The sequence below is a fragment of the Choloepus didactylus genome, chromosome 9, assembly GCF_015220235.1.
Source record: "Choloepus didactylus isolate mChoDid1 chromosome 9, mChoDid1.pri, whole genome shotgun sequence".
NCBI lineage: Eukaryota > Metazoa > Chordata > Mammalia > Pilosa > Megalonychidae > Choloepus > Choloepus didactylus.
Window position 1 is genome coordinate 92,191,754 of NC_051315.1, and position 144,179 is coordinate 92,335,932.

The 144,179-nt window shown below is 40.6% G+C and overlaps 1 protein-coding gene across 1 annotated transcript; it reads left to right on the forward strand.

The window, feature by feature from the left end:
- Window positions 1–21,660: 21,660 nt before the first annotated feature.
- Window positions 21,661–109,239, forward strand: LOC119543922 (aldehyde oxidase-like). Its single transcript, XM_037848812.1, has 35 exons — window positions 21,661–22,079; window positions 27,419–27,476; window positions 37,301–37,397; window positions 39,503–39,611; window positions 41,014–41,140; window positions 42,598–42,659; window positions 43,517–43,606; window positions 44,243–44,323; window positions 44,917–45,061; window positions 45,758–45,850; window positions 46,623–46,774; window positions 46,969–47,062; window positions 47,959–48,068; window positions 49,093–49,277; window positions 50,288–50,450; window positions 52,030–52,122; window positions 56,504–56,673; window positions 57,048–57,174; window positions 60,430–60,552; window positions 63,744–63,840; window positions 74,748–74,872; window positions 76,379–76,512; window positions 77,447–77,534; window positions 82,701–82,787; window positions 83,585–83,776; window positions 85,486–85,713; window positions 89,756–89,851; window positions 92,216–92,344; window positions 94,138–94,212; window positions 95,584–95,636; window positions 96,894–97,008; window positions 103,315–103,380; window positions 107,138–107,326; window positions 107,699–107,866; window positions 108,790–109,239. Exons 1-35 carry the CDS (start codon window positions 22,023–22,025, stop codon window positions 108,838–108,840), a joined length of 4,029 nt encoding a protein of 1,342 aa, XP_037704740.1. The 5' UTR covers window positions 21,661–22,022; the 3' UTR covers window positions 108,841–109,239.
- Window positions 109,240–144,179: the final 34,940 nt, after the last annotated feature.

Below are 144,179 nucleotides of genomic sequence, written 5' to 3' on the forward strand. Positions count from 1 at the left end.
ATACTTCGACATTTTGGCAGATTTTTTCCCCTACTGTTTTCCCATCAGCTACCAAATACAATCTAAACACCTTAACCAGGATTAGAAGGTCTTTCAGGATAACAGCCCCTGCCAAACCCTTAAGCTGCAATACCTGCTGGCCCACTCAATAAATTCTGAATAGTTCTGGAACATAATGTGCCATTTCCTATGCAGATTCAGCTTCCTCTTACTGAAATTTCCCTCTGGCTCCACTCTCTGTTTCTAAGACTCTTGCCTTTCTCTAACTGCAGACTTTGCCCCACAGGAGATGAGGCTCAAATATAATGTCCCTTGCATGACCTTCCTGAGAACCCATTGTATTTTCTGCTACAAACCAGCAAACATCAGCTTCTGTAAGAGGGCCAGCAACTGTGCTGTATTCCTACACAGATTATTAATTAATTAATATTAATAATAAAATACTATTAAATCCTGCAAGTGTAATGAGCTCATTGGCTAGCTTAGCATACTATGGCAGGAGTTGGCAAAGTATGCCCTGACTTTCCTTTTTTTTAACTTTTTATTTTGAAATAATTATAGATTCATGGGAAGTATACAGAAGATCATTTTTAATATCCACTGCATATAATAAAATTCTTCAAATCAATAAGAAAATCAGAAGTCTTATAGGACAAAAATAGCTAAAGAAGAGAAGAAGAAGAATTCAAATATTAGCTAAATGTGTAGCAAGAGATATATCCTCACAATTACAAGAGGAACTAGCAATGAACTGTCATCTCCCCACTTACTGGAAAAATAAAAGTATTGCTAATATTCCTTGTTGATGAAGGTGATGGGGAAACAGATACTCTCTCATCCATAATTAGTTGTATTAATGCACACACTTTGGAAAGCAATTTAGTTGAACCTAGCAGTGTGCATGCCCTTCAACTCAGGAACTCCAGTTCTGGGAATTAATCCAACAGAAATACTTTCTCAAATGTGCAAAGATAAAGCCCAAGGATTTTCATGGCAGCATTATTTGTAATAATGAAAAAAACTAAAAATAACTTAAATGTGAATCAATAGAAGATTGTTCAATAAATTAAAGCAGTGATCAAAGTACTGTAGTTCACACTTCTTGAGTGCTTACAACCTGCCAGGCACTGTTTGTGCTACTTTGGATGTATTATGTCCCACCGAAAGCCATATTCTTTGATGCAGTCTTGTGGGGGCAGATGTATTAGTGTTGATTAGATTGGAATCCTTTGAGTGTTCCCATGGAGATGTGATTCAATCAGCTGTGGGTGAGAACTTTGATTGGATAATTTCCATGGAGGTGTTACCCTGCCCATTCAGAGTGAGTGTTAATTGGATCACTAGTCATATATAGGAATTCACAGACAGAAGGACCTCAGATCAGCTAAGAGTTACCTTTTGGAGAGCAATTGAGAGTGACATTTTGAAGAGGAGCTGTAGCTAAGAGAGTACTAAAATGCCTCAAGAGCAACATTTTGGAGAATGCCATTTTGAAACGCAACCTGGGAGCAAGCAGACGCCAGCCACTTGTCTTCTGAGCTAACAGAGGTTTTCCACACACCAATGGCAATCCTTCAGTGAAGGTACCTGATTGTTGATGCCTTACCTTGGACACTTGATGGCCTTCAGACTGTAACTTTGTAACCAAATAAACCCCCTTTATAAAAGCCAATCCATATCTGGTATTTTGCTTACCAGCAGCATTAGCAAACCAGAACACTGTTCTAAGCACTTCACATGTATTAGCTAATTTAATCCTCACAAGAACCCAGAGGGAGATACTATTATTTTCTCCATTTCACAAGTGAGGTAGCTGAGGCCCAGAAAGCCTAAGTCTGGAAAAAATAATCAAATCTGGAAACAGTGTGAATAGTTCTATTTCACCTTTTGGAAACTAATAAAAGTCATGCATATATGCACATATATATTCGTATGTTTATGGGAAAATTCTGTATGGATGTAGAGAATCTGGTAATAGTTAACTGTCAAAAAGTAAAAATTGAGACAGAGGCTTTTCACTTTTTGCTTTATACACTTTTGTATTGTTTGATTTTTTTCTAAAATAAGCTTTAGTTTTATAATTCAAAAACAAGTGAAAAAACAAATACATTTGACACCTAGAAAGCCATGTGCTTTGAATGCAGTACATCTGCATGATTCAGTTCTATTTCACTGACCAACGTACGTTCTTGTTGCTGGATGTTAGAAGAAATTTAATTCCAGCAGGTCGCCCTGAGGACTGGAAGAAGTGTGCATTGTGTAAGAATGAAATTCACATTGAAGTTCTAAATTGGCTTAAGGGAGAATAAAAGTGGGAATAGTAGAGGGAAATAGAGAAATTAAGAGGGGTGAGAGCAAGGACATAATTTGATTTAAAAAGTTTACAACCATTCAATATTTTGTAACTGTGTGTTATTTCCCTGAAACCAGTTTTAGGATGTAAATTGTTGTTGGTTACCCTCTGAAACAAAGCCAAACATTTGTCCTGCAGAAATAAAGACAAATACAATATAGTGTTATGTAATTGTATAATTGTGTAATCACAAAGACTGGTGTTTACTCAAGTCAGGCAAACAAAATCAGTAAACATATTCTAAATGATTCTTACTATTCAGGATTAATGGCCGATAGAAACCTGCCTCTGTCTGTATAATCGTGAACTCTGTGCAGGTGCTCGAGAGGAGTTGAGGCCCTGAAGTAAATTTATTGCTCTCCCTGAGAAACAACTGTATCCTTTTGTGTGTTTTGGAAAGCAAAACAAGTAAGAAACTCCAGAAATTTTGCAATTTCCCTTGCATTTATAAATTATTTTTCTTTTATCGTGCTTCATTAAAAACATTTTGATTGTGTGTTGGAATGAAGGAAATAAATTAAGTGACTTGCCTCACAAATGGAATGGGATGTGACAGTGGTTCCGAATTTAAGCAAGGATAATGATCACTTGGGGGTCTTGTTTAAAATGTGGGTATTTTGAGCCCTGATTCACTCTGAGAAATGCTGGTGTCTGGGGACCCTCAGGCTCTTTGTCAGTGTCACACGTAACTGAGGTCCCTGCCTCGGTCTCCGGGGCCAGCTGCCGCAAGTGCTCATTACCCGCTCGGCTACTCCGTGGAACTGAGCGCTGACCTAGGGGAGCTGTGGCAGCCTGGTCAGCCCAAGGTAACTGGAGTTGAGCCTCTAGTGTGGACGACCACACTAGTGTGGGTAACTAGTCTGCTTCCCGGAGGTTGTTCTGATTAATTCCCAAATGCCAACAACAAAGTTAAGACAGAAGTGCCCTGTAGGCTGTTCCCAGGCACAGGTTTAGAGACCAGAAAACACGTCTACACCTGGATCCAGGCAAGAAATGAGAGCCAGCATCCAGGGAAGAAGACCCTGATTTTTGTTTGCTACGTGTTTATTCTAGTACCACCACCACCCCAAATGCTTCAGACCTGCCCTTAGAAACTGAATGAGCAGTACCCAGTTTGTGTACATTGTGTTCACTTTGACATTTTCACAATCATAGGACGGGATAAGTGTGCCACAGCAGACAGACAGCTCTGATTCACTAGAGCCCTTCTGCCCTCCCCATCGCCAGTTTATGAAGGAACTGAAAGTGTCAAATGGCTATAGATTTTTTTTTCTTTTTTAGGCCAAATATCCAAAGTAGGATTATATTCTTTTCCAATCATTCTGTTTCTTTGTTTAAAAGATATGGTATGGGGAGGCTCCTATTAGATTGCAAATTTTCTGTTCTCAATGATTTGTATGTCTTTTAAACACCTCTCTTTCCTGATTTTGTGTCAATTAAAATAAAAGATATAGTATGAACTGAAGTCAAAGCTATATAAACCAGTAATTACCAGGATTTCACGCTACAAAGAGGTCTCCATCCCCAATTTGGAATTCCTTGCTGTTGATCTCCCCCCTGGGCAAATGGCTGCCACTCATTGGTCATTAGGTTAGTGGGATGGTTTCTTGTGAGATGCCACATTCTAACTGATGTACACTGAATGGCAACCACTTGTATGGCAAGCAAGGAACCTCAAGAAGGACTGTACCTATCCTAAAAGTGAAGTCATTCTCCCCATGTGCCGAAATTTAAGGATAAATACTGAGGAATTTCAAGCTCCTCTTGTTTTCTTTGACCATGACCTTGTAGTCCAACTCACAGGGACCAGGTGTGGCTGTGGAGGAGGGGACTGTGGTGCCTACATGGTGATGATCTCAAGATGTGAGTCCGTCTCTAAGAAGGTTCCATGTCCTTCTTCAAGACTAGACCATGTGACACCCATGTTGATTTCCTACAGGCTTTTTTTATTCCTGGCTTACCATGGCCCACATCCCTTTCAACCCCAGAAGCTGAGTAACCTGCTTTTATGAGCTGAAACGCAAACAACTTTTATGTTGACATTTGGAGGAAAGAGTCCCATGAATACAAGGAATAGAACATACCAATACTAGCCATAGTACATTTACAATTGTTTTAAAATTGAATCTTTAGAATCCAACTAATTCAGGAGAGATTTTCTGTGCATGTTTGAACTCTGGTAGTCAGGTGTCCAAGGTGTAAAACAGGGAAATCAGTGTGCTTACGAACAGGATTACATTTTATCCTCCTAATAACCCAGACAGTATTTCTTAGTCTCCACATTTTAAAAATATGGGAAAGTAAGGCTCCAAGGGAATTTGTATTTTAACTAAAACCTTAGAGCTAGTGAGTTTTAGAGGTTAAGACCCAGGCCCACTAGTCAGTAAAGTCGAGATCCTCCCTGTTATACAGATCCCCAGCAGAGGTCTGAAAGCTTGCTGCCCAGCCTTCCTAATAACCCTCCTGAAGTCAGAACACAAAGTTCAGGACCACACTCAGCTTGTCTCATTTTCCTCTTGAGAGGTCCAGTGAATTTCACATGCATTCAGTCATCTGAGCATTTCAGGGAAGTTCCCAATTTTCCTGGTTATTTATTCAATCAATACCTACTGAGCTACCACTGTCCTAGGCACTGGGAATAGAAGGATGAACCAGACAAAGCTACCTGCCTTTGTGGAGCTTACACTCTGGTAAAGTTATCAACTGCCTTGCCTTATTGGTGGTTTCCATTTCACTTCTTCCCTACATTTTCTTGGCTCTTTATAAGATCACGAATAACTGAGAGATTGTTGAAGATAATGAGCTAATTATTTAACCAACCATCATACCTGACAAACTGAAAAGGGCATAGAAATTGAGACCATTTCAACTTTTCAGATATTTTTTAACAAGATAATTTGAAGGGAAAATGGTTTTCTTAATTCAGGTGACAGAATACTTATTTCTAGGGAGCCATAAGTAAATTCAAAATCATTTATGCAACAGCCCAGCTTTAACATGCACTCAATTAATTATATTCATGTCAGAGTAAATTCTGTAATAATCATCTAAATATATTTTTCTTTTTCCTTTTAGGAAACTGCTGCTGCCAGTGTGTCAGTTCTACTTTCATTGTGTAAACTCTGATGTGACTTTTCCATCCCCTCCTGCCTGGTGCCCAACCTCTCCCTCTCTGGAGCTGCTGTCACCACTGTGGACCGTGTAGGAAGCACCAAAACCAGGATTCACCCCAGGCAGGTAAAAGCATGTTTTAACAGGTTCATAGTAAACATGGGTTTAGGTGGCTTCTTTAGTTGTCCTGGCCATGGCTTATGATGATTTTATAGGACAAAGATGACATATAAAGTTCCCTGTCCCTATTACAACAGGAAATGTGACCCTTTTTAAGTTAGCATTTTCCATCTGCATCTTTCTTTATTACTATTTGAAGCTTATTATACTTCCATAGAAATGGGGCGGCAGAAGGTGACAAGTGGGGAGGGGGTGGTGAGGAGGCAGCGACACGATGTGAATCATTTCAGACATTCTCATTGCCTTGGCGGAGACTCTCCCCCCAGGAATGCTTTGGGTCACAAGCAAAAAAGACATGGAAAGGGGACAATTCTCATTTATCTTGGTTCGTATAATAAAATGAGAAGAACAAGGATGCATATTCTATATTTTGTCTTTGTAAATAACCATGTTGCTGATTCTAGCCAGAAAAATCTATTTTTAGACCTGGTATTTGCTGCTATGGAATAGTCTTCAATCAAGTTTTGTTTTTGTATGTTGTGTGTGTGTATGTTTTTTTTGTGTTTGTTTGCTTTTTGGCCCAAATATGTTAGGTATCTCCCAAACTAAGTCATAAACTCTTTGGGGGCAAGGATTGCATCTCCTTTTAAAAATATCTTCCCACACCACAAGGAATGGGTGGTGTTCTGTACAAGTTGTCAGCAGGCCACAGAACCAAAGCCAGAGGAAGGAGTGTCACCACCTGCTTATTCTTCTGCCCTCAGGTGGCCCCCTTGTGCCATCAGACACTCGCCAGTTAAATATATTAGTCACAGTGTTGAGTTTGTATAGGAATTTTTAAACTCATGTACTAAAATTTGATTAATAAAAATGTCCAAAAGTGAATGAAACACCAGGTTCCCCCAAAGGTGAGTACAAAAAATAAGTAGAAAGGTGACTCTCTTGATGTACAGAAGACTTTATAATAAATCTCTCCAATTCAAACTCTTTATTTTTAAAATCCCAAGTGATAGCAAAGTGAGGGAGAGAACAAAAGAAAAGTAGGTAATGCCCATTTCTGTGGCTCCTGTTGAATCCAAACCGTACCCTTGAAGTACTTCACTGCATTGACCTCAAGGACCTCCGCTCTTGCCTTCTCAATGGCATCTCTTCCCAGCAAGCTTCCCTCAGCGTGTGAAACGTGAACAATCTACCACCAGTTGATACATGATAGGCCTTGAGCCTGCCTTTAGCTGTGCCAACCGAAAGCCTGCATTTCATTCCCGAGAGCTTCCTACTCCAAAGCCCCTCAGCTTTCAGGCCAGACCCTCCGTGTTCTTTGCTCTTAGGAGAGGATTGCCGAAGGCCACGACAACGAGTGTGGGGTCTGCTCTCCAGGAGCGGCCATGAGCATCTGCACTGTCCTGAAGAACCTCCCTGAGCCCTGCACAGGACATGGAAACCTCAGGTGGTAAGTAGCTAACTTCTTAGATTGTAGAAGAAGTAAAGAAAATGTAAACTTAATACCAACTTCAGCGTTGTCCTTAACAAGAGGAGAAGGGAGGCTAGAACATATTTCTCCAAGGAATTGGGCAAAAGGGTTTGAGAAAGATTTAGTTATTGCTCTTTACAATCCACACCTTGGGTCACACAGCTACTTGACTTGTATTGGCAAGTATTATCCATCTCTATTTAGCAGGAGGGAAAACTGAGGCAGCTAGCCAGAAAGTAAAGTGAATTTTCCGTATCTATTTTATTGTTGGCACTGTATCAAACATTTCTGATAACTTTTAGAGTAACATATACTTGCGTAGCATATGCTCATTGAAGCAGTCTTTGTGTGGGTGTCTGAGGCAATTACAATGTTATTGGAATGGTGTTTGGAAATATTAGGACTTTAAATCTTTTATTTACATACTTAGAACTAGCCAAGAGAAGCACTGACCTTTTGGTTCTGTTTTTATTTGTTGTTCTGGCTGTTGCTGCTACAGTTTTTATTTAAATATTATTAATACTTATGAAATCATAGACTCTTAGGAATTAGGGAAAGATCACATATGACTCATAAACTGCTATTCAGTTGAAATGCCTTAAGAATTTAAAATGGAATTTCTCTTTTTTTCTCTTTGTTGACTCTTATCTTTATTAAATTTCATATTTGAATTCTATCCTGCCAAGGTACTTCTTAGATCTTAATTCTGTTTCCTGAAAATTTGATGAACATTTGATAAACTGATCAGAAGCAATCTGGTTATAGTGCCATCCCCAATCCCCAACCAACCCTTGACTCCTTATATCTTCGTCACTGGCGCATTTGAAATTATATTCCTCAAATTTAATTTCTTAGAGCTTCCTATGCCTTTTGCACTATCTTTCATTTTTACAGTTTCTGGCCAGTGGGAGAGGGTTCATCATTGCCCTTTACTTTCTGAAATTGGCGTTTTGTAAGCCTATGGCCCTGGAGAAACATTCTCTGCACTCCTCTCTTCTTGTTTTGAACCCAACATTCTATCACTTTCATATCACAGGCTTTGTGGTTATCTTGACAGAAATTGATTCCTCTCACTTTTGAGCATGCAAGAATTTCTCAGCCCTCTTCTTCCGGTTGTGATGGACCTTCTCAAACCTCGCATTTAAAGAATCTCTTCCCAGAGCTATCCTCCCTCTGCCCCCATTTTGTAATCTGCCTTAGGGAGGCCCTATCCATACATTTTGTTGGACTTTGTAGCCTGTGCTATCCATACCTCCCTGCGAGATCGATGTTGGTTCAACTGGTAGGATGGGGCCGGTGGTGGAAGGGATCCTACAGTAAAGGCTGCAGGGAATGCTGAAGTCAGGGGGCTCAGCCAGAGCCATAAATCAAACAGTGAGCTGGGGTCAGTAAACCACAGGTAGAAGTCTCAGCCTGTTGCCAAAACTGATGGGCCAGAGGCAGATATAAAATGCCAAGAAAAGCCAAAGATCAGAGAGTCAGGTTTAAAATTAAAAAAAAAAAAAAAAAAAAAAAAAAAGGGTAAGTTAGGAAAGATCTGGACAATTACCTTCAGCAAGCATTGTGGCCCATGACGTAATGCATGAGAGAGCCTTAGGACATTTTCTTTTATTATTATTATTATGATTATTATTTTGTGTGCTATCATCCAAATACCCAAATGTTTTCTGTCCTCCTCCTTCTCATGAGGTAGGTTCCTGGATTTTTGCACATTGTCATATGGTTTACTGTTTCCTCTGTTTAATTTTTTTTTAATGCTATCAGATTCCATTATTGGGTCTCATTCCTCTAGGTTTTTGCTGGCTCATATTACACAGCATGAGCCTCATTGCACCAAAATTGCAAGTACTCCTCCCTTGTCACTGACTGTGGTTGATAGCTGGACACCACTATATCAGCCAGCTTTTACTGAGTACTTTCTATGTACCAGGCGTTGTTCTATGGCAGATGCTGTAGGCATTAAGATAAGTATCATCATTGTGCATTGTACACACAAGGAAACCAAAGTACAGAGTGGTTCAGAACATGCTCAAGGTCCCACAGCTAGCAAGTGGTAGGATTTGAACTCAGATCAATCTGGTTATGGAATCCACCTCATCTAAGTCTATTCTTTTTCCTGAGGCCTCTTCCTGGTTATTTTGCTGGAGATTCACCAGGACCTCCTCTGTTATTATTCTTTTCTGTCCGGGATAACTGGTGTCCTCTTTGGTATCGTGTTTTAGTATATTGTGAATGTTATGTTTTTAGATTTCTAATTTACTTCTTTCTTTCTCTAATTTTTTTTTTTACTTTAAAAGGTCTTGTTTTCCTTAAGAAAGCAACTCTTTTATTTAGAAAGGCTAATCATATTCATTTGTCAATACTTTCAGTTTTAGGGAAAATGGTTTAAAAAACAAAAATAGAAATACACGCAAGAATAAACTGCTATTAAACAGTACTGAACAGGCAGAAAATGTAGTCTTTCCTTTTACAGAAAATGTTAAATCTATAATAGCAGCATAATTTATATATAGAAAAAAAGCTGGCTGTGAAAACCCAGATTTTTTATACATGAAACACCTGGGTTTTTTAATTTCTTTCTCTAATTTTTTTATACACCTTTCTAGAAGCATTAATTGAGTTTCTGCTATGTTCTGAGTAGTAGCCTATGGTCCGTAATCTCAGAGAGAATCATTCCAGAACAGGGGTTTTGACTCATGCCAATTACTGTCTTTAAGGGTCCATGAATCCCAAAAATATTGGGCAAAACGTATATATGGTCACATGTGAATTTTGAGAGTACATTAATAGAACACAGCTGTCTCAACGAATCTATGACTCCATCCCAGAAAGGTGAGAACCACTGGTCTAAAGAAATCCAGAAGTAATTATAATATAGTGACATTCTGATTGTATCTAGGAGCCTCCCACACACATGCTTTCTCCAATCTTCATGATAGACACTCCCTCTGTGTTAGAGTCAGTCCTTCGAAAATCAAATTATTTTTACTATCATCTAGTGACTGTCAAGAACTGTGAAAGGTCTGAGATTTTGCTCTACTTACAAACTGACGAGTTAGCCTGCCAGTTTGATGGCTGCTGCAAGAAGACATGAGACTCTTGGATCAGAGACAAAAGACTTGTTGTTATTCACAGCAATAGCAATAGCTAGACTATCAGCATTTGTGCCAGTTACCTCTAGCCCCAATTCACACAGGGCAGTCCAAAGAAGGCCAGCTGATGCCTACACATGCAATTGGTTGCATTACAAGAGAGGAAACGTGAGCTCAGAGAACTCAAATTTTTTATAAAGGGCAATAAGCCTCCCAGAAGGTGACATTATATTTATTATACTAAACAGTAAGCATTCTTGCCATTCTTCTGAAGAGAGGCATGTCTCTATCTTTCAAGGCTGTTCACTAAACATTCTTGTAAAGATATTCTGGACCATAGGCAGTGTTTTAGTTTCCCGGCTCCTAAAGCAAATACCATGCAATGGGTTGGCTTAAGCAATGAGAATTTATTGGCTCACAGTTTTGAGGCTAGGAGAAGTCTAGAATAATGGTGTCATCAAGGCGATGCTTTCTCCCAGAAGACTGTGTCATTTGGGGCTGGTTACCTGAGATCCTTAGTCCTTGGCTTATCTGTCACATTGCAATACATATGGAAGCTTCTCCTGGTTTCTCCCTTCTCTTCCAGGTTCTGTTGGCTTTAAGCTACTGCTGCTCCCCTCTGGCTTTCTCTATATTATATGACCTTCTCTACAAAGCCTTCAGTAATAGGATTAAGACCCATCCTGATTCAGTTGGGCCACACCTTAACTGAAGTAATCTCATCAAAAGATCCTATTTAGAAAGGTTTGTACCCACAGGAATGGATTAAGTTTAAGAACTTGTTTTTCTTGGGTACATAGCTCCAAGCCACCACAGGCAGTCAGTGCCTTTGCTCACAAGATGTGTACATTTTTGGCATGTGATTTATACCTCTTGTAGGGATTTCCTCAGCCCTTTATCCTTTCTGTTCACTGCTTTCCTGCTCTGCATTCTTCCCCAGAATGCACTCCCAGGAAGCATCCTGAATGTCTTCCAATAACAGCTGTTCAATTTATATAATTTTTTTTTTAGCAGGGAGGATCCTGGCTATGAATGAGGAAGATGTGCCAAGGGCAGAGAAGTGGCCTTTGGGTTGAAACATTGTTTATTTCCTTCTATCCAGGTAATTTATACTGCTGTACTGGGTATAGACTCATCTTGGATAGTGGGAAAAGTTTTAGTCCTGTGAGTATGAAAAACATGATAGCTGCTGAGCCAGCACTTCTCCTGGATTAAATAGCAAAGTATTACAACCATTGCATGGAATTGGATTGCAAGGAAAGCACGATATTGTGCATTAGAACTCCAGAGTTTACCATTTTGCCCATCTCAGTGAGGGTAACTAGAAATTTTTCTCAGAAATGCAGACAGGTTGAATCTTAATGGCTTTTTTGAAGGTGAAGGTTATAAAATATCATATATAAGTGAAAATGGATTAGGACATCTTCCTAACATCTAGTTTTGTGATAGTAAAAAACATGGCAGAGTTTATTTCCCCCACTGTCATTCCAGCATTTTGTTGGAGTAATAGCCACAGTTGAAACATTTTCGTGAAAGAAATGTCCATGCCCTCTCTGAATGTGATTCCATCTTTGATTAGTCCTAATGGTATATGGGGAAGAGAGGAGAAACCATATTCATCCTTCATGTTGTGTGTAATGAATATCCACTGGCAACTTGCAACTTCTATGGAGCATTTGGTTCAGACCCTCCTCTTCCCACTTCCTCCACATATACCCGCAAAAAGAAAAAACAGTGAACAGCTAAGAAAGTCTATACGGCACCATTAATTTAAAAAAAATAATCTTTTCCCTGCAAAGATATGCCTTATAAGCTGCTGAAATTATATATGCAGAGATATTTGGATATGCAAATATAATTAAAATAATTGTGGGAAAGTGAGAGTTAAGGTAATGCCAAAAAGTGACATGTAAATGTAAACAAAATTGACACAAATAATTCATGTAAAACACTTATTATGGTGCCTAGGAGTTATAAATATTAGTATTACTATCTATCTGGATTGGAGATGCAAGACAAATGGTAATATATCTTTTCATTTATTTGTTCATTCATTCAATTCATTCATTTATTATTTATTTATTTGAAATTATGTATTAGAGAATCTAGATACCTTCCATTGTCTCTTGTATCTCATTTTCAGTTTCCTTGTGGATTCAAAGATTATTTAATGAATCAATTTAATTAGCTGGAGCACTGGAACAAATAAGCACAGAGAAGATGCCTGTGCCAGATTCCCTGAGTGAAATAGATGGAGGGGCCATAGATTGAGCAGAAGGAAGAATTCCTCAGTGGAACCCAATCCCCAGACCTTGATGGCAACCAGATGGGTATTGCTCTAATTTAGGAGCTCCAGGCCTCCTTTGAGCAGCCTGCTCCCCACACTCCTCTCTCCAGAGTGACAGTTTTGAGAATAAAACACCTTAATGTATGTGAAGCTCTGTGAACAATAGCTGGAAATGTTAGATGATCAGGAAATTGTGATTATAATTATTATTAATAGAGTGAATATAAAGCTGTTTGACCAGCATGTACTCCATTAGCAGAATGCATAGCTTCGACATCTGATTCTGCTACTCTGTAGCTATATAATTTGGATAAGTTACTTAACTTTTCTAAGCCTCTGTCTCCAAGCATTAAATGATGTTGTATCTGTAAGGTACAAAACATCAGGCTGAGCACGTACTAAATACTCTACAAACCCCTGCTGCAGTACTACAGCTATTAGTACTACTAATCCCACCACCACCATACAATGGGTTGGCTTAACAACAGCAATAATGCTTTGGATCATGGGTGTATATGACTCCTTCAGGAGAATATTTCAGCTCCAATAGGATAAAAAGTCTATGGCCTTGAATAAATGTACCTTCAATATGAAACACAGAAAGAACTGAACCTCACTTTTGCATGGTGTACTATGTATTTTCAAGTGTCATCTAAAGATGTAGTTTGTTTAAGTAATTGACGCCCTCTAGAGTCTAGATCTCTCCAGCTCGCTATGTTCTACTTGCAGATGCAAGTAATGCCTTTCTGATACTCTTGGGGGGATTTTAGAAAACTGTCTGGATTTACTTTTAAAAACAATGGTAATCTGCAGTGCTTTGAGATAAATCATTTGCACACTAATGATCTTAGATCCAATTCTCTGGTCCAACTTCTGGAACAAAATTCATGTATCTCAGAGTCATTTGAATAGTCTTCAACCCTCTCTCCAGTTACCAGGATTCTAAAGTCTAAGGTTGGCAACCAAGGTCTTGGATTTGTTCTGTCTCAGGGGAGAATGCCCAAGCCAGTTTATTTGGCAGTGGGTTCATATCCCAGCATCATTCCTCTTCTTTCCCTCATTCCAAGGACTTAAATTCTAACATAATCTGATAAGATTTTTAATTTAACAGATGTTTAAATATAATTTAGTCCTCCAAATCTTAGGTTTAAGAAGAATTAATGCTAGGAATTGTGCATGTTATGCCAAAATAATCTTTCAAACATTTTATTTGTTCATATTGTGATATGCTAAAAATTCAGCTTATATTAAAAATTGAATTGTTGAGATTCTTCACTGTGGAGTTAAGGTCCCAAACTTTCACCTTTGGTCCATCTATACATTCTGCCTCTTCTTCCTCACTCTCTTCTTGATCTTGGATTCTCATGTGGCTTCAAATACCATTTCTCTGTGGATCACTGCCAAATCTAAATCTCCCACCCAAGCCCTGAACGTGGGACTTGGATATCCAGTTTTCTTCTTGACACGCCTCCTCCTGGATCTCCTACAGGCATCTCAAAGTCAACAGAGCCAAGCTGAACTCATAGTTCCCTCTTTTAAGTGTGCACCTCCTTCTTTACCTGAAATTTCAGTCCCTGGGACAACCACACACATGGATCTCCGTGCCAAAAATTTGTGATCCACTCTCTGTCCATTTCTCCTCTCAACTTCTGTCTGCCCCCTACCAATGCTGGCCAATTGACAGTTTTACCTCCTAAGTATTCCTGAACATCTGTCTCCTCTTTCTCATTCCTACTTCTACTGCCGCATTTATGCCTCTGCCATCACTTGCCTGTCTGTAAAAGTTTGTAGCTAATCTTCTTGCCTTTAGGAAGTTAGTCACAATCTACCAGTGGGCACTACCACTCCTGGAAAACATGTTAAAAATTCAGACTCATGGACCCCACTTGATTGGTGGATCTGGAGTAGAGCCTACAGCTTTGCAATACATAAATGTTTGTTGAATGAATAAATGGAATTCAAGAATTCTCTTTCAACACTATAAAGGGCAAAAAAAGGAAAGATAAGAAAATAATTTTAGATTCTAGAACACACTATTTAGGGACAACCAGAAAACAGAAGAAAGAGAGTTGTTTATCTCAACCTGTTTACGCATTATGTGATATGGAACATTCACATACTTACTCACTGATGCCATAGAATAAGGTGTCCACATACCTGTCCTATGTCCACAGTGGGATTTATATTAAAGAAGCATCCATAACAATGTCAAGTTCTAACGTTCTGTAGAAAATTAAAAACAAAAGTGTGGTTCCATGCTTCATTTTATAAGCAACAAGAATATTTTCTTTTTTCTGGGCTTAAAAAACATGACAGAAAAGTTCCAGTCCTGGTAAAGTTTTCTGGGCTTAAAAAACATCACAGAAAGTTCCACTCCTGGTAAGGTCTTGCAAAATACCAAATATTGTCAGTTAAAATGGATTTCTGGAAATGAATACCATTAGGAGTTATTGGTTAAGTATTGATTATGGAATTATTGATACAGAATCTAACAGAATTTTAGAAGTTTGTAAATACCTCATACTAGTCCATCTCTCTATAAAATTGAAGTTGCAAATTTACCTAAGTGGGACTTAATATTATATAGTCATTTAAAGCAATGGTTATGGAGTTTAGGTAATAAATGGGCAAATGGGTATTATAGCAGCATATCAAGTTTAAAAAACCAGACTCTGAAATTATATACACAAATGAGATGAATATGTAAATTAATGTGTAAAACCAGGTAAAAAAAATACATACCATCTAGATTTATTTACTGGAAGTAAATATACCACAAAAACACCCAGTACTATTATTTTAAAGTAAGAATATTATGGAAGAGTTTTAGAAGTGCCCTAGAGATATCTGAAAATGTCAGGGGTTGTCTTTCTCCTCAGAACTGATGAATAGGTGCCATTTATTGAATACTTCCTATGTGTAAGACACATTGCTGGCCCATTTATATATAGCATTTGCGTTGAATTTACACATACACTCACATAAGATACTTTTCATTGTATACCTTCCTTCCCACAGAGTTGCTTCTTATATCTCATTCCTTCCTTCTGGCTTATTTGATGTTTTTTTTTCTGAGGTTTGTGGCTAAGAAACCCTTTTAGTATCTGTCAGAAAGGTTATGGAAATCTGGCTTGTGAAGATATTGCTCCATTGTTTTCTGCTGTTTGTGTTGCTGAAGAGAAGCCAGGTGTTATTCTTTTATAAGTTATCTTTTTTTCTTGGTAACTTTTTAATATCTTCTCTTTATATGTATGTATTAACATAATATATCTAGATGTGGATTTATTTTACTCAGCACTTGGTGTACACTTTTATTGAGGACCTAGATCACTTTAAATTCTAGAAAATGCTCAGTTACCATCTCTCTGCTATTCCCCATATTTTATACTTCTAAAAATCCTATTAGATATATGCAAGGATATTTCAATTTGTTCTTCATTTCTCTCATTACGCTTTCATATTTTTATTCTGTATTTCTCAGGGCTATATTCTCAGTGTTCCCCAAATATGATTATTTAATTCACTAATCCTCTTTTTGACTGGGTTTAGTCTAAAGTTTGTAAGTTCAACAACTATATTTTTCATTCTCAGGTTACTTTATTGGATCTTTTCATATGTTCTTATTCCTGATTCCTGGCTTTTTTCACATTCTCCCATTCTTTTAAAATAGGTGTATTTCTTTGAAGATTGTTTTGATTTGCTAAAGCTGCCAGAATGAAATATATCAGAAATGGGTTGGCTTTTACAATGGGAATTTATTAACATACAATTTACTGCTCTAAGGCCATGAAAGTGTCCAACTCAGGGCATCAGTAGGATGACACCTGTACTCTGAAGACAGGCTGCTGGCATGCGGGACACCTCTGTCACAGGGAAAGGCACATGGCTGGTGTTTGCTGGTCCCTTGCTCCTGGGTTTCATTGCTTTCAGCTTCTGGTTCCAGTGGCCTCCCTCTATGAGCTTCTGTGGGTCCTCTCTTTGCTCCTTTGGGGTTTTTCTCTATGAGCATCTGTTAATTTCATCTCTTATAAAGGACTCCAGTAAAAGAATTAAGACCCACCTTGGTGCAACTTCTCAATTGAAATAACCTAATCAAAAATCCCACCTACAATGGGTCTGCACCCACAGGAATGGATTAAAAGAACATGGCATTTTCTGGGGTACATAGCAGCTTCAAACCACCACAATGATCTTAAACATTCTTGTATTAAAGTAACGTCAATTTGCTTGATTATATCCATCCTTTGTTAATAAATTATCCCTTTCGTTTTGTCTCATGGCACTAGTCTTCTTTTGTGTGCTTTAAAATTTTTGTTTGCAAGTACATCTTGAATGGCATTTATTTTATTTTTATTCATCTTTCATTTATTTATTTATCTCAACCCTGGTGGTTTTGTGGTTACCCTGGTCTGGCCCCCAAGTTCCTTGCTTTAGAACCAGGCCTTTGTAAGCAGGTCTGGGCCCTTGGTCCATGGGGATATTGTTCCTGGCTTGGACCATTTTCTAATTTCTGGGAAGTGACTGCAGTTTCTCTCAGACTCGATCATGAACAGGAAGCTCTGCCTCAGCCTCAGTTTCTCACAGTGAACAAAGTTCTGTTTTCCCACCATGACAAGGGTGACTTTCAGTCCCCATGTCCCTCAGACAGTTTAACTCCAGGCAGCCTTTGCTGGTTTCTCATCCTAGAGTCTAGTGGTCCTGAAGCTTCAGCCCCAGCTCATCACTGTGTTTCCACAGAGGAAGAAATGAAGATTTAGAGAGTGTAAGTCATTATCCCAAGGTCACACAGCTAGCACATGGCCAATTGACACACGCAGGCCTGAGACATCCAGAGCATACGTTCGGAACTGCTCTGCTACAGTGGACTACGGTCCGTCTCCCCTTCTGACGATGAGCGATGTCCTAGTGGACTCTGTGGCCTGGGAGGCAATGCCTGTGCTCAGCACATGGGTGCTGAACTGATTTGAACTATTAGAACTTTGGGTTAAGTTCCAAATTTTCATTAAGACAGTGACTTGCCAGCAGCCTCCTTCCCTCAGACCCAGACCTGCACGCCCTCTTGTTGGAAGCCACGGCTGCAAGGTGACTTCTAGGAGGTTTTCAAGTATTGGAGTCTGTTGCCAGAAGAAATAGGAATAAAATGTTGGTGGCTTTCTATCTGAGGATATCCTACCACAAATGGAAATCCATTATACACAATTCTTCTGTAACTTATCCTAATTATGCCTTGGTATATTGTGGATAAATTGAATGATGATTTGCTATTTGGGATGGTTTATTCCCCACTTCGTTCAAAACCTGGAATTATTGTGGTATCATAAAAAGAGTGTGGAATTTAGAGTCAAAAACTATGTTTTTGAGTCTTCGCTCCACCACTTAATAATTGTAACTTTGATCAGGTTATTTAACCTCTCTGAGCCTTAGCCTCCTTCCCTAACTCCTCATTCTAAATGGGAACAACAATAATAATACCTCAATCATGGAGTTGTTTTGAAGATTAATCAAGTAATGTACTAGAAAGTTCTTTGCTAATTGCAAAGTGGTGAACAAATGTTGGTTGTAAACAAAAGCAAATTTGTAGTTGTATTAGTTAGGGTTCTCTAGGGAAACAGAATCAACAAGGGATATCTATAATATAAGATTTTATAAAGGTGTCTCACGCAACTGGGTATGCACGAGTCCAAATTCCATAGGGCAGGCAGCAAACTGGGAACTCCAGTGAAGATGTTCAATGAACTCCTCAGGCAGTGAACTTGCAACTTTGATGAACGTGTTCGATGAACTCCTCAGGAACGAACTGGTGACTTTGATGAACTCCTCAGGAAATGCTTCACTGGTTAGCCAAAGAAGAAGTGAAGGTCCTCTATCTGTCTCGCTTAAAAGTCTTCAACTGATTGGATTAAATCCAACTGATTGCATTCTCTCATTGTAGAAGACACACTCTTCCTTGATATAATCAGTCACAGCTGCAGCCAATTAACTGATGATTTAATAAAGCAGCATTCTGGTAAAGAAATAGGTACAGAACAGCAGTTTTTGTCTGTTTACTAGCTCTGTTGGAGGAAGGACTGAGTTCTAGAGCTCCCTACTCTGCCATCTTCCCTGGAAGTTCCCATCTGTTGTTTGACTTTATTTGGTGTTTTACAGATCAGGGACAGCTGAATTTATTTGTAAGAGGAAGTAAATGATATCCAAGAGAATCTAAGATGGTGGCTAGGAGAGATAGGGCAAAAAAGCACCTCCATGAAAAATATTAGATAAAATCCAGAAAGTGACCCAGAACACCAGTTCCAGTGATGCACCAGCTGGACAAGGTCTGCTAAATCCACAGGGACTGTGCACTTGGTGAAACCAGGAGTCTGCATTCTGAAAGGAGTGAGTAAGCCTGCTGAATATCTGGCAGCCACGGTGCGGTGTGGGGCAACTGTGGGTTGGTGTTTGGAAATGGACTAGTTCTTTTTTAAAAAACCCAAAAGCAGCTGCAGATATGGCAGTGAGAACTGCACAGTGAAGCCTGGCAGGAATGGGCTGTGGGAACGCCTCAATATCTGGCATGAAAGATAGCCTTTCACTCACGCGCTGCTAATTGTCTCGAAGCGAGGAAGGCAGAGGTAAGTCAAAACCAGAAAATAACCAGACCCTTTGCAGCCATCTTCCCAGCAGGCTGGGAATGTTCCTGCCCAATGCCAACACCACAGCCCAGAGCCGTGCCAAAATACCCAGTGTGACAGGAAGTTTTTCCAGCAACACACACACATGCCAAAATATCGGGTATGGAAAATAGCCTTTCACACACCCACAGCTAATTGTCTGGGAGCTGGGAAGGTGGAGCTGTGCGAAAAGGGGGAAATTAACATGCCCAATACAGCCATCCTCATAGCAAGCTGGGAACACACCTACGCGTCCTGGCAGCCCAGAACTTCCCTTAGGGGAGGCGCGCACTTGGGATGTAGCTCAGCCTTCCCTTAGCAGAGGCCTTAGAAGGGCAGGGCTTGGAAGAGGAACCCACTCGGAAATCCCAGGGACCATACGCCAATACCAAGGACTTGTGGGTCAGCAGCAGAGACAATCTGTGGCGAGAATGAAATGAAGGTTTAGACTCTTGCAACAGCCTTAAATCTCCAGGAACACCTGGGAGGTTGGATTATTAAAGCTGCCCTCCTTCCCTAACTGCTCAGACACACACCCCACATTCAGGGTGGAAAGCACCAACAACACACCCAAAATTGGTGCACCAACTGGACCACAAGAATCAGACCCCCACACACCTCACAGACAAAGTTGGGGAGAACTGACTTGTGGGGAATAGGTGGCTTGCGGATGCCATCTGCTGGTTAGTTAGAGAAAGTACACGCCACCAAGCTGTAGATCTGACAAATTAGAGATTAGACTTTGAAAAATCCTACATATCTGAAAAGAACCCTATCAAGTAATGCAAATGCCAAGAGGCCAAACAAAGAAAAAAAACAAAAAACAGAAACTTTTAAAGTGTATGAAAAAAACAGACAATATGGATAACCCAAACCCAAACAACCAAATCAAAAGATGAGAGGAGACACAGTACTTGGAGCAATTAATCAAAGAACTAAAGACAAACAACAAGAGCATGGCACAGGATATAAAGGACATGAAGAAGACCCTAGAAGAGAAATAAGAAATTGCAAGAGTAAATAAAAAAATAGATGATCTTATGGAATAAAAGAAATTGGTGACCAAATTTAAAAGATTCTGGATACTCATAGTACAAGACTAGAAGAAGCTGAACAATGAATCAGTGACCCTGAGGACCACGGAATGGAAAATGAAAGAAGAAAAGAAAGAATGGGGAAAAAAATTGAAAACATTGAAATGCACCTCAGGGATATGATAAAACATCCAAGTATAAGACTCACTGGTGTCCCAGAAGGGGAAGGGAAGGGTAAAGGTCTAGAAACGTATTCAAAGAAATTGCTGGGGAAAACTTCCCAAACCTTCTACACAATATAAATACACAAAGCATAAATACCCAGTGAAGTCCAAATAGAATAAATCCAAATAAACCCACTCCAACACATATCCTGATCAGAGAAGGACCAAGTCCTGAAAGCAGGAAGAGAAAAGCAACTCACCACATACAAAGGAAACAACATAAGACTAAGTAGTGACTACTCAGAAGCCACCATGGAGGCAAGAAGGCAGTGGCATGACATATTTAAAATTCTGAGAGAGAAAAATTCCCAACCAAGAATACTTTATCCAGGAAAGTGCTCCTTCAAATTTGAGAGAGAGCTTAAATTTTTCAGAGACAAACAAATGCTGAGAGATTTTGCTAATAAAAGACCTGCGCTACTTCAGATACTAAAGGGAGCCCTGCTGACAGAGAAACAAAGAAAGGAGAGAGAGAGAGATGGAGAAAGGTTCAGTACTAAAGAGATTCAATATTGGTGCATTAAAGGACACTGAGAGAGAGGGAAAATATATATCTGACAAACATAAACCAAAGGATAGGATGGCTGATTCAAGAAATGCCTTCACAGTAATAACATTGAATGTTAAAGGATTAAAATCCCCAATTAAAAGGTATAGATCGGCAGAATGGATCAAAAAAGTTTGTTGATAGTTATTAAAGCTCAGCGAGGAGGATGGGCTATAGTTGTGCTCTTCACTTTTATGTACCAGTATTGGAGATTTTCACAATGAAATTTTTGTGTTTACATAGAATGACAAGGGAAAGTGTTTTAGATGTGTTAAGTGAAAAAAGGTCTACAAAAATAAGTTTGATCCCATTTGAGTTTTTAAAAGATGTTAAGAGTGCAGATTTTTTTGATGGAAAGACACACCCGAAAAGTTAGTGGTAAATTCTGAAGTGTGGGCTTGCAAATAATTTTCAGTTCCACACTTTTGGTCTTTTGCAAATTTTATTTATATAAAAGTTTTCCAAGATAGTCTACATTTAATCTGTTGATATTTACTGGGTAAACTTTCTTGATATCTGGGTAAACTGTGAAGTGATGAGACTTGTTTTTAAAGTTTATCTCTACAAGTTCCTTCTTGATTTTAAAAGGTTTGAATAATTACTTCTAAAGCTGTAAATTCTAAAACCATCTGTTGTCCTTAAGTTCTTTCTGTGGGCCCTTGCAATGTGTTTACTAAGCACTGGAATGCAGCACGCCTAGTCCTAGGGGAGGTAAAAGCTGTTTCCAACCTTCCCAGACTTAAAATCTAACTGGGAAGCCACCTCGATTACATAAGACGGCCAGAGACACCACTGGACCGTATATGAGTAAGAAGCAGGAGAGACTGTCACAGATGCTGAGTGCCTCAGCAGGGGAAATGAAGGGGTCTTCACCGAATGATTTCAGTCCAGAGAGAGTGTTCTAGAGGCGTCCGCCCAAGTAGAGTTTTTCCTGCAAACAAGCTCACTGAACGTTGGATCATAACCAGGTCTTTCTTCATCGGGGTTGTTGGCTGCACTTGAGGCTCCCGCAATCCCCTCCCTACTCGCCTGCTCGGCGCCCTTTGGCGACTTCTGGGAAGCGCCGCCTCCTCTCAGGGGACTTCTCGGTCTCCCCGAGCCCCGCAGTCTGACCCGCGCAGACCCGCTCCAGCATGGCTGAGGCAGTGCACGCCGCGACGGAGCTGCTCTTCTACGTGAACGGCCACAAGGTGAGCGCGCCCGCGGGGCCGCCGGGAGGAGGGGCCCTTCTCCTTCATCTTGTGGTGCCTGTGGCACTAATTCACACAGCTGGGCTTTTTGGTTTGGAAGCAGGTTTGCCTTTGCATTCCCACCTCCACCCCCGAGGGCAGGTAAAGGATGTGTTTTCAGGGACTGCTTTAGATCTTTGGACCCTCACCTTCCTGATGTTCCCTTTTCATCTTCTTCCAAGGCCCACCGGCTGATTATTTTTAGACAAACAAGGATTCAAATCCAGTTCTAACTTTTATTGGAACAAACTGACTTCTCAGTGGCTCAGTTCCTCTGATAAGACTTCCTTTATAGAGTGGTTATGAGCATGCAATCTCTTTCTTTGTTGAGGGCCTTCTCCATGCCAGGCAATGTACCAAGCACAGAAGATAATCAAGAGCACAGAACAGGCAATAAATGTGTCAATAAGTGTGCAAATGCATAATATTAGGTAGTGATAAGTGCTAGAATAAAAAATAAAGCAGAGTGGCGGGAGAGAGGAGAAGGCTGCTACTTTAGATGAGATGAATAAGTTCAGGCAAGGCCTCTCTGCAAGGATGACATTTGAGTGGTGACCAGGATGAAGTGAGAAAGCAGGGATGCAATTATCTGGAAGAAGAATGTCCCAGGCAGAGGGAATGTTGCTTAGAGGATAGCAAAGAAGTGGGTGGGGCTGGAGCACAGGGAGTGAGGGGCTTGAGATGAGCCAGGGGCCTGAGTGTACTAGGGCTTTGTATGCCATGGTAAGGGTTTTGCTTAAATGGGTAACAGGAGTCTAACGTCTCCCACTCTCCCCTCCTCCCTCTACTGCTCACAAGTGAACCACAGATTTTGGAAATAATGTCTAGTGTTTTTACTCTGTTGTTTTTTAAAGTACATCATGTAAATATAGATATGCAAGTTCTTGTCTGTGGTCCTGGTTTATTGATGGCTCTTTTGTCAAGTACACTCTGGAGATGTTGATTCAGTTTTGCAATTACCTGATTGAAAGAAATACTCTCATTCTTTCTCTTCCCCTCCATTCTAAATTCTGTTAGGTATGTGCTTCAATGCTGCAAAGAGAGCCTTATGGCTACATGTTTGGATTAAAGTAAAGTTTCTGGTTCAGAAGATGAGAGACTGTTCAGAAAATTGAGAGGGAGAAACCATCTGTGAAGGGGGGCCTTGAGGTCAAAACATGACCACTGGGAATAAAAATTTGCTTTTGAAAAGGAAACTTAGAAGTCATTTGGGAGACTAGCTGACATGGCACTTCTGGTCTGTGCAGATCCCCTTAGGTCACTGAAAGGGGTCATCAGGCAGGAACTAAGGCCATTGGAGGGAAGGTCACTGCCACTTGACCAGGGACCAAGTTGCAGAGAGATTTCAAAAGCCATTTGCTCCACCAGGGACCCTAGAAAAACAGAGGACTCATTTAGCATGGAGTTGATGGAGAAGGAGCCCATAAATAAAGTACAGCACAGATTCCAGTCTCTAACCTCAACAAAGGGACTGAAAGGAGCATGTCATTCCATGAGGCGGTGAGGCATAGAGATTAAGAGTGTGGGCTTTGGAGGCAGACAGGCATAGGTTTGAATCCTGCCCTATCTGCTCTGCCACTCAGCAGCTCTGGGGCCTTCAGCAAGTTGCATAATACCTCCAGGCCTCAGTTTTCCCCTCTGCAAAATGGGCTAATAGTAATACCTTATCCCATGGCATTGGGGTGAAGATGAAATTCCATGAAGAGGGCTGAGGGAGATGCTTGGTATACAGTAAGGGCTTCGTATGTGGAGAAGATGGTTAGCACCTGGGCTGAAAAATAATCTGCTACATGTGTAAGGCCAGAACCTGACCAGGGGTTCAAGGTGTCATGAAGTAATCATCACGCATTATTTGCTTAACAAACATTAGGATCTTGGTATTAGTGCAGGAATCTGGAAGGAGCTGTCCATTGGCTTATTGTTTCCTGGGGTCCTTAGTTTGCAGTGGTGAGAGGAAATTTCTGGACGACTAGAAGGGCTGGAATGATTCAGAGAAAAGTGACAGAGGTGGACACAGCTTAGGCAGGAAGAAACAAAAATCAAAATGAATTTAAAGTCACCTGAAGGAGGTCAACTCACCAGCTCTCCTCTCTGGCTCCTTCTCTACCCTGAGGCCACTGTGGATTGTTCTTCTCTACTGGCCATTTACTGTGGAATGCACATCTTTTGTCTCTTTCCCTCTGCCTCCCAGCTTCATTCTTTTACACTTTCCTCTCTCCCTTCTTTAATGTCCTTCCTTTCACCCCCTTTTGCCTCCTCATTATCTTTTTTCTTTCCATCTCTGCATTACGTCTGGCAGAGCCGAGCCCCCATTCCCACCTCCAGGCCCTATTCACCAGCCCTGCCCAGAGGAAAGTGGTTTCTAAACCTTGTGCAATGTGAACTTGAAATTTCCCAAAGCAGCCCAGGGATATGCAAAGGTGTAGACTCTGCCTTGAACACCCAGAGCTGTACTGAAACAAGTACATGCAAGGGCCTGACCCAAGAATTGGCATCATCTCCCCAAACCAGAGTCAGTGAGAATAACTCTATTCCCTACTCCCCACCTTGTGCCCCAGCCACCATCTTCATACTGACCTCCCTGTGTCACTCCAAGAGCTTCCAGTACAGGGTGCATGCTAGATTGCTGCTCCCAGTACCCTCCTCTGACTATGTCACCCACCAAGTCAAGAAAAATAAACACATTTCAAGCTAATGACAGTTTGAGCGAGACTCCAACCTCTTGAAGCACCTTCTGGAACAAATAACCAAACAAGCAAGGTTTGCTTCCTTCTGTTTATTCCTTTCTCAAATACGTAAATATCCCTCAAGCCGAAAATGTTATTCTTTGCTATCTAAGCTTCCCAGATCCTCACTCTCCATTAAAGTTGGGCTTCTGTGGATTTGTCACCATGAATATTAATTAGGATCAGTTTCAGCTGCAGATGGTATAAAATCCCAACTAACAGTGGTTCAAAAAAGATAAAAGCCATTTTTTCTTTTACATACAGAATATCTGGGCATTAACATTCTGGGGTTGGTGTAAACACTTCATGATATCATCTGTGACCCAGTTTTCTCCTCTGCTACCATTAATGTGTTGCCTCATGGCCTAAGATGGTTGCCGAAGCTCTAACTATTACATCCCTATTCATGGCAGCAGGAAGGAAGAGAGGGAGAATACATGCTGGGATACACAACCAGCAGCATCTGCAACTGAAGACTTCTCTGTTTTTTACTCCTATTTAGATGTGAGTCCCAGTCATGAGAAATCATCCCTCCCTCTTTGTTCTCATAGCAAATTGTACATTTTGTGTTGAAGTCATTCATTTAATTCACATTTGTTATGTCCCTATAATATATTCCCAGCACTTAGCTTAATGTTTGACAGAAAGAAGAACAACAGAAGGTGGTATCTCAACAACAGTGGTGTTTCTCAGAATCAGGAGAGGCTGATACATACACAAGTAATTATGATACCATAATTAGATGTGCTATAAAAGAGGTATGGACAATGGTTGTGGGAACATAGAGAAGTATGGCTACTTGGAATAGGGCATGGAGTGGAGAAGGGTATCTTAGGAAGAGGCTCTCCCCATAGGAGAGCACATTAGAGCAGGGTACCACATGGACAAGAGAGGGAGGCTTTCCAGGCAGAAGGAACCCATGTGCAGATGCACTGAAAGGTAAAAAGCCTTGTGCTGCTGGGACCTGACCATTTGCCCATGTGGCTGGAGTGAAAGATACATGGATGGGGTGGCCCAGGATGATCAGGGCAGTTTATCAAAGAGGGCTTGTAGTCTATGCCAAGGAGTTGAACTTCTTCTGGGTACTCCAGGGATTCTTGGCTACTAATTTTCATAAGATTCATTTAAAGATGCAAAATTCCTGGTTTCCTCTGCCAGAAAATCTGATTCATTAGGGTTTCAGTTTAAGAAGAACCCACATAATTCAGGAATTCCCAGGATGACAGTTCAGCAGTCAGATTTTTAGGCAGGCACTGGGGATGAGCAGACTTGGATTTCAGAGCAGTTACTCCAGCAGTGGTGTAAGAGGTGGGATGGAGGGTGCTGAGAGTGGAGACAGGGAGACCTGTTTGGCAGCTATTGTACTAGTTCTGGCCAGAGATGATAAGGTTTAATTCTGGGTAGTGTCCGTAAGAATGAAGGGTGTTTAGAGAATCATTTTGGAAGTGTAAATGGCAAAACTTGGTGACACTGATTGTGGTAGACTGAAAGAAAGAAAACGTTGAAAATAGCTCAGGCTTTGAAGCTTAGATGACCTAGTAGTTGGTGAGGCTACTCAACCAGTTAGGAGAAAGAAGGGAAGGAGTAAGTCTGGGAAATAAAATCAAGAGTTTCATTTGAGAGTCAGTTGAGTTTGGAGGTGTTTGGTGTCGGTGCTCCACATTTTTCCCTATATTGCAGCATACACATGGACACACACACACAATCACATCTCAGTAGATTGCAGTGTCCTGTAGGCAAAGCTCAGACCTTGGTAATTGGCATATCCCTCACATTGCTGGGCAGATGGCCACTTAGAATTGAGGAGGAACCAGCCATAGAATAAGCATAACATGATGAAAGATGCATTTGGCTTCTGAAATTGTGAAGCAAATCATACTTCTGTTTGTTCTATGGTGTAGAAGAAACAGCAAAATTCTAGGTAAAGAGAGAGAGAAAACATGATGACTTTGGAAAACATAACCAAGCATGAAATTTCCTCCGTGCCATCTCTCAGGCGCTGCTGTCCTATGGCTGTACTGCTAGGCTGCCCATGCAGAATTGCTCTGGAGGGTCCTTGCTTGCACAGCTTTGCATCATTTGGCATCCTTCATTTCTTTGATTTGGGGACCATAGTTGATTACTATCTTATTTGAACATGATAAATGTGTTTTTTTTTTTAAGCTGTTTCAATTTCTCAGAGGCTATTCCAGTCCATCAGCTTCTCTCTCTCTTTCTCCTCCCTTCTTTCCTACTTATGTCTTTTCCCTCACCTGCTTTAGCATTGCTTAGGAGAAGCTGGACAGGAGTCACCAGTGTCCCTGTTAGTAGAAACAACTGCTGGCTTGAAGAACAGTGATTACCAGACCAAGGACAGCGGCACAGAGGCGGTGGGGCTCACGATCTAGACTTTGCACTTAAGAAAGGTGATTTGTGTAACATAGATATTCCATAAATGTTAAATTAGGTTGAAATACGAGTAGAAGTATTAATCCATGTGCATTTTCCTCAAAACAACATGAGACTACCAATATGAAAATCACACTAGCTCTCTCAATTTGTCTGCATAACTCTTTATTTTTCCCTCTGGCGAAGGTGATAGAGAAGAACGCCGATCCTGAAGTGATGCTGTTACCATATCTGAGGAAAAAGCGTATCCTTTTCTTTGCACTGAATGTGTGTGTCTGTGTGTGTATATATCTGATGTGTCATTTTTTAGAGATGATATTTCAAATATCTTTTTGGAACCATACAGAGACGTATTTCCTGTAATATATACTATTATAGGCATATGTTCTTTGAGAAAGTACTGAAGTTTAGTGTAGGCAATGCACAATTGTGGCTGTCAGAAGAACCAAGTTCTTTAAACTCTTCTGTTTTGGCACTAAACAGATGGTATCAAATGGGGAAACTAGCGATGAGAATTAAAGCAATGAATGTTAAAAGAGCTTAATTAAGCATCTTTTAGAACTAAGAGTCATAATATTTACACTCACTTTAAGCACTACTCTGCAAGCCCATGAGAAAAATTGGGCAGAGAAATCTCTTGAAATGAAAGTAAAAGAAAAATGGAGAAACTAACCTTGAAATTGCTCCCTAAAAAAAACTTTCTAAATAAGAGTCATCTATGGAATGGATTCCTAACCTGCTGTGCAGGAACTCCAGTGGGCTTCCAGAGGTCTTTAGACCCTATTAAATTATATGCAAAATTTTGTGATAATGGGAGTCTGTGCTTTTTTTTTTCCTGGGGAGAATGAAATTTCCAAAAGAGTACATAACTCAAAAAACATTAGTGAGAGGCAGGGCAAGATGGTGGATTGGTGAGGTGTATGTTTTAGTTACTCCTCCAGGGAAGTAGGTAGAAAGCCAGGAAGTGCGTGGACTGGATGCCGCAGAGCAATATGACTTTGGGCATACTTCATACAACACTCATGAAAACGTGGAACTGCTGAGATCAGCGAAATCTGTAAGTTTTTGCAGCCAGGGGCCCCGCGCCCCTCCCTGCCAGGCTCAGTCCCGTGGGAGGAGGGGCCGTCAGCGCTGGGAAGAAGGGAGAACTGCAGTGGCAGCTCTTATTGGAAACTCATTTTACTCATCCAAACTCCAATCATAGATAGACTGAGACCAGACACCAGAGAATTTGGGAGCAGCCAGCCCGGCAGAGAGGAGATAGGGATAGCAAAAACAGCAAGAAAAACCCAAAAATAAAAGCGGCGGCTTTTTGGAGTTCTGGTGAACATAGAAAGGGGAAGGGCAGAGCTCAGGCCCTGAGGCTCATGTGCAAATCCTGAAGAAAAACCAATCTCTCTGCCCTCTGGACCTTTCCTTAATGGCCCTCTGCTTTGTCTCTTAGCATTTCAATAACCCATTAGATCTGCGAGGAGGGCCTTTTTTTTTAATCTTTTTTTCTTTTTCTAAAACAATTACTCTAAAAAGCCCGATACAGAAAGCCTCAATGATTTTCAATTTGGGCAGGTCAAGACAAGAGCAGAACTAAGAGAGCTCTGAGACAAAAGGCAATAATTCAGTGTCTGATAAAATTCACTAAACACCACAACTTCCCAAGAAAAGGGGGCATCCTCTCACAGCCATCATCCTGTTGGACAGGAAACACTCCTGCCCATCGCCAGCCCCATAGCCCAGAGCTGCCCCAGACAACCCAGTGTGACAGAAGTGCTTAAAATAACACACGCACTCCAGAAAATTGGGCGTGGACATTAGCTTTCCCTGCACCCTCAGCTGGTTGTCCCAGAGTTGGGAAGGCAGAGCAGTGTGAATTAACATGCCCCATTCAGCCATCATTTCATCAGACTGGGAGCCTCCCTACACAGCCCTGCAGCCCAGAACTGCCCTGGGGGGACGGCACTCACCTGTGACATAGTACAGTCATCCCTCAACAGAGGACCAGGGGGTGCATGGCCTGGAAGAGGGACCCACTCTCAAGTCTCAGGGGCCATATGCCAATACCAAGGACTTGTGGGTCAGTGGTAGAGACAACCTGTGGCAGGACTGAACTGAAGGATTAGACTATTGCAACAGCTTTAAAACTCCAGGAACACCAGGGATATTTGATTGTTAGAGCTGCACCACCCCCCCTCCCGACTACCCAGACACACGCCCCATATACAGGGAGGCCAACACCAACTACACACGCAAGCTTGGTACACCAATTGGACCCCACAAGAGTCACTCCCCCACTCACCACAAAGACAAAGTGGGGGAGAACTGGCTTGAGGGGAACAGGTGTCTCGTGGATGCCACCTGCTGGTTAGTTAGAGAAAGTATACTCCACGAAGCTGTAGATCTCAAAAATTAGAGATAAGGATTTCAATCAGTCTACAAATCCTAAAAGAACCCTGTCAAGTTAAGCAAATTCCAAGAGCCCCAAAACAAAAGAAAATTTTAAAGCATATGGAAAAAACAGACGATATGGATAACCCAAGCCCAAGCATCCAAATCAAAAGATCAGAGGAGACACAGTACCTGGAGCAATTAATCAAACAACTAAAGATGAACGATGAGACTATGGCATGGGATATAAAGGACATGAAGAAGAGCATGGCACAGGATATAAAGGACATCAAGAAGACCCTAGAAGAGCATAAGGAAGACATTGCAAGACTAAATAAAAAAATAGATGATTTTATGGAAATTAAAGAAACTGTTGACCAAATTAAAAGGATTCTGGATACTCATAGTACAAGACTAGAGGAAGTTGGACAATGAATCAGTGACCTGGAAGATGACACAATGGAAAATGAAAGCACAAAAGAAAGAATGGGGAAAAAATCAAAAAATCAAAAACATCAAAATGGACCTCAGGGATATAAAATGTCCAAATATAAGATTCATTGGTGTTCCAGAAGGGAAGAGAAGGGTAAAGGTCTAGGAAGAGTATTCAAAGAAATTGTTGGGGAAAACTTCCCAAATCTTCTAAACACCATAAATACACAAATCATAAATGCCCAGCGAACTCCAAATAGAATAAATCCAAATAAACCCACTCTGAGACATATTCTGATCACACTGTCAAATACGGAAGAGAAGGAGCAAGTTCTGAAAGCAGCACGAGAAAAGCAATTCACCACATACAAAGGAAACAGCATAAGACTAAGTAGTGACTACTCAGCAGCCATCATGGAGGTGAGAAGGCAGTGGCATGACATATTTAAAATTCCGAGAGAGAAAAATTTCCAACCAAGAATACTTTATCTAGCAAAGCTCTCCTTCAAATTTGAGGGAGAGCTTAAATTATTCAGAGACAAAGAAATGCTGAGAGAATTTGCTAACAAGAGACCCGCCGTACTGGAGATACTAAAGGGAGCCGTACAAACAGAGAAACAAAGAAAGGAGAGAGAGACATGGAGAAAGGTTCAGTACTAAAGAGATTCAGTATGCGTACATTAAAGGATATTAATAGAGAGAGGAAAAAATATATATGACAATCATAAACCAAAGGATAAGATGGCTGATTCAAGAAATGCCTTCACAGTTATAACTTTGAATGTAAATGGGTTAAACTCCCCAGTTAAAAGATACAGATTCACAGAATGGATAAAAAAAAATGAACCATCAATATATTGCATACAAGAGACTCATTTTAGACACAGGGACACAAAGAAATTCAAAGTGAAAGGATGGAAAAAAGTATTTCATGCAAGCTACAGCCAAAAGAAAGCAGGTGTAGCAATTTTAATCTCAGATAAAATAGACTTTAAATGCAGGGATGTTTCTTGAGACAAAGAAGGCCACTACATACTAATAAAAGGGGCAATTCAACAAGAAGAAATAACAATCATAAATGTATACGCACCCAATCAAGGTGCCACAAAATACATGAGAGAAACACTGGCAAAACTAAAGGAAGCAATTGATGTTTCCACAATAATTGTGGGAGACATCAACACATCACTCTCTCCTATAGATAGATCAACCAGACAGAAGACCAATAAGGAAACTGAGAACCTAAACAATCTGAGAAATGAATGGGATTTAATAGACACATATAGAACATTACATCCCAAATCACCGGGATACACATTCTTCTCTAGTGCTCATGGAACTTTCTCCAGAATAGGTCATATGCTGGGACATAAAACAAGGCTCAATAAATTAAAAAAGATTGAAATTATTCAAAGCACATTCTCTGACCACAATGGAATACAATTAGAAGCCAATAACCATCAGAGACTTAGAAAATTCACAAATACCTGGAAGTTAAACAACACACTCCCAAACAATCAGTGGGTTAAAGAAGAAATAGCAAGAGAAAATTGCTAAATATGTAGAGACGAATGAAAATGAGAAGACAACATACCAAAACCTATGGGTTGCAGCAAAAGCAGTACTGAGTGGGAAATTTATAGCACTAAATGCATATATTACAAAGGAATAAAGAGCCAAAATCAAATAACTAATGGATCAGCTGAAGAAGCTAGAAAATGAATAGCAAACCAATCCTAAACCAAGTAGAAGAAAAGAAATAACAAGGATTAAAGCAGAAATAAATGACATAGAGAACAAAAAACAATAGGGAGGATAAATAACACCAAAAGTTGTTTCTTTGAGAAGATCAACAAGATTGAAAAGCCCCTAGCTAGACTGACAAAATCAAAAAGAGAGAAGGCCCAGAGAAACAAAATAATGAATGAGAAAGGTGACATTACTGCGGATCCTGAAGAAATTAAAAAAATTATAAGAGGATACTATGAACAACTGTGTGGTAACAAACTGGATAATGTAGAGGAAATGGACAACTTCTTGGAAACATATGAACAACCTAGACTGACCAGAGAAGAAACAGAAGACCTCAACCAACCAATCTCAAGCAAAGAGATCCAATTAGTCATCAAAAAGCTTCCCACAAATAAATGCCCAGGGCCAGATGGCTTCATAGGGGAATTCTACCAAACTTTCCAAAAAGAACTGACACCAATCTTACTTAAACTCTTTTAAAACATTGAAGAAAATGACACACTACCTAACTCATTTTATGAAGCTAACATCAATCTAATACCAAAACCAGCAAAGATGCTACAAAAATGGAAAACTACTGGCCAATCTCCCTAATGAATATAGATGCAAAAATCCTCAACAAAATACTTGCAAATTGAATCCAAAGACACATTAAAAAAATCATACACCATGACCAAGTGGGGTTCATTCCAGGCATGCAAGGATGGATCAACATAAGAAAATCAATCAATGTATTACAACACATTAACAAATTAAAAGGGAAAAATCAAATGATCATCTCAATAGATGCTGAAAAAGCATTCGACAAAATCCAACATCCCTTTTTGATAAAAACACTTCAGAAGATAGGAATTGAAGGAAACTTCCTCAATATGATAAAGAGCATATATGAAAAACCCACAGCCAGCATAGTACTCAATGGTGAGAGACTGAAAGCCTTCCCTCTAAGATCAGGAACAAGACAGGGATGCCCACTATCACCACTGTTATTCAGCATTGTGCTGGAAGTGCTAGCCTGGGAAATCCGGCAAGACAAAGAAATAAAAGGCATCCAAATTGGAAAGGAAGAAGTAAAACTGTCATTGTTTGCAGATGATATGATCTTATATCTGGAAAACCCTGAGAAATCGACAATACAGCTATTAGAGCTCATAAACAAATTTAGCAAAGTAGCGGGATACAAGATTAATGCACATAAGTCAGTAATATTTCTAATGCTAGAAATGAACGAAGTGAAGAGAAACTCAAGTAAAAGATACCATTTTCAGTATCAACTAAAAAAATCAAATACCTAGGAATGAACTTAACCAAAGATGTAAAAGACCTATACAAAGAAAACTACATAACTCTACTAAAAGAAATAGAAGGGGACCTTAAAAGATGGAAAAAATATTCCATGTTCATGGATAGGAAGGCTAAATGTCATTAAGATGTCAGTTCTAGCCAAACTCATCTACAGATTCAGTGCAAACCCAATCAAAATTCCAACAAACTACTTTGCAGACTTGGAAAAGCAAGTAATCAAATTTATTTGGGAAGGGAAGATGCCTCGAATTGCTAAAGACACTCTAAAAAAGAAAAACGAACTGGGAGAACTTACACTCCCTTACTTTGAAGCTTATTATAAAGCCACAGTTGTCAAAACAGCATGGTACTGGCACAAAGATAGACATATTGATTAATGGAATTGAATTGAGAATTCAGAGATAGACCCCCAGATCTATGACCGACTGATCTTTAATAAGGCCCCCAAGGTCACTGAACTGGGTCATAATGGTCTTTTCAACAAATGGGGCTGGGAGAGTTGGATATACATATCCAAAAGAATGAAAGAGGACCCCTACCTCACCCCCTACACAAAAATAAACTCAAAATGGATCAAAGATCTCAAGACAAAAGAAAGTACCATAAAACTCCTAGAAGATAATGTAGGGAAACATCTTCAAGACCTTGTATTAGGCGACGACTTCCTAGACTTTATACCGAAAGCACAAGCAACAAAAGGAAAAATAGATAAACAGGAACTCCTCAAGCTTAGAAGTTTCTGCACCTCAAAGGAATTTGTCAAAAAGGTAAAGAGGCAGCCAATTCAATGGGAAAAAATTTTTGGAAACCATGTATCTGACAAAAGACTGGTATCTTGCATATATAAAGGAATCCTACAACTCAATGACGATAGTACAGACAGCCCAATTATGAAATGGGCAAAAGATATGAAAAGACAGTTTTCTGAAGAGGAAATACAAATGGCCAAGAAACTCATGAAAAAATGTTTGGCTTCACTAGCTATTAGAGAGATGCAGATTAAGACCACTATGAGATACCATGTCCCACCAATTAGAATGGCTGCCATTAAACAAACAGGAAACTTACAAATGCTGGAGGGGATGTGGAGAAATTGGAACTCTTATTCATTGCTAGTGGGACTATATAATGGTTCAGCCAGTCTGGAAGTCAGTCTGGCAGTTCCTAGAAAACTACATATAGAGTTACCATTCGATCCAGCGATTGCACTTCTCAGTATATACCCGGAAGATCAGAAAGCAGTGACACGAACAGATATCTGCACGCCAGTGTTCATAGCAGCATTATTCACAATTGCCAAGAGATGGAAACAACCCAAATGTCCTTCAACAGATGAGTAGATAAATAAAATGTGGTATATACACACAATGGAATACTATGCGGCAATAAGAAGGAATGATATCCTGAAACATATGACAATATGGATGAACCTTGAAGACATAATGCTGAGCAAAATAAGCCAGGAACAAAAAGAGAAATATTATATGCTACCACTAATGTGAACATTGAAAAATGTAAAACAAATGGTTTCTATTGTAGAATGTAGGGGAACTAGCGATAGAGAGCAATTAAGGAAGGGGGAACCATAATCCAATAAGAACAGATAAGCTATTGTGGGTAAATTTAACATTCTGGGAATGCCCAGGAATGACTATGGTCTGTTAATTTCTTATGGGCATAGTAGGAACAAGTTCATAGAAATGTTGCTATGTTAGGTTACTTTCTTGGGGTAGAGTAGGAACATGTTGAAAGTAAAGCAGTTATCTTAGGTTAGTTGTCTTTTTCTTACTCCCTTGTTATGGTCTGTTTGAAATGTTCTTTTATTGTATGTTTTTTTAAATTTTTAAAATTTTATTTTTTATACAGTTGATTTAAAAAAAGTTAATTAAAAAAACAAAAAAACAAAAAACAAAAACAAAGAAAAAGATATGCAGAGCCCCCTTGAGGACTGGTGGAGAATGCAGGGGTATTGGCCTGCCCCCCTTCGATGGTTGCTAACGTGCTCACAGACATAGGGGACTGGTGGTTTGATGGGTTGAGCCCTCTACCACAGGATTTGCCCTTGGAAAGACTGTTGCTGCAAAGGAGAGGCTAGGCTTCCCTATAATTGTGCCTAAGAGCCTCCTCTCGAATGCCTCTTTGTTGCTCAGATGTGGCCCTCTCTCTCTAACTAAGCCAACTTGGCAGGTGAAATCACTGCCCTCCCCCTTACGTGGGATCAGACACCCAGGGTAGTGAATCTCCCTGGCAATGTGGAGTATGGCTCACGGGGAGGAATGTAGACACAGGATCGTGGGATGGAGAACATCTTCTTGATCAAAAGGGGGAAATGAAAAGAAATGAAACAAGCTTCAGTGGCAGAGAGATTCCAAAAGGAGCCGAGAGGTCACTCTGGTGGGCACTCTTACGCACAATAGAGACAACCCTTTTTAGGTTCTAATGAATTGGGGTAGCTGGTGGTAGATACCTGAAACTATCACACTACAACCCAGAACCCATGAATCTTGAAGATGATTGTATAAAAATGTAGCTTATGAAGGGTGACAGTGGGATTGGGAAAGCCATAAGGACCACACTCCCCTTTGTCTAGTTTATGGATGGATGAGTAGAAAAATGGGGGAAGGAAACAAACAGACATAGACACCCAGTGTTCTTTTTTACTTTAATAGCTCTTTTTGACTTTAATTATTATTCTTGTTATTTTTGTTTGTGTGGTAATGAAGGTGTCAGGGATTGATTTTGGTGATGAATGTACAACTATGTAATGGTACTGTGAACAATCGAATGTATGATTTATTTTGTATGACTGCGTGGTATGTGAATATATCTCAATAAAATAAATATTTTAAAAAATACGAAGCAAAAAAAAACAAAAAAAGCATTAGTACTTGTCAGACACATGAGTTTATTGCTGAAAGTTATTCAAGATCTTTGGATGTAAAAACAAGAAATTCTGGCTTCCTGATTACTCATGAGTGACAGAAAACCCCAAATAACAATAAACAAGATAGACATTAGGAGATTAAACGTGCAGGGGTTTTACTAGGAGAATGCCTGTGTGAAAGGAAATAGGGTATGAGTTGGAGGAGGCTTAGGGAGCTGACCGCAGGGGAAGCCCGACCCCGAGTGAAGGAGAGAGGGAGAGAAGGTGGAGTGCAGTCTAAGGAGGGTTCAGCAAAGCCGTTGAGGGTGGTCCACAAGGAGTCCCATGTCTCTCCACAGCACTGGGCAGGAAGCAGACCACGGGAGGTGTGTCCTTAATGTAACCTGGGCAATAGATTTTAAAGCACAGCAGCTGGGTCCCTCGGTCAGTTACCCTCCCTGTAGTAGGAGATCTGCGAGGCACTTTCTCATGGCTGTCATACTGTCATAGAGGAAGCCTGAAGGGAGTAGACCGGGCTGGTGAATTAGTATCACAGAGTGATCAGGGAACCAAGCTCCTAAGTCTTGCTACTTCACCCTCCTCAGCATGTAGTTTTCTCTTCATGGTCAGAGATGGCTGCTTGATTTCCAGCCATCATATCTGAATTCCTGCAGGTTAGAAGAAGGAATGAAGTGGGCACCACTCTATTTTTAAGACACTTCCCTTCTGGAAGACATACATGAGACTTATACTTGCATCTCATTGGCGAGAGTTATTAATTATCCGAGCAGAATGGGCTGGAAAATGTATTTTTTTAATTCTGGGCAGCCATGTGTGGGGCTAATAATTGGAGTTCCATTTGCTAAGAAAGAATGAGAGAATAGATATTGCACAACAAATAGCACTTTCTGCCACAAAAAGGCAGAGAAATATGGCTAATATGACACAAATATTCCAAGAATAATTTCTAATATGACTTTGACTTTGTATGTCATCAAACACATACATAAAGCTGAAAACAAATGTACAATGTACTCAGACCTTCAAATACTCAAGCCCTTATATGTCTTCTGTTTTTTTTAAGTTTGGCCTTTTGGCAAAGTGAAGTCCTATTCTTTTGAAATGGAAGAGCTAGATTTAACACACAAATGGAAATCAAGAATTTGTAATATTCAAAATAGTAGAAGCCAAGATATATATGCATCATTTGATTAATATGTATTGAAGTGAAACCATACATTTAAGAGCCTGGGTTGGTGCTGTTTCCTGAGCTCAGGGCTATTCCAGAAAGAGAATCATGTAAAACACGCTGTCTTTAACTTTGCTTATTTCAGTCCGACTCACAGGAACTAAGTATGGCTGTGGAGGAGGAGGCTGTGGTGCCTGTACAGTGATGATATCACAATATAACCCCATCACCAAGAAGATAAGGTACCTTGCAGAAGTCTAGATACAGCTGAATTTTCATTGTTTTGAACTTTATTCCTTTATCTGGTAAATATCTATTGAGCACCTGTTACATAGCAGGAAATGTGCTAGACACTGAGGTACAATGATGAACAGGATGGATTTGGTCCCAGGAATATGAGTGGGTTAGAAAAAATGTTCTGTCAATAGGGGTCACTTACGGTCAAAAGTTACCTGTCAAATTTTCATGACTCTCTGTGTTGTCTGGGAAGGAAAGACAGTGAAGGAAAACACTATCATCATGCTCTTTTCAGCTTACTAACTTGCCCCCACCCTTGCCTACAAATAGTGCATTCTCCAGAAATTAGCCAGAGAGATCTGTTTCGAGTATCAATAAGATCGTACCACTCTCCTACTTTAAAATCACCAATGGTTTCCCATTCCATTGAAGATCTTTTCTTTATCCTTGGCATTCATCCTTCAGGTTTGCCAAGCTTCTTAGATCTGTAGGTTGATGGCTTATTAGCTCTGGACACTTCTCAAGCCATTATCTCTTCAAATATTTATGTGCCACTCTCTTTCTCCCCTCTTCTTCTGAGACTCCAGTTATGTATATGTTAAACCATTTTATATTATTCCAGGAATCTCAGATGAGGGCTAAATATCTGAGCACTAGCAGTGTTTCAGAGATCTGCCTGTATTCCACAGCCAAGCCCCCTGACATGTGAACTCTGGGAGATTCCTCCCTCTGCCTGAAATGTTTTTGCCCCATAACTTTTCATTGCTGGCTCCTTCAAATCTTCAGGTTTCAGTAAAATCTTACATTCTCAGCCTTCCCTGATTACCTACTAAATAGCAGTGCCCAGCTTACCTAAGAAACATTATTCCTTAAGCCTATATTAATTCATTCATAGCAGTTCTCACCATTTCAACTTCCATATGTATTTATATATGTATTGTCATTCTTCCCTCTACTAGAATATATACCCTCCAAGGGGAGGGATTTCATCTGTCTTGTTCACTGATGGAAACTTGCCTGACACGTAACAGACACTCAATAATATTTATATTTATTTATAAATGAATACTGTCTTTATAATGTTTCTTTTGTTCATATACATTTGGAATCATATTGTACGTACAGTTTAGAATGCTACAAATTTTGGTTAGTTTCTCGTATCTTTTCTAATTAAATATAACTTTAATGATTGTGTATGTTCCATTGTTTGGGTGGATCCAAACCAATCCCTAAATAGTGGTCACTTACACCATTTTTCATTTTTCATTATTATAAGCAATGCATCCATGAACATTCTTATAATTAGATCTGTGTTTATGACTATTTTCTTATGATAAACCCATAGAGGGAGCATTGCAGGATAAAAAGACTGTGCATTTTAAAGGTTTTTGTTGCTTCCAATGAGATGTCTCCCAGAAGAGCTCTGCCACCTATATTCTTGCCAGCAGTACCTAAGTCTCATTTTCCCACCCTTTGCTAATGATGGATATTAAAATTTTTAAAAAACCTTTGCCATTTTCTTTGGTAACAACGATGTTTTTCGTTGCTTAAATTGTATCTCTCTTGATTATTTGTGAGGGTGAACATTTGTTTCATGTATTTATTGGTCATTTGTAGTCCTGTCTGGTGAATGAGAACATTTTAGGAGTCATTTTGAGTTGGATATTTTCTAGCAGTGGGTTTATGGGATTAAGGAGTTTTGTATCCCAGTGACCACTTCTTCAGAAGCACAAAATCATATTCACTGCAGCCCACTTCTGCCTGGAGGCTAGAATAATCTTCCTAAGTGGGTGGGAGGTCACTTTGTGACTAGGGAATGCCAGCCTCATTCAAGGATAAAACAGTGAAAGTATGCGACAAGTGTTTTGGAATTAGAATTAGGATGATGCATTTGAATCCCGTCTCTGCCACTGTCATAGCTGTCACCTTGGCAAATCCCTCTGTTCCTCAGTTTGTACATCTGTAGAATGGGCACAGGCTAAGGACGAAATGTATGTGCAAAGCCTGGAGATGCTATGAGCACCTGCCACATGGTAGGTGCTCAGTGAATGCTCAGTCCCCTCTCCCACAAGATAGAAGGTGACTTCTGCTTCTCTTTTGCACCCTGAAGACATTATCCAGCCAACGCCTGCCTGCTCCCCATCTGCTCTCTGTACGGTGCTGCCGTCACCACAGTCGAAGGCATAGGGAGCACCCACACCAGGATTCATCCTGTTCAGGTGAGGGCTGCCACTTCTGCTAGGATTTCTGTGCTTTGAAACCACTAATCATAGAAGAAACCTCTGACTAATGACTAATAGAGTAGAGCTGCTGGGCCCGACTGCTTGGAGACCGCCAACAGATGAAACGGAGCTGGGGACCAGGAGTGAAACCTGGGGCCTGTGGGGTTTTGTGACTGATTCTTAGAAAGGTACTCTTAAGAGACTGGAGTTTTTCCTTTTTTAGGAAAACCCTGATATTATTGGGTTTGTTCTGTATGTTCCTTTTAGATGGTACCTGTCCATCTTACGTCTTCCAAACTCACAAAGAAATGGGACTCATGTGCATTGAGGCATTTAATTTTGTTGTTGTTTCTTAAAGTGGGAAATAAGATGATTTAAAGCTGAATTTAAAAAAAAAATCAGCTACCAAAAAGATTTGTTAAATTTACGGCTTGGTCAGAAGACAGAGAATAGGAGTTGTCCATGAATTTTGGGGCTCTTCCCCTAAGGGAGCACCTTGTTAGAGCTTTTGCCTCAAGTGAAAGGGTACCTCCAGCCTTTAAATTATTTATACAATACTCAAAACAATGCTGTTGCTACTTGGTTTTAATTTAAGTTAATGAAGGTCACTTATGAGGAGAGAGTGGAAGAAGGAAGAGTTGGGAGCAACAGAGAAATTGGTGAAACTTTAAATTCTCTAGATTTGAAGGAATCCTGCATTCTCTTTATTTGCTGTGAAACCTCATTACTTGGAGGAGAGAATTCTTCCTGGATGCTGTCGTGAGCCTTGGCCACACACAGGCCTACAAACACCCTTCCTGTCATTTAGTAACTGAGGCAGTGCTCCTGTTGTTACAATGCAGCCAGAAGACAGCTCCCAAAATGGGGGTATACATTATAAATTAGACAAGAGAAAATTCTCAGGGAAAAAATGGTAAAGAGAAATAAAAGGCAATGGGTTCTTCTTGATGGTCTCTGGATTGACAATGGCACTCTGTAAACCCCTAGGTACTAAAGTGCAAAGTGGGCAGATAAAAGGTACTCAAGAAATACTTTGAGATTAATTTTTTTTCTGTTTCTCAACTTGAATGTAATCTGTTCATTTCTCTGAAGGACTTCCAGGGAGTAACCTTTATTGCAGCAATTCCCAACCTGGAAGGCACATTGGAAACACCTGGGGTCTATAAAAACTATGTGGCTTCTCCCCCACCCCCAAACCCAACCCCTCTGAGATGTGGCTTGGGTCTTAGAAATTTTAAAGCTTCCCAGGTAATGCTGAGAACCACTGCCTTAAGGAAACACAAAAGTCGGTGAGGCCCAATAGGAATCACTTAGGGAGATTGTTAAAATGCAGATTTTGATTAAGTAGTTCTGGGATGGAGCCCAAGATTCTGCATTTTTAACCTTTCTGTGCTTCCAGGAGAGGATTGCCAAGTGTCACGGCACCCAGTGTGGATTCTGCACCCCCGGGATGGTGATGTCCATCTACGCACTGCTGAGGAACCACCCGGAGCCCTCTCTGGATCAGTTAACTGATGCCCTTGGTGGTAGGTTCTATGTGTGGGTACTTGTATTTTTGAGTAATAATGAAAATGATAGGTAATTTGGGGCACCTACCATGTGCCACCTACTGTGTTAAATATTGAATGCAGATTATCTCATTTAATCCTCAAAATAATTTTATAAGATAGGCATTGCTATTACACCCATTTTACAGATGGGGAAACTGAAGTTTGAGAGAGTAATTTACTCATTGATATGCCAACAGTAAGTGGAGGAGTTGATTTGTTCACATTTGGATTCAAAGGACACATTGCTATGAGCTGATGTATCTCTTAAGTATATCTTAATTTAAAAGAGTCCCCCTCCTTTTTTTATTGTTTGCTTATTTTTATAATCAATCGAAAGTCAGTTTATCCATTTGCCCTTGGAAAGAGTCCAGTTATCTCTGCAGGCTGCCCCACCATATTAAATATCAGAAGGCTACTTGATGAATAGAGCATGAAGGCAAAGAGATTTAGAGCGTCTGGTGATACTTACTTCAAAGAACTGTCTTTATCTACTCTAGAGCTATTTACCAAGTTCAAGAGCTCAGTGGGTTGGTGGGTGGGGCTTCATTAAAAGGATTCTAAACAATTTTAAAAAATAATGGCCTCCCCAAATTCTGTTTCCTGCAAAATTCTCCATGGCTCTACTTGTCTTTGTCTCTTCCCCCTGAGGGCCTCTTTTTTCCTGCTGAAAGAACAGGAGCATAAAGCTCATATGGGTGGTTCCTCAACAAAAGTGTTCCAGGGAGAATCTGAACAAATGGAAGTGAAAGGAGAGAAACACTGCATAAACTGTCTTCTGCCTGATTTCCTTTAGATGTCATCATATCATTCGATTTTGTGGCTATTTAGGATGTGAATAATTGGCAAGGGATTCTCAAATTTTAGTGTGCTTAAGGCATACGTGGGGAGTTTGTAAAGAATTCACATTCCTGGAACTAACTTCCAGAGATCTTGACTCAGTGGATCTGTTTTTATAAAATAAGACCCCAGATGATTCCAGTGTGGAGGTTGGGCTTGGGGCATGGAACAGGGCATGGACCACTGTGAGAAAAACAGTGGCTTAATGATTTATTGTGAAGCAGTGAGCCCAGTTGCTTCCAAAGTGTAATAAATATTGTTGTTGCTGTACAATATCTTTCTTCTATCAACTTTAAGCTTTGCTCTTGAATAGGATTATAGGCAAAGAGTTTTGGGCTTGAAATCATTGTGTTCTTTGAGTATCTTTCACAAGCAGAGGATATAAAAACTGTTGACAGGAAGTACCAAGAGCTGTGTGAAACTCAAAACCAAATCTCCTAAATCAGAGATGGAAAAATCTGAATTTGTAGATTAGGTAGACCAAAATATCAAATGGGGTTTCCTTCTAGGATGGGGTCTTATTTCCAATATGCTTTTGGCAGACTGTGCCTCTACCTAGGTTACTTGATTAACAGAGCTGGGTTTTTCTCCTTCAGGTAACCTGTGTCGTTGCACTGGATACAGGCCCATAATAGATGCGTGTAAGACTTTCTGTAAAGTAAGTAGAAAGAACACATTCTTGAGTAAGAGTTGTCAGATGTGAGGGAACGACCATGGTTACTAATCCAGGGCTGCTTCTTACCTCAGAGTCTATAATTGCTGTTTGTTATTTGGTCTTGGGTAGGGTACTTACCCTCATCCATTGAGTTTGCCCATAGTTACATCATGAGCACCAAAGCACTTTGACATTGGCTCCAGGTCACTGAGTCCAAGGGGTCTCTCCTGACCTGTTCGTCTGTGCTGGGTCCCTGGAGCCTCTGTGCATGCCCCTTCACAGTGTTGGTCAGGCTGTGGCATACGTAGTTGCCTGATTGCTCTTCTGTCTCTTTATTGGACTACGGGCATCTCTACAGCAGAGGCTATGTATCTCCAGGGCTGGTCACCATGCTTTGTTGAGTGGCCACCCAATAAATATTTGTTGAATGAATGAACAAACAACTTTGAAAATGAGGGACATAAGCTTGCCCTTTGGAAGTTCAACTATGAACTCATCACATTATGGAGTAGAAAAGGGTGATAATAATGATAATACTTGTTAATATTTATTTAAAATATTTAATATCTGAAATAGTAAATGTTAACAGTTAGTAGCTGTTGATACATATAGCAATGTCAGGCTCTGTTATAAGATCTATTGTAGTTTAACTTATTTAATGATCACTACTATTCAAAATTCTTATAAGCTCATATTTTTTATTAGAAGTTAGTTTGGGTATTAGTACAAATGGCTCTTTCATGACATCTGACAATATTGATTCGTATTATGTTTCAACTGGCAGTCACTCACTTTGTTTAATACTTCCCAGAATCAGCAGTAAATTTTTGTTTTTGTTTTTTACTTTTTTCACTCCCTAGACTACTGGCTGCTGTCAAAGTAAAGAAAATGGGATTTGCTGTTTGGATCAAGGAATAAATGGATTACCAGGATTTGAGGAAGAAGATAAGGTCAGTGAAATATAAATTTTTGTTAAGTTTCTCAGTAAACCTGTACTCTTAGGAAGAAGAAATGATTGCCCAAGTTGGTTAATTTGAGGTATGTCCACATGTCCCCTCTCTCAGTCTCACTTCACCTCTACAAAAAAAGTTTCTATCCTTGTCCCTCATTGCAGTTATTACTCCTGTTCAAATACAGCTGTCTATGGGAGAGCAAACACTCTGATCTTAGTGTGCCTTTGTTTAAACAAGCCTGTTGAAGTCGCTTTTCAAGTGCCAGAATTCTAAGTGGAGATGTCAGGGAAGTGGAAGAGCAGGCAGAGGGAGTAGTGAGAGGATAGGTAGCATTTCAGGAAATGTTCTTGTTCTCGGCTGTGCTGGGTGCCGCAGCCTGCCTCCTCTAGTGTCCCCAGCCGGCACAGAGGATGTGCAGGGAGGCCCACTGACATCTGCACTGAGCTGCTATACACAGACCAGGAGTGTGTCAGAGCACGTGACATGACCAGAGCCCGGGGATTGTGACTGGTCATCTGCTTGCTTGTCTGTCTGCTTGCTCTGACTGCATGTCTGTCCTCCTCCTACCTCATTCTACAAAGAATTTAAAGTAGTTACCTGATGACAATAACTTTGGTACTTTCTCTTTTTCAGACAAGTGCAAAACTCTTCTCAGAAGACGAGTTTCTGCCATTGGACCCAACCCAGGAATTGATATTTCCTCCAGAGCTAATGGTAAGCAAGGCAGTGTTGGGCTATCCTAGGGGAATTCAGGGTGAAATGTCGGGAAGGGTTTTTGCTTATGGATCTCCTCAAGAGCTGGTTGGCAAATAAGTAATACTCATCTGTCACTGTCAGCCCAAGGTTGAAAGAGAATGGGACCCAGGCAGAGGTGGGGGGATGAGGGTGGAGTCACCACGAGGGACAGTTGAGTTGACTGTAAGAAGCAGAAGATAGGATCTATTAAAAAAGTCATGAAATGACATACCAACATTTGTAGATATAGAGTGTTTTCTATTTCTACTGTTCTTCCATAGTAAAATTTGACAAAATGAAGCCCGTTAAAATATTTTTAAACATTAAAATGAATTCCTTTGAGATATCACATCAATGAAGAGAAGATATATGTGTATGGTCCCAGAAGGAGTAAAATCTTGTCACACTTTCATACTGAACTCTGATTCCTAGTCAAACTCTACTTGTATGTCCCCCCCACCACTTTTTTGAAAAGATCTGTATTTCCTTTCTGTATTCCCGCAAAGATAGAGCAGAAACAAGTGGAAATGTTGGCACAAGGTGATCTTGAATCCCTATTACTTTTGAAATAGGTGATGGCTGAGAAACAACCACAGAGGATCAGGGTTTTTGGTGGAGACAGAATGAAGTGGATTTCTCCAGTGAGCCTGAAGGAACTTCTAGAAGCTAAAGTCAAGTATCCCCAGGCTCCTCTTGTCATGGGGAACACCTCTGTGGGTAAGTAGAACCCCAGGGCCTTTTTATGGGGGAAACTGAGGAAAATGGCTTTGGGAGAAAACCTCACATATTGTATGTTCTCTGGAAAAGCAGCCTGAAATAGTGTTTTTAGTCATTTAGACTCAACTTCCCCAGCATTGCTCAAGAGACCATCTAACTACCTTTAAATAGACAAATCCCTGTTGTCCCTCATGGGAGCAGTGCACAGAGTTGCCTCCAAGAGGCTTACTCTGTAAAAAGCAAATCAGCAGCAGAGTTTCCAGTGACAGCTCTCCTGCCTTTCCATTAGGGCTTGATCTGGGGCTTGTATTTGAAATTGCTCTTTGATTCCTCTCTTGGTGGTGCCTCAGTAGCTGGTGTATGTTTTTCTTAAACTGTACAAACAGGATTTTTGTTGTACCCAGTGTAGGCTCTGTTTGACTGCCTGTCCCTCTGAGGAGCCCCAGAGTCCTCCCAAAGAGGCTTTTGCAGATGCCACACAGCCAAGTTTTAAGGATGACAATTCCAGAGACTCCTCCAAGTTTAATGCAAACCATCCAGTCATTCACTGTGTGTGTGACTTGGCAATACCCAGACCAGTTGAAAGAGATGAAGCTTTTATATATTTAAAGACATCAATTTTAATCACAGTTCCAGAATTATAAAGGTCATTTGTCCCCTTCATCCTAGTCTTTTTTCTCTTTTTCTATCCTTTAGGACCTGAAGTGAAATTTAAAGGTGTCTTTCACCCAGTTATTATTTCTCCTGATAGAATTGAAGAACTTTGTGTTGTGAACCATACATGTAATGGTGAGTTTTCAAGGTCCCTGTTTTTTTAGTTAAAATACCTATTTCCCTTGCCTAGGAGACAAGCCAAAAAATGATTATTCCTAATTTATTAAATACAAGGAGATTATCTTTTTATAAGGATGATAATATTCAGGAGAGATATTTGGAGGGGGGTGGAATTCTCTACAGTAGATTCTAAGTGTTTGAATTGTCAGATTTTTACTGAAGAACTTCTTCTGGCTTCAGCGTCAGAGCAATGTATCAGACACTCCCTGAAAGGTATTGTGTTAGGTGCTGGCTAGAAGATAAAGATGAATAGAATGTCGTCTTTGCTTTCCAGAAGCCCAGTAGTAAGCAAAGCAAGTCTGTGTAATAAACAGCTTACAGACTGACTTCTCCATTCCTATAAAGAGAATTGATTTAATGGCAATGACAGACAGTATAAATGTGATTTTGGAGTGTAAGCTCTGGAGTCTAGTTCTTGACTATGACATATATTAGCTATAAGAACCCAGGCAAGTAACTTAGCTGAATCTCAGTCTCTTCATCTGTGAAATAGGTTTGCTAAGATTCAAGGAGTTTCTATTAATTCAGCGTAGTGTTTGACACAGTGACTGTTCAAAGAATTTAGCCTCTATCATCTCCATCACCTCCATTGCCTTCTCTACCACAACCAATAAACTGGGTAGCATGGTACCCAGTATAAAGATCCCATCTTTGTAACTTTAATGTAATGGACATCTCGAGGTCAGTGGTGATCACATTGCATTATTTTCAAATGCCTTCCTTTCAGGGCTGACCATAGGTGCCGGCCTCAGCCTGGCTCAAGTGAAGGACATCCTGGCTGATGTGATCCTGAAGCTCCCAGAAGAGAAGACACAGACACACCGTGCTCTCTTGAAGCATTTGGGAACTCTGGCCGGGTCACAGATCAGAAGCATGGCTGTACGTATTTGATGACAGTGAACTCCCTGGTGTGTGTCCCCTGGGTGACTGTTCCTTATGAATCATGACATTGCCACTCTTTTGGAATAGGCAAAAAGAATTCTTCTCCAATCCCTTGCTTAACATTTATTTTACACTTTTTTGGGGGGGGAATTATACTCCTGGGGAGAAAATAACTCATAATTTTTAAAAAGTCTTTAGGGGGCCACATCATGAGCAGACACCTAGATTCAGACCTGAACCCTCTCCTGGCTGTGGGCAATTGTACCCTCAACTTGCTTTCCAAAGGTAAGTGGCATCTCCTACTTGGAGATGACTAAACCTGCTCTTCTGTCCTTTCTTCTTTCTGTGGTGGCAGGAAGTCCTATTTTGCAAGTGACTCTCTGCCTCTCTGTGCTGGCAAAGTTGGTCAGTCTGATCCTAATTCCACATGACCTCAGTATCTTCATCTCCTTTTTGTGATCATGTGTCATCTTGGGGGGGAAGGTTTGCATTCAGAGTTTTCAATTTAAGTAACATGTCTTTAAAAGTCATACAATGAGAAACAGGTTTTGTGATATGAATATAGACATCAAAACTTCTTAGGCTTTATGCCCAAATTATATTTTATTATAGCTTTAAATGGTTCCTCCCCCAATATATTGATTTTATATTGAGAATCTATGAATAAAAGTTCTTTGGATGCTGGGGAAAAAAGGGTAAATAAATAAGACAGAAATTCACTGGTCTATAAACTCATTAAAGGTGAGTTGTTTAGTTGCCTTTGTATGTCTGGTACCTAGCAGAGTTACTTGCTATAAGCAATAAGCATTTGTTGAATGACTTGACCAGTATACTAAAAGGAATATTAATATCTACTCCCTACTTATAAAGCTCAAAGTAAACTGTGCTGTTCAGGAAGATGATTACTAAGGTCCTGTTCTAATTGAAAACCTGGGCTACTCTGCTGGATAGTTATATTTATACGCCAGCAAGCAAGGCCAAAAAAAAGGTGTTTCCTATACTGGAAGGAACATTAGAAGATGCTTTATAGGACAAAAGATTCGTTAAGCACAGGAAGACCACTTCCTCCCCAAAACAACCAGTTTCTTTGGGTTTTTGGAAGAATTATTTCCCAAGTTTTGGTCTTTTGATTGTTTGATAAACAGAATAGATTCCCAGGAAAGTGTGATTTCTTTCCACAGAAGGAGAACGGCAGGTTCCTTTAAATGAGCAGTTTCTCAGAAAGAGCCCCAAAGCAGACCTTAAGCCTGAAGAAATCCTGATCTCAGTGAACATCCCCTACTCGAGGAAGGTGAGAATGTCCTTCCAGTGTCCTGGTTTTACCTGTGAGCCTACAGCTTGTCTATTCCAAAACATAGTGGGTTTAGAAAGGATTGCATGTTTACTGGAGAGATAAAGCCCAATTTCAGGAAGCAGTTTGAGGTCATTATCTTAAGGGGAATTGTGAATAGTTACCTTTTACTTGTGTTAAGTACTCCCCTATAGTTTCTGGAATTAGGAGACCTTTATTTCTACCTTTCTCTCTCTCTCTCTGAAACTCTAAAGTTACTAATAAATTTATTTTTTATTTTTTAACTGTGGTAAAATATACATAACTTCAATTTACCATTTTTAGCTTTTTAAGTGAACAATTCAGAGGCATTAATTATATTCACAATGCTGTACAACCACTACCACCATCCATCTCCGTAATTTTTCATCACCTCTGTACCTATTAAGCAATAACTCCCAACTCTCCCCTCTCCCCAATCTCTGGTAGCCTCTAATCCACTTTCTGTCTTTAGAATAGGTCACTATTCTAGGTATTTCACATAAGTGAAATCAAACGATATTTGTCCTTTTGTGTCTGGCTTATTTCACTCAGCACAGTGTCTTAAAGGTTCATGCATGTTGTAGCATGTATCAGAACTTCATTCCTTTTTATGGCTGAGTAATATTCCATCATATGTATATATCTAACAGATTTTTAAAAATGTCTTTGTCCCATAACTCCTAATCCTAAATAAAACTTAAACAATATACTTCTACTTATATCTTGGAATTTGGAAAAAGGCTAAAAACCCACCTCATTTTCAGTAGAACTTAGTGGAAAGAATAAGGACTTTGGAATCAGACAGAGTTGGGTTTGAATCCTGATTTCAATCTGACCCTGAGCTACTTGCTGGGTCGCTAAGAGCCTTTGGTTCTTCATCCGTAAAATGGAGCCTGCCTTGGAGGGTTTGAGGAGGATCAAATGAAGCAGCAGACATAATCTGCCTAGCACATAGATGGCACTCAGTGTGTGTCTACATGTACTACTCAACTTTTGCTTTCAGTGGGAATTTGTGTCAGCCTTCCGACAAGCCCAGCGGCAACAGAATGCACTAGCGATAGTCAATTCTGGAATGAGAGTCTTCTTTGGAGAAGGGGAAGGCATCATTAGAGAGTTATCCATCTACTATGGAGGTGTTGGTCCAACCACCATCTATGCAAAAAATTCCTGCCAGAAACTCATCGGAAGGTATGGCCTTAAACACCGAATAAATAAGCAGGTCTTTTTGCAGTGAGATGTAATTACCAGAAGAAAAATGCTTGGAACCTTTCTGTTTAATGGCATGCAATTCCAGTAAGATTTCATGATTGTGTGTGATTATATTTTCCATATGTCTTGATTTTGGTGAATCCTGCACTGGTTATTATATAGACTGTGTGTGTGTGTGTGTGTGTGTGTGTGTGTGTGCGCGCACGCGCACATATGTGGAAGGAAAGGAGAGAGAGAGGGAAACAGCTTATCTCCCAATTATGTATAGTGCCCAGACAGAGTAAGCAACATGAGTAAACTGTGTATTCTTTATTGTGGAAAATAAATTCCCGTGATGAAAAATAGATTATGTGAGTTTGTTCTACAAGAAATTGCTAAATGCATTTGCTCGACTCACTTTTTATTTCTATAGGTAATACTAATAGCTAATGTTTCTTGAGCATTTACTAGGTATCAGGTACCATTCAGGAGATACTGAGCAGTGGAAGAACATGAATTTGAATCAGTCAGGCCACTTGGGTCCAAATCTCAGCTTGACCTCTTGTAACTAAGTGATTTCAGTCAGCTTACTTAGCCCCATGGTACCTCAGTTCCCTCATCTGTCAAAGGGAGCTCATCATGCCTTCCTCATAAAGCAGTTGAGAGGGTTAAATGAGTGAGTACACACACAAAGTGCTTAAAGCAGAGCCCAGCATTCAGTAAGCACTTTAGTGATGTAGGGTCAGTTACCACTGGGCTGCCACAGGTTGTCATTTATTTCCTGTGAGGTGGGTGCTACTACTATTCCCCTTTTGCAGATGAGGAAGTGGCCAGGCCCTTTCAGACACCTTGTGGGTGATGGAGCCATGACTTGAAGTCAGGTTGCCTGATCCTGTAGCTTGTACTCTTATTTCCTGCATGAGACCATCACTGTTTGTCTTACATGTTGGTGGAACCTGGGAGGTAATGAGTTCTGTCAGGCTGCAAGTCTTCTCTGTTGACTCACCCAGGCCCTGGAATGAAAAGATGCTGGATGTAGCCTGCAGGCTGGTTCTGGACGAAGTCTCCCTCCCAGGCTCGGCTCCAGGTGGGAGGGTGGAATTCAAGAGGACTCTCATCGTCAGCTTCCTCTTCAAGTTCTACCTGGAAGTGTCACAGATTTTGAAGAGGATGGTAAACAGAACTGACAGTGTATTAGTTTTCCCAGTGCTGGGGGCTATAGTGACAGCCAAAATAGAGAAAACAAGCCCTGCCAAATAGCTTAGAACATAGATCGAATATTTACAAGTGTGCTGGGCAAACATCAGAATGTTTGTTGCTGGGTTGTGAGTTTGGGAAAGAATTGCAAATAGAGCTCAGACTTGTGCAGGATTTTGTTTTATACCATTCAGTTTTGTTTCTGGTCTGTTGTTTTCCTAGACGGTGTGCAGAATTCATTTTCCCCAGTAAAGCATTTCCTTACCTTGTTGAGGTTTACCATCACACTTGTGACTCTCCTCTCTGGGTTCAACTTCATTTCTCTATTCCTCTCACCTTTAGTATGAAGATGGCAGCCACTCCACATGCTTGTCGTGAAATGGGTCATTATAGGAACGGGGCTTAATATGATCCCTTCAGAGGGATGTAATGAAAACTTCTTAGCAGTCCCAATAGTAGCAATTATAGTCCAGGTATTCTTTTGTCTTTATAACAAATGATTAGAGTTAAAAGATTGTTGGCTAGGGAGGTTACACTACTAACAGAATTTCTCTGAATAATTTACTAGCCCCAAAGGGAAATTAAACAATATTTACCTTGCTAACCTGTGCTACAATCAGCTGACCAAAGTAGACTAGAAGCCAAGAACACCCTTCATGTGGTATAGAGATTAGTGTGATCACTTTAAACAAGAGACACAAAATTCTCTTATTGGTTTTGCAAGTATCTTCTCATTATAGACGGGACCAACTAAGAATCGAAAGAGTTGTATCAAATTGTTTTTAGAATGGAAGCTTGAAAACATCTGTAAGTATATATGTCACCATGTAATCAAAAGAGATAAATTACAGTCAATTGTAGCCTCGTCTAATTTATAGCAAACTAATACAATTTCTTGGTAAATCAAGTGATATAATTTAAAGTGTCTGCCTTGGAGTTTTATACCTTTAAGTCAACTCCCTTTCTTTAAAAATCCTTTGTTGGCTTTACTTTTTATTAATTTTTTTTAATTATAAAAATAATTGTTGGGTTTATTGTTCAAAGTTTCATATAAAGATCAAAATGACCACTTTCCCTCAGGTCTAAGAAGTGTTTTTCCCAAGGACCAGGAATAGCAGGGATGCAGCCTTCCGCATTTTCCTTTCTATGCAGTTTGCCAGGTGGTACAGAGCAAAGTTTGAGGCTCATTCGCAATGATGTCCTTTTGCTCTGATTTCTTCCTGGTTTAAGTATTCTCTTCTGTTCTCTTTAATTTACTAAGTTCTATGTTCCTGTTTTATTACTTCATAAGTCCTCAAATCATTTAGGAAAGTATGTGAGATAGTCACCAGAAACATAGACATGTTGTAGGCCAGTTGCATGCTATATTCATTTGGCTTTTCCTGACATGTTGTAGTAGGTCTGTACCTTTCAGAGTTCACATCCTTGAGATCAGAGAGCTGCCTGTAGCCCCAGGCTTCTGAACACAGCGGCATGTTTGCTAAGAATTGCCTTAGCCTCCCTCCCAAAGCCATTCTGGCACATTTTAAATATCTACAACTGCTCAACTTTTCAGGACCCTGTTCACTATCCTAGCCTTGCAGACAAGTATGAAAGTGTTTTAGAAGATATCCATTCCAAGCATCACTGGAGTATATTGAAGTACCAGGTTGGTGGCTTTTTTTTTTTGTTTTTTAATTCCAGGGACTTGGTCAGTAGCTCCTTTACCTGTGGATCTGTAGTCCCACCTGTGTCTCAGTGATTCTCATGCTTTATAAACACAAGCTCCCCTTCTGGTGACCTCACAGCCTCCTTTAGTGTTAATTAAAGTTTTCAGATCAATGAAGAATTACAACTAAAAATAAATCAAAGGACTGGTAATTTTAAAGAAAAATATCTGTTTTGCTCTTGAAGGTCGTGTGCGTTGTACCGTGACCTAGTATCACCAACACAAATGAACTAGCTAGCTGGCCACGTGCTTTCTGCCCTTGGCAGAGCTGTGGGGCTGCTTTGAATTCATTTTCAGAGGAGCAGACTAAACAGCCCCTGAAGGTTGATGATAATGCAATACTGTGCTTTTTTGAAAAGGCTGCTGATTTGTTTTGTTTGAATGTGGAGCTATTTTGCCCCCAACTGTTATTCTCCAAGTGGTTTTCTATGAATGACATTTTAGAGTTGAATCAAACATTGGTTCCAAGAGCTATTTTTGAGCTCTCTAAATGAAGGCTGAATATTCGAGAGACCAGAATTCCTCATAATATTCGAATGGAATTTTCTGCCACAAAATCATAAAAATATCGTCTGAAGTCATCCTTTTGATAAACTGGGTAAGATTCAGTGTGCTCTTCCTTGAGATCATTATTGAGAAACTTGTCTGGGAGAGTTTTATCAAACTGAGAGCAAGAAGACACTTCTTAAAGCATCAGTTCATTGAATCTGTTGTTGGATTATTATAAAAGCTTACAGTATGTCGTAACTAACATTGAAGTTGGTGTATACCCCTGGAGGTTTTAGGTTCATTATGTTCATGAACTCAAATTTGCCACACTCCTTAGAAAATGATCATTTTGAAAGTTAAGAACAGCTGCCCTTTTCCCTAATGTTCTCCAAAAAATGGCAGCTGCAAACTTCTGCTCAAAAATATCAACCAAGTGAATATTTCTCTGACAATGAATAAACTTTGGAAAGGCACAATTTCAATGGTCATTCAAATTATCACATAACAAACTGATAATCTAGTTAACTCAGCATTTTTCACATAGTTGTCTATCTTGAAAGTGAGGTTATTGTTATCAATTGCAAGGCAATGTTTTAGAAACAGTGTATCTCCCTCACATGAATTTCACTTTTTGTTTTTCCTTGTGGCTTTTCACACACACACAATCCTCCTTGCTAGAGCAACATCAGCACTGATGATAATATATCTCCCCCCAACTCAGTCCGTTTGCTTTGAAACATTTTGATTCAGCATCAAGATATGACCAGTTTGAGAAGACACATTCTTTCTTCCGTAGTGTCTTTAGCACATACTAAGTATAAGCAAGTGATCAAGTACCATTCCTTTTTCACCAGTAGATTCATCACAACGGACTGCAAAACGTGTTGTATATTCAGCTAAAATACTTTTGCATTTGACTGTAGAAGAGAACAAAAATATATTTTGGAATTTCTTTTCAATCTTTTGGCAGGCCTCACACACTAAGGTTTCACAAGATTCTTTTTCGTGTTAGGGAGTTTTTCATTATTTACACAGAAAACTATTATGGTATACATAGGAAACTTCCACAGCTTTTACAGAGGCCTACAAATAGTTTTCCTTAATGTCCACACTTATGCATTATACAGAATTTTATTTTCAGGAAGGAAAAAGCCCTCTTAGGGCTTTAGAAAATGATGTGTTTCTCACTCAAGTATTGTGCAAGTTGAGAAGCCAGCCCAGCATCATAGCCGAGCACTTTGGGGGATATGATACAGAGAAAATTGATCCCTACCATTGGTAACAAATGGAAAGCCATACCTGATAGAACCCTTATAGAAGTGTTTTTCTTTTGATTAGCCTCTCAGCTCCTCAAAGGAGAGAGAAAAGAGAACTGCTGAGAGCATTTGGTCAGAGCACAGAGCAGTCAACCATGCTCAGTTTTGCTGGTGTGTGTTGGGCTGCTTCAGATCCTTGCTCATGCCTCAATCCCAGTATACAGAATTTTCTCTCATTTTCCCTATTCCCCTACAATTGTAGCCTTTAGTCCACCTTTAATGGTGCCTGGGCCAAATTGTAACTTATTTCTAGCTTATGGAGTCAGGATGAACTCAACAACCAGAAAGACAAGGAAGGGGTGGGGGACTTATTACTCCATTTTATGCATATTGTAATAATCATAAAATTGAAGTTTATATTTAACTAAAACAAATATGAACATTGAAACAATAAATGCTTGTTTATATGCAATAGGAATTAGTTCAGTGCATCTTACGCATGCTCCTTAAGCCAAGTTAGTTGTAGAAGTCACTCTATTTCCTGCGTATAATCTTTATTCTATAGTTGCTTGACATTTTACTTCTTGCCATTTGCATTATGAAAACAATAGTTTTTTATTTGTTTGTTTGTTTGTTTTCGTTTTCCGAATAGTCAGCAATGATGCGGAACATGTTTTCAATTTACACATGCCACTCTCCCCTTCCCCCTAATATTCCAGGCCTACCCCCTCCCTGGAGAATTGTAGACGTAGCTCAAGATGAAGCTTTATTCTTTTTTAACTTCCTCAAGTAGGTTGGCAATGGATGAGGCCCACTGTTCTTGATTTCCTTGAGCAGCAGAGGGCATCAGAGAACTGTATTTTTCAGTTAGTTTTACATAAAGTTTTCCATTATAGTCATGGCTGTCTTCTGTTTATGTATTTGTTAGATTAACTCCAAATGTTCAGACGGGAAAAGAAAGCAAAATATCTGCATGAAAAGAAAATGTGCTATTTGATCAGGGGATCCTAGATAGCTACAATTATTCTCTTTCATTCCTGTGCAGTTCATTAGACCAAGGAATACTTTGAAACTGGAAAATCTACAGCAATGATTAAAATGAATACCATTTTAGGTTGATTGGGATGTCTCATTTGTTGTCAATATGTACAGAATATGCTTTTAAAATGGCACATTCTGGTATTCAAACACAAAAAATATTTAGCTTTTCGTTGGTCAGATACCTTAAATTATACTGAGTTGGAAATAGATAAGCTTCAATTTCTTTTTTTATTCCCTAGTATATGTTCTGTTGGTGGCTTGTATCTTCTTGCCTCATGCTATATGATGTAACCTGGTCTGATAAGGTTCATCTCAAGGAAGGAATCCCTGCCTAACTCAGGGCTTTGGGGGCTGACCCCATGAATTGCAGTGGGGAGTAGCAAATGGGGTAGAAAGGGGAGGCTTCCATAGCTGTCCCCAGACCTTACCCTGGCTGACCTGATGGATGTCCCTCCCCACAATTCCAGAGAAAGCCCCTGGTAGCCTAGCCTCAGCCCTAGCACCAAACACAGTGCTGATCCAGACAGTCAGAGCTCCAGGCAGCCCTGCAGTCAGCCCCATTGTCGGAGATCCAGGCCCAGGGCTGCCCATCTTCTTTTAGAAAGTAGCCGTGACACCTATGGGCTGGCAGTTTCCTTAAAGTTTCCCCCTCCCAGATTCCCAGCACAAGCCCCCGTGGCAGCAAAGCCTTCACCCTGGTCTCTGAGCTTTACCTGTATCATGTCTCAGCTTCTTCTCTCTTCATAACTCCCACTCTTCTTCTCCCATCACCCACCCAACTAGAGAAGAGCCAACAACTCTCATATTTGAAATACAGGGGAGACTTTATGTTTCTTAGTCTCCACTTCGGGTAATAGAACATATATATGGTACATACAGAACCAGAAGCAAGACGTTTTATTCCATGTTTTTCTAAGAAAGAGTAAAATTAGTGAGTCATTCCTCAAATTGCAGCTCCCTTTGTCTTCACTCTTTACTGGGATTGTCCTAATGATGAATTTTACCTATTACCTCTTAGAGTCCTCACTCGAAATAGAGAAAAAAAGACAAAACTATTCTGGTTGAAGGCATACTGTCATTATTGTCTATAAGCATAGTTATAGCATCATACTCCTCTGCAAAATATTTTAATATATGTACCATGCCTAGATACAAACAATTTTGATAAAAATTTTTAAAAAATATATAAGCATTAGCAAGAGAACATAATTTTACTTTGTCATGAAGAGGTTTATATTCATTTATTTCCACAAATGGATTTTCCATTAGAGATGTCTGTGGTCTATATTCAAAAAAAAAGTGGAAACAGCAGCAGCAACACATACGGGGTGGCTAGGCATCCTAGCATTCATGGGATCTCGGTTTAAGCTTATTTTCCTGATGTTATTATTAATAGTGGATGTTTTCGTTCTCAAAAGTGTTCTGGTTTGGATATAATTATACAGTTACCCTCTCATGGGAGATGTGCATAATAGGATTATTTCTGTTTTCTGTATAGAAATGTAAGAAGTATATGTTGATTGTTTATTAAATAGGATGCAGACCCGAGGCAGCTTCCTAAAGATCCAGTTGGCCACCCCATCATGCATCTGTCTGGTATTAACCATGCCACAGGTGAATCCATCTACTGTGATGACATGCCTGCCGTGGACCAGGAGCTCTTCTTGACTTTTGTAACAAGTTCAAGAGCTCATGCTAAGATTGTGTAAGTGATCAAGTTCTTACCCAATAGGCCTTAATAATTGCCTTGCATCTAACTCCTAACCCACACTGTTAGCAAAAGGTAACCACATCTTGTTTCCCCACTAGTGGAAAGTAATGTTATGAAGAAGGTTGGAGAAATCCAGTGCAGACTGGAGATGATTGATCTAAACGTAGGATTTACTACCATCTGTCCCTCCATATGACAACTCCATTGTCCTAGGAAATTTTTCCCAGTTGTCTGGCAGAGAGCTGTTGGAGCAGTTTCTTGGTGTATCTTATATCTCTGTCATATCTTATCTCCAAATAACCGCAATTTTGATGGTCTTGGGGATGCATGGGCTGCTCTAAGGATCTCTGTCATGTGTTCTCACCCAGGTCTATTGATCTGTCAGAAGCACTCAGCGTGTCAGGCGTAGTGGACATTATAACTGGGAAAGAACTTGATGGCATAACCGTCTTAAACTATGTAGGTGAAACTGAGACACTTCTTGCGACAGATGAGGTACTGTATTTTTGCTTTCTGTTTAAAAAATAATTTCCTCAGCTAATGGCGCTTGTATTTTCTAAAGATGGCATCTGCTTTCAACACATCATGAAGAATTCCAATATTTTTGAATGCTTATTATAAAACAATATATTCTAATCTTAAATTAATACAAAAATATTCATTTTCCACAGAAATTGACTTATATAAAAGATACTTTGGTGTTTTATAATTTCCAGTAGTAAGATAGTATGCTGTTAGTAAGTATGGAAGAGTAACTGAAGAGAGAATAATGATAACTTTTATTTGCTAATCCCCTCACCCCCCCACCCCAGAATTGCTCACCAAAGTCCCAATCTTTGTGTCCAAAATTCAAGTCCAAATCAAGCAGTATCTCCACCATGAAGCCTTTCCCTTTCCTTTAATCCAGAACTTCTCCTTCCCTCTTCTGAGCTCACTATGATTCATTCATTCATGCTACCGTTTTTAAATGAGCACCTACTATGGCTGGCCACTTAACTGAACAAGATAGGTATGGCCCCTTCACTCATGGAGCTTACATGCCAGTGAAGAAGACAAAGTGGACTCTTTAGTGTGCTTGGTGCACTTTGTACTTTCTATAGTGTTTCTATCTTTTATGTCTATGTCTTATATATTTTCCCTACCTAGTAAAATTCCTTGAGTGAGGGTCTGTGTGTGATTCATCTGAATATTCTACATGCTGCTTCCCAATATTGTAGGGAAAATGAGTAGAGGAACAGTGATTGCATTGTTGCCATTTGAAAGTTTCTGATTATTTAAACTTTGGCTACTGTATCTTAGGTTATCATAAAATGCATCAAGGGTAGTGTTCAGCAGGTTTTCTACATAAGTCAGGTTTTTTAGTTCAGAGTTTAGCCAAAAGAACTTCCTAATTTGAAAAAGTTGCTGCCACTGGCTCTCTTTGGCCAACTTAGATAATAAAAATGAAAGCTTAATGACAGCTTAATGATCAAGACTTAGAAGGCCAGGTTCAACCTCCCCTTAACCAGGCTGCGCAGCCCTGGCAGAGGACAATAGGAATTATGTTCTCCCTATGAATGATAATTAAACAAACAAAGCTGTTCTGGACACATAATATAGTATTTGCTTTCTGAGGTGTGTTTACATGGACTGTGAGCCTCAGGGGCTGAGTCACAGTGGCAAACTAGACGTCTGTGGAGAGCTGAGAAGAGAGCTGTTGTGAATGATTGCTTTTGTTGGTTTAATTCTTTTTTCTTTTCTTTCTTTTTTTAACTTTTGTGTATAGAATTTTATGCCTTTTAAAAAGCATTTCATTGTGGAAATTTTAAACATAGACAAAAATAGAGAGAATAGAACAATAAACCTCCACAGATCCATTACCCAGATTCAACAGTTATCAGTATTTTGCCATGTTATTTCTTTTATCTCTCCCTACACTGCCTCTCCACATCCAACAAACACATTTTTCTTCTGTATTTAACTTTTCAAATTTTTTTATTAGGTTTTGTTCTAGTTTGGTAATGCTGCTGGAATGCAAAACACCAGAAATGGACTGGCTTTTATAAAGGGGGTTTATTTGGTTACACAGTTAGTCTTAAGGCCATAAAGTGTCCAAGGTAACACATCAGCAATTGGGTACCTTCACTGGAGGATGGCCAATGGTGTCCGGAAAACCTCTGTTAGCTGGGAAGGCACGTGGCTGGCGTCTGCTCCAAAGTTCTGGTTTCAAAAAGGCTTTCTCCCAGGATGTTCCTCTCTAGGCTGCAGTTCCTCAAAAATGTCACTCTTAGTTGCACTTGGGATATTTGTCCTCTCAGCTTCTCCGGAGCAACAGTCTGCTTTCTACAGCCGTCTTCAAACTGTCTCTCATCTGTAGCTTCTGTGCTTTCTTCAGTGTCCCTCTTGGCTATAGCTCCTCTGTAAAATGACACTCACAGCTGCACTGAGTTCCTTCTGTTTGTCAGCTCATTTACATGGATCCATTGATCAAGGCCCACCCTGAATGGGTGGGGCCACACCTCCATGGAAATTATCTCATCAGAGTTATCACCCACAGTTGGGTGGGGTGCATTCCATGGAAACACTCAAAGAATTAGAATCTAATTAACACTGGTAGGTCTGCCCACACAAGATTACACCAAAGATAATGGCGTTTGGGGGACATAATACATTCAAACCAGCACAGGTTTACATATATATAGCATAAAATTTGCCATTTTAACCATTTTTGAATGTGTAATTCAGTGGCATTAATTACATTTATGGTGTTGTGCCACCACTTCCACCGTCTATTACCAAAACTTTTTCATATCCCCCAATGAATGCTCTGTACCCATTATGTAATAACTCCCCATTGAGCTTAATACCGTGTTTTTCTGACAATAAAACTACTATATGCTCATTGTGAAAAGTACATAATAGTATAAAGAAGACTTAAACTTAAGTGAAGCAGTTTGATTATGATCAAGGTATAAGATGAGATAGAGAACTAAATGGCCAAGGTGCCTTCCTCCAGGCTAGACTATTTTATCTTTCTGTAGCCTTGGTTCTTTTTTTTCATCTAACCTTCTGATCCCTGTGTGCACTCCTGAGGCTGTCACCCCACCTGCAGGTGAAATGATGCTGGCTGCACCCCTCTTCCTCCAGGAAAGGGGCTGCTCCACGCATGGTTGTGTCTTGGCTACTATAGCTCACGTCTTTTCACAAAAAGCCTATGCTCAGACACTTGACCCCTAGAAATGTTGTGTTATCCCAGAACTGCCCTCCCCAGTCCGTGCCCTCTCGCCCCTCCTTCTCTCTAGTTGAGATGAGCTGTGACTTCCTAGCCCTCCTTGGGTGTGACGGGAGCACCAAGTGTTGCCTTTCTCAGAAATCCTTGTCAGTGGTGTGGTAGTCACAGTTCAAGCCATGTGCCTGGCTCTCCTAGGACAGCTGGCCCTCGAGCAGCTCTATCAGCTCAGCCTGGAGCCTGAGGCGGCTGTGCTTGAAGCAGTGTCCCTCCTGCCCCTCCTCAGCCATCACTGCCTATGACACCTCCAGAGCCCTGAACTTCCCGCAGTGCCTGGGTCAGCAGGCCAGCTCTGACCAGTGTACCTTCCCCACTGAGGCCTTTGTTAACCGTGGCTGCTGTGGTAATAGTCATTACTGATGTGAGTGGGTCAGTTACTGTATTATCTCCTTCTGTGCTAGGAGGGAAGAGGAAGAAAATGAAGGAAAGATGATGACCAGGGGCCTGGCCTTCTTGAGAACAAGTGTATCTCTGTGTTGTAGGTACTTTGTGTGGGTCACCTTGTCTGTGCCGTGATTGCAGAGTCTGAGGTCCAGGCAAGGAGAGCTGCTAAGAGAGTGAAGATTGTCTACCAGGATTTGGAACCACTGATCCTAACAATCGAGGTAATGAGTTTGATGGTGGTGCCAATATGTGGGCAAGAAGAGCAGATTATCACTGGTATATCCATTCAAACGCTTTGGCTACAGTAATAGGGGAATCCAACTTTAAGGACTTCCAGAAGCAGGGGCTTTATTGGCCTCTAACTGAGTCAGTGTTGGAAACATTTCTTTCTGCCTCTCCTCTCTGCTGCCTGTGATACAGATGTTGTCCCAGTTGGTTTCTTTATGGTCATGGGAAGGCAGCCAGGATCAGTCTGGGCTACCAACTTCCCCGTTCATGTCCATGAGCAAGCAAGAACACTGCTGTCCCAGTACTCCAAGCAGGAGCCCTGAGGTTCAATTCATCCTAACTGGGCCACATGCCCACCTCTGGATGAATGACTGGACAGAGGAATGCAAGGGCTGTTGGTTACTGCATGTGGGTCAGATATGTTGAAGCACATGGGCCGTATGGGATGGTAGATGAGAATCTCAACCTATACATTGTTTGGAAGGGAGGAAATGAGAAGAATATAGGATAGACAGCCAATAATGTCCAGGACAGACCGACACGTCCTATAGCTCTCTGTATTCACCTGCTTCCCACCCTCTATGAAGCAAATATTGTAGACACTATTTTTAGATTCTTCAATGCATATCTTAAATGTGTGTGAGAGATCAGATGATGCCTACAGGTATTTTGGCAACCTAAAGAAATCGGAAAATTGGATTTTCTCTCCTGTTTTATAGAAAGGAGTTAGAAAGTTACAAAGGTTATCAGAGTCATTTCCATGAAATGGCAGAGTATTCTTCTCCACGAAGGTCATTGTTTCCTATTATTTACTAAGTAATAAAAGACTGAAAGTTGGTAAAGCAGCATGAACAGATTAGATCCAGAAAGTAGAGACTCCATGTACTCTGAGACTATAATATTATCTTCACAACGTAATGAATATGTTGTTTTCTAGTTGGCTTAGCATACTGTGAGGGAGAAAATGAAGACATTAGTTATCCAAGATTAGTATCTCCAGAAGAACTTCGTCTTGAGTGTGTTTCCTATCATGCTACTTAATGCCTAGAACATAGGGTTTGTTTCAGGATTTTAAAATTTAAATAAAATCATGTCAGGAGGACAAAAATATAGAAAGTTTATTTGCAGTTAAAGAGTGATTAGGGCTTCCTAATTTTCCTGACCAGTCTCAAATTCCAACATTCACTTCCCTTCTCAGACCCTGTTCATTCATATGTTGCCTGCAACTCTTGCTTGCTTTGTGTATTCCTTCAGCAAATTTTCTTTTTAGAGTAAAGATTTCCTCTTAATAAGAAATTATTTACATAAGATTATATCATATTTTTATCCAATAGCAGTGGCTAATATTCACCCTTTGTTCAAATAAAATTCCAAGAAACAAATAGACACCACTTTCTGTCTACCCTCCCTCACCCAAGCCAGCAGATTTATAATTGTCTGCCAGAGAGTGATACCAACATCAAATACCAAACTGTGGAAATGATGATCTCACATTTTCATCAGAATTTAAATTCTCAACCAACTGGATCATAGTGTGGATTTAATCAGAATTTGTAGTGGCAAAGTAGGTCCAGCTGCCAGGCCTTTTATCGCTTTCCTGACCAAGAAATATGCAGGAAATTGGCTCAAAGTTACTACTGCAACAGGAAGCAACATGTGAAGTTTAAAAAGATTAAATTTTATAAAAGAGGGATTTTAGTTTCTATTTTCAACAGGTATCAATAAAAATATAATAAAAACAAATGTATCTCTGTCACCATCACTCAGTTTTCACCTGGCTTCTCCTTTTTAGAGTTTTCAATAGTTGAAATGGGGAAGCTCTATCAAAACTCTTGGGTCAAGGGGTGAGTGAGTCTGATGACCATGGTGAGAAAAATATGTTTCCTACCAGAATTGCTCATTAATCTCAAGGACAACATGACCATTGCTAACAATTATGCAGAGTACACAATGTTTTTAACACTTTTCTGGGCAAGTTCCTACATTGTCTCACTAAATGCTCACAACAACACTATAAGTAATATTATTATCCCCATTCTGATGAGGAAACTGAAAAACAGGGTTGCCCAAGGTCACACAGCTTGTCAGTAATAGAAGCAATCAACAAACACTCTGTTACAGAACCTGGGCCCCACCCCAGTAAAAACAAACAAACCCACTTTTTGATTATAGGAAATGGCAGGATTGTAATGGATCATCCCTGTAAGATATGTTGATAGGTCTAGATGCCTTCTGGTGGCCAGCAGGCTGGAATTTCATGGATGGATGACAATCCATGGTAGATTAATGCTGGCAGAGCTAGTGTGTCACATTTGTGAGTGGGTATGAGGATTCCAGGAAGAGAACTTGACGGGGATGGGTAAGAGAACCCTGCATCCCACCTAGATTATTGTAGCTCCACTCCTGATTCTGTGTCCCCACCACTGTGCCATTCACTGGACACCCAGGGAAGCTGATAGGAGCAGTGTAAAGTGTATTGGTAATACCCAGATGGGCTTGTAATGCAGCCTTACTCCCAGGGCTGGAGGAGCCAGGTGTTCTGCTGCCCTGTGCAAGGTCTATGCTCATTCTCTGTGAAGGGGAAGTGTGGGGCTGGCAGCAGCACCACCAGGATCCCTATTGCTAGAGTGTCTCCTGCTAACATTTACTGAGCGATAACTGTAAGCTTTCAAGCACTTTACATGCCTCATTTCATTTTATCCTCTTCACAACCCTGTTGGAGCTGTATGCACTGTTACCTCCACTTAGATGAGAAACAGACACAGAGAGATGAAGTCATAGGCTCATGGTCAAACAGCTCGTGAATGGAGAAAATGGACCTAACTCTGGGTCTAGAGCCCCAGCTCGGAATCCCCGTGCTATGTGGCCTCGCCTGCATGAAATGAGGAATTGTGGAATAAAGAGAAAAATCTGCCTGGGAAAAATTAGTTCTTCTCTGTGACCAGCCGGATACCAGGTTTTTTTCCATGTTCCTGTGGACTCACATGGGCACATTTGCATTTGCTGCTTGAGGAGTCTCTCTGAAGCCTGGGTCTGAGCTCAGCTTGCAGGGTCACTTTGGAAGTGCATAGGTTCCAAGTGGAAGGAGAAGCACTGCCCAGACTCAGGAGATGCACCATGGGTGGGTTGCCGTCCAGAGTTGGCTCTCTGGCCCCAGTACCTCACATCTCTGTTCTCCTTCTAGGACGCTATACAGCACAACTCCTTCTTCGAGCCAGTAAAGAAACTAGAATATGGAAATGTGGATGAAGCATTTAAAGAGGTTGATCAAATCCTTGAAGGTAAAACTGTCTGAAGTGAGGCTGGGTGGGGAAGGAGTCCTGTAAGCCTTCTAAGCGTATCTTGTTTTACCTTTTAGAAATCACTTGGCAGCCTAGGTGGTGTTGCTTCTTGGGAACAGGCACCTCATTTGCAGACATGTTTCTCTCTGTTTCTGTAGAAGGGGTACTTCTGAAACATGGGTTCATCACTTGGTGCAGCCAATAGAAATCACACTGAACCTGGCAAAAGGAAAAGAGGGTTTATTTACACCGGTGGGAGGACAGGGGGAACACTTTCCGAAATCAGCCTCCCTGAAGTGTTTCTTCAATTGGTTTTTGTACCCAAAGACAAACAGAGTTAATCATTTAATTAACTTTCAACAAGAGTGATAGATGAAAAGCTTATCTATATCTGGGAGGTTTGGGGCATTCTCCCCAAAGTGATTCTTTAATTGGCTAAACCCGTTAGTGACAAAGAGAGTTAACCATTTTAGTTAACATATAACAGAGGTTTGGAGAACCCCAGCAATCTAACCATTTCCCATTTCCTTTAGGAACTAGGTGACACCTGTGAAAGGTACCCTCGTGGGTCCAGGGAGATAGATGAAAAGGCTTTACTCGTGTCTGGGAGGACTGGAGACCATAGATGAATGCTTGTTCAAATCTGGGTGTAGACTGCTTCAGACTTTTACATTTCCCATATTGCTCCTTTGAGAGAATAAGGAACTTCCATTATTGCCTGCTTCCAGCTTTGGAGGTTACATTTTAAGGCTACTTTACAATTCCCTTCTTGCTTACAGTTTTAAGATTATATTTAAAAAGTCACTGTTTCATTTCTGGTGTGGGTGAGGAGAACCAGGAGGCCAAGGGGGACGTTGAGGCCTTCCTCAGGGAGCCCCCACACCCTGACCACCTGCCCCCAGCCAGACCCTGCTTATTATAGGCATCCTCTTCTTTAGTGCTCACAGCACCCTACAAGGGGGTGTCATGACCCCAATGTGGCAGATTGGGAAACTGAGACTCAGAGAGGTTAAGGAGCATGGCCATGGTCAGACAAGAGCTACTGGCACAGCTTGTTGTCAAATTGACAGCCTTTTTAGGATTTTCAAAGCCCATGTTTCTTTCCCTTTCTCTCTCTGGCCCCTCCTTATCTCCCTCCCTCTCTTCATTCCCTCCTTCGATCCTCCCTTCTTTCCAGACTTCCTTTAAGTATATATGTCTGTAATCAAAATTAAATGTGCCTCTTAGAAATAGTTGAGTATAGTTTTCCAATAAAATGTTTACTTTTTATTTCACATAATTTTACACTTACAGAAAAGTTGTAGAAACAGCACAATAACTGCCAAGTACCCTTCACCCAGATCCCCAGTCATTAACATTTTAATACACTTGCTTTATCATTCTTTCTCTATTTTTTTTTCTGAGCCATTTGAGAGTAAGTTGCAGACATTATGCCTCTTTACCTCTAAATGCTTCAGTGTTTACTTCCTAAGAACAAGGACATTGTCTTATATAAATATGCAGTTATTGAAATCAGAACATCAACACAGTGCTATTATTTCATCTGCAGACGGTTATTCAAATTTTGCCAATTGTATTAATAATGTCCTTGTAACAAAAATTATTTATCATTGTCCGAGATCCAATCCAGGATCACACCTTACATTTAGTTGTCATGTTGTTTTAGTCTCCTTTAATCTGGAACTGTTCCTCAGTCTGCCTTTATTTTTCATGACCTTGACTTTTTTGAAGAGTGCAGTTGGTTGTTTTGTAGAATATCCATCAATTTGGGTTTGTCTAATGTTTTCTCATGATTTGATTCAATTTTGCATTTTGCAGAAATACCACTAAAGTGATATTGTGCCCTTCTTGGTATATCATATCAGGAGGTGTTCTAGTTTGCTAATGCTGCCAGAATGCAAAACACCAGAAATGGATTGGTTTTTATAAAAGAGGGTTTATTTGGTTACCCAGTTACAGTCTTAAGGCCGTAAAGTGTCCAAGGTAACACATCAGCAATCGAGTTCCTTCACGGGAGGATGGCCAGTGGTGTCTGGAAAACCTAAGAGTCTGCTTTCAATGGCCGTCTTCAAACTGTGTCTCATCTTCAGTTCCTGTGCTTTCTTGAAAGTGTCCCTCTTGGATGTAGCTCCTCTTCAAAATGTCACTCACAGCTGCACACTGAGTTGTTTCTGTTTGTCCGCTCATTTATATGGCCCACCCTGAATGGGTGGGGCCACGACTCCATGGAAATTATCTCATCATAGTTACCACCTACAGCTGGGTGGGGCGCATTTCCATGCAAAGAACCTAATCCAAATGTTGCAACTTAATCCCCACTAATATCTCTGCCCCACAAGATTGCGTCAAAGAATATGGCTTTTTCTGGGGGACATAATACATTCAAACCAGCACAAAGGGGTACCATGTGGCAGGGGTTGGTTGTGTGTGGGGGTTGCTGCACAAAGTCACAAGATTCTAAAACTTTGCTTACCTTAAAGGTTTAAGCAGGAATAACACTGTCTAAATCTATTTTTTAGCTCTGTTTGTTTTCAGTGAAATGGACATTTAACAGTATAAATGCTGAATGAGTAGATGGAATCACTAATACGACAAGCCATGAATTTGAGCCCCGTGACAACTATTACAGTCTTTGATAAAAGCATAAATTGGAATCTAAACCTGAGTTTTTGAAATTTTAATGTCTATATTTCATAAATAAAGAAGAATCTGTTCATTTTTCTGAATGCTTTCTTTACTCAGGTTTTGGACAAGATAGGGAATTCAGACTCCAATCCAAGAGATTTCCTTGGAAATCTCCCTCAAACAATTCTCAGATTTCCTTTTTCTGGTACATTTTTAATTTCTAAAAGTTATGCCTTCCTCCTAACAGGATGGTTGGCTATAATTATATTGTTTTTTCATTTTTTCCTCTGCCTTCCTGTGAGTTACTTGAACGTTTTTAGAATTCTGTTTTGATTTATCTATCTATAGTGTTTTTGTTGGGTTTTTTGTTATGATTGTATGATCTCATTTCTATGAAATACTTATAAGCAAATTTCATAGGTACAGATACTAGATTACAGGTTACCAGCAGCCATTGTGGCGAGAAGGGTTGGGGGAGTGGAGAGTGTGGGTAAGGGGGAGTTATTCCTTTATGAGTGCAGACTTTCTGTTTAAGGTGATGAAAAAGTTGAGGCACTGGATGTGATTACTGCGAATAGAATGAATACCAATGAACTGTATACTTGTAAGTGGTTAAAATGAGAAATTCTGAGTTGCATTGACTATAGGTAAAAAAATATATATTAAAGTAAAAAAAACTCTTCTATTTCCCATCTCAATTTTCCACCTCTCCTCCCAGGGGATAACTAATGTTACCAGTATCTTCAGCATCTTTGGAGAGAAATTTTAGACATAAACAGGTCTCTGTTTTTGTGTCCTTTCCCCTTATAAATGGTAGCACATGCTACATATGGAGACTTCCTGAGTTAGCATACTTTCTCTCCATCCTTACTGCAGTTATTCAGTCCATTGTTGAAGTGTAAAGGTCTGTTACTTTGTAGAATGTCACTCAGTTTTGGTTGTCTGGTGCTTCCTTATGATTAAATTAGGCATGAGCACTTTTTGCAGTAATACCACAGAAGGGATATCTTGTCTTTCTTAGATGCTTCATATCAGGAGACACCTCATGTCAGTCTGCATTGTTTCAAGCACTTGGTTAAGCTGGAATCTGTCAGGTTTCACCATTGCAAATTTATCAGTTTTCCTTTTGTAATTAATACATAATGCATGGGTAGATTCTTTGAGACAATATTTATCTTGTTCTTCATAAAACATTCACTTTGAGATTTTTGCATACATTGATGTTTTTTGCCTGAATCAATTATTGCTGTGATGATTACAAAATGATATATATTCAGTTTATCTTCACTGTCCTCAGCTCTGCTGAACTCTAGATCCAGGCTGGGTCAGGAGCACTGTGGAGTATCTCTTGGACTCATCTCTGCCTCCTGAAGACTTGCTTACCATTTCCAGAAGGCTCACCTTGCAGCCTCAGAGGAAGGGTGCATTCCCAGAAAGGGTGAGAAAGATTTGGGGCTCAGGATGATAATATCAGATACACTGAACTAGTTTCTGTGCCCCCTCATTCTGGTTCCAGAGAAATAAAACAGTTGCTAGTGAGGTTGGTGATAATTTGTGTCACTTCTATGCCTTGAACTCTCTCATCTCAGAGATTTTATCCCTTGTCTTATATCTGTTCTAAGATCTCATCAGGTTCTCTTTTCCTCTGGACAAGGAATCTAGATCTTCAGTTTTAAAACCAAATTTGGGAGGCTTGGGCAAGATGGCAGCATAGAGAAGAGTGGAAGCTAAGTAGTCCCCCTGGAACAACTAAAAAAAAAAACAGAAACAACTAGTAAATAATCCAGAATAACTGCGGGGGGACAAACAAGACTGTCCGCTCATCATACACCAACTTGAATTGGGAGGAATGCCCAAGATCACAGCATAAAATCTGTAAGTAAAACCTGCAGATCGAAGTCACGAGACCCCCTCCCTCATAGCCCGAGCTGCAAAGCCTCGTGGTGCCAGAGAGAAGCTCTCTCCCAGCAAGCGAATATAGCTCAGCTGAGCTCCAACTGGGGTTTTAAGTAGCGAGTGTGAACTGCTCACTACAGGTACGAATCCCCAAAAAACAGACAGAGGTTTTGCGTGATGACTGACCTTGGAGAGCCAGAGGGTTGCCTTGGACTAGGTCTGAAGGGGACTATCTGTTTCTTTTTCAGCTCAGTGGAGAAAGCCCCAGTCATTTTCAGTTTCCAGGGCTGTGACTCAGAGAAGGGTGGAGACAGCACAAACAGAATGAGACCATTGAAATGCTAATGACCTCCCCCTAGGGGGTCTATCTTCTCTAAGAGGAAAGGGGTGGGGCCCTTTCCATTCAGAGCCAGACCCCAGAGCCTGGGGGAACATGGCCATACCTCCTCACACAAGTCAAGAATTACAGGCTAACAGGTATCACCTGCTGGGTAGAAAAGCACAGTGACCTGAGGCATCACAGGTTGGAGGAATTTCCTAAGACATACCCTCAGGGAAACCAGATACTGAATATTTCTTCCCTCTGGGACCTGAGCCTGTTCTGGTCTGGGAAAACCTGATTTGGATAACCAAGGAAACCATGCCTAGACAACAGAAAATTACAACCTACACTAAGAAAAACAAAGTTATGGCCCAGTCAAAGGAACAAACGTACACTTCAACTGAGATACAGGAATTTAAACAACTAATGCTAAATCAATTCAAAAAGTTTAGAGAAGATATTGCAAAAGTGATAGAGGCTGTAAAGAAATCACTTGGCTTACATAAGGCAGAAATCAGAAGTTCAAAAAAACAACTAGTAGAATCTATGCAAATGAAAGGCACAACACAAGAGATGAAAGACACAAGGGAAACATACAACAGCAGATCTCAAGAGGCAGAAGAAAACACTCAGAAATTGGAGAACAAAACATCTGAAAGCCTATATGCAAAGGAGCAGATGGAGAAAAGAATGAAAAAATATGAGCAACGTCTCCAGGAACTTAAGGATGAAACAAAGTACAATAATGTACGTATCATTGGTGTCCCAGAAGGAGAAGAGAAGGGAAAATGGGCAGAAGCAATAATAAAGGAAATAATTAGTGAAAATTTCCCATCTTTTATGAAAGACATAAAATTACAGATCCAAGAAGTGCAGCGTACTCCAAACGGAAGAGATCTGAATAGGCCTACACCAAGACACTTAATAATCAGATTATCAGATGTCAAAGACAAACAGAGAATCCTGAAAGCAGCAAGAGAAAAGCGATACATTACATACAAAGGAAGCTTAATAAGACTATGTGTGGATCTCTCAGCAGAAACCATGGAGGCAAAAAGGAAGTGGTGTGATATATTTAAGATACTGAAAGAGAAAAACCACCAACCAAGAATCCTATATCCAGCAAAGCTGTCCTTCAAATATGAGGGAGAGCTCAAAATATTTTCCAACAAACACACAATGAGAGACTTTGTGCACAAGACACCCGCCCTATAGGAAATACTAAAGGGAGCGCTACAGAGTGATAGAAGACAGGAGTGCATGGTTTGAAACACAGTTTTGGGAGATGGTAGCACAACAATATAAGTACACTGAACAACGATAGCTATGAATACGGTTGAGAGAGGAAGGTTGGGAGCATGTGAGACACCAGAAGAAAGGAGGAAAGATAAAGACTGGGACTGTGTGACTTGGTGAAATCTAGAGTGTTCAACAATTGTGATAAAATATACAAATATGTTCTTTTACGAGGGAGAACAAGCAAATGTTAAACTTGCAAGGTATTAAAAATGGGGAGGCATTGGGGGAGGGATGCAATCAACATAAACTAGAGACTGTAACTAATAGAAGCATTATATTATGCTTCCTTTAATGTAACAAAAGTGATATACCAAGGTAAATGCAGATAAGAGGGGGCATGGGGAGGCATGTTAGACAATTGACATTGGTGGTATTGTCTGATTCTTTACTCTACTTTGATTTAAGGTTATTTTTCCTTTTTCTGCTCCCTAGCTGTCATTTTTTTTCCTCTTTCTTTTGCCTCTCTACCTTCTTTGACTCTCCCTCCTGCCTTGTGGAAGAAATGTAGATGCCCTTATATAGATAGTGGTGAAGGTGGTGAACACATAAATATATGACCATACAGAGAACCATCGATTATTTACTTAGGATGGAATGTATGGTGAGTGAACAAAACCAAATAAAAACAAAATGGGTTGATGACAAAACCTCAAGGGCAATATACTGAGTGAAATAAGCCAGACACATAAGGACAATTATTGCAGGGTCTCACTGATAGGAACTGATTATAATATGTAAACTCATAGACATGAAATATAAGATACCAAGATACAGGACGAGGCTTAAGAATGGGGAGCAGTTGCTTAGTATGAGCAGAATGTTCAACTAGAATGAACTTAAATGTTTAGAAATGAACAGACATGTCAGTAGCAAGATGTGAGAATAACTAACAGTGCCCAATGGTGTGTGAATGAGGTGGAAAGGGGAAGCTCAGAGTCATATATGTCACCAGAAGGAAAGTTGGAGATCAAAAGATGGGAATGTATAAAACTGAATCCTATGGTGGGTAATGTCCATGATCAACTGTACAAATACTAGAAATCGCTTCCATGAACCAGAACAAATGTATGACAATACCATTAGAAGTTAATAATAGAGGGGCATATAGGGAGAAATATATACCTATTGCAAACTATATACTACAGTTAGTAGTATTTCAACATTTTTTCATAAACAGTAACAAATGTACTATACCAACACTATGAGTCAACAATTGAGGGGGGTTGGTTAGGGATAGGGGATAATTAGAGTTTCCTTTTCTTTTTTTCTTTTTTCATCTTTCACTCTATTTCTTGTCCAGAGTAATGAAAAGTTTCTAAAAATTGAACACAAATTAAGTGTGGTGATGGATGCACAGCTGTATGAGGGTACCTGGGGGCAAGTGATTGTACACTTTGGATCTATGGATAATTGTATGGTATCTGAACAATCCCAATAAAAATTAAAAAGGAAAAAAAAAAACAAAAAAAAAACAAATGTCTTCAGAAAGATTTGTACAAAAGAATATTCACATCTGCTTTATTTATCAGAGACAAAAACTGTTATCAGCCCCAAAGTCCATGGATAAACAATTTTGATTTATTTTTAAACTGGAATACTACTCAGCAATAGAAAGAAACCAGCTACCTATTTCTCACAGCACTATACGTGAATCTCTAAAACACCATGTTGAGCGAAGAAAGCAAACAAAAAAGAGTATATACTGAATGATTCCATTCACGTGAAGTTTAGAAGCGTGCACAAGTGATCTATGGGGATAGAAATCGGATCAGTGGTCCCTTCTTGCAGGATGGGATTGATGAGAAAGAATCGCACAAAAGGATTTTTGGGGGTTATGAAATGTTCTACATTTTGGTTGGTGTGGTGGTTATATGAATGTACACATTTGTCAAAACTCATGGAACTGAACATTTAAAATCTCTGCATACTGTTGTATTTAAATTATACCTCAATAAAAATGCTACTAAAATCTCAAAAAAAAAAAAAATAACAACCAAATTTGCACTCTTGACTGTGAAAACCCAGTTTCTTTAGCAAGTTTTTCTCTGGAATCAATCCCAGGGTAAGGGTTGTTCTTGAATGCCTTGATGAGATTGCACTGTTGAAAACAGGTGTGGGAGGGACGGCACCGTCTGGCTTCTTTATCTTGAATTTCTGCAGGGACATCTTGCCTGTGGACTTGGGTTGATTCTAAGGGCTGCTTGGGTTCTGTTCTCTGGAAGGAATATCAAGCTCTTCGATTCTGAAACCAAATCTGGATTCTAGACCTTTCAGTGTTAATTTCTAAAGCAAGTTTTTGTTTGGTAACATAAGCTGGGTAAGGTTTTCGACTGAAAGTGTCAATGAGAATTTTCAACTGATCTGCTGTGAATTTGGTACAACTGCCCTTTCGATGTGTAGTGATCATCTTGTTTGCAGAGTTGTTCTGGGCCATGTTGAAAGAGATTCCTGATTATTCAAACATGTGACTAGGAGTCTATCTATAGTGTTTTTAAGGTTATCTCTTTGTATAGATTTTTTGGTGGTAGCTCTAGGTATTGCATTATATATTATATACACTATGTGTGTGTGTATGTATATACACACATATACATATACATACAAATACATATGTAACTTAACAGTCTGGTGTCAATGTTTTACCAGTTCCAGTGAAGTGTAGAAAACTTACCTCTTTTTTATGTCCCTTTACTCTCCCACGCCTATTATAAAATTATCTGAAATATTTCCTCTACATACGGAGAGAGCAATAGGATGCAATGTTATAATTTTTGTTTCCACCATCAAATACAATTTAGAATACCCAAGAAAAGGAATATCTGTTGTATTTACTCATATTTTTATTTTTTTCATCCTGTCTTCCTCCCTATCATCAAAATGTTTTAACATACACACTTGAAACAAGATTACTTCTTTTACCATTTCCTTTCTGTTTCAAGAACTTCCTCCAGCCATTCTTTTCAGGTAGATCTGCTGAAGACAAATTTTCTTAGCTCTCTTTCGTCTGAAAATGTTATGATTTCTCTTTCATTCGTGAAGGATATTTTCACTGGATATAGAATTCTGAGTTGATAGTTTTTCTATTTCAGCACTTCCTTCTGGTTTCCATGGTTTCTGATGAGAAATCTACTGTAATTCGAATTGCTTTTCCCTTATAGATAAAATGGTGTTTCTTTCTCAGTGTTTTCAATTTATTTTCTTTGATTTTAGTTTTCCATAATTTGACTCTGATGTGTATTGGCATAGTTTTCTTTGGTTAGGGCTTACTCAGCTGTTTGGATTCTATTTTATTTATGTCTTTTGCCAAATTGGGGGAATTTTTAGCCAGCATTTCTTCTAATACTTTTTCAACCCTCTTTCTTCCTCTTCTACGACTCTGATGACACAGTGTTAGATCTTTTATTTACAGTTTCACAGGCTCCTAGACTGAGTCTGTTTTCCATTGTTCTGTCTTCTTTATTGTTCCCTGATTCTTTTCTCTGTCCTCTCCATTCTGTTATTGAGTCTGTCTGTTGAGTTTATAAATTTTTGTTATTGTATATTTCTGTTATAAAATTTTTATTTCACTTTTTTTAATATCTTCTTTTTCTTTATGAGACTCTTTTCATCTGCTTCAAGTGTACGTGTAATTGCTCTTTGAAGTATTTTTATGATGGTTCCTTTAAATTCCTTCTCAGATAATTGTGACATCTGTGTCATCTCAGTGTGTCATCTCATATGTTGATTGTCTTTTCTCATTCAAGTTGAGATTTTCCTGGTTCTTGGTATAATGAATGATTTCCAATTGGACTCTAGACATTTTGGGTATTGTAAATATGGATCTTATTTACTCTGTTTTTACCAGGCCTCCTCTCACACTGTGCTGGTAAGGAAAAGCGGGGTTCTACCTTGTTACTTCCAGGTGGGGATGAAGTCCAGGCTCCCCAGTGGGGAGGAAAAAGGGCACCTTGTTCCACAGACTGGGGATGGAAGTCCAGCGCCCCACATGGTCCCCACTGACACCACCCTGGAGGAGTGTTGGGGGTGCCATGTTGCCGTCTGGTGAGTGTGGAAGTCTAGGCTCCCCACTTGACCTTTGCTGGTTTGGGTACGATTAGGGCTACAGTTTCTTTCTGTGGTTTGACTCAAGTAGAGCAGTTATCGTCTAAAAGTTTTCTGTCTTGTTGGACTTCTCCTTTGTTGGTCCTTTAGCTAGAGAGAGAAAGCTTGTCTTAGGACTTTTTTTTTTTTTTTGTCTGTGTCTGTTGCTGTTTTTGGGTTGCCAGCTTCTCCAGCACCAGGTATGGGATATGTGAAACAGAAACAAGAACACAGTGAACTCACTGCTGTGTCTTTCCTCGGGTCCAAAGGTCCTTAGCCAATCTGCCCTCTCTCCCCCTGAAGAGTACTCTTATGTTTGCTGTGTATATAATGTCCAGGTTTTTATCTGTATTGAGTAGGAGGAGTAGGGGGAAGTGCATCAATTCCATCTCGTCCTGGAAGTGGAAGTCCCCTTGCCATACTATTTTCACACTAGAAAGAAGCGTACCTTTCCCTCGGGCTCCATGGCCCTCTGTGTAGCACTCAGCAGATTCCCAACAGAAGTCACTTCAAATCTGCGGTCTAGCGAAGGATAAACATTGCTGATCATGGCCCTTCACTGTGCAGCCTGCTGCCCCAGCAGAAGCACTATCGGTGGAATTCCTGTACAGTGGGAGAAAAGCCGCAGGGTGCTACCTGTTCCATCTGTTTGCCTCCTTGACTCTGGTGAATTTTGCTTTAACAGGGGAGATACATGTGGGAGGTCAAGAACACTTTTATATGGAAACCCAAAGCATGCTTGCAGTTCCCAAAGGAGAGGATCAAGAAATGGATCTCTACGTGTCCTCGCAGTTTCCTAAACTCATACAGGTAACTTGGGGCCATTGTGAGAGGCTGGATGATGTCTGCCAGCAAAATACACTGAGAGCAATTAGAGACAGAATATCATTCTGGAAACTGAAAGAGTATGGGGTCCTAATAGCCATACCCATTTGACTATAAGAGCCATACCTATTCAAAGCTTTTAAGAGAGTATTTTTAAAATAGGGGCCTTTTGTTTGTGGATCTGTAACTTTAAAACCTATTATAGAAGCAACAGTTCTGTTTTGCTCTGTTCTTGGCACTATTAGGGATACCAAGGGAAAAAGAGGGAGTCTTACCCTCCAAAGCTTACAGTGCCTAATGCACCTGAAGCTGTTAGGAAGTAGTAGTGGATAGGGTGCAGGGAGATGTAAAGTCATCTAAATTAGAATCTACACAGATGGAGGAATTAAGAGAAAAGAGCATTTGCTGAGGGCTAGAATTATCCAGGAAGTCCCAGGAAGAAAAAGCCTGAAGTTGGAATTTATTGTCAAAGTGAGGTTTGCCTAGGTAGCAAGGAGAAGAGGGGCCATTTCCAGGCAATGCCCCAGCACGATCAAGGCCGTCATTCATTCTTTCATTTGTGTGAGTGCCTTCTGCAAACACTTATTTCCTGTGTCCTGCATACCAGGTAGCATGCATGTAATAAAGCATGCATGTAATAAATAATGAAGACTGCCTAAGCTGGAGTGGAGGGTGCATTTAGGGGAGGTTTAATCATCAGGGGGAACGTGAGGGGACCAAGGCAGCAGGGTCTTGATTCAGGAGGTCATAAGGATCCAGTATTATTACCAGAGCAAGTGAGAATGTGGGAATGTAGAGAGCAGCGCCCCTTAGAAGGTGGAACATTTAGAAGGGTTAAACGAACTCCATTCTGGTCCTGTGCTGCTCCTGGTCCTCTATGTGACCTTGGCCTGTCACTTCCTCTTATGCTTCCGACTGTAAAGATGAGTTGTTAAGACTAGGTGGGCCTCTAAGACCAGGAAGAGAGAGCCCTGCATCCAGGAAAGACCAAGTGGCCCATGTTAGCATTAATCCAACTGGGAGGTGCAAGGACAGTGCTTATTTTCCAGTGGAAACAGTAGGGATGAAGGAAAAAGCCCCAGTCTGAGAGAAACTTGAAAAGGCCACAGAATCTCTCCGCTTCAGGAACCCTATCCCTAGGGATTCGTGTGAAAAGGATACTTTAGCTGTGGTTCATGGGAAAAAAAGAAAGAAAATTAGTAGTATAACTATCTCGTTGGTATTAGAAGGCATACCTACTAGTTGTGGTGATGTCATTATAACCAAATACCACTGAGATCAGCAGGGGATGCAGGCGGAGGTTCCTGTCATTTGCATAACCACACAGTTTGTGTATCATGCACAACATTGTGGAATCAGAATGTGTAATGGCCATCCCACTCCTGTTTCAGGGGACAGTTTCTTTTGCTTAAGGCTGTGGATGTGATTGACAGTCACAATTAAGTCCTTGCAAAGGTGGGTCAGATTAATGAGAACGGTTAACATTCACAGCAAGCAGTTGCCTTGACCTTGAAGATCCCGGCTAACAAGATCATGTGCCACGTGAGGCGAGTCGGTGGGGCCTTTGGGGGGAAGATCAGCAAAACCAGCATCATGGCAGCCGTCACTGCATTTGCCGCTCACAAGTAAGTGGAGAAAACTGCTAGATACACTAAAAAGGAAATGAATGGACACTGAAAATTCTCTATGTTAGGAAGACTCTCGGTCAAAGTTATTTGAAATCACATGTAATATACAAATACACAAACAAGCTGCCAGCTTATTAGAACTTCTTTGTCTTATATTGATGGGCTACCTACTATAAGAACCAAAATAAGAATCAATTTCTAAAAAAAAATTTTTTTTAAACGAATCAATTACTGAAAAGAATGAAAACCACAGTAAAAATATTTGGTGCCTGCAGAGTTCAAAGAAATAATATCTGAATGAGTGGGGTGTTACTTGTTTTTAGCACCTGCTGAACTGACCTTTTAAATACATATATGAGTGTAAATATATATACAAATGCATATACGTATGTTTCCTGATTTAAATGGAGCTTTTGCTTTTTGAAGCATTATTTATTTATATTGCCATTTTCCTCCAAGGATCTCAAAATATTCCATAGGAAACTGTCTTTGAGCAGGCTTAATTTTTTGCTGAGTAATATAGACCAGTTTTTCTTTTCCAGGAAGCAAAAAGTTCGTGACTCCGGGCCTGTCCTATCAGGGAGCACTTGGCAATCATACAATACCTGAGTTCCTCCATTCTGAACCAATCTATAACGTGAACTCTGACGTTTGCCTAAAACAGGGGTCGCTATCACAGTGGAAAAGAGCCCAAAGCAGTAGCTGGGGCCTCTGGCACCCAAGAGCCTCCTTCCCACATGCAGGAAGTGCCAGATGAGGTGCCCTGACCCAAAGGAGGGGAGGCTCCCCCGTAGGCTGAGATCACACAGCCTGGGGGCGGGAGCCACTCCGTTGTGTAGCGTGTGCAGATGGGTCTCACGCTTCACTAAGACATGTCAACCCAGATATTACCTACTGGTAGAGTTTACCTCTCTTACTTTTTTCCATTTAGACAGGGCCGTGCAGTCCGCTGCATTCTGGAACGAGGAGAAGACATTTTAATAACTGCAGGCCGCCACCCTTACCTTGGAAAGTACAAAGTGAGTAGAAGAAGAAAAAAAGGATTTTCACTGTTAATATAACAATCTGTAGATGCACAGTACAGCACAGCAAAATGTTTCGGCTCTTCTCTAGTGGGGAATAGCAATTAGCCAATCAACACGCTGTACTTCTATTTCTGGTGCTGATTGTTTGCACTGGTTCAGTGCAGCATTTCTGCTTTGCTCAAAGAAGTCAGTTTGTGTATAACTGGAAAACATGTGAGTATATACATCCATGAAAGTAGTTCTGATAATCTACTTATTTCCACATAGAAACAAGTTAAATATAAGATTCATAACTCCAATAACAGGAATTGCAATTCCTCATTTTTCAGTATATCAAGGGTGTACTTTTGTAAGACCATGTACCAGAAATTCCTAGAAAAATTTCCATAGTAGAAAGTAATTATTCTTTTGCTTTATAAGAAATTATTTTACTAGTTTGTTTGTCAGGGTGGGGCTAACTGCTCTAACAAACAACCCCAAACTCTCAGGGACTTAAACCCTTATTGTGCTGTTTCTTGCTCAAGTAACTGCCCAGTGTAGTCAGTGGGGAGGAAGAGTGGAGGACGCTGCTCCACGAGATCATCCGGGGACTCAAGCTTTCTCCATCTAGTGGTGCTACCATCTGCTCGGACTGCACCGTCTGACACGGTAGACACTTGACACATATGGCTATTTAATTTTAAATTAAATACATTAAATAAACCTTAAAATCAGTTCCTCAGTTATGTCAGCTGTATTTTAATTGCTAGTGGCTAGTGGCTGTCATGTTGGATGGAACATTCCCATTTCCATAGAAGTTTTATCGGACAGCACTACCTTAGGACCTCTGAATCCTCCACTGGATCTTGTGCAGAGGGCAGGAGACACAGTAAGAGAGAGAATATGGAGGCCCTGGTGGGAGATGTTTTAGGCACCAGACCTGAAAGTGCTGGACCTCACTTCTACCCACACTTCACTGGCCAGAGCTCTGCCACCTAACTACAAGGAAGGCTGGGAAATACAGTCTTCCTTTGTGCCCGGCTGAAATACAACAGGGTTTGTTGAATGCATAGCATTATCCTTGCTACAACCGGTACACCGAAATACATATTTTTAGAAGATAATGGATGTATCTATTTTAAATCACATTCACCCTAAGCTATGTTTTAAGTTTGATTTAGATCAACAAAGATCTTTAAAGCAAATTTTGCTGAGAAGGAATTTAGAATTCTATTGGGTAAATAAGATTTTCACATATGAAGTCATTAAAAAAACAATGCAAACATACTTATCTCAAGTCAAAAGGTGAGACATACATAGTAAAGCTCTGTGGAGAGAGAGGGTGTGAGTTGGATTATGTACAGGAAACTTCTTAGAGAAGGTGAAACATAAATGGGCCTTCAAGAATGGGTGGGCAGAAAGAAGGCATACCAGGCTGTTTTAGTATCCTGTGGCTGCTGTAACAAATTGCCTCAAATTTGGTGGCTTAAAACAACAGAAATTTATTCTCTCTCGGTTCTGGAGGCTCTAGGGGAGAATCCATTCCTTGCTTCTTCCAGCTCCTGATGGCTGCTGGCTTTCTTTAGTTTGTGGCCATCTCACTCCAATCTTTGCCTCTGTGGTCATCTTGCCTTCTCCTCGTGTCTGTAGTCGAATGTTTCTCCGCCTCCCTTTTATAAAGATACTTGAGATTGCATTTAGGGCCCACCTGGATAATCCAGGATAATCTTCCCCATCTCAAGATCTTTAACTTAATGACATAGGTAAAGTTTTTTGTTGTTGTTTGTTTTTTTTTAATTTTTATTGGGATTGTTCAGATACCATACAATTATCCAAAGATCCAAAGTGTACAATGAGTTGCCCCTGGTACCTTCTTACAGCTGTGCATCCATCACCACACTTAATTTTTGTTCAATTTTTAGAACCTTTTCATTACTCCAGGCAAGAAATAAAGTGAAAGATGGGGGGGGGGGGAGGAAAAGGAAACTCAAATCCTCCTGTGTCCCTAACCAACCCCCCTCAATTACTGACTCGTAGTGTTGGTATAGTACATTTGTTACTGTTTATGAAAGAATGTTGAAATACTACAAACTGTAGTATATAGTTTACAATATGTATATATTTCTTCCCTATATGTCCCTCTATTGTTAACTTCTAGTTGTATTGTCATATATTTGTTCTGGTTCATGGAAGAGTTTTCTAATATTTGTACAGTTAATCATGGATATTGCCCACCTTAGGATTCAGTTTTATACATTCCCATCTTTTGACCTCCAACTTTCCTTCTGGTGACATATATGACTCTGAGCTTCCCATTTCCACCTCATTCACATGCCATTCAGCGCTGTTATTCTCACATCTTGCTACTGACATGTCTGTTCATTTCCAAACATTTAAGTTCATCCTAGTTGAACATTCTTCTCATACTAAGCAACCACTCCCCATTCTTAAGCCTCATCCTATATCTTGGTACCTTATATTTCATATCTATGAGTTTACATATTATAATTAGTTCTTATCAGTGAGACCCTGCAATATTTGTCCATATGTGTCTGACTTATTTCACTGAGTATATTGCCCTCGAGGTTTTGACATCAGTCCATTTTTTTTAAAGATTATTTTGTTCACACTCCATACATTCCATCCTAAGTAAATAATCGATGGTTCTCTGTATGATCACATATTTATGTGTTCACCACCTTCACCACTATCTATATAAGGACATCTACATTTCTTCCACAAGGCAAGAGGGAGCATCAAAGAAGGTAGAGAGGGAAAAGAAAGAGGAAAAAAATGACAGCTAGGAAGTAGCAAAAGGAAAAGTAATCTTAAAGTAGAGTACAGAGTCAGACAACACCAATGTCAAGTGTCTATCATGCCTCCCATATCCCCCCTTCTTATCTGCATTTACCTTGGTATATTGCCTTTGTTACATTAAAGGAAGCATAATACAATGATTCTGTATGTTGCAATCTCTAGTTTACATTGATTGCATCCCTCCCTCAATGCCTCCCCATTTTTAACACCTTGCAAGGTTGACATTTTCTTGTTGCCCTCGTAAAAGAACATATTTGTACATTTTATCACAACTGCTGAACACTCTAGATTTCACCAAGTTACACAGTCCCATTCTTTATCTTTCCTCCTTTCTTCTGGTGTCTCACATGCTCCCAACCTTCCTCTCTCAACCGTATACATAGCTATCTTTGTTCAGTGTACTTACATTGTTGTGCTGCCATCTCCCAAAATTGTATTCTGAACCACACACTCCCTTCTCTTGTCACTCTGCAGTGCTCCCTTTAGTAATTCCTGTAGGGCAGGTGTCTTGTTCACAAAGTCTCTCACTGTCTGTCAGAAAATATTTTGAGCTCTCCCTCTTATTTGAAGGACAGCCTTGCTGGATATAGGATTCTTGGTTGGAGGTTTTTCTCTTTCAGTGTCTTAAATATATCACACCACTTCCTTCTTGCCTCCATGGTTTCTGCTGAGAGATCCACACATAGTCTTATTGAGCTTCCTCATAGGTAAAGTTTTGCCTATAAGGGAACATTTATAGGTCCAGAGATTCGGACCTAATAGCTTTAGGGGCATCATTCAGCCTTCTGTTCAAGTGGTGGGAATTGTAAGAGCGAATGTGCAGAGGTGGAATGAATGTGGCATATTTGATAGGGACAGGATGGGAGAGGAGGGGGAATTAGAACACAGAGTGCCTAGAAGAGTAGTGAAAAGTAAAATTGGTTGGGTTAGGTCCTGCCAGACTGAAGTAGGCCTAGGGTTCCAGATGGGGAGTTTAAACTTGATCTTATAAGGTGTGAGACTGAATCGATCCTTGAACAGTAAGTGTCACAACTAAACAGGCGTGCTTTGGGGAGGGTAGTGTGGCAGCACTGGGCAGGGTGGCCTGTGGAGGAGAGGGCCTGGAGGCACAAGACCACCAGGAGGCAGCCCCTGCATTCAGACATGAAGTAGCTGGGGTTGGGGTCTGGGCCAAGATAGTGAGATGTAGTAGAAAGAATGAGTCCAAGAGCCATTATGGAGTAAAATAAGATTTGGTGATAAACTGGAAATCTTTTGTATCTTTTGTATCTTTGTATCATTGTATCTTTGTATCATACAATGGAGAATAAAATACACAAACATGACCTGCAATTTTCTAGCAGAGCGACAAGTTGGAGGGAATAACCAATGGGAGGGACAAGGATGAGCTTGTTTGTGTAAGTATTGTGGGGCAGAAGTGATGACAGGACATTTAAGTAGAAATGTCCTTCACCAATTTGGGACTTCTTGAAAGAGCTGGGTTATAGTCATAGAAGCCATCAGCATGGAGGCAATTAATCCTGTGAAAATGTATTATTTTCTGATGGAGAGAGAGTATGTAAAGACAAGAAATGATATTAATATTTATCATTGTAATATTAATTTATATTTAGATTACTCACTATGTTTCAGTCACTTGTGTATAACTTTCCATGCATTATCTTATTTATTTCCATTTTATAGATGGTCAAAGAGCTTAGCTTTCCTACACGAGCTAGTTAAGGGGCTAGTTAATTGGACTTCAGAGGCTGTGCCTTGGACCAGTACTCCAGATTATTACAGAAGACATCCAGAAGCAGAGTGCAGAAAATAAACAGAGATATTGGGTACATTTTGAAAGCAGGGATGCAATTTACTTCAAAGACCTCCAGCAACACCAAATGCCACTGAGAGTTCTGATTGAATTGGCTGTCTAAGTAAAGCCTGCAGAGTGCATCAGGAGCAGGTCACCAGATTTGGAGATTAGGAGATGACAGTGGCTTTAGGAGAGGAGGTTTTGGTAGAAATGTGAAGATGGAAGCCAGAATTCAAGGAGTTATGGCAAGAATGAGAGGTCACAAAATGATGCAGTTGATTTGCTTTAGGAGAGGATAAAATTGATTTAATAGCAGTGATGAATTAAATAGGAGTGTTTTTGTTGATTTGTTTTACTTTCATACCTTTTCTTTCCTTTCTTTTTTAAAGGGAAGGGAAGCTGTCAATGTTTGGAAGGAGACAGTGGTGCTAGAGAGATTGGATGCAGCATAAATCACATGTTCTACTTTTAACGTGGGCTTTCTTGGATTGAGATCAGGGGTAACCTGTGGAAGGCTCACACATGACAGCCTCCGGTGCCATTATCAAAGTCCGCCTCTCCTCCCCCAGGTTGGATTCATGAACGACGGCAGAGTCCTGGCCCTGGATATGGAGCAATATAGCAATGGTGGCTCCACCCTGGACGAGTCAGTGCTGGTAATTGTTTGAAGGAACAAGTTCACATTCGAGAAAGGGTATTGCGTAAAATGATTTAATTGAAGAATGTTTAATAGTTGAATAATATTTAATTCTAAAAACATAAGGGACCATCATTGTAGGGATAGCCCCGTGTCACTTATTGGTGCCCACAGAGTGAGCCTGGAGATCTTGGCCAAATCGGCCTCTGTGTGTTTTCTCTCCACACGTCCCATACGTAGAGCACTTTTCCCATATGCGTGCATGAGACCAGGCTCCTCAGCCTGAGCCCTGTTGACATTCTGGACTGGATAATTCTTTGTTGGGGGTGGGAGGAACTGCCCTGTGCATTGTTGGGTATTTAGCAGCATCTTTGGCCTCTACCCAATAGATGCCAGTAGCACCGGTACCCCCATAGTTTTAACAACCAAAAATGTCTCCAGACATTGCCAGATGTCCCCGGGTGGGGTGTGGAGGAGAGGGGACAAAATCATCCATATTGAGAACCACTGCATTAGACCAAAACATTTGGACATTTCATTCATTACATTCTAAACACCCAATGCTTAGGGCTATGAACTTTTTCCAAAGAAGGCTTTGGAAATATTTGAAACCTGAATAAAATGTATTAACTCTAAAATATGGAAATGAAAATAGATAATGATTTCAAAGGAAAAATAGTTCAAATCTTTAAACATTATTTTATTAAAAATACATTTAATTTGGGCCATGGGTGTATTTTAGCATGGTTGATGTGATGTAGAGTAGGGCTTCCATTTATGGCCTGGTTTTGGACTGAGGTCTCTGGATTTCTCCAGGTGTTAGAAATGGGAGTTCTGAAAATGGATAATGCTTACAAGTTTCCCAACCTGCGCTGCTGGGCCCGGGCGTGCAGAACCAACCTTCCATCCAACACGGCTTTTCGTGGGTTTGGCTTTCCTCAGGCCGGACTGATCACCGAATCCTGTATCACAGAAGTTGCAGCCAAATGTGGTTTGTCCCCTGAAAAGGTAACACTAAATTAGACTGACATACAAAGACACTGAATTTCAGGTCTGAGGGCCCTTGTGAGTCACTCAGGCCAAGGAATCTGAGATCCAGAGAGCCTACATGATTTTCCCAAGTTCAGTGACCCTGATCTTACTCAGACTCCTCCAAAATCCTGGACTCTGCCCTGTTTAGTGAGAAGTCTCCATTGGTTGGGGTTATAAGTGTGACCAACAAGTTCTATCAGACCCCTCATTCCCCTGAGTAATGGGCTTCCTTAGCAAATCTCAGTTCACTGTCATAAAGTTTTAGTCATTTCAGTTACTAGTCTGGTCTCCTTTCAGTTCTCTCATTCTCAGTCCCAGCTTCATTCATGAATAAGCTCTCCTCTTTTCTCTTTTCTCTCCCCTTCCCCCCTTCCCCCCAGGACCCTGGAGTGGAGTTGGGGTGGGGAGACATGGTGTGCTCTCTCACACCCCCTCGTCTTCCCCTGTGCCTTCTGCTGTGGTGTTGGGGCAGGGAGGAAGAGGAGGAGGACTGGGGAGAACAGTCAGCATCTCCCTGTGTGACTCCTCCCAGTGGGCTCGTGGCACGAGTGTGTTGTCTGTGAGCCCCACTTCTGCCAGCTCTCCCAGAAGCACACAGTCCGCCGTGAGAATGAGTGAAATCTCCAGCTGACCCTCGGCTGGCATTTGCAGCATTCCTCCGATGCCCATGCCTCAGCACTCCTTAGCAAGCCCCGGCCCCCAGCTTAGCTACCTGCTCTTCTCCCAACATTAGAGTCTCTGGCTATAGCTAGGAGCCATCTTCTTTTCCTGTCTTGAACTTGAGGAGCAGAGGGAGTCCTTGCCCTTCCCTTCCTGGTCATCCTGCCGCAGCCTCTCTCCCTGACGTTCCTCCACATTTGGAAGCACTTGGGAGGAGAATCACATGAAGACCGCCCTTCATATCCAGAGATGTTAGGGGAGAGGTTAGAAGACATGGTCTTCCCCAAAATGGCTATAGGTCACTAATTCCCAGTCTTCCTCTAATATTGGTATGAGAATTTTTTTAGGGGGTTAAAGAAAGTGTCTGTTTTTAATGGCCCCTGCCAGCAACCTGGGGGAGGTGTTTGGCTGAAACTGCTGAGCATTTGTTCAGCTGAAGAGTGGGAGGTCCTTGCTGCCTTTTGTTCTCAGCTGTGGACCTTAGTGTCCAATTCTGGCCATGCAGGAAATATTCCACTCAGTGTTTCAGACATCCTGGTATGGAATCTCTCCATTTGTTCTTCATCCTGGATATTGGTTATACTTAAACAGCCTTTCATATGTTCCATTTTGGAAGTGAGTGGTCTTGTCTTTCTACAGCATCTCAGTAAGCCAAGTCGTATAGCCTGGTAATTAAATTTAGGATTGCCTTTCAACAGATACTCAGAAATGTAAATAGAATTAAGAGTCCCCAATCTGTTTGCACTGCATTAAGAGTTATATAAGAAATACAAGAAAAGGATTCCTTCTGTCGCGTGTATACAACAGCAGCGTAGAGAGCCTATGAGTTAGTGCTACCACATTTATAGACTCTGGGGTAGAAGCGGAGGAGAAGGATGTTATGTGGTGGGCATTGGGAGAGGCTTCACCGAGGAGTAAGGAAGACTCAGTATGGGCCTTACAGGATGAGCAGCATGTGAATAGGACAGTGGGTGGAAGAAACTGTCTGCTGATTCATTTTCCCCTTTCAATCTCTTCTTTTAAAGGTCCGAACCATAAACATGTACAAGGAAATTGATCAAACACCCTACAAACAAGAGATTAATACCAAGAGCCTGATCCAGTGTTGGAGAGAATGTTTGGCCATGTCTTCCTATTCCCTGAGGAAAGAGGCTGTGGAAAAATTCAATGCGGAAAATTACTGGAAAAAGAAAGGGCTGGCCATAGTCCCACTGAAATATCCTGTCGGCCTTGGCACAGTTCCTCTTAGCCAGGTCAGTTCTCCAAACACCTGTGGGAATGCTGCCCAGAAGCAGCCCAGGCCAAACAAAAGGTGCAGAGGAACCTTCCCATGCAGTTGGATTCGACAAAGGGTTGTGATGCTCCAATTCTTAAGCTTCACCAAAGTTGTGCATTGACAGGTTGGCTTTACTGCAGAGGAGAAAAGAGCTCCTCTGTGCACATTCCCAGGGCTGGGAAACAGCACCTGGCTGGGAAATGGGAAACCTGGGGTCTACTTCTTGCCTTGGCATTAACCAGCCAAGCCAATTCAGAGTTTTGAATGGTGAATGTTGAGGTTTAAATTTATTCACTGGCAGTTAACAAAGAAGTCAGTCTGGGCCATCTGTCCTTGAGTGGACTGGCCAGGATCATTGGGGAAAGTAGTTTCTGTTGTTTACGGTCCTCTTGAAATCCTTGAGTGTTGGACTGTGGGGCAGCCATGGCAGGCTGCTTCTGTTTAATGGCTCCTGTTACCTAATAGCTGGCCTCCACCATACACCAGGTCTGTCCCATTTCCCTCGTAACTACTGAGCACCTACTAAGATATAAGCCCTTTGGGATTTCATCTCTTTAAACCCTCAGGGCAGCCTGTAAGAATTGTATCCTCATTTTAGCAATAAGAAAATTGAGGCACAGGGACCTTAAAGAATATGCCTGAATTCCCACAGCTGGCAAGAGGCAGGGCCAGGGCTGGAACTCATCTGACTAGCTCCTGAACCTGTGGTTTCTCTAGTGCATCAAGCTACTTCCCAAAATGCCATTGATGGGACCTGGAGGTGGGATTCAGTTCAGCTGGGAAAACAGACAACAGCCAGCAATACAAATTCTCTCAAAGGCTATTGGGACGTCCCTGCTTGGGAAACTCTTCTGTGCTTAAAATATTTGCTTAGACTCAGTGAAATAAGCAAGACACATAAGGACAAATATTGCATGATGTAAATTATAAGAGATCCCTAGAAATAGCCAATCTGCAGAGACAGAAAAGTATATTACAGGACACCAGAGAATGGAATTAGGGGGAAGGAGGTGTGTGTGTTTCATGGTTATGGAGTATGAATAAATAAAGTTAATAAAATGATGATAATGATGGACTATTTATAAGGAGTGTGCTCCTCTTTAGGGATATCTTTTATATTTTAGCAGGATTGGTGCTCAAATCTTTACATTCCTTGTACTCATTAGAGAATAAATGATTTATTTGGAGAATAAATAAATTCTCAAAATTTATTTAGATTTAGATTTATTTCAATTTAAAGAATAAGTGATTTATCATGTAAAGAATAGCAGCTTCTATAACAACAACAAAAAATATTTGCTTTAGGCCTGACTCGGAAGTTTGAGAACAATTAAGTTGCTTCCTGGAAGACATGGGCTGGAAGATGTATCCTGAAGCAAAGCAAATAGACTAGGGATCTAGAAATTATATTTGCGCTTTCCAGGTGTGAGGCACTGCGCTGGGTGATCTAAATCTCCCACTTGGGTTAACCCTATCTCATCCCTTTTGAGTAGGTGTGATTCCCTCTGTTTAATGGAAGGGAAAATGAAGCCTACAGAGATTCTCGCTGTCTTGCCCAAGGACATGTAACTCATGAGTGGCAGACAAGGAGTTGACCTTGGAGCTGTCTGTCTGTGGAGCCCACATGTCTTCATCATCTCACACTGCCTCGTACCTCACCTACTTTGTATTTAGTTCCTAGACTGGGAACACTGAAGGGTGTAGAGAGTATCTAACTAACCGTCATACTCCCAGGGCTTAGCATGGTGTCTGGCACAGAGTAGGGACTCAAATATTTGAATGGCTGAGACATTTACGGAATCTGTGGGATTAAAGCAAACTTCTCACCCATAACAGCAGTCATTGTTAAAGATTTAAATATTACAGACTAAGTACGCTATTTATATTGCACAATTATCTTTTGAGGCATTGACAGTAAACCACCAGGCGGTGGCGCTTAACCAAATTTGTCATTTTAAATTGCCAGTAGGAGATTACAGCACCATATGTAACAGATTACTCAGCAGTCTCTAAAAGAAACACTGCCTTGGACATGCAGGCAGGGCGCTGTGCCAGCAGGGTTGCAGGGTAGGGAATTCACAATCCTCTGTAGCTGTGGCTCAGTCACATGTGCCAAGTCCAACTAAGAGTTACACCCACACTCTGCTCACAGAGCCAAGGAGGCCAAATAGAGTCTAAGAGCTCAAGAAACAGATCAAAAGGCTATGCTGTCGCAAATTCATTTATCAAACACTTGATAAATGTCACTTCAACAATGTGAGTCACTATGTTGCATTCCAAGAGATGCCTTAAGGTGTGGTCCTTCCCTTCAGGGGGCTCGCATTCGAGTAGAGTCCAGTGAAGTGCCACCGAGCAGAGCCCAGGAGCTGCCGTTGTTGCTGGCACCACATGGCATCTGACAGAGTGCTCCCAGGGCAGCCAGCTCCTCTGGGTGCTCTTTGGAGGATGCCACTCCTTGTCTTTATTGTTTTGAGAATAAATGGCCAGGAGCACAAGGTAATGTTTCTAGGGGTGATATATATGAAAAGACAATAACACGTCCACTGCTACATCTTCCCAAGGCATGTTCCCTATGATCATGTCTTCTTCAAGATTCCATGGTCCTTCCATGCATGGTGAATGTGTGTGCCTTTGTCTTCAGGGAGAGAGCACCCATAGGTCCCGATTTGCCAGATACATCCGTAGTTTTCATCTGCTGACCAGGCAAATAGAGCCCCCCACTTTCATTGTCAAAGTGTCTTACTTGGAAAAATAGAAGTTCTGCTTGGCATTCACTGGGTAATATGAATGTTTGGACAGCAATGAAGGCAATTCTCCAGGTGTGGTCCATGGCCCACAGTGGCTGTGAAGGGCCTGCGGGTGGGCAGACACTTGATGTAGGAATGCAGCCCTTTCCTTGGGTTCATCTGGTGATGAGTGTGCAGTTCCATTGACTTTCACTTCTGTCCAGTGTTGCTTGCAAGTAATCTGAGTTATTAAGGCTTATTAAAATTTTATGTTCGTTAAATGGAATTAGCTTATTACCAGAAATTTCTGCTTTTGTAAATCCAAGACTGTATGCCACTTTACAGAGAAATTTAGATGTTGGGAAAACTAGGTGGCAGAGGGTTAGCTTCCAGTGACCGCTGACTAAGCTAGACCACATCTGGGAGGTTGGCACTTCCCATCTGCGCAGCTGCAAAGGTGTGCCTCGCAGGGCTTCCTGGATCACAGTGGAACTTCTAGAAGCATATTCTGTAGGACCTTATGGTGTTGATATTACCCTCCCACTGGCAAGTCAACATGAAGAAGTCATCCTTGTTTTCTTTAGTCCCCTGGAACATTTCCATACCCCCTAGTATAACACAGGCAGACTTGCAAGAAGGTACATCCTTGTTAATTGTAAAACGTTTTGCTTAGAGTTGGGGTGTTTCTCACCACCAGGAGACTTTGATTCTCTGTTGGCATTTGGTATCTTCAGGGTCCTTGGGGGGGAGCTACAGTTGCAAAGTTTCCTCTGCATTCCCTTCTGACTCTGAAGCTCTGTGATTCCTTATCTAGAAGACTTAGGATGGGTTTAGTTCATTTTACAGCAAACAATAACCATCTTGCTGAAGGTCAATCTCTCCCATGCCTATTTGGATTTTTATTTTTACTTCTCTGCAAAATACCTACAACTATGGGAATATGTCTAAACACAAAGACTTATCCTCCCTCTCTCCCAACCTATCTCCATTTATCTGTGCATTTTAAAATTGCTCTCATGTCCTCCAAAGGAAACCTAGAATGTTGCTCCCCCAGAGAGGGACCCTTGGAGGTCCCAATGTGCTCACATGTCCTGATTAGGAAATAGTAGCTTAAGGAACGTCGGGGAGACCACGAGGCAGCACTTACCAGGCAGTGCCCTGGCCCTGTTCATGTCCATGTGTGGTTTTGGTGGGGACTGGGGGCAGGGGGGATGGAAAGGAGGGGATTATTTCCAAGGAAAATGTGTTATATTAAAAAGATCATGGAATTGGTTTTTTATCTTTTCTGCTTAGGCTGCTGCCCTAGTTCATATTTATCTAGATGGTTCTGTGCTGGTGACTCATGGTGGAATTGAAATGGGGCAGGGGGTCCACACTAAAATGATTCAGGTAAGAATGCAAAGAATTCGATTAAGTTGGGTGTACACTTGTAGGTATGTGTGTGAGAGAAACCATGAATGTTTGTTTTCTGTTCCAAAAGAAAAAGTAAAAGATAGGAGTCTTTCGCTTCGATAGCTGAAGCTATTGAACTATAGCCTGAACAGAGTAAACAAGACAATTTTGTAACTGAATCTAACAATGTGACATAAGAGCTTCAGGTTGTTTTACTGCTTGAGGAAATTGTGTATCTATTTACTGCTTTCCGTTGTAGATATTAACAAATGAATTTTCATTTTTTGAACTTTGCAGGGCAATAAAAAGGTGTATAAATTTTCATGTATTGCATTATTTTTTGCCATTTTTATATTAAGTACTCTGTACAATTGATAATATAAACCACATTTGAGATTTCTAACCAAACTTTACCAGTATTCTTTGGCTTACTTACTTTAGTTTCGATTTCATCTTCTCTCTTTCTGTTGTTTTCTAATTATGATATTGGTATTATAGATTATAAAAATTTTGGAAAATTTCAAAGACAAAAAAGGCCACACACAATTTTACCATCTAGTAATAATCACTGGGTTGGGGTTTTTTCCTTCTTGTCTTTTTTTTTTCTTTTCCAAAAGATCACTAAAATACTACTTGTATAATTTCATATCCTATTTTTTTCACCTATCCCTATTCTTCCTGTCATTAAGAATACTTAGCAATAATGATTTTTAATGAATGCATGTGGGTGTATGTGTAATTTACTTAACCATCCCTGATTGTTAAACACATCAGTGAACATTTTTGTGCATAAACCTAAGAACATATCAGTAATAATTTTCTTAAAATAGATTCCAGAAGTGGAATTATGGGGTCAAAGGGGGTTAAATAACTTCTCTCTCATAACACATATTACCAAATTCTTTTCCAGAAAGTACCCATCTCATTACATTGACTATTATAGATTTTTTTTAATCATAGATTATTTGATAGGTGAGTGGTAGTATCTCATTATTCCTTTAATTTGCATTTTTCTGATTGTAGTGATGTTGACTATTATATTTTCCTTCCCGTTATCAGTCACTTTGGAATTGTCTGCTCCTACTCTTCCCGTTTTTTGGTGAAATGTCAGTACTTTCCTTATTGAGCCAGCAGAGACCTTTATGTTCTAAGCCAGGACACTCTGTGTAGACAATCTTCTGAAAACCAAGCGTTGTGAAAGGACTTTATATGCTAATGTCCTTGTAGCAGTTGTGGGTGAACTCTATTAAGCCCTACTGCTAGCAGGAGAGACGAGTATTTTGTATCAGTTCAAGTAAGCAATATGATTTTGCTCCCTAGCACTAAGAATGAAAGAATGAAGCATCTAGTTAAGCCGTTGGCTCGGCGTAGGCACCAACCCCTTCTCTCTCCATGGTGCATGTGATGCTCATGGAACTACTTTCCCAAGGTCATTGTTCTCACTCACAAGAGCTGTGCTGTTCTGCTCATAACAAATGTGTCTCCTGTCAGGGATAAGGCACACCCTGCTAGAATGCCACCGTGTGTGGTGGTAGGACAGGCCCCAAGTTCTCCCTTGATAATCTTATGATTGTAAAGATGTAGAGTGATTCTTCCTGCTGGACCTGGGCCCTTTCCTCCTCTTGCTGATGCTATTGCACCTGAGAAATCAAAGAAAGTGTGCTCAGGGCTTGGGGTCCAACTCACAGCAGGGTTTTTGTTTCTTGTTTTGTTTTGTTTTTTTCAGTTGTAAGTTTGCAGAAGCATCATGCAGGAAGTACAGAAGTCCCCTATACCCCCCTCTCACACCCACAGTTTTCCCTATTATTAACATTTTGCATTCCTGTGGTACCTTTCTTATAATTCATGGAACTATTATTATAATTATGTTATTAACTTTACTGCATTTACATTGTTCTGTACAATTCTGTGAATTTTGTTTATGTGTATGTATGGTAACTTATATACAACCTAAAGTTTCCCTTTTCTTCCCTTTTCAAATATACCATTCAGTGGTGTTAACAACATGCACAAAGTTGTGCCTCCATCCCCATTATTCATTGCCAAAACTTACCATCACCCCAAACAGAAACTCCATACCAATTAAATGTTAACTGCCCATTCCCCTTCCCTACTTGGTGCCTGGTAACCTGTATCTAGTTTCTGACTTCATGAATATGCTTATATGAATATTCTGCCATCAGGAATATGCAACCTCTCCTACAGGGTTTGTAGGAAGACAAACCTTTCTGTGGCTGCCTCCAAGAGGAATTCAGGGTTCTGCCCTTATCCCCCGCCATGGCCATGAGGGCTTCTCCCACGTGTCATGTGCTATGGCTCTATGACTAACCAAAGTTCTCTGTTTGTTCTTCTAAACTCTAGGTGGTCAGCCGTGAGTTAAGGATGCCGATGTCAAATGTTCACCTGCGTGGGACCAGCACAGAAACTGTCCCTAATGCAAATGTCTCTGGAGCTTCAGTGGTGGCAGATGGCAACGGAATGGCAGTGAAGGTAAAAGTCGTTGCTCTGGCACCCAAATCACTAAACCTGTCAGGGCCAAATCTATGGGTGGGATCAGATGTAAATCTACCTCCTGTGTCTTTCTCCCATCCTCTCAGTGAAAGCTGCTCCTTCTCCCAATCCAGCCAGTTCCCGTACTGGAAACGCCATCACTCGTTTCTCCTGCACTCCTAACATCTAACCAGGGAGCAAGTCCTTTCACTTTTCCTCAAAAATGTCTGTTATGTCTTTCCACTTTCGTGGTGCCTTAATACAGTGTAACGATATAAAGAGTGTGTGCAGGAGCATTGGGACAAGCTGGCGGAGCAGGTAGCTTATTTTGGAGAAATGTGAAGGCACCGGTGGGCAGATCCCCTTGGTAGCTCTACCAGCACTTGATCTTCCCTTGGGCCTCTCTCTGGGATGTGTAGCCCCCGCCTAGACTGCTTACTTCAAGTTGGCTATGCCTGTTTTAAGGGAAATAACTTCTACCCTATGCTGCTGGATGAGCCCATATAGATCTTTACCAGACAATGTCCCTTCTAATATCCCAGGTTTGGTTCTGATTTTCTCACTCCTGCTGATGAACTGCTTTGACTCAAATACAAAATTCATTTATTTAACAAATGTTTATGAAGCCTCTCCTCTATGCCAGGAACTCTGCTAGGAGCTGGACATACAAGGTTCAGTCTGACTCATTTCTTCCCCCAAGGAGTACTTAGTCTAGTGGTTTTCATTGTGAATTTGTTGATTGCTCCAGAATGAATTCCGTTTCCACTCCCAAACCCCTCTCTCCCGTTCTCATGACTGCAGGAGTCAAGCATCTTTTAGCGTAGGTCACTCATGGGGGCAGGATCAGGAGTTGGTGGGGAGTTTTGTACATTGTTGCAGCTGCTGGAGCTCCCTTAGGAAGTGTCTACCCCTGACCCAGCCATTCTGACTCCTTGCTCAGCTTCCCCAGTATCAAAGAATCCCAGAAATGAATGTACAACTATCAAATGACCCTGCCCTGGAAAGGGCTGGACCACATGATCCTTCACTGTCACTATGGGACCTTTTGTTAAAGATCCTCCAAAGTAGTGTTTCCAAGATGTTAACTTTAAAAGCATTAAGGCTAAGTTTGAACTGCTGACTTCAAATACTTTAAAGAAAAATAGAATGAATCGGAGATAAGAGCTTCTCCATTTTATAGAGGTGAGAAAAAGGAAACAAAAGAATAAGAAACAGTTTTTGTTTTAAAAATGATTTCTCCCATGGAAGAGTGAATGGCCATTCTTCATTCGCTTCTTCTAATCTTTGGCCTGCGATTGTCTTATAAAACTTTTTCTTGTTAATCTTTCTTGTCACTTCAGTTATTCCTCCATGTCTCTGTTAAACAATCAAATAAACAAAACCCACATAGACAACTCGAATAAGAGGCTGCTCTGTACAGTCTGATTTGGATTATTCCTTTTGGTAAATGTCAAAATTACAGTAGTTTGCTTGATAACAACGTTCTATCATTGTCTTCTGTTTTTCTTCCCTTGGGGAAGGCTCATTCTGTTCTGCATCCTTTAGCTTGTTTATTTCTTGGCCACCACCAAAACCTATATATAATGTTTGACCCAGCTTTAGGTCATACCTTGAAAACCAAAGTTCCGTTTTACGTAATATATCTTTTATATACTCTGAATTTTGACCACTGTTTATCCTAGCCCCTCAGTAAAATTACACAGGCCTTGATATATTTAATAAATGTAATGCTGATCTGTATGTTTTCTTTGCCGTTTTATGATGATAATTTTAATTAAAAAAATAATTCCTAGGATGCTTGTCAAACTCTTCTAAAACGCCTTGAACCCATCATCAGCAAGAATCCTCGGGGCACTTGGAAGGATTGGGTGAGAATGTGTTACTCTGCATTGTATGTTAAAAATAAAAGGGAAGGAAATGAGAGAGATATGTGTAAATAATCTGCAGAATATGCATTTTAAAAGGTGCAACAGTCGTATAGTGATTTCCTCTCAGCATGTGGAAATGCTGTCATAATATGGTGGAGGAACTTTTACGTCTGGAAAAATTCCACAAATTCTTCAGCTATTAGAGAAAGAGATGGCTTTTCTGTCCAGAACTCCTGTTTGTTCTCCTTCTTTGTGAATCTACTCTTCCTAAAATGGAGGAACAACACTAGAGTCATTCTTAAAAAAGTGAAAATCACACAAGCATTTAGAAATAGATAGCCAAGCCATTGAGTATATATTCAACCTTCCACTAGGCACTAAATGAAATGGAAAAATATTCTTTTAGTTCTTTTGTTCTACTTACAGTCTAGCTAGAAGAAAAGATACAAATTCTAAAGTCAACTACCAAAGTTTTCAAAGTAGTAGGTTGTAAAGTGCCGGATGGTATTGAAAGGACATCAGCAAAGGCCAGGGGTCTGTGTTGTGCTGACTGTTCCGGGCTTTACAACATTAAAAGCACTGGCCTGAAGAAAAGAACACTTAGGCAGTCCTACTTAGGAATGGTCCCTGCTATTCCATAGAGTTGGGACTCATTCTATAATTCATGTTTAGGGGAGATCTCAGTCCTCTCTGGGCGTATTTATTTCTGCTTTCTGCCCTCTGCCCTGTGCTGCCTGAGCTCAAAACCGCAGAGAGAGCTAGACTGCAGAGAGCTAGAGAGAGATGCAGGTGGGAGGGCCAGTCCTCTGCCATTCAGCCCTGTTTCTTTTCTCCTGGGCTGTGGTTATCACTCTCAGACTTGGTCTTGGACTTCACCCCTGTTTTGCTGTATAGTGGTCAACTATGTGCATTTCAGAGTCAGGAGACCTTTTAGGGTTAAATGGTAGAGTTTAGCAAAATTATTCCCCTCTCCTAAAATGGTTTTGGCTACATGATATTAAAACTCAACACCCAACCAACCACTGTTTCTTGAAATGTTCCATGTTAATAGGCTGAGTCTCTACAGATGACTGAGTGAAGTTGTTGATAAGCAGAAACTGCGTTGCCGACTGTAGTCCAGTCTATAAATGTAATGTACCATGGCAATTATTTACTGCAACCATGTGCATTGATTGACTAAATGCTGTCACTACAAGTAGTATACCATGAAGGCCTGTGGAGATGGAGAATGCTGAAATGCATAAATTAATTTTGGTCCTTCCCAATTTTTACTAATGATAGCTTTATGTAATATATAATAAAATTAAAATTGAAGTCTCACGTGATTTTATTTAAATATCCTCAATGCATCATTATACTCTTCCTTTGCAGGCAGAGGCTGCTTTTGCGGAAAGCATTAGCCTTTCAGCTACTGGATACTTCAGGTAAATTGTCCTTTCAGTCTTATGCTATGGAAGGTAGTAGCAGTATCTTGTGGAAGAGTTACAGTTCTGTTAGCAATTTTGGCAAAAATTGATTTCGTACTTTCATGTAGCCCACTGTTAGAAAGAACATTACCTTACCTGCTAGTTAATCCAAATGTCCAGAAAAAGATTTTTGGGAAAAATTGGCACACAAATAAAATTCAGCTGAATTGATAATTCAAATCACATTGAGTGGCATTAGAGGGCTTAGTGCTTGGAACCCACAGCAGTGTTTGACTTTCTTGAAAACACAGTCTATCCCTTAAGTTACCTTTGTTAAAAGGTAAGGGAATGAAAATTAAACTTGTGATAAGATAGACAACATTCCTTACCTTACAGATTGGCAAAAAATCAGAAATTTTGACAGTAACTATTGATGTCAAGATGCGGAACTGGAACTCAACTACTTTAGAAAACAATTGTTTCAGTTTATTTTAATGAAGAGTTTAAGCCATCAGAGAGCAGGGGATATACAGAGATTTGCCTGGTTTTTGTGATTTGCCCAGTTGTCTTGGGAGTCCCCAGTTGTCATGGGAGTCCCAGGACACTGACTGGTTAAGAGAAACAATCATTGTAAAGCATTTTTAATGTCCCCCTCCAGACTGGGAGAAGCAGAGGAGAGAGGGGTAGAGAATTCTGGCATGCTGCTAGCCATACTTCTCTTGTGTCCTTGACACTCTTTGGTGTCCTTAGAGAAGTGGTGGGACAGAGTGAGTCATGGGGTTTGTGACTGTGAGAGACCAGAGTAGTGGTGAAGAACGAGCACTGGGGAGCCCGATCCCTGATGCAGAAGGCTTAATCATGGAGCCAGGAAGCTAGAGAAAGCAGGCAAGTGTGAATCTTTGTAATAGTGTTTGGTGTAAAATGAAGGTTGAATTCCCCAAGTCTGATGACTGTAGGATTGCGTGATCCGATGTGAGTCAAAAACAACAGGAGGGATAATCCTAAGTCAGCAGCTAACCTCCTGAGGTAAGAAGTGACTGGGTGGTTTTTTTTAGATAAGACAAGGCAAGTTTCATAAGAAAGAAGTAAATATTTATTTATTCAACATATTTATTGAGCACACATTATGTGCTGGGCCATCATCGTAAGGTGCATCCCTCTGGTTTGCTGTGCGTACAAAGTGAGCACAGCTGTTTGGGGCTGTTTCGTTGTCATTGTCTGTAATTAGGGGACTTGGTCATTTAACACACTCCTCAAGAACTCTGTTTCCTCCAGGGGTTATGAGGCTAACATGGACTGGGAGAAGGGCGAAGGTCATCCCTTCGAATACTTTGTTTTTGGAGCTGCCTGTTCCGAGGTTGAAATAGACTGCCTGACAGGTGATCATAAGGTCAGTACCGACTTGAAAGGTCTTCAGGTTACACAGAAAATACATCTCAAGTCCACATATTCCCTCAACCTGAGGAGAGTCCAGTGTGTAACCGCACCATGTACTTGACCTCAGGATAATTTCCCTGTATTAGCAGGAGGAAGTAGAGGCTTAGCAATCACCCTGCTGGTGTGGTGGCATCCTCGGAAACATCTGGTGGCCACTCCTCTTAAATTCTCGGCTCTTTTTAATGGAATCAGGAAGAAAGCCACCTGGGGAAGAAATGCAGCCTGTAAGGGGCTTCCAGGGAGACTGTTGCCCATCCTGACCGTTCATGTGGAATGTAATCGTGTGATGTTTTTGAAGGATTTCATAGTTATCCATTATCCACTAACTGGTGCCGAGGGCCAGCACAGGGCAGAGATCTTCTGGTATCTTTTTCCCAGCCAGGTCCTGCTTTTTAGACAGTTGAAGCAAATTCGAATTATTTTAATGGGTGCTTTAAGGAGATACTCACATATAGTCACACATACACACTCGCACTTCACGGAATTACACAGTTTCTCCTCTTGTAGCAGAGCCTTTGGGGAGAAACACAGCTGTTGTCATAATAATAAATAATCAGAAATGCATTTAATGGGACTGTGATACCCTCATAACTGTCATGTGCCCAAGCTAATAGTCTGTCCCAAAACCTACCAAAGAAGCAAGCTCTAGTTCTTAATATATTCAAATGTCCCTCATGGCTACATTCTTAGATTTTGCCCCGATGTGTTTTCATTTCATTTATTATGTTCCCAGTAAGTATTTTTGTTAACTATAGTCAGCCTAATCTTTGAAATTATATATATCTTTACTATACCTGCCTGTTCTAGTATCTGCCTGGTCTGGATTCTAGCAGTGCCAACTAACTTAGACCAGATTACCTCTGGGGAGCCTTGGATGGGGGTGAAATAGTTACCACTCTCAGCATGGTTTATAAGCTAGAATAACTGTCCTCTGTTATGGAAGTCAATAGAAATCTCCCTTATAATTGATTACTACAGCCTTTCTCCCTCAAAGAAACAGTTGATGAAAACATCACTTTTAATCATGTGGATTTTATTTTTTATCCTTTATATCTTGGTCTTATTAAGATCCAACAACAAGGTTATAATTAGCCTTGGTATGAAAGTTTAAGGTGTGATCGTGCAACTTATTAGAACAATCTTAAGAGAAAGCTAAATGGTCTCATCACATGCCTTCATAAAGCTAGATCTGTAGCCAAGGTAGGTATCATCCCCAGGCAAAAAGCTATAATGTCACATCCCACCAAGAACCTTCCTCAGGGGCCTCTTTATTAGCCATTCTCCTCATGTTGATAGAATTGTCCTTATTCCTCCAAAATTTCCCTCTCTTTGAACCTGCATCTATGTATTAGTTATCTATTACTGAAGAACAAATTACCCCAAAACTTAGCAGTTAAAAGCAACAAACACTTATTAGCTCATCCAGTTTCTGAGGGTCCAGAATCTGGGAGTGGTTAATGTGGGTGGTTTCAGCTTAAGATCTCTCATGAGGTTGCAGTCAAGCTTTCAGCTCAGGCTGCTCATATCTCAAGGCTCACTGGAGGCTGGAGAATCCTCTTCTAAGTTCTATCACATGGTCGTTGGCAGGAAGTCTTAGTTCCTTGCTATGCAGACCTTTATATAAGGTCATGGCAGTGGTCTGAGAGAAAGAGATAGAGCAAGCAAGCAAGAGAGCACTCAAGACACAAGCCACAGCTTTCAAAATCTAATATAGGAAGCAACATATTATTTCTTCTGCTGTGTGCTACTGATTTCACAAACTAACCCTGGTAGGATATGGGAGGGGGCTACATAAGGGCATGAATACCATGTGGGGGAGATCACTCAGAGCCGTTTTGGAGGCAGGCAACCACAATTTAAAACCACCCTCTCCAGCCCTATCAAAAGAAAGTGGCTGAATCAAATAAGGCATCCATTCGACTAAGATGGAGACTTAACATGCTCCAGCATGCTGTCCACCCACAAAAGCTTTGAACCATTAACAAAAACTGGCAGAGCCATCTTCCTCAGAACTCTAGAAAACAATTTAAGTGTTGCAGTAACTGGGTGAGTGCCAAATCAAGAAAATGCTGCTTAAAAAACACTAGGAGAAGCTTATAGAGCCCTTGCTGCCCCTCCCCCACCCTCTCCGTGGTACAGAATGGAGCCAGCCTTCACTCCCATTGTGGGTACCTGTCACTGTTCCAGAGGGAGTGGAGTAGCCCCTGTGTGCTTACTGCAGTGCCTGTATGTCAGTGCTAAGCCATCAGTTGGGCAGCCTGAAAGTCTGAACCAGGAAACTCTACTGTGGCTCACACTCCCAAAACTTGCCCTGCAGGAAGAAGCAGCTTACAGACACCTAAAGCAGTATAAAAAATGATTAAGACAAAGCAGCCTAGTGCAAAGGTTAACCTCTTTTGAGTCATACAATAAAGCACCTGAAAGGGGGAGAGAGACTATTTCATAGGGAGTAGAGAGAGCATTCAAATTCCTGTAAATGTGGGAATTCCTAAGGCCACCAGCAAGCACAAGACCATGATGAGATACAGGCTCAGAAAAGACAGGGAGGGCGATGCACGTCATATTCGCCTTCGGGAGATCTTCTGGATAGGAGGGCTAAATTCTAAAGGGGAGCACCAGCCAATGCACAGCCAGATTGCAAAGATGATGAAACACAGTTTTTGTATTTGTTTGCTTGTTTTTGTTAGCTCCTGGTACTCAAGGATATCTCTGTCATATCACTAACTAGATAACAAACTTAAGGAATAGGTAGCTCTGAAACTAAATCCCAGAGGTAACACTTTAAAATATTAAATGTACAGTGTGCAACAAGATTACAAGACAAAGAAAGAAACAGGAAATGATGACCCATCCAAAGGAACAAGATAAAAATCCAGAAACAATCAGTGAAGAAGACCAGGGTTCGTACATATCAGACAAGGACTTTAAAAAAAGGATACCTGATATCCTCAAGCTCAAGGAGATGAAAACACAAAGAAAGTACTAAAGGATATCAGAAAAACAATGAATAAAAAATATGAAAATCTCAATAAAGAGTCAGAAAAATTTAAAAAGAAACCAAACAGATCTCCTGGAGTGGAAGACACAGTAACTGAAATGAAGAATTCCTGAAAGGGTTTCAACAGTAATTTGGAGCTGGCAAAATAAGTGGCTTGAAGACAAGACAATTGAAATGATGCAGACTGAGGAGCAGGAAGAAAAAAGAATTAAAAAGATCAAACAGAGCCTAAGAGACCTATGAAACACCATCAAGCATGCCAATATGTGCATTATTGGAGACTCAGAAGGAAGAGAAAGAGAGAAAGGGGCAGAACTATATTAAAAGAAATAATGACACAGTTAACAAAAGACATGACTATGCACATTCAAGAAGCCCAATGAATCCAAAACAGGATAAACTCAGAAACAGCCGTGGCCTGATGCATAGTAATCAAACTGTCCAATGCCAAGGACAAGGAGAGGGTTCTGAAAGCTGCAAGAGAAAGGCATTGTGTTATGTACAAGGGAGTCCCAAAAATATCAAGTGCTGATTTCTCATCAGAAACCACGGAGGCAAGAACGCAGTAGGATGAAATACTTAAAGTGCTGAAAGAAAACAATTGCCAAACAAGAATTTTATATCCAATGAGAATGTCTTTCAAAAATGAGGGAGAGATTAATACACTCCCAGATAAAAGCTGAGGAAATTCATCACCACTAGGCCTGACCTATAAGCAGTGCTAATGGAAGTTCTTCAGACTGAAACAAAAGGACATTAGACAGTGGATTAAAGCAGCATAAAGAAACAAAGACATCCAGTAAAGGTAACCATATGGTTAATTATAAATGCCAATACTATGATATTGTATTTTTAGTATGTAACTCCACTTCTTGCTAAAATGCAAATGCATAAAAAAGTAATGATAAATCTATGGTTTTAGAGATACAATGAATAAAGATATAATTTGTAACAAGTACAACAAAAAATGTGGTGGATAGGAGGTTTAGAAACCATGTAAGTGTATACTGTTGATCTTAAGTTGGCATCAAACCAAAGATCATTGTTACAGATTTAGGTTGTTTAATTCAAGACCCATGGTAATTATAAAGAAAATATATGAAAAATATATACAGCAAGAAATGAGAAGGGGCCCAAAATGGTACAGTACAAAATATCAAATAAATATGTAAGTCAGCATTAAAGGAAGAATTGAAGATAAAAATGGTATGAGACTTACAAAGATAAATATCAAAATGGCAGAAGGCCTTCAATTTCAACAGTTACTTCTGGATTAAAAAGAATGTCCCAACTTATATGCTGTTTTTAAGAGACTCACCTTAAATTCAAAGACACAAGTAGATTGAAACTGAAAGGATGGAAAAATATATACATGCAAATAGTAACCAAAAAAGACCTGGGATAGCTATTCTAATATCGTGGTAAATAGACTTAAGTCAAATACTGTTACAAGGGACAATGAAGGTCACTATGTTCTGATAAAGGGGTCAATTCAACAAGAAGCCATAACAGCTACAATAGATATGTACCTAATAGCAGAGCTCCAAAATATATGAAGCAAATACTGACAGATTTCAAGGGAGAAATAGATGGTTATACATTAACAGTAGGAGAATTCAGTATACCACTTTCAATAATGGATAGAACAGCTAGATAGTAGGCCAATAAGGAAATACTATAAACCAACCATACTATAAACAATACTGCAAATTATGCTATAAACCAACTAGACCTGATGGACATATGTAAACACTTCACCCAACAGCAACAGAATAACATTCTTCTCTAGTACACAAGGGTCAATCTCCGGGATAGACAATATATTCGGTCACAAAACAAGTCTCAATAAATTCGAAGATACTGAAATAGTACAATGTATCCTTTCCAACCACAATGGAATTAAGCTAGAAATCAATAATAGAAGGAGAAATGGAAAATTCACAAATATGTAGAAATTTAGCAATGTGCTATTAAGAAACAAATAGGTCCAAGAAGAAATCACAGGGGAAATTAGGAAAGATATTGAGGCAAATGAAAATGAAAACACAATATACCAAAACTTACAGGATGCCACAAAAGCAGTGCTTAAGGAAAATGTATAGCTCTAAATGCTTACATTAAAAAGGAAGAAAGATCCCAAATCAGAGACTTAACCTCACAACTGGAGGACCTAGAAAAAGAAGAGCAAACTAAACCCAAAGTGATCATAAAGGAATAACAAAGATTAGAGTGGAGGTAAATGAAATAGAGAACAAAAAACAATAGAGAGAAAAACAAAACCAAAAGTTGGTTTGAAAAGATCCATAAAATTAACAAACATTTAGCTAGATTGATGAAAAAAAGAGAGGAAACAACTAAAATCAGAAATGAAAGGGAGGGCATTAATATGTGCAATACAAAATATCAAATAAATATGCAAGTCAGCATTAAAGGAAGAGAAACAAAAAAGGTTACAAGAGGATGCTAGGAACAATTTATGTAACAAATTTATGTAACAATTTATATAACAATTTATGTAACAAATTATGTAACTTAGATGAGACAGACAAATTCTTAGAAATGCACAACTACCTACACTGACTCTAGAAGAATTAGAAGATCTCAACATAACAATAACAAGGAAAGGGAATGAATCAGTAATGAAAAACCTCCCAACAAAGAAAACCCAGGACCAGATAGTTTAACTGATGAATTTTACCAAACATTCCAGTAAGAATTAACACCTATCCTGTTGAAACTCTTCCAAAAATTGGAAGAGGAGGGAATACTTCCTAACTCATTCTATGAGGTTAAAGTCATCCTAATATGAAAGCCAGGTAAAAATATCACAAGAAAAGAGAATTATAGACCAATATCCTTTATGATTATAGAACCCTAAATTACAAATATGGCCAGCTGGACTGCTGATGTTGGGTTGTTTTGTAACTATGTTCACGAGAGCTTCAGACAATTTCTGTTTGCTGTCATATGTTGTATCTGTTGGAGTAAACTCAATCTGTTGCATCAATCAGTTTGAATCAAAGTCAAGTCAATATTTTCCCTCTTATTGTTTCCAAGGGGTAAGAAATGGTGCTTAAGCTGGTTAAGAGTATTTGTATAAGTTTGAAAGCTCTTCTTTTCAGATAAAAAATCTTCGTTGCTTCTTTCTCCTGAAGGAACATGGCTCCCCCTGCCCCCCCAAATGCCAGCCTTTTTCTCAGCTTCTTTTTCCTAAGTTGTTTTCATTCAAGTAAATATTAAAACTTCTTTTTTTATTGCTAGAACATCAGAACAGACATTGTCATGGATATTGGCTGCAGTATAAATCCAGCCGTTGACATTGGCCAGGTATGTGTAACTAATTTGCTTCACTTCCTATTTGTAGATGCCAAAACTGCTCTGGAGCTTTGCAGGGAAAACTTTCCATCCTCCTTATGTCTCATCTTATTTTTCTCCCCCTTGAGTCAAAAGTTTTCTACTTCTGCCTGCTCCAAAGCTCAAATCTCTATTTTTTTTTTATTAAATTCAGTTTTATTGAAATACATTCACACACTATACAATCATCCATGATATACAATCCACTGTCCACAGTATGATAACATAGTTATACGTTCATCACCACAATCTATCTCTGAACGTTTTCCTTACATCAGAAAGAACCAGAACAAGAATAAAAAATAAAAGTGAAAAAAGAACACCCAAATCATCCCCCCATCCCACCCCATTTGTCCTTTAGTTTTTATCCCCATTTTTCTACTCATCCATACACTAGATAAACGGGATGTGATCCACAAGGTCTTCACAATCACACTGTCACCCCTTGTAATCTACATTATTATATAATTGTCTTCAGGAGTCCAGACTGCTGGGTTGGAGTTTGGTAGTTTCAGGTATTTACTTCTAGCTATTCCAATACATTAAAGCCTAAGAGGTGTTATCTATATAGTGCATAAGAATGTCCACCAGAGTGATCTCTCTACTCCATTTGAAATCTCTCAGCCACTGAAACTATTTCTTCTCATTTTGCATCCCCCTTTTGGTCAAGAAGATACTCTCAGTCCCACATGGTGCCGGGTCCACATTCATCCCCGGGAGTCATATTCTGCATTGCCCGGGAGATTTACACCCCTGGGAGTCGGGTCCCACGTAGAGGGGAGGGCAGCTAGTTCACCTGTCAAGTCAAATCTCTTATTTTTTAAAAAGAGGAAGAAAACTATAAGGGATATCAAAAACTTCTACAACATTTGCAGATACTGAAGTGCTTGCCATGCAATTCAATTCTAACTCTCCTTGTAGTAAAACCAGACTCCACAGGGTAAAAGGAATCATCTACATGACTGTCATTCAGGCACCAGTTGCAAGTTTGGGGCCCAGGCCACCCACACTTCTGTCCCGACTACCCCCTTGGGTAGAGGAGTCTTCAGGGAGGAAGTAGATGTAGACGCGGTTGCCAAGGAAAGAAGAGAGTCAAAAGACTAATCTGAGTTGACTGTGCAGATTACAGCATTTTATTAGGAAGACCAAAATTTTGCTGCAACAAGGAAGTCAGATGACTTGCAAAAACAGAAGTAACTTTGGGCTTCTAAGGAAGACAAATGACTTTTATAGACATAAAAAGGAAGTGAACTTGACTCCTATTGAGTGGACGAGGATTTGTCCATGTTAAGGGGTGAGTTTAGGGCAGGTGGGCTTTATTTTGTATAGGCTCAAACGTAATAAACTAGGGGCTTCATCGACTATCTGAGTCTGCTGCCTTGGGTGGGGATTTGAGATTTCAAAAGATATCAAGAAGAAACTCAAGAGGAAGTTTAGATAAGAAGTAGGGCATGGGTTTTTTGTTTATTTGTTGTTGTTGTTCATTTGTTTTGGTCTCTGAGGGGTCTCTAGGGCTTTCTCTATATAATTTTGTCAATGGGAAAGGGCATTTTGGGTGGGAGGAGAATGGAGGAAATCAACCTACAGAAAGATGTAGAGCTGAAATTCAGTAAACATTGTGTCCGTGGCTGCTGTTGAGGAGAGGGCTAATGACCGTGGTAGGGGCCTATGTCAGAGGAGGGACTAGAAAGTGGGACTTGAGGCTAGAGCTAGAAAATAGAGAGTTACATTGGCCATCCAAAGACAAGCACCTAACCTTAGCAGACCTGAGATGTCAATTGGAGTTTTAGGAAGATTCATCTAGCAAGTATCATAGCATCAGATACACGAACAGACAGCTAACAGAGACCCCAGCTAATAGATGGAAGTGCAGTTGGAAAATAAGGTGGAGAAAGTATGGTCACAAGCAGGAAGTAAACTAGGTAGAGACCCCAGAAATCACAAAGATGTATGGAAATCAATTTTGTTAATGTGCCAACATGAAACTAAGAACTGGAGCATTTTAAAGCTGTAAAGAAGCTTAGAGAGCACACATTTCAAACTTTTATGCTACAAAGGAGGAAACTGAGTCCAGAGATCTCTGGTCAGCCAGTTTATGAGTGAGGACGGTGGGGTGAAATGATGGGGATTCTTAAGACTAAGTTTGGGACAATTAGTGTGCTGGTGACTATGAACAAATCAGCCAACCACATTGGGTTCCATCTGCTTCACAGGCATAAAAATGAGGGAATTTGGGCCACAGGCTCCCTGAGACCTCTTTGGAGCTATAATTATAGTGGTGAAACCAAGATTAGAACCACAGTCCTTTGACTTCAGACTTAGTGATGAATAAGTTGTTTAGAAAGGCTTTTAGGTAAACTTTCAAAGACGTACCCAAAGACACACTGAAGAGCCTCTTTTTTCTTTTTTTCTAAGCCAAACTGTAGCCAACTTTATCAAAGATATAAACAATCATGGTATTTCAGGCAGGACATGGGCAGACAATTATAAACAGTGTACAACAATTTTCACACTCCCTTCTTTGATGGACCACAAAAATCAGAAAGCCACTATAAAACCCAATAAAGTCTTCATGTGATGTTCTAAACAGGGAAAGATTAGAGTGAGGGTTGACATTTTACATCTAGCATATTGTTTAACAGCTTTTCACGAGCTGAGCCCTGACCTTCAGGAAATGAAGTGACAATGGCAGAATTATCAGTTTGAAGATCCACAATGTAAAAAAGTACTCTCTGCTCTTTTGAAGGATGCTGTCTCAGTGATATCACTGGAAAGTCCAGATGACCTGACATTCTGGTAACCCAATTTTTTTTGGTGAAACCCCAAGAGGTCTCTGGGTTTCAGAGAATCAAGTCTGTGCTGAAGGCTGAGAAGAGGACATGAGGGCATAAAAATGAATTTTAGTGTCTCCATAGCACAAGGCATTTGTGCCAAAGTGGCCAATGTTTGTCATCATCAGGGAATCCCTTTTCCTGGTGGTAAAAAGGAAGTCTCAAAATTAGAGGGGAAAGGTGTTTTCTCCCACATCAAACTGGCTTCAGAGACATTCAGTTAGTGACATTTTCCCCTTCCCCAAAAGAGAACAAGATGTTCTGTGTGCTAACAAGATAACTTGAAAAAAAAGTATAAAATAAAATTCTGCATTTTTATGAAACTTAATAAGAAAATATATCAAGCTGTACAGCCACCAGAAGTACACAGTTATCAAAAATGCACACACATCACGGGGCATCTCCAGCACCTGCAGCTTTCTGTGCCTGGTCTGTTTTGGCATCTCCATGTTCTGCAGGGTTATTCCCGTCCTTGCCAGCATCAGCTTGCCAGCATCAGCTTTCCCCTTTTGTCCTTTGAGTACCTTTTCTCGCTTCCTTGCAGGGGCCTTTTTAGGCTTGCCTTCTGGCTTAGGAGGAGCAGGTTTAGCAGATAACCTTGCAAATCTTCTCTGTGGTTTGTCCTTTACCTTGGCTTTATCTCCTTCAGCAGCCCCCTCCAGCTCTTCTCTTGGGCGTGGTGGCGACCGGGATGGGACGTAGGTGCTGGGCGTGGGGATGCAGCAGTGCACGGGCTTTGGCCATTCTGGGGGTCATTCTTTGGGTCATTCCCGCCTCTTCTTCACATTGCTCCATGAAGAGACTTTTAAACTGTATTTTAAAAATCCAGACAGCATGAAGTTGAAATGCTACCATGGACTGTATTTTCTCACATGTGGAAATTCTATTTTTTGCCTCAGATTGAAGGTGCATTTATTCAAGGCATGGGACTTTATACGACAGAGGAACTGAATTATTCTCCTCAGGGTGTCCTGTACACTCGTGGTCCAAACCAATATAAAATCCCGGCCATTTGTGACGTTCCCACAGAGTTGCATGTTTCTTTGTTGCCTCTGTCTCAAAAACCAAATACCCTATATTCGTCTAAGGTAAGTCATGTTCTATGAATAAATCCATTTTTAAATGACATCTATGTGGGGAAGGGCTACACTTATCTCTTGGTTGTTCTATTAAACATTATAATTATAAAATTATAAATGAAAACAAGACACCAAATATCACAGCCTAGCATGAACTACTATTGCCATCACATTGACTCTGATTTTTCATCTTACAATCATCATGTTCAGGCCTGTATGTTTTCTCCCTTTGGAATAATTTCCTTAAACTGGAATCCTAAGGATGGGAATACTGGTTCAAAAGATTAAAATTACTTTTCTTAAATGAAGATGTTACATATATAATACATATTTAATATACATATTTAATGTCACAATCTAATTGATTTTTTCCCTTTCAAGGGTCTGGGAGAGTCTGGGGTGTTCCTGGGTTGCTCTGTATTTTTTGCAATCCACAACGCAGTGAGGGCAGCACGGCAGGAGAGAGGCCTTTTTGGTCCGTTGAAGCTCAATAGTCCTCTGACCCCAGAGAAGATCAGAATGGCCTGTGAAGACAAGTTCACAAAAATGGTATGTCCTGTCCAGTCGAAAACAACAAGAATTTGGATTTTTTTGGCCCCTATTCTTGTGGTCAAGTTTTGTTAACTCACCACAGTGGTTTTCTGTGAAGAAAAGGTGACAGGTACACCGAGGGCATTTGAGTGGAAGAGCAGAGTAATGCTTGAACTTGTGCCCCTTGGTGTGCGATTTTCATCAGCCTGTTCCCGCCCAGCTCACAGTGGCCTCAGTTCTCTACCACTTGAAAATGAGGTTTATTTCCATCAGTCATATGGTCCTCCTGTTTGTGCCCTTCCCAGAACATCCAGGGCAGGTCAGGAATAGAAGCTTAGGACCTGTGAGCTGAATCTAGGTCACCCAGGCCAAGGATATGGGCCACTCCAACAGTCTATCCTCCACCCCACCCCAAACAGGCACTCAGAAAGTGTGCATAATTCCTGATTTGAATCATAGGGTTGGAAGGGCCCTTTTTGGCCCAGACACAAAAGCAGGAATCCCTTCTTCAAAAACACCCCTGCCTGCCAAGCCAACATCTCTACTCTCCTTAGATATTTTTAGTGGCAAGATTTTTTATTATGGGAGGAAGTTCTGTTCATTTATCCCTCTGACTATAAATTATTCCTTCAATTGAGAGGAAAGCTGGCTCTGTGGTACCCTTTATAGTTATCCCTAAACCTCATTTATCACCTCTTCCACTCTGGAAAAACGCAGAGTCGACTTTTCCACGTGTCCCTCTTCAAGCATGAGATAAGTCTCATAGTTCCGTTACCCCACCCCTAAGTCCTCTCCTGGATTCCTCCATCCTTCACATGCTGCTGTTCCTGAATGTTGCATCATCCTGGTTGTTTTTAGGCTATTTTATTTTCTTCTATTTTTCACCTAAGTCACAAACACTTTCCAAGTTGCAAATATCTAAATTTGTTCTTCTGTTCTAGATCCCAAGAGATGAACCTGGATCCTATATTCCTTGGAATATACTCATATAAATCAAATACAAACTCCTGGAGAAAATGAGGTGGCTCCACTGACAGCCGTCTATCCAATCTCTATACTCTAAGATGCTAGATGTGAAAGATAGATTTTGACAGTCCAGAAATCATTGTACAGTGTTGCTTTCACATGAAGCTGATTTGATATGTTCCATTTAGATTTTAATAGATATGCTTAAGCAATTTAGAATTCGTTCTTTAAATTGTATAAATACTAACTGATTTCCTGTAGAATGATAGTCTCCATTGCTTTTTCTCTCACATCCATCCAATTGAATGAAATGGAAGATGATAACCTGTATGTTACTCACATGTGGCTTATATCTACCAATAAAAATTATACTGACAGGTATACTGACTAGTGAAAGGCAATTTTATAAATCATTTTACTATCTATATGGGCTGTAAAGCTGTCATTTATTTCTTTTCCCCACCTGATATCATCCTCTTTTTCTTTGTCAGAATGGATTCAGACACTATGTAAGGAGTTTGTGGAATCCCCCCCCCAAAAAAATAGATAAATTCAGTTTCATCAAAATTAAAACTTTTATGCTTCAAAGGACACTATCAAGAAAATGAAAGACAGACATCATCAACACAGCATCCCCTGGAAAATTCTCCCCTCAGAATTGACAAATAAAATTACAAATCCCACTTGATTAGAACTCTGGAGGGTGATAGAGACCAGAGAAGCACCCCACAAAAGTGAATTGAAGAAAAAAAAATAGTCTCCATTTCAGGTGGGAGATTTCCCTTGTGGATTCACCAGTCTGGACCCTTCCTCCTCACTCGGTCCCTGCACAGCTTGGGAGTCTCACAGAGGCAGCACTGCCCAAGTCCTCCTGCTGCAGATGCAGGCTATAGAGCAACTCACAGCAGCAAATTACAACCCTGTGTGTATCCATGCACAAAAACACAAGTCCACAGAGACCCAGGGCAAAACACCATCCACTGAGAAGTGCCACATAGAAAGGGGCTCCCAGGGGGAAAAAAAGAGGGAGAGAGAAAGTGGCAGGACTGCTGTCAAGAGATGAGCACACTCAATCCAATCTCTGTTTGCTGGACCACCTAAATGCAAACCAGACCTTTCTGGATTGACCCACCCTTCTTGATTGACTGCATCTGGTTCCCCGGAGCAGGATACCCTAATGAGGAAGAAGCCAGAGGCAGAAAAATCTCAGAAAAAAAAAGGCAGGGATGGGGAGGAGGCTGAGCTGCTGTAAGTGAGGACCAATCCTCGAACTGAAAAGTATAAGGAAAAGGGGGCACTGAATAGGGAGAGAATTTAAATCATAGGAATTGGGGAGAAAATTCTGCACAAAAACAAACAGAACAGGTTAAGATTTCCAGAGAACAAATAGAGGAAAGGAAGCTTTCTTCTGGAGGTGAAACAATTGCACAAAAATGTGCAGTCTTTAAAAATTGTACCACATATCCAGGGCAAGAAACAGATGAAGAAGAGCTAAGAAAATCTAAACAGTTAAACATGGGCTACTATAAAGGTTCAGAATAAGCTGGGCCAATTTCCAAAGAAGAGCTTTAACACAAAGCCAATCAGCAATAAAAGACTAGACAAGACAGAGAAACTGACCCTCAGAGTTAACACATCAAAATCATTAGATGCCCAGACATCAGCAAAAAATTGCAAACAATACTAAGAAACAGAAAGATATGGCTCAGTCAAAGGAAGAAAATAAAACTTCAGAGGAGACACAGAATTTGGAACAACTAATCAAAGAAGTTCAAAAATAATATCCTAAACGAATAAGACACACACACACACACACACACACACACACACACAAAGAATATCTTAAATCAATTCAAAGAGATGAAGGAAAATATAGATATAAAAGGATATTAAGAAGACAATGTGTGAGAATAAAGAAGAATCTGAAAGTTTAAAAAGAAACATAACAAATTATGGGGGTGAAAAGCACTACAATATCTATTAAAATACACTTGAGGCAAACAGAAGATTTGAACAGGCAGAAGAAAGGATCAGTGAACTAGAAGACAGGACAATCAAAATCCTACAGTCAAAAGAACAGATAGAAAAAGGAATAGAAAAGATTGAGCAGTGTCTCAGGGATTTGAGTGACAGCATGAAATGTCCAAACATATGCATCATGGATGTCCCAGAAGGAGAAGAGGAGGGAAGAGAGAGACAGAAGGAATATTTGAGGAAATAATAGCCCCCAATTTTCCAGTATGAAAAACATAAATATACATGTCCAAGAAGCACAACATACTCCAAAGAGAATAAACCCTAATGGACCTACTCTGAGACACATGCTAATCAGAATGTCAAATGTCAGATATAAAGAGAGAATTCTGAAAGCAGCAAGAGAAAAGCAATTTGTCACATACAAGGGATTATCAATAAGACTAAGTTTGAATTTCTCATCAGAAACCATGGAGGTAAGAAGACAGTGGTATGATTCTTTATCCAGCAAAAAATTCTTTGTCCTTCAAAAATGAGGGAGAATTTAAAATATTCACAGATAAACAGAAACAGAGAGTTCATCAGCAAAAGACCTTTCCTTCAAGAATTATTAAAGGGAGTTCGGCAGGTTGAAAGGAAAGGACAGTAGAGAGTGGCTTGGAGTAGGGTGAAGAAATGAGGATCTTCAGGAAAGGTAACTAAAAGGGTCAATGCAAAACCCAAGAGTACTATACCCTCAATATACAACTCTACTCTTTAACTCCTTCAAGAGTCAGAATACAATTGAACACGAAAAGGCATGTTTCCTGATAATGGACACACAAAATGTAAACAGGTAATGTGGGACACAAACAACATAAAGAGGGAAATAGAGGGATATGGGAGCAGAGAACATGTATGCTATTGAAGCTAAGTTGGTATCTTTTCAAATTCGTCACTTGAAGATGTAGGTTGTGTGATTCAAACCCCAGGGTAACAACAAATAAAATGTTTTACAAATATATACAGAAACAGAAATTAGAAAGAAATCAGTCAGAAATACGATAAAAGAACAACTATACAGAAAAAGGGGTTGCAATAAAGGTAAAGAGAGATGGAAAAGAAAAAGATATATAAAAAGCAAAGAACAAAATGGCTGATGCAAGTATTGCCTTTATAGTAATAACATTGAATGTCAATGGATTAAATTCTCCAGTCAAAGACACATATTGGCAGAATGGATTTTTAAAAAAAGGATAATCCAACTTTATGTTGTTTACAGAAGACTCACCTTTGACCCCAAAACACTAATAGGTTGAAATTGAAAATATGGAAAAATATATTCCATGCAAATAGAAACCAAAGAGCTAAGGTAGCTACGTTAATATTTGACAAATTAGACTTTAAATCAAAAGCTTTTACAAGAAACAAAGAACACTTTATATTAATAAAAGGAGTAATCCTCTGAGAAGAAATAACAAACATAAATATTTATGCACCTAACCATTGTGCTCCAAAATACATGAGGCAAACATTGGAAAAACTGAAGGAAGAAATAGGCACCTCTACAAAAATAGTTGGAACTTCACTACACTACTTTCATCAATAGGTAGAACATGTAGTCAGAAGATAAATAAGGAAAGAGAGAACATGAATAACATAATAAATGAACTAACCCTAACAGACATATATAGAACATTGTACCCCAAAATAACAGGATATACATTATTCTCAAATTCACATGGATCATTGTCCAGATAACCACATATTGGGTCACAAAAGAAGTCTCAATAAATTTTAAAAGATTGAAATACTACAAAGCATCTTCTATGACCATTATGGAATGAAGCTGGAAATCAATAATAGTCAAAGAATTGAAAAATCCACAAATATATGGAAGTTAAATAAGACACTCTTAAAGAATCAGTGAGTCAAAGAAAAAATTACAAGGGAAATCAGTAAATTTCTTGAGATGAATGAAAATGAGAACACAACATATCAAAACTTATGGAATGTAGGGAAGGCTGTGCTGAGAGGGAAATTTATAGCCCTAAATGCTTACATTACAAAAGAAGAAAGACCTAAAACCCAAGACCTAACTGCACACCTGGAAGGATGAGAAAAAGAACAGAAAACTAAACTCAAAGCAAGCAGAAGGAAAGAAATAACAAAGATTAGAGCAGAAATAAATGAAATTGAGAATTAAAAAAAAAAACAATACAGCACATTAACAAAAGAAAAAGTTGGTTCTTTGAAAAGAGCAATAAAATTGACAAATCCTTATCTCGACTGACAGAGAAAAGAGAGATGCAAATAAATAAAATCAGAAATGAGAGGGGAACATTACTACTGACCCCACAAAAATAAATGGTAACATAAGAGGATACTATGAACAATTGTATGCTAATAAATTAGAGAACCTGGATGAAATGGACAAATTCTTAGAAACCCACAAGCAATCTAGAGGAAATAGACCAATTACAAGTAAAGAGATTCAGTCATCAAAAATCTCCCAAAAAAAGAAAAGCCCAGGACCAGATGGCTTCACAGGTGAATTCTACCAAACATTCCAGGAAGAATTAATACCAAGCCTGCTCAAACTTTTCCAAAACAATTGAACAGGAGGGAACATTATCTAACTCATTCTGTGAGGCCAACAGCATCCTAATACTAAAGCCAGATAAAGATACTGTAAGAAAAGGAACTTGCAAACCAATTTCTCTTATGAATATAGATGCAAAAACCCTCAACAAAATATGTGCAAATCAAATCCAAACTGCATATTTAAAAGAATTGTATACCGTAATCAAGTGGGTTTTATCCCAGGTACACAAGAGTGGTACAACAGAACAAAATCAATTAATGTAGCACACCATATTAACAAAGTTAAGGGAAATAAACCACATGATTATCTCAGTTGGTTCAATGATCTCAAAAAAGGGCATTTGACAAATCCAGCATCCTTTCTTGATAAAAACACTTAGAAAACTGGGAATAGAAATAAACTTCCTCAACATGGTAAAGGGAATATATGAATACCCATAGTAACATCATAATGGTGAAAGACTGAAAGCTTTCCCTCTAAGATCAGAAACAAGACAAGGATGTCCACTGTCACCACTGCTATTCAAGACAGCACTGGAAGTTCTAGCCAGAGCAGTGGGGCAAGAAAAAGAAATAAACACCATCCAAACTGGAAGGGAGGAAGTATAACTTTGACTATTTGTAGATGACACAATCCTATATAGAGAAAGTCCCAAGAAATCTTTAACAAAGCTACTAGAGCTAATAAACCAATTCAGCAAAGTGGCATAACTCAAAATGCGAAAATCAGTAATGATTCTGTACACTAGTAATGAGCAATGTGAGGAGAAAATAAAGAAAAAAAATGTTTACAATAGCAACTAAAATAATCAAGTATCTATGAATAAATTTAGCCAAGGATGTAAAGGACTTATATATGGAAAACTTATAAAACTTTGCTAAAAGATATCAAAGAAAACCTAAATAAATGTAGGGATATTCTATGTTTATGGATTGGAAGACTTAATATTGTTCTGATGTCAGTTCTACACAAAATGATTTACAGATTCAACACAATCCCAATCAAGATTCCAACAGTGTACTTTGCAGAAATGGAGAAACCAATTTTCAAATTTATTTGGAAGGGTAAGGGGTCCCTAATAGCCAAAACCATCTTGAAAAAGAAGAAAGTTGGAGGACCTAAACATCCTGCCTCTAAAGCATATTACAAAGCTACCATCATCAAAACAGCATGGTACTGGCACAAGGATACACATATGGACCAATAGAATCAAACAAGTGTTCAGAAACCACAATGAGATACCACTGACATCCACTACAATGGCTATGATTAAAAAAAAAAAAAACTGAAGATTACAAGTATTGGAAGGGATGTGGAGGAATAGGAACTGTCATTCATGCTGGTGGAATTGTAAAATGGTGCATCCACTGTGGAAGACAATTTGGCCATTCCTCAGAAAAGCTAACTATAGAGTTACCATGTGACCCAGTAATTCCACTCCTAGGTATGTACCCAAGAGAATCAGAAACATATGTTCACACAAAAACTTATACATGAATATCTGACTGCTACTATGTAGGATCTTGTTAAAATGCAAATCATAAGGTCAAGCAAGCCCAGAAGCAATTTGTAAGAGGGAATTGGTACATCCAGAATCAAGCACAAGCTGGAGTGGATGCACAAGCAAGCTGCATGAGGGCAACCCAGGCCCAGTTACCACTACTGTTGCATCATCATCTCTCCCTCAGTTCACACAATGGTTACATGGTTGAGTGTGGGGGTGCCTTATGATCAGCTGATGAAGAAGGAAAAAGCCTGAGCTTGGGTTGCCCATATGTTGGCTTAGTATCTGGGTACAAGTCAGATATGCACAGTGCCTGCACTATAGCCCTACTCAGACAGTGGTGAGGAGAAACAGGCAGCACTTGGGGTATTGTACATACCTGGTTCTCCACTTTATGTGGAAACAAAAGTGGCCCAAGATTAAAATATACATAGACTCATGGGTTATAGTGAACAATTTGGTCAGCTGGTCAGGGCCTGGAAGGAGAAAGATGGAAAGACTGGGGACAAAAAAAAAAAGTGTGAGTGGTGTTTTAGTTTCCCTTGGCTGCCAAAGCAAATACCATGCAATGAGTCTGCTTAAACAATGGGAATTTATTCACTCACAGTGTAAGGCTGGGAAAGACTCCAAATCAAGGCATCATCAAGGTGAAGCTTTCTTCCCAGCGACTGTGTTCTGGGGCTGGCTGCCCATGATCCTTGGTCCTTAGCTTGTCACATGGCGAGGCACATGGCAGCCTCTCTGGCCTCTCCCTTCTCTTCTGGTTCCATTGACTCAGCTTCTGTCTGCTCCCTCTGTGGGTTCTCTCTCTGTGTCTGGATTTTATTTCAGTTATAAAGGACTCCAGCAATAGGATTAAGACCCAGCCTGATTTAGGTGGGCGATACCATAACTGAAGAAACTTCATCCAAAGGTCCTACTTACAACAGGTTCACACCCACAGGAGTAGTTTAGGTTTAAGAAATGTTTTTCTAGGGTACATACACCTCCAGACTATCACAAGTGAGTGTATGAGAGTGGACACAATGTGTGAAGACCTGTTACTCCATGTTAACACTCACCAGAAAGTTTCCACAATGAAAGAAATGCAAAACAATCAAGTAGACAACATGAGTTTAGCCAGCCTCTGTTATTTTCTCCTTAGTGCTGGCATAGTGGATGTGGGGAGAATCACAATGGCAGGGAGATACCCAAGAGCACGGACTGTCACTTACCACGGCTGATGTACCTACTGCTGCAGCTGGATGTCCAACCTGCCCTCAACACAGACCAAAGCTGAGTCCCCCCAATTTGGCATCATTCCCCCTGGAGGCTAAATAGTCAGCTGGTGACAAGCTGGACTACATGGAACCCCTTCCTCCTGGAAGGAGCAGTGATTCATTTCAACAGAAATAGGTATATATTTGGGGTAAAGATTTGTCTTTCTTGCTTCTGGGACCTTAGCAATCACTACTGTCTAAGAGCTTACAGAGTATTAAATCTATTGTCATGTGGTGCCTTGTTACATCATATCAAACCAATTTATAGCCATGTAGAAGGATCCACTTTTTAGCAGAGAGGGAGTAAGTTTATGACTGTGGGATCCAGTGGTTCCATCACACACTGTACCATCCAGGAGCAGCTGATCAGATAGAACAATGGAATGGCCTGTTGAAAGCACAACTGAAATGCCAACTAGGAGGCTATCTATATGAGAATGGGGCTCATTCATCCAAGATGCAGGATATACTTGAAATTGAAGGCCTCTACATGGTGCTGTGTCCCAATCAACAATTAATAAATCAGCAGAAAATACGTCAACGTCTTTGGCAGATTTTTCCCCCACTGGTTTCCTATCATCTACCAAATACAATCTAAACACCTTAACCAGAATTAGAAGGTCTTTCAGAATAACAGCCCCTGCCAAACCCTTAAGCTGCAATACCTGCTGGCCCACTCAATAAATTCTGAATAGTTCTAGAACATAATGTGCCATTTCCAAGCAGGTTCAGCTTCCTCTTACTGAAATTTCCCTCTGGCTCCACTCCCTGTTTCTAAGACTCTTCCTTTGTCCAACTGCAGACTTTGCCCCACAGGAGACCAGGCTCAAATATAATGTCCGTTGTATGACCTTCCTGAGAACCTATTGTATTTTCTGCTACAAACCAGCAAACGTCAGCTCCTGTAAGAGGGCCAACAACTGTGCTATATGCTTACACAGATTATTAATTAATTACTATTAATATTAAAATATTATTAAATCCTGCAGCTGTAATGAACTCATTGGCTAGCTTAGCATACTATGGCAGGAGTTGGCAAACTGTGCCCTGCCTGTTTGTTTTTTTTTAACTTTTTATTTTTAAATAATTATAGATTCATGGGAAGTATACAGAAGATCATTTTTAATATCCACTGCATATAATGAAATTCTTCAAATCAATAAGAAAATCAGAAGTCTTATAGGGTAAAAATAGCTAAAGAAGAGAAGAAGAAAAATTCAAATATTAGCTAAATGTATAGCAAGAAGTATAGCCTCACAATTACAAGAGGAACAAGCAATGAACTGTCATCTCCCCACTTACTGGAAAAATAAAAGTATTGCTAATATTCCTTGTTGATGAAGGTGATGGGGAAACAGATACTCTCTCATCCATAATTAGTTGTATTAATGCACACACTTTGGAAAGCAATTTAGTTGAACCTAGCAGTGTGCATACTCTTCAACTCAGGAATTCCAGTTCTGGGAATTTATCCAACAGAAATACTTTCTCAAATGTGCAAAGATAAAGCCCAAGGGTTTTCATTGCAGCATTATTTGTAATAGTGGAAAAAAACTGAAAATAACTTAAATGTGAATCAATAGAGGACTGTTTAATAACAGTGATCAAAATACTGTAGTTCACACCTATTGAGAGCTTACTACCTGCCAGGCACTGTTTGTGCTACTTGGGATATATTATGTCCCACCAAAAGCCATATTCTTTGATGCAATCTTGTGGGGGCAGATGGATTAGTGTTAATTAGATTGTAATCATTTGACGGTTTCCATGCAGATGTGATTCAGTCAACTGTGGGTGAGACCTTTGATTGGATAATTTCCATGGAAGTGTTACCCCACCCTTCAGAGTGGGTGTTAATTGGATCACTAGTCATATAAAGGAATTCACAGACAGAAGGAGCTCAGAGCAGCTAAGAGTGATGTTTTGGAGACCAACTGAGGGTGACATTTTGAAGAGGAGCTGCAGCTGAGAGAGGACAAAATGCCCCAAGAGCAACATTTTGGAGCTTGCCATTTTGAAACACAACCTGGGAGCAAGCAGATGCCAGCCACATGCCTTCCGAGCTAACAGAGGTTTTCCAGACGCCAATGGCCATCCTTCAGTGAAGGTACCTGATTGTTGATGCCTTACCTTGGACACTTGATGGCCTTCAGAATGTAACTTTGTAAGCAAATAAATCCCCTTTATAAAAGCCAATCCATATCTGGTATTTTGCTTACCAGCAGCATTAGCAAACCAGAACACTGTTCTAAGCATTTTACATGTATTAGCTAATTTAATCCTCACAAAAACCCAGAGGAAGATATTATTTTCTCCATTTCACAAGTGAGGTAGCTGAGGCCCAGAAAGCCAAAGTTTGGGGAAAAAAAATCAAATTTTGAAACAGTATGAATAGTTCTATTTCACCTTTTAGAAACTAACAAATACCATGCATATATGCATAGATATGTTCATTTGTGCATGGGAAAATTCTGTATGGATATAGAGAATCTGGTAATAGTTAACTCTGAAAAACTAAAAATTGGGACAGAGGACTTTCACTTTTTGCTTTATACACTTTTGTATTGTTTGATTTTTTTCTAAAAGAAGCTTTAGTTTTATAATTCAAAAACAAGTGAATAAACAAATACATTTGACACCTAGAAAGCCATGTGCTTTGACTGCAGTATATCTGCATGATTCAGTTCTATTTCACTGACCAACGTACGTTCTTGTTGGTGGATGTTAGAAGAAATTTAATTCCAGCGGGTCGCCCTGAGGACTGGAAGAAGTGTGCATTGTGTAAGAAAGAAATTCACACTGAAGTTCCAAATTGGCTTAAGGGAGAATAAAAGTGGGAGTAGTGGAGAAAAATAGGGAAATTAAGAGGGGTGAGAGCCAGGACAGAATTTGATTTAAAAAGTTTACAACCGTTCAGAATTTTGTAACTGTGTATTATTTCCCTGAAAACAGTTTTAGGATGTAAATTGTTGTTGGTTACCCTCTGAAACAAAGCCAAACATTTGTCCCGCAGAAATAAAGACGAACACAATATAGTGTTATGTAATTGTATAATTGTGTAATCGCAAAGACTGGTGTTTACTCAAGTCAGGCAAACAAAATCAGTAAACATATTCTAAATGATTCTTATTATTCAGGATTAACAGACGATAGAAACCTGCCTCTGTCTGTATAATCGTGACCTGTGCAGGTGCTCGAGAGGAGTTCAGGCCCTGAAGTAAATTTATTGCTCTCCCTGAGAAACAACTGTATCCTTTTGTGTGTTTTGGAAAGCAAAACAAGTAAGAAACTCTAGAAATTTTGCAATTTCCCTTGCATTTATAAATTATTTTTCTGTTATCATGCTTCATTAAAAACATTTTGATTGTGTGTTGGAATGAAGGAAATAAATTAAGTGACTTGCCTCACAAATGGAATGGGATGTGACAGTGGTTCCGAATTTAAGCAAGGATAATGATCACTTGGGGGTCTTGTTTAAAATGTGGGTATTTTGAGCCCTGATTCACTCTGAGAAATGCTGGTGTCTGGGGACCCTCAGGCTCTTTGTCAGCATCACACGTAACTGAGGTCCCTGCCTCGGTCTCCGGGGCCAGCTGCCGCAAGTGCTCATTACCCGCTCGGCTACTCCGTGGAACTGAGCGCTGACCTAGGAGAGCTGTGGCAGCCGGGTCAGCCCAAGGTAACTGGAGTTGAGCCCCTAGTGTGGACGACCACACTAGTGTGGGTAACTGGTCTGCTGCCTGGAGGTTGTTCTGATTAATTCCCAAATGCCAACGACAAGGTTAAGACAGAAGTGCCCTGTAGGCTGTTCCCAGGCACAGGTTTAGAGACCAGAAAACACGTCTACACCTGGATCCAGGCAAGAAATGAGAGCCAGCATCCAGGGAAGAAGACACTGATTTTTGTTTGCTACGTGTTTATTCTAGTACCACCACCACCCCAAATGCTTCAGACCTGCTCTTAGAAGCTAAATGAGCAGTACCCAGTTTGTGTACATTGTGTTCACTTTGACATTTTCACAATCATAGGACGGGATAAGTGTGCCGCAGCAGACAGACAGCTCTGATTCACTAGAGCCCTTCTGCCCGCCCCATCGCCAGTTTATGAAGGAACTGAAAGTGTCAAATGGCTATAGATTTTTTTTTCTTTTTTAGGCCAAATATCCAAAGTTGTATTATATTCTTTTCCAATCATTCTATGTTTCTTGTTTAAAAGAGGTGGTATAAAGGAATTCACAGACAGAAGGCTCCTTTTAGATTGCAAATTTCTGTTCTCAATGATTTGTATGTCTTTTAAACACCTCTCTTTCCTGATTTTGTGTCAATTAAAATAAAAGATATAGTATGAACTGAAGTCAAAGCTATATAAACCAGAAATTACCAGGAATTCATGCTACAAAGAGGTCTCCATCCCCAGTTTGGAGTTTGTTGCTGTTGATCTCCCCCCTGGGCAAATGGCTGCCACTCATTTGTCATTAGGTTAGTGGGATGGTTTCTTGTGAGATGCCACATTCTAACTGATGTACACTGAATGGCAGCCACTTGTATGGCAAGCAAGGAACCTCAAGAAGGCTGTAGCTATCCTAAAAGTGAAGTCATTCTCCCCGTGTGCCAAAATTTAAGGATAAAGACTGAGGAATTTCAAGCTCCTCTTGTTTTCTTTGACCATGACCTTGTAGTCCAACTCCTAGGGACCAGGTGTGGCTGTGGAGGAGGGGACTGTGGTGCCTACATGGTGATGATCTCAAGATGTGAGTCCGTCTCTAAGAAGGTTCCATGTCCTTCTTCCAAGACTAGACCATGTGACACCCAGTTGATTTCCTACAGGCTTTTTTTATTCCTGGCTTACCATGACCCACATCCCTTTAACCCAGGAAGCTGAGCAACCTGCTTTCATGAGCTGACACACAAACAACTTTTATGTTGACATTTGGAGGAAAGAGTCCCATGAATACAAGGAATAAAACATACCAATACTAGCCATAGTACATTTACAATTGTTTTAAAATTGGATCTTTATAGATTGTGGTGATGAACGCATAACTATGTTATCATACTGTGGACAGTGGATTGTATACCATGGATGATTGTATGGTGTGTGAATGTATTTCAATAAAACTGAATTTAATTAAAAAAAAATTGGATCTTTAGAATCCAACTAATTCAGGAGAGATTTTCTGTGCATGTTTGAACTCTAGTGGTCAGGTGTCCAAGGTGTAAAGCAGGGAAATTAGTGTGCTTACGAACAGGATTACATTTTATTCTCCTAATAAACCTGGCAGTAGTTCTTAATATCCACTTTTTTTAAAATATGGGAAAGTAAGGCTCCAAGGGAATTTGTAATTTAACAAAAGCCATAGAGCTAGTGAGTTTTAGAGGTTAAGACCCAGGCCCACCAGTCAGTAAAGTCTAGATGCTCTCTATTATACAGATCCCCAGCAGAGGTCTGAAAGCTTGCTGCCCAGCCTTCCTAATAACCCTCCTGAAGTCAGAACACAAAGTTCAGGACCACACTCAGCTTCTTTCAGTTTCCTCTTGAGAGATGCAGTTTATTTCACATGCATTCGGTCATCTGAGCATTTGAGAGAAGTTCTCAATTGTCCTGGTTCTTTATTCAACCAATATCTATTGAGCTACCACTGTCCTGTGAGAATAGAAGGATGAACCAGAGAAAGCTACCTGCCCTCGTGGCGCTTACACTCTGGTAAAGTTAGCAACTGTCTAGACTTTACTGACCACAAGGAATGGGTGGTGTTCTGTACAACTTATCGGCAGGCCACAGAACCAAAGCAAGAGGAAGGAGTGTCACCACCTGCGTATTCTTTTGGCCTCAGGTGGCCCCCTTGTGCCATCAGACACTCGCCAGTTAAATATATTAGTCACAGGGTTGAGTTTGTATAGGAATTTAAACTCATGTACTTAAGGTTCATTACTAAAAATGTCCTAAAGTGAATGAAACACCAGGTTCCCTCAAAGCTCAGGACAAAAATTAAGAACTAGCCAAGAGAAGCAGTGACCTTTTGGTTCTGTTTTTATTTGTTGTTCTGGCTGTTGTTGCTACAGTTTTTATTTAAATATTGTTAATACTTATAAAATCATAGACTGTTAGGAATTAGGGAAAAATCACTTACGACTCATAAACTGCTGTTCAGTTGAAATGCCTTAAGACTTTTAAAATGGCATTTCTCTTTTTTCTCTTTGTTGACACTTATCTTTATTAAATTTCATATTTGAATTCTATCCTGTCAAGATACTTCTTAGATCTTAATTCTGTTTCCTGAAAATTTGATAAACATTTGATAAACTGATCAAAAGCAATCTGGTTACAGTGCCATCCCCAATCCCCACCCAACCCTTGACTCCTTATTTCTCTGTCACTGGCACATTTGAAATTATATTCTTCAAATTTAATTTCTTAGAGCTTCCTATGACTTTTGTGCTATCTTTCCTTTTTACAGTTTCTGGCCGGTGGGAGGGGGTTCATCATTGCCCTTTACTTTCGGAAACGGGCTTTCTGCAAGCCTATGGCCCTGGAGAAACATGCTCCACACTCCTTTCTTCTTGTTTTGAACCCAACATTCTGTCACTTTCATATCACAGGCTTTGTGGTTATCTTGAGGGCAATTGATTCCTCTCACTTTTGAGCATGCAAGAATTTCTCAGCCCTCCTCTTTTAGTAGCAATAGACCTTCTCAAACCTTACACTTAAAGAATCTCTTCCCAGGGCTATCCTCCCTCTGCCCCCATTTTACAATCTGCCTTAGGGAAGCCCCATCCATACCTTTTGTTGAACCTTGTGGCCTGTGCTATTCATACCTCCCTGCAAGATGGATGTTGGTTCAACTGGTACGATGGGGCCAGAGGTGGAAGGGATCCTACAGTAAAGGCTGCAGAGAATGCTGAAGTCAGGGGGCTCAGCCAGAGCCAAAAGTCAAACAGTGAACTGCAGTCAGTAAGCCACAAGTAGATGTCTCAGCCTATTGCCAAAACTGATGGGCCAGAGGCAGATATAAAATGCCAAGAAAAGCCAAAGATCAGAGTCAGGTTTAAAATTAAAAAAAAAAAAAAAAGAGTCAGTTAGGAAAGATCTGGACAATTACCTACAGCAAGCATTGTGGCCCATGATGTAATGCATGAGAGAGCCTTAGGCACATTTTCTTTTATTATTATTTTATTTTTTTATTTTTCTGTGTGCTATCACCCAAATGTTCTCTGCCTTCTTCCTTCTCATGAGGTAGGTTCCTGGATTTTTACTCATTGTCATATGGTTTACTGCCTCCTCTGTGTAATTTTTTTTTTTAATGCTATCAGATTCCATTATTGGGTCTCATTCCTCTAGGTTTTTGCTGGTTCTTATTACACAGCATGAGCCGCATTGCACCAAAATTGCAAGTACTCCTTCCTTGTCACTGACTGTGGTTGATAGCTAGACACCACCATATCAGCCAGCTTTTACTGAGTACTTTCTATGTACCAGGCATTGTTCTATGGCAGATGCTATAGGCATTAAGATAAGTATCATCAGTGTGTATTGTGCAGACAAGGAAACCAAAGTACAGAGTGGTTCAGTAATATGCTCAAGGTCCCATAGCTAGCAAGTGGTAGGATTTGAACTCAGATCAATCTGGTTACAGAATCCATGTTCTTAACCACCTCATCTAAATCTGTTCTTTTTCCTGAGACCTCTTCCTTGTTATTTTTGCTGGAGATTCACCAGGTCCTCCTCTTTTATTATTCTTTTCTGCCCAGCATAACTGGTGTCCTCTTTGGTATCGTGTTTTAGTATATTGTGAATGTATGTTTTTAGACTTCTAATTTACTTCTTTCTTTCTCTAATTTTTTTTTTTTTTTACTTTAAAAGGTCTTGTTTTCCTTAAGAAAGCAACTCTTTTATTTAGAAAGGCTAATCATATTCATTTGTCAATACCTTCAGTTTTAAGGAAAGTAGTTTAAAAAACATAAAAATATAGTACACTCAAGAATAAACTGCTATTAAACAGTACTGAACAGGCAGAAAATACAGACTTTCCTTTTACAGAAAATGTTAAATCTATAATAGCAGCATACTTTATATATAGAAAAAAAGCTGACTTTGAAAACCCAGATTTTTTATGTACAAAACACCTGGTCTTTTTTTAGTTCTTTCTCTAATTTTTTACACACCTTTCTATAAGCATTAATTGAGTTTCTACTGAGTTCTGAGTAGTAGCCTATGGTCCATAACCTCAGGGAGAATCATTCCAGACCAGAGGTTTTGACTCATGCCAGTTAATGTCTTTAAGGGTCCATGAACCCCAAAATATTGTGCAGAATATATATATGATCACGGAATTTTGAGAATATGTTCACAGAACACAGCTGTCGTCAGATTCTCAAAGAATCTATGACTCCATCCCAGAAAGGTGAGAACCACTGGTCTAAAGAAACCCAGAAGTAATTATAATATAGTAACATGTCCGGCGCTTCTCCGCCCCGCCTCGAGTCCTCGGTCGGCCGGCGATGGGGACCAGAGAGATAAGGGGAGAGAGGGTGTGGACAACGTACCCGGAGCACTTGTGATCACTCAGGACTCGCGGTGGTAAAGCAGATAAACTTTTAATGGGACTAGGCAATCATCATCTTTACAGGTTCCACCCGGGGCGAGACACCTCGGGGGAGAACAACCTCGATGCGGCCGTCAGGTACGGCTCCTTGTGGGCTGTCTCCCCGAGCTTTGCCCGGGAACTTTCTTATAAACCTTGCGTGTATCCAATGGGCTAACGCCACGCACACAAGCATGATTGGTGAATACAGCGGGTGGTTACATACATCAGAAGCCGGAAGCAGGATGTGGGCGCCATCTTGGCACCACTCGATGGGCGGGGGGAGCTCAAGGGCAGGCTGCAGCTTGTCTACTAGGCCAAATCCGGAAGGTGGCTGCTCACATCTCCCCCTTTTTTGTTTTTTATGCCCCAGTGTCTCCAGTGATGAATGTGCTCCCGTGGACCAAGATGGCCCACAACGTATTTTTTGGTGCTTTGGGGAGTCTGGACTAGGTCCCGGCCATACCAAGGTGGGACCTCTGGCACCGACCAGAATGCTCACTTCATATAGAGACCGGAGAACCCGTGAGCCGGAAACCACGTGGCCCTCCTTGCAGTACTCAGTCTCGCAACTGGGGGACAGGAGGATTAGGAGAAGGTAGCCAGTGCCGAGGGCGTCACTAGGAGCCTCTGTGCAAACGCCAAGGGTCCCGTCTGGCCACAACTAGGACTCTGCGTAAGAGGTCCACCTGAGACAAAAATTAGGGCCACTGGTACCGAATGTTTATATACGAGATTTTTTCATATACTTAGCTGCGAACCTTACCCCCGAATGCCCAGCTTCGAGTGGTTGGGATGGGTGCTGGGCAGAGGGACTATAGTTATCAGGAGGGTTACAGGCAGAGAACATGGCCATCATGGCGGTAACACGTAATTGCTGTTGTCTTTGAAACAAACGCTCCAGCAAACTCTTAACAATGATCAAACCTACTAATAACCCCACAGCAAGAAGAACCCAGTTGGTCAGATTAGGCCAAGAGAACCAGGAGGGAAAAAAGGTCAATATTCCTGGCCCTCTTCCCGGTCTGCTGGGGAGTGGTCGACACCGTCGACATCATTTGACCGCTCATCACGCGAGTTGAGGACTGGATCCAACAGGTCACGTTGGGGGTTTAACGACCCGTCAGGCTGCAGTTCTTTGGTGTTCTCAGGCGACTGCACGGTTCTCACCAATCTCTCCGGTACCCACACTGGTTGGCGTCCTGGTTCCTGGGGAAAGACACAAACAGAGCCTCTGGCCCAGCTGAGCACTGGGTCAGGACCTTTCCATTGCCCCGACAGAACATCCCTCCAACGGACCAGGCCTCTATGCGGAGGACCTGGGGTGGTATGTTGTAGGGCAGGCGTCATGGTTGATGCGTTTTCATTTAAATAATTGTATGTAAATAGGGCGGCAGACAACTGGGCCCTGGGGGACAGACCATGACCTATTCCCTCCTTTTGCTTTTGCAATAGTTCTTTAATGGTCCTATGCGCTCTCTCGATGACACCCTGCCCCTGAGGGTTGTATGGGATGCCGTGTTTTAGGTTAACTTCCATAACATCACAAAACTTTTGAAAAGCTTTGCTAACGTAAGCCGGGCCGTTGTCTGTCTTAAAGCAAATTTTGAGGCATCCTCAGGGTGAAGTGGGATAGAAAAGAAGCAATCTCTAATGTCTATGACAACAACAGGCCACCGCTCCGGCAGAGTTGAGAGAAGGGGCAACCCCATCTGGACAGGTCCTAGAGGCTCCATGCAACTATTTATGGCCCTCAAATCATGTAAAAGCCTCCACGCACCTGATTTCTTTTTGATGACGAAGATAGGGGTGTTCCAGGGTGACGTGGAAGGGACGATGTGCCCCCTCTCCAACTGATCTGACACCAAAGCATGCAATGCTGAAAGTTTTTCCTGAGGTAAGGGCCACTGAGGTACCCAGACTGGAGCCTTAACTTTCCATGTTAACTTTATAGGTGTAGGCGGGTATGCACCCTCAGTGGCCCCTAGGAAAAACCCAGGCCTTGTCTACCGGGGTTAGAGTCAGCCTGAATGGGCTTCACGCGCCCTTGCAAGGAGGCTCCCAGCCCCCTGCCCGGGACATATCCCATTCTATTCAGCAACTGTTTAGAAGTTGGAGAGTAACCAGTGGTTAAAGTCACGTCCATTTGAGCTAGAATATCTCTTCCCCATAACGAAACAGGCAGGGCCAGCACATAAGGCTGAAAACTGCCTTGATGCCCTTCCTCATCCTCCCAATGGAGAGTAATGGCGCTCACCATGGGCGCTGAGATTTGGCCGATCCCTCTGATGGTGTCTTCCGCTTGGTTCGTTGGCCAAGCGGGGGGCCAATCTTGCTGTCTTATAATCGACCTATCGGCTCCAGTATCTAACAGACCTAGGAAGGCTCGGCCTTGTACTTTAAGAGTCAGCATGGGTCGAGACTCTAGGGACATCTGAAGACCCTCAAAAACTTCTCCGGAGGACCCAAATCTTTTATTCCCCCTCTGTCCTGGCTTGCTTGGAAAGACTGAATGCAGGCTGGGCAAGAGCAGAAGCTGTGCCAACCTATCGCCCTCTGCAATGACCAGAGTGCCCTGCAGAGACTGCACCATAACCTGGACATTACCCGTGAAATCTGAGTCTACAACACCTGGCACAATTGTTAATCCTCTTAACGCTATGGATGCTCTCCCTAATATAAGCCCCACGGTTCCTACTGGAAGGGGCCCCCTGAAAGAGGTCCCCACCAATTGGACTCCCATAGCTGGGGTTAGCACGAGCCCGGAGGTGGCACGGAGGTCCAATCCTGCTGATCCGGGAGATGCGCGGGTCTGGATGGGGGCCGCATCGTCCGTTGGTGTGTTTGGGGGCCCACCGCAAGGGTGGACCCCCCCTGCCCGTTTTTTGAATCTTGCTCAGGACGACCAGAAAGGCGTACTCCTTGCGCATTGAAGACTGACTTACAGTCCTCGGCGCGGTGAGGCCCCTTGTGGCAGCGGCCACACAGCCTAGTGACTGCACGTGGCCCGCGGAGGTGCTGAACGGCAGGCGGTTGATCTTTATTGGGGCAGTCTCTCTTAAAATGCCCAGACTGGCCACAGCCATAGCATCTTTTTGGCTTTACCTCTAAAGCTCTGGGGTCCTTTGTGTTTACTTGTAAGGAGCTGGCTAACATAGCAGCCAGCCCCGCATTAGTTAACGGGCTGCCAGCGTCCCTGCAAAGCCGAACCCACTCTGTCAAGCTCTTTCCCTTATTCTGTGCCAGGATAACCTTGCACTCCTTATTGCATTGCTCAAAAATCATCTGCTTAACCACAGTTTCTGCAACCATTGGATCTGAGAAAATCCTCTCAGCCGCAGTCTGCATTTTCGCTACAAAATCTACAAAAGGTTCTGTGGGACCCTGGTGTATGCCGCTAAGCGAAGCCTGCGCCTCTCCTTCCCCTGTCAATTTTTTCCAAGCCCCTATGAAACAGCGAAAAATTTGGGCATAAACCTCCTGGGGGTATCCTGTCTGATTCTGGGCGTGAGCACCTTTCCCTAAAAGCATATCCGCATTCCACCCGCCGTGCCTTGCCACAGCGTTTCTTGCGGCTTGTTCCTCAGCTAACTCCTCAAACCACGCCTTCCAATCGATAAACCTGCCAGGAGGCAAGCAAGAGCGAGCCAGCTGAAGGATATCTGCAGGTGTATGATTTAGGGCGGAGAGGTTTTCAACCATATTCAGGGTGTAAGGGGCGTTAGGGCCGTACTGATGGACGGCTTGCCTCAGCTCCTTCAAGAGCTTGTAATCATAGGGTTCATGATTACGAGCTTGCTGATTGATAATGACTGGGAACATCTCGGAGGCTGGTTCGGGTTCATTGAGCAGCGGTCGGTAGCCGCCAAGAACGCCAAAAGGTCTGAATGTGGTAAAAGGGCTCCACCTCCAAAAATGCCTCCTATTGGGTGAAGGGTGCGGAGGGTCCGCGTAGTCGGGTGGGGATTCTGGGCATTGCGCGGGAAGGTTAGGGTATGTACTCGGCATGTCCGCCAGAGGGAGCCCTCTATAAGGGCCCTTTACGGAACCGCTGAAACCATCCATCGGATGCAGGTGCATCCTCTGAGGCGCAGCAGCCGTTGCTGGTGGGGCGGAGGGCCGCGTGGGTGAGACAGGAGGCCCCTCTAGGTCAATCAGCGGAGGCGCTTCCGGCCCTTCATCTGCCTCACTTTCAGATTCTGAGTCAGAATTATCAGAACTAGCACTCGACTCCGGCGGCTTGCCCTTATGGGAGCCCTCCGCAGATGAAACAGACTGAGCCTCTTGGAGTGCATGTCGCGCCTGCAACAAGGCGGTAGGCGTAGTTAGGCCTGTGGCTGATTCTAACTCAAGTACTGCACGAACAGTCTCCCATATAAGGACTAGAATCGGGTCCAAACAGACACCCGTTTGGCGCGCTCGGTCTATATCACGACCAAGTTTCATCCAAGAGGGCAGATAAAGGCTGCCAGAACAAGGAAACCAGGGGGCAAAAGTGGCCACATCATCAAAAAATCGCTGGAGAGAGCTTCTCTTAACTGAGATACCCCACTGTTTCAAAAGGGTCTTTAAGGGGGTTAGTAGGGGTGAACTCCCGGACTGCCCCATGCTTGCAGCCGGCACTGTCTTGTAATCACTCGGAGAGCTCTTCCGAGTCCCCGGGGCTACCTGAACGCCCACGGGCCCTAGTCCTCGTATGGAAAGGGGGTGCTTACCTTCTCGCGGTGATCAGTCGCGGAGGTCAAACCACGGATCCCGGGAGCACGTCTCCGTCGGGGCGAGGGGAACGCAAATGAGGTTGCGGGTTCGAAGTGCCCCGTACGGGCCACCACTTGTCCGGCGCTTCTCCGCCCCGCCTCGAGTCCTCGGTCGGCCGGCGATGGGGACCAGAGAGATAAGGGGAGAGAGGGTGCGGACAACGTACCCGGAGCACTTGTGATCACTCAGGACTCGCGGTGGTAAAGCAGATAAACTTTTAATGGGACTAGGCAATCATCATCTTTACAGGTTCCACCCGGGGCGAGACACCTCGGGGGAGAACAACCTCGATGCGGCCGTCAGGTACGGCTCCTTGTGGGCTGTCTCCCCGAGCTTTGCCCGGGAACTTTCTTATAAACCTTGCGTGTATCCAATGGGCTAACGCCACGCACACAAGCATGATTGGTGAATACAGCGGGTGGTTACATACATCAGAAGCCGGAAGCAGGATGTGGGCGCCATCTTGGCACCACTCGATGGGCGGGGGGAACTCAAGGGCAGGCTGCAGCTTGTCTACTAGGCCAAATCCGGAAGGTGGCTGCTCACAGTAACATTCTGATTACACACATGCTTTCTCCAATCTTTGTGATAGACACTTCCTCTGTGTCAGGGTCAGTCCTTCCAAAATCATAATATTTTTACTATCATCTAGTGACTGTCAAGAACTGTGAAGGGTCTGAGATTTTGCTCTACTTACAAACTGACAAGTTAGCCTGCCACAGTTTGATGGCTGCTGCAAGAAGACATGAGACTCTTGGATCAGAGGCAAAAGACTCTTTATTCACAGCAATAGCAATAGCTAGACTATCAGCATTTGTGCCAGTTACCTCTAGCCCTAATTCACACAGGGCAGGGCAAAGAAGGCCAGCTGATGCCTACACATGCAATTGGTTGCATTACAAGAGAGGAATCAACTCAGAGAACTCAAATTTTTTATAAAGGGCAATAAGCCTCCCAGAAGGTGACATTTTTTTTATTATATTAAACAGTAAGCATTCTTGCCATTCTTCTGAAGAGAGGCACTGTCTCTACCTTTCAAGGCTATTCACTAAACATTCTTTTAAAGATATTCTGGACCATAGGCAGTGTTTTAGTTTCCCAGCTCCTAAAGCAAATACCATGCAACGGGTTGGCTTAAACAATGAGAATTTATTGGCTCACAGTTTTGAGGCTAGGAGAAGTCCAGAATCATGGTGTCATCAAGGCATGCTTTCTCCCAGAAGACTGTGGCATTCTGGGGCTGGTTACCTGAAATCTTTAGTCCTTGGCTTATCTGTCACATTGCAATACATATGGAAGCTTCTCTGGCTTCTCCCTTCTCTTCCAGATTCTGTTGGCTTTCAGCTACTGCTGCTCCCCTCTGGCTTTCTCTATATTGTACGGCCTTCTCTACAAAGCCTTCAGTAATAGGATTAAGACCCATCCTGATTCAGTTGGGCCACACCTTAACTGAAGTAACCTCATCAAAAGATCCTATTTAGAAAGGTTTGTACCCACAAGAATGGATTAGGTTTAAGAACTTGTTTTTCTGGGGTACATAGCTCCAAGCCACCACAGGCAGTCAGTGCCTTTGCTCACAAGATGTGTACATTTTTGGCATGTGATTTATACCTCTTGTAGGGATTTCCTCAGCCCTTTATCCCTTCTGTTCACTGCTTTCCTGCCCTGCATTCTTCCCCAGAATGCATTCCCAGAAAGCATCCCAACTGTCTTCCAGTAACAATAGTTCAATTTATATAACTTTTTTTTGGGAGAGAGAGTCCTGGCTGTGAATGAGGAAGATGTGCCAAGGGCAGAGAAGTGGCCTTTGGGTTGAAACGTTGTTTTATTTCCTTCTATCCAGGTAATTTATACTGCTGTACTGGGTATAGACTCATCTTGGATAGTGGGAAAAGTTTTAGTCCTGTGAGTATGAAAAACATGATAGCTGCTGAGCCAGCACTTATCCCGGATTAAATAACTAAGTATTACAACCATTGAATGGAAATGAATTGCAAGGAAAGCACAATATTGTGCATCAGAGACTCCAAAGTTTACCATTTTGCCCATCTCAGTGAGGGTAACTAGACATTTTTCTCGGAAATGCAAACAGGTTGAATCTTAATGGCTTTTTTGAAGGTGAAGGTTATAAAATATCATATATAAGTGAAAATGGATTAGGCCATCTTCCTAACATCTAGTTTTGTGATAGTAAAAAGCATGGGAGAGTTTATTTCCCCCACTGTCATTCCAGCATTTTGTTGGAGTAATAGCCACAGTTGAAACATTTTTCTGAAAGAAATGTCCATGCCCTCTCTGAATGTGATTCCATCTTTCATTAGTCCTAATGGTATATGGGGAAGAGAGGAGAAACCATATTCATCTTTCATGTTGTGTGTAATGAATATCCACTAGCAACTTGCAACTTCTGTAAAGCATTTGTTTCAGACCCTTCTCTTCCCACTTCCTGCACATACACCCCCGAAAAGAAAAAGTGGTAAACAGCTAAGAAAGACTATAGGGCACCATTAATTTAAAAACATATAATCTTTTTTCAGTGAAGATATGCCTTATAAGCTGCTGAAATTATATATACAGAGATATTTGAATATGCAAATATAATTAAAAAATGTGGGAAAGTGAGAAAGAGTTAAGGTGATTCCAAAAACGGACATGTAAGGAAATATGCTTAAAGGAAAGATTAAAGACTAGAGAGCTATGTAAGCAAAATTGACACAAAGAATTCATGTAAAACACTTATTATGGTGCCTAGCAGTTATAAATATTAGCATTACTATCTACGTGGATTGGAGATGCAAGACAAATTGTAATAAAATCTATTCATTTATTTGTTCATTCATTCTTCAATTCATTCATTTATTATTTATTTATTTGAAATTATGTATTTGAGAGTCTAGATACCTTCCATTGTCTCTTGTATCTCATTTTCATTTTCCTTGTGGATTCAGAGATTATTTAATGAATCAATTTAATTAGCTGGAGCACTGGAACAAATAAGCACAGAGAAGATTCCTGTGCCAGATTCCCTGAGTGAAATAGATGGAGGAGCCATAGATTCAGCAGAAGGAAGAATTCCTCAGGGGAACCCAATCCCCAGACCTTGATGGCAACCAGATGGGTATTGCTCTAACTTAGGAGGCTCTTGGGGCTCCAGGCCTCCTTTGAGCAGCCTGCTCCCCACTCCTCTCTCCAGAGCAACCGTTTTGAGAATGAAACACCTTAATGTATGTGAAGCTCTGTGAACAATACCTGGAATTGTTAGATGATCAGAAAATTGTAATTATTATTAATAGAGGGACTATAAAGCTGTTTGACCAGCATGTACTCCATTAGCAGAATGCATAGCTTCAAAATCTGATTCTGCTACTCTCTAGCTGTATAATTTGGATAAGTTACTTAACTTTTCTAAGCCTCTGTCTACAAGCATTAAATGATGTTACATCTGTAAAGTAGAAACCATCAGGCTGAGCACACACTAAGTACTCTACAAACCTCCTGCTACAATACTAAGCTACTACTACTACTAATCCCACCACCACCATCCAGTGGGTTGGCTTAACAACAGCAATAATATTATCATTGTGATCATTATTATTATTACCTCTTGTGGTATTTTAAAACTCTAGGATTTTCTGATTTTGCCATCCTTATTTCCTCCTTTAGAGTTCGTCTTGCTGCCAAATGAATGGGAGAAAGAAATGCGGCTTGGATCAAAAAGAAAACAAGCCTGAGAACAAAAGCTTGTGTAAGTCTTTTCCTCTCCCTTTCCATCTGCAGCTTTTCATATTTGGCTTCAGTGCATACCACTGATCTATTATGATGAACCTGACTAACAAGGGCTTAGAGGGAGATGGTGAAAAGGGCTTGCCAAATTTCTAAAAACAATCATCCCTCTTCCAGCCCTCATATATCATTCCCTCCATTGACCCACAACACTGCAAACCCAAACCCTTCTAGGAGAAAGGGATCCCCTTGCTGGGCCTGTCAGGAAATAATAACTATTCAAAACGCACCAGCACAATGACACTAATTTTAGCAAGAGAAGATCTAGCTCAAGTTCAGCCCTGTCACTGTCCAGTTCAACTTTAACTTCCTCCTTGGTATAATTGGATAATACTTCAAGGATGTTTTAGGGGAGATTAAATGATACACATAAATGACATACATAAGGCTCTGAGCACAGTTACTAGCACAAAGCAGTTGCTTAGTAAACTCTAGTTTTTTCCTAGCAACTGCTGCTTTTCAGATGCTAGGTGTTTTAGTTTCCAAGCTGCTAAAACAAATAGCATGCAACGGGTTGGCTTAACAATAGCAATTTATTGACTCACAGTTTCAGAGGCTAGAAGGCTTGCTTCCTCCCAGCATCTATATTTTCCGGCTAGTTGACAATCTTTGGGGTTCCTTGATTTTTCATCTCATTGCAATGCACATGATGGTGTCTTCTTTCTTTTGCAGGTTCCATTGACTTGCAGCTTCTGGCTACTCCCTGTTGGTTCCCTTTCTGTGTCCAGTTTTCTTTGCTTATAAGGACTTCAGCCATTTGAATTAAGGCCCATCCTCATTCAGTTTGGACACATCTTAACTAATAACATCTTCAAAGCTCCCATTTACAAATGGGTTCATACAAACAGGACCAGGGATGTGGTGGACATGATTCAATCCCCAATACAGACCATCTTCATTTACCCCAAAATTGTTGCAACAGATTTCTTACCTGGCTGCCTTCCTTGCACCCCAACTCTTGGGAAGAGTTTCCCAAAATTTCCAGATTTGCTTAGGAAGCTTTTTAAAAATGTTATTTTGCCTGGGGACTGCCCTCAGTTTAGTTGAATTAGAACCTCCTATGATATGACCCAGGAATAGCTCTGCATTTTTATGAAGTTTCCAAGTGAACAATCCAGCAGTCTGCTGGCCTGAAATTAGGACCCCCTCATACTATGATCAGAGTGATCTTGCAGAAATACTGGGTCCAAGTCTGAGTGGCTCCCACCAGCCCCAGAACACTGCCTTAAATCTGAACCCAGATGTTGAAGACTTTCCAATCTGGTCTGACCTGCCCCTCACCCCAATTTCCTACTAACCTCTCCCCTCTAGTCAAGAAGTTCTAGTTGATTTCTTTCTAAAACCCTGTGAATAGCCTCCTTTCTGAATCTGTGCTGGCTCCATTCCCTCTTCTCTCCCTCCTCCAGGAAGCCTCTACAACCACTTGCTTCCCTGAGCTCTTGGAAGCTTGCTGTTTGTACCACTCTTATGACATTTAGTTTCTGCTACCCCTAATTCTGATTCATCTTTCATCAGTTGGTCCCAGTGCCTGCACACGGCTGCTTAATAGCTGCCGGTTACCTTCTGCAGCCCCCCAGCCCCCCCAGCCTTCTCCAGTCATACTAGCAACGAAGGGCTGGTCTGTAACTCAACCACTTGTATCCCTAGGCCAGGGCCTTTCAAATGGGAAGAAGCTTCATACATGGACATCAATGATCATGACCCTTCCTTTGACTCTTTGTCTTAGGTTTGCACTACATTGGAAAAGAATTCTGACCCTTGGACCCAATCCAGGACCTTGTATTTCCAGCTGAACTAATGGTATATTCTTTTCTCCTGATTTATTTGATTTTTTTTCCAACTGTGAGGGAATAAAAAGTTCCATCAGCTCACCTCCAGCTGCATCTCCACTGCCATCTGCCCCCATGGGTACCTTTGCACTCCTGTTACCCTTAGAAACCTGTGAAAGGTATTTTTCCTCCCAAGTCTTGCCCCTGGGCTGCTCTGCCCATGAAAGCTCCTCTCACAGAACTCCTTCCCCTCTGCATCTAGGGCAGGTAAACACCTGCAGAATCCATTCTGGCACACAAGTTTCTTTATTTAAATCCAAGGAAGGTCCAGAGTACAGACTATAAAAAGATGAGGGAAATTACAAGTTCACAAACCTGTATTTACCCAACAGCTTGGGACAGGTTTGAAGCATTTAACTATATCCTTTCCTTTTCTTTTCTTTTAATTGCTCCTTCAGGCATTCCTTGGACTCACTTGCATTTTATTGAGAGTTTCCCAAATGTCAGGCACTTGGAATACAGAAATGACAAACCACCTGCCCCTACGGTGCTCACAAATGACAGACAATAAAAATTAAAAACAGAACGTGAAGAGAGCGGAGCGGTAACTGAGGCCTGTTAACCAGGTTCTGGGAGTAGAGCAGAGAGCAATAGATGGGGAAGGGTGGACATTCAGAAAGGCTTCTCCAAAGAGTCAAGCTTGAGCTCTATCTTAAATTATTAATAGAAATTATCTGGAAGCGAGAAAGGGGAGAGGGAGTTTTAGGCAAAGTAAGCATCATGTGCACAGGCCTGCTCTCAGGAAAGCCTCAGTTATTGTGGGTTTCATTGTAGCCCCCACCTCCATTCCAAAGTATGAAGCTGGAAAAGAAAGTGGAGGCCAGATCCTGATGGGCTTTTAATACAGACCTAAAGGGTGTACATTTTTTGCAGGGACCATGGGGAGCCATTAAAGGATTTTAAGCAGGGAAGACTCATAACCATACTTGTAATTTTGAATAATCACCCTGATTATTGTATGGAGAAAAATTTGGAGGGGGTCACAAGAGTAAATGAAAAAATAGAAGATCTTATGGAAATAAAAGAAACTGTTGGCCAAATTAAAAAGACACTGGATACTCATAATACAAGATTAGAGGAAGTTGAACAATGACTCAGCATCCTCGAGGACCATAGACTGGAAAATGAAAGAACAAAAGAAAGAATGGGGAAAAAAAATGAAAAAATCAAAATGGATCTCAGGGATACGATAGATAAAATAAAACATCCAAATTAAAGACTCATTGGTGTCCCAGAAGGGGAAGAAAAGGGTAAAGATTTAGAAAGAGTGTTCAAAGAAATTGTTGGGGAGAACTTCCCAAACCTTCTACACAATATAAATACACAAAGCATAAATGCCCAGCGAACTCCAAATAGAATAAATCCAAATAAACCCACTCCAAGACATGTTGTGATCAGACTGTCAAATACTGAAGAGAAGGAGCAAGTTCTGAAAGCAGCAAGAGAAAAGCAATTCACCACATACAAGGGAAACAACATAAGACTAAGCACTGACTACTCAGGGGCCACTGTGGAGGCAAGTAGGCAGTGGCATGACATATTTAAAATTCTGAGAGAGAAAAATTTCCAACCAAGAATACTTTATCCAGCAAAGCTCTCCTTCAAATTTGAGGGAGAGCTTAAATTTTTTACAGACAAACAAATGCTGAGAGATTTTGCTAATAAAAGACCTGCCCTATTTCAGATACTAAAGGGAGCCCTACCAACAGAGAAACAAAGAAAGGAGAGAGAGATACAGAGAAATTTAACAGACATGTATAGAACATTACATCCCAAATCACCAGGACACACATTCTTCTCTAGTAATCATGGATCTTTCTCCAGAATAGACCATATGCTGGGACATAAAACAAGCCTCAATAAATTTAAAAAAAAATTGAATTTATTCAAAGCACATTCTCTGACCACAATGGAATACAAATAGAAGTCAATAACCACCAGAGACTTAGAAAATTCACAAAAACCTGGAGGGTAAAAATGAGGGGAAGATGAAAATATTCCCGAATAATCAAAAGCTGAGGGACTTCATCACCAGTAGATCAGTCCTATAAGAAATGCTAAAGGGAATTGAGCAGGCTGAAAGGAACGGACACTAAACAATTGCCTGAAACCACATGAAGAAATAAAGATTTCCAGTAAAGATCACATGGTAAATATAAATACCAATACTATTGTATTTTTTATTTGTAACTCCACTATTTACTTCCTACAGGATCTAAAATACATAAACTGTAATGATAAATTAGTGGTTTTGGACTCAATGTAAAATATGCAATTTTTGACAAGAACTACATAAAGGTGGGGGAATGGGGGAGTATAGGAACATAGTTTATGTGTCCTATTGAAGTTAAGTTGGTATCAAAGAAAAACAAGATTGTTATAGACTTAGGAGGTAAAATTTAAGCCCCATGGTAAACACAAAGAAAGTATCAGAGAATATGACCATAGAGATGAAAAGTAGAGTATGCGTTATGAGAAGTGGGGGAAGGGGCAATGGGGAGTTAAGAAATGAGTGTAGGGCTTCTGTTTGGGGTGAAGGGAAATTTCTAGTAATGGATGGTGGGAAAGTGATAGTATTGCAACATTCTAAATGTGATTAATCCCACTAATGGAATGCTAGGGAAGGGTTGGAATGGGAAGATTTAGGCTGTAAATATGTTTCCACAAGTGAAAAAAAAAAAAACAGTCTAAATAGATAATGACAATTAAATGCCAAGGATGATCCTAGATGGGATATAAGGATGGAGGAGAGGAGGCTCAAAGGTACACAGTTGGGACATAATAAAAAAAAAAAAAGGAAATATAGAATGTAAGCTTTATATCGATGTTCAATTTCTTGAACTTCTTAGCTGCACCTAAAGGAAATGTGTGAAAGAATGCTCTTGTTCATGGGAAATGTATATGTGAATTATATTGTTTGTTCAAGGATGTGTGTAGCCTGCTCTCATATGTTCAGAAGATAGAGCAATAGATGATGGATGATAGGGAGGGAGGGAAAGAAAGAAATGGTGGTGTGACAGGATGTTAAAGTTGGTGGATCGGGGTATCAGGGGAGGGGGGTCGGAGTATGCTGGAGTTCTGTGATGGGGTTTGTATTGTTTTTGCAACTGTTCCTGTAAGTTTGAATGTATTTCAAAATAAAATTTAAAAAAAAAAAAAAAAACAGAAAGTCTTCCTAATTAAGCAGGGTCAACTATTTGCAAATTATCCTCATAAATACTTGTTTTCTACTTGTTTATTTTGTCTTCTTGTCAGCAATCACTTGCAGTGCCATTGGTTTTAGAGAAATAGATGGGTGGATCATGTTAAAGTTATTCTTTTCATTGACCACTACTGCTAATGGAAAAAAGTCCAGTTTTCAGCTGTAGATGTGAATTTCCTCAATCTTGCTGTGGTCTGCCATAGGAAGGTCCCCACAGACTTTAAAATCTCTAACATTTTATGATTTTATCACATTTTTGCTGTTCAGTAAAACCACCATTACTCCCACAGAGAGCCCAAAGAGCTTCTTACATCATCTAGTTCCATCCCTAATTTGCAGATAAAGCAAAGCAAGTTCTATAGAGATTCTGGGGGGTTCCTAAATTTGCCCAGCTACTTAGAGGCTGGGATTAGAACCTGAGTTTCCTGTCTCCTGGTGTGCTCAGCGTTTTTGCACTCTACAGGCTTGCCTGATAATAAATATCACACACACCCCAGTGCACAAATACTTAATTTTCAGTCGATGTTCTATTGTCATTTGTAGTTTAATATACAATTGTTTCTTCACTGGGAATTTGACATTAGAAATCTCATCCCTGGTACATAGGATTCTTGTGTGTTTATAAGTTAAAATTTAATTAAAATCCAATTGATTTTTTTAAGCTGAACAGATGGAAAAATAAATATGCAAACAGTGAATATAATTATTAATTGATTAGGGCAGTGTTCCATGAATGTTTAATCTGTTTTGTTATCTGTGGTATGTGCCATTCATTCTTGTTCAGTTTGTGAGCTGTAGTAAAGTCTATGTGTTTTGTCACTGTCTTCGACATTAAGTCTGCATTTTCTTCTACTGCAGAGAAAGGTAGAAAAGTCCAAAAAGAAAGTTCTGACTCTCCATGGGAAAAGGACTGTCTGGGTTGCCCCAGGAACCCTAAATGACCTTCTGAGACTGAAAAGGAAGTACTTCAAAGCCCCTCTTGTGAGGGGGAACACTTCTGTCAGTGGGTAATGAAGAAGCTACAGTTCCCATTTCTTGTGTTGAAAATCAAAATTAGTGAAAGAAGATGTGAGTTGTGGCATCCACTCAAAAATCAAAATACGTACCTGGTGATTCAAACGTACCCCCTTTGCCCAGCAAATAGCCAGTTAATTATACAATTAATATTTCTTGCTCATAAAGAAAAATTTGGCCTCTCATTCCAACTCTAGAATGCTATTGATTTTTTTTGAGGTTAAAATTTCCATTCTTAGTAAAGAGTAAATCATGTTTCTCTCATTAGGTTCTAGAATAAAGAATCTGTTGATGGGTTTACTGCTTGAGTCAGGCTCCATTAAAATATGGTGGAAATTACTGAGGAGAAAAGCCTCATTTGCCATAGTTTTATTTCACTTTGCTTATTAGGCCTGTAATAACCTCTTGTAAATCATAGTATTATTTGCAGAAAGAAATATAGCTGGCTCCTTTCCCACTCATGATAATTCTTCTACTTCCTAGGGCCTGAAAAAAAGTTCAAATAAATTTTCCAACCAGTTATTATCTCTCCCTCAAGGATTTTGGAATTATTTATAGTGAGTTACACAAAAGGTGTGTTCTCATTTATTATAGCAAGGACCTTATGTTCTAGGTGATTGTGATAAAGGAAGCTAAGTCATTTGACACTAACAAATCACAGGATCATGGACTGGAGGAAATATTTCCCTTTCTTCCACCATAATACTAAACCACATGTGATCTTTTGAAATGAATATCTCCTACATTCAGAAATCCCTAGTAAAAACTGTACATCCTCTCTTGAGACTCAATTTTCTGCAAATAGCTGGAGCTCAAAAATTTTTTTTGTATGACTCAAAAACTCGTTCAAACTTCTAACAATCTCCATTATTTGAAGAGTACTTAAGCCCATTTCCCCTCCAGCACCAGATGAGGACAGCAACTACCTTCTCTGTAAATGGCCCTCAGTTTCTTCACAGGCCGGAGCACAGTGCCAGGGTCCCTTAGTTTTCCCTTCTCCAACTCAGCAGAACCACTTCCAGTGACTGTCCCAAAGGTATGAAAAATGGGAGGCCATAGATTTTTTTTTTTTTCACAATTCAGGACTCAATTCTTTAGATCAACATTCCTCTGTGCAAAGCACAGTTGGAATAAAATCCTTTTTAAATGCTTATTCATTTATTAATTCTATAGGTATTAAGCATTTACCATGTGTCAGGCACCTAGCTGGGTGCCGGTAAATCAAGCCTCCTGAAACACAATTGCTCTCTCTAGGAACTCATGGCCTTGTGGGGAAGGTAGACCTATAGAAGGTTAATTGTAGAGCAATGTGATAAATGTGATATTTGACATTCAATCTTCTCCTTTACCATCAATGGAACCTTCCTGCACAATCTATGACTACTTTTCACAATTGTACTATTTTTGGATTATCCCAGTTATAATGATTTTTAAAATTTAATTAAGGAGCATTTGAGATTTTTAAGAGGAAAAGACAAAAATAAATATCCTTCTAAAACGCTGCAGACATTAATTTTAAAACTGAATGAAAAGCTGCAAGCGCTAAGTAAAATATCTTCTGTTTTTTATGCCCTTCTTAACACTTTTCCTGTTTTTATCCCCTATGAACAAATCTGTTTGACTTTGATAATAAGAAAAAAGTAGTTTTTTTAAAAAACTGTTGCTTTCTGTTTTTTAGAAATGTTCTAATCAGTTATTTATGACAACAGCATGCGTGATGGTAGAAAAACATTGATCTCAACATCATGTTTTTCTGTCATCATCACAGTTTCACACATTTGGATAATTGGATAATTCACAGTTGTAAAATTGAAAAATTGTAATTTTTATACACACACACTCACACACACACACACAACCCCATTTGTTGGTGTTGCTGATTTCACCTATGGTTTGAATACTGCTGAGTCAACTTCATGGTTCTGACTCTTTATTTGAGAAATTAATTCATTCTCTAAGCTTTTATTTACTTTACCTTTGAACTTGCATCAGCTTGCAGTAAACATCCTTTGAAGTTTAAATAAACATCTGTTTTATAATCTCAAAGGGCAGGGGCCTCTATTTACAAGTGTCCAATGTCAACCTGTAGCCATGTTAAAACAGGGCAAATGATTTCAACATCCTGAGTTTACAGTGTAATATAAAGAGTCACAGAATATGACATGTAGGCAGTTGTCTTCTTTCTAGAGGAATCCTTAGACTGATGAACTCAGATACCTGTTCTAAGTTAGCATATTTGGTAGGGCAAACAGAGCCTTATTGAGGAAAATTCTTCCCCCAAATTAATTCTTCAGTCACATATATTTACGCAGATGAAAATCAAATAGTCTCAGCTCCAAGAAGTATTGAAAGGAAACCTAAATAAGAGCCACATAGCTTGTTTCAATTTCTTTTTCTAAAAGCTTAGCTTTTTGTCCAACTTCCCAAAAGTTATGCATGAGCTCCCTCCGCTGAGTAAATTAATATATGTTGATGTGGTGAAACAGAATCTGAAACATTTTTGCATTGCCTATTATGCCATTATGTTCTTAGAAACGTAAGCAATTATGAATTATAAAAAATATTTTCTGTTTTAAATTCATGACTATGATATGGAGAGGAACAGAAAGGTAAAGAAAAGGTGGAGATTCATTACCACAGGTGCTTACAAGCCCCTGCTCTCATGCCTACCCTTTTAACCACCTTCAGTTCTTCACAGGATTTATTACATCCAAAATTACATCACTAATTAATTAATCTGTCCCATAATGGTTGTATTTTCCTAGTAAAATATTGATTTCCTGACTGAGGAAACTTTGTCTGTGCTCTCAGCCCCAAGAACTGTGCATGACACACAGTAGGTGTTCAGAAATATTTGTTTTAATGGATGGAGGAAGGAAGGAAGGCAGGCAGGCAGGTCAGCATTTAGTTATAGGGCCACTATTCTGGTTTGCTGGAGCTGCCATTATGCAAAATACCAGAAATGGATTGGCTTTTATAGAGGGGGTTTATGTGATTACAGATTTACAGTTCAAAAGTCATAAAAGTGTACGAACTAAGGCATCAACAAGAGATGCCAAAGAAAGGGAGATGCTGAAGAAAGGCCAGTGGCATCCAGAACACCTCTGTCAGATAGGAAGGCACATGGCTGGCATCTGCTGGTCCCAGGATGTGTTCCAGCAACTCTCTCAGCTCCTGTGTGTCCTTGCTTCTTTCTCCCAGGGCATTTCTCTCTAAGCCTCTGGGGATCCTCTCTTAGCTTCTCTGGTGTGAACTCTGGGCTTCATCCCTTAGCTTAGCATCTCCAGAAGACCTTCTGTCTGCATCTCCAAGCATCTCCAAGCATCAGCATCTGTATTGGCTCTTAGCATCTCTTAAGTACTCTAGTGAACCAATCAAGACCCACCCAGAATGGGCGAGGTCACATCTCCATGGAAATAATCAAATGTCTCACCTACAGTTGGGTGAGTCACATCTCCATGGAAACAACCTAATCCAACTATCCCACAAGACTGGATTAAAAGAACATGGCTTTGGTGGGGGGTATAATATATCCAAACTAACACTGTCACTTAGAATTATGATTCAATTGGAGAATAATTCAGCATCAAACATGTGGATCTGGATACATGAAGCTTATAGTCTGATGGTGAAGATAGATGTCTGTGCTGGTTTGAATGTATTATGTTCCCCAGAAAAGGCCATATTCTTTGATACAATTTTGTGGGGCAGACATGTTAGTGGGGATTAAGTTGGAATGTTTGGATTAGGTTGTTCGCATGGAAATGCACCCCACCCAACTGTGGGTGATGACTCTAATTGGATAATTTCCATGGAGGTGTTACCCCACCCATTCAGGGTGGGTCTAAATTAAATCACTGGAGCCATATAAATGAGCTGACAAACAGAAGGAACTCAGTGCAGCTGAGGATGACATTTTGAAGAGGAGCTACAGCCAAGAGGGACACTTTGAAGAACACACTGGAACTGAGAGAGGAGCTTCAGCTTACAGAGACATTTTGGAGACGGCCTTTGAAAGCAGACTGTTGCTCCGGAGAAGCTAAGAGAGGACAAGCGCCCCAAGAGCAACTAAGAGTGACATTTTTAAGGAGTTGAAGCCTAGAGAGTAACATTCTGGGAGAAAGCCACTTTGAAACCAGAACTTGGAGCAGACACTGGCCACGTGCCTTCCCAGCTAATGGAGATTTTCCAGATGGCATTGGCCATCCTCCAGTGAAGGCATCCGATTGTTGCATTGCCTTGGACACTTTATGGCCTTCAGACTGTAACTGTGTAACCAAATAAACCCCCTTTTTACAAAAGCCAATCCATTTCTGGTGTTTTGCATTCTGGCAGCACTAGCAAACTAGAATAATGTCAGACAGATAACCACACATATAAAATGAAAATCCCAAGTTTGACACGTGCTACAAAGGAGAGGTACATGATGTTAGAAAAGCAGATAATGAAGTGACCCACCTCATTGGGAAGTTAGAGAAGGCTTCTCCTAGCTGAAATCAAAGGAGAAGCCAGGTAAAGAGGGTGGGAACAGCATGTGCAAAGTGCAAGGGAACAAAACTAGCTCCTGTTGCTGGAGCAGAGAGTGAGAGGAGAAGCCATTAGGTGAGGTGAGTAGAGGCAAGACCACAAGGCCCCTGGTGAGGGGGTGTTGTCTTTGTCCTAAGAGCAGAGTGCAATGAACAATTCTAATGGTTTCCATAGTTTTGCATAGTACAATGTGTTGTACTACTTCAATAATCAGATAAAGGAGACTTTATGAAAAAGAAAGGTGACCTTCTTCCCCCATGATAGCCTCCTTTTCCTACTCACCATCTTGTCCAGCCTGCAGAATATGAATAAAGGCATCTGGCTTTCAGGGCTGACCATTGGTGTCGGCC

Excerpts from the sequence above, each read along its gene's own strand:
- LOC119543922 (XM_037848812.1), top strand. The coding sequence starts at position 22,023 with ATGGCTGAGGCAGTGCACGCCGCGACGGAGCTGCTCTTCTACGTGAAC. Across the intron at positions 92,345-94,137 it reads GCAACGGAATGGCAGTGAAG|GATGCTTGTCAAACTCTTCT; the intron begins GTAAAAGTCGTT and ends AATAATTCCTAG. Across the intron at positions 103,381-107,137 it reads CAGCCGTTGACATTGGCCAG|ATTGAAGGTGCATTTATTCA; the intron begins GTATGTGTAACT and ends TTTTTGCCTCAG.